Raw genomic sequence first — 138103 nt, forward strand, 5'->3', positions numbered from 1 at the left:
CCACAAATTCCTCCTTTAAATAGCTCACATGTTGGTGTATCTGCTCTGCTGCAGCTTTAGCCGTAGTTACGTGGAAAGAGAGGCTAAAAATAACTGACTTCTTCCTCCACTCACCGCTGCCCTTCACTGGGGCTGTCTGCAGATCCGTTATCGTCGAGCTCCTCCTCTGGCTTCGTCTCTCCTTCTTCCAAGGGGGCATCATGCCCTCCATTTCCATTCTGATGGCACTCTTCTTCTTCACCTCCGCCGCTCACGGGCGCCTCTTCCCCTACGTCCTCACGCTGCGGTGGATCTCCTATTCCTAGCATCAGAGGGTTAACTCATTTATCTCCCAGATAAACCTGAATCACAATCTCTGACAGGCATTAAAAATCTTAAATTGAATGAATGCATGTTTATCCCTTTCTTATGTGCAGCTGCATATACTCTACTTTGTGCTGGTGGGGCTGGATCTTCCTGCAGCAGGCCAGTCTGTGCCGGTGTTTCTCCATGCACATCGACAGGCTTTGCAACCTGCTCCAGTCCCGGTTCCTCCTCGCTTATTCTGGGCCGCTTGGCAGACGAAGGTGGCCCGTCCTCTGAGGTCACCTCTCCCTCTAAGCGGTCACCTTCGGGCAAAGCTGGTGCCTGATGAGGGGGCTCGCCATCCGCTTCTGCGTCCTGCCCTGCGCCTGTCACTCCACCGCTTTCACCACTTTCAGCCGAGTCAGACATCTCTCCTTTATTTCTCAAGCTCTCCCGTCAAGTCCTCCACCTGGCCACCTCCAAATTGCCTCGAGTCCGGTGGTTGGCTGTCAGACGTGGGTGAGGTAAGTGCTACTAGGATAGTGCTTCTTCCTGCAGTGTGGGTGTTTGAGTCTGCTGGGGGTCGAGGACATCACAGCACCGACTAGCCTAGAAAACAGAGGGGGGAAAGGGGGGGGGGTGAGGACAATAACAAGCAGATGGAGAGCACATAAAACAATGCAGAATATGAGAGCTGTTTGCAAAAGCCCAAACACATCCGTCTATTAAGAGACGTGAACGTGACGTTTCTTGAGAGGAATAAATAACGGGCTCGTGCAAACAATCAACTGACACCTGTGGCTATTCGTGACGTGCAAACCACTGTAGACTAGCATTAATGGTCATTTTTGCTAAGTTCACGCTCGCGAGGAATTGAATCACAAACCCGTACACGCCCTGCTCCTATCATTATAACTTCAATTAAGTTGGCAAATAAGGCAATATGTTATTAAGAGTCAGTCCATAACAGAAACACGGCAACCACCTCACGTTAGCTCACGGTAGCGTTAGCCTATGCTAGCGGTCTGATGCTACTTACCTGTGTTGCGGCCTGCTCGTAGTTTGGCTTGACACACTTCTCTCGTCGATGGTGAAAACGGTTCACAGCAAGCCGGAGACTAAGAATGATTCACAGAGATATTCGACGACGTTCTTCTTCGGGACTTGGAGTGCTTTTATTCATCCGTTCATTGCGAGAAGTTGTAAACACTGTGGGCAGCCATGTGTTTCAAAATATCGCGAGAGTTGCGCTGATGACGGTATCGCGCTCGTGTGTTGCTCACAGTTCATAAGCACAATTATGTGACCGTTTACTCTTTTACAGACAGACACACACACACACACGGTAATAAATAATAGTCCAGTCACTGCTAAATGCTATTTATTTCGTATTTATTTTGTTCTTCAAACAAACAAACAAAAAGCCAAACTATTTACACATCTTTCAGTTGTTCTTTTCCTAAACAGTTTCATTACAAGTATGCTGTTCTTTTAACAACATTCAAAGACTTATTAGGCAAAGGAGCTGAGCTGACAGGGATACAAGTTACATCATTTAGGAGAATATTGTTGGACCTACAGTTGCCAGAGCTAAAAGAAACCAGAGGACTTCATGCCGTTAGTGGACAGGCCGTGACGGGCTTCTAAGACTGAAGCAAACATCCAGGGCGTTTATCTAATCATAAAAGTATGTGTAGTGCAGTAAAACTAACTGCAAACAACCTTGTTTTAATTTGTTTTTAAGACTGACTGACCAACTAACACCACGCAATATCAGCTTTTAAAAATGTCAAACAGGTATTTTTAAAGATATTCACCAATAAGAGACTTGATAGTATATTCATGGTTTTGGCAACTGATCACAACAACATTAAATCTCGTAACTTTTTAGCACACTTCAACAGTTATGACATAGTTAGCTGTATCTGGCATCTATCCACCAAAACCTCAGCTAAACAAATGCACAAGTGTATTACCAGTCTACGCTGAAGATATTCATTGAATATCAGTTGTCCTTTGGATTAAAAACTGCATATGGTTTCGATAGATACAAAAAAACTGGTTGACTAAAAGCATTCATCTCTCAAATCCAATTACATATACAAACGTGGAACAAGACACCTTCCAAATATTCAGGACATAGAATTTCCTTTAAGATAACACACAACTGACCGGTCAATTCCTCATCTATTCAGTGCTACCAGAAATGTTTAGCAGGCAGCGGCACTGCCCGGTGCACCGACAAAGCTGCAGCAATCTTGGCCAAAGTTGTGACCCACCTCAAGGTTTAGCGTCACAGCCCACAAATATTACAAATCATGCACGCTTGCTCTTACAATCATGCTTCCTACAAGCCTGAACGGACACCTCAAAACTGTAAAAAGTACAGAGTTGCTTCCAAGACATTTTAAGTCCTCCCGGAGTGTAAAACAACAACCAAAAAGCCCCAACTGGTATCTGGATGTGAGGAGGACCCGTCACTCTGGTTTTAGTTCAGCCTGGAGCGGTATATCTCACACAGCAACGAGTCTGTGCTTTAAGTCAAATGTGTGCATCCCACCCCGTCAGCTCAGCTCCAGACAGACTCCGGCCCCTTTGTTAAGCCTGCACCGTCAGCAATAATCTAAACAGGAAATCCGAACAAAACCACTCTTCCTTTACAGGAAACCAAAAGGGCAACAAAAGCTAAGCAGCAAAATCAGATTAATCAAAAGACCGCTTGCTGCTCTAATTTGTAGCTAAACAGTAACTTCCGCGGTGATCAGACGTACATGTAGCAAATGAATACAGAACAGACCGTCCTGTCTGCAAACAGTAAACAGACTTGTAGAAAGCTCCCATCTTTCTTTCACTTTAGAGGACAGTTAAGGAGGTGGTTTCCAACTTAAATTAATCATTTAGAGAACACTTTCAGTTCGCCGTTCAGGACTGAACTATACAATTTAAGGCATGTTTAACAGAGAAATAAAGCAAAAACCACTATGAGAGAAAAAAAAATCAAAAACACAAACATTTACATTATTTACAAAGCTCAGCGCTTATATTGCTGAGCGATGTGTGTGTGCGTGTGTGTGTGTGTGTGATTTGATATTGATGCAGCTCCGTTGTGTATATGCAGACGTGGTTCCAGAGGAGAGCCACTGTCACTGAGTGTACGTGTGCATGTAGTGTGTCTGCAACCCCTTTGACCTCTCGGACCTATGTGACGTGTAGCTACGCGTTTTGTGTTGTGTCGTGTTTCAAAGTCTGTTTGTACAATTTCTTTGTTTAGTTCATCCAGTTCCACAGCTGCAGGGATTTCTGGCGACTTCGATGTAATCCAGCTCTGGAATCTCTTGACGTCTGGGAGAGTCTTCGGTCCCCGCTGGTTAGAAGACCTCCACACAACCACCTGAGAGTTTCAGGCCGAGGTGGGGTGGGTGGGGGGGATGACATCTGGGCAATACGAGCCTCTTTATCCTCTTACTCGCCTGATGAAATCCCAAATCCAACACAGATGGGGTCCAAGGTTGCTAAACCTGGAACTTCACCTGGTAACTGTCCAACTGATAATGCCGACGTCGAGACAGAAAAGTTTCTTAGGGTTTAAAAGTTCAAATGATAGGTCAAGGGTCAACTGGTTCATGGGTTGGCTGTAGATTAGATCCTCCTTGCAGAGGGCAGCAAATAAAGCACAGCCAGACTCCTGTGAGAAGACAGAAAGAAAACACTCACTACACTCTCCAAACCACTTAGAAACAGAGTGCCACATGGTTAACCAGGAGTCAACGGATCAAATGAAAAGTTCTCAGCCCAAAAGTGCCAAGAAGAATACCTTACCATTGCCAAAGCGTTTCCCTCCTGCAGTCACTCGAGGCAGTCATCGGGTTGGGAGAGGAAGTGGAAGCCTCCTTGCCAAAAGCTCTTCAAACCCACGTCTGCCTCTTCACGGTGCCTGTTGAAAAAGCACTCTTTGCGGGGCTCTTTGTGGCGGCCGCAGCATCCATTTTGATAACGCTGTCAGTCTTGGAGCCATTGTAGCATGTCCAACACCTCAGTCAATGTCTTCTTTTTTTTTGAAATTCTCCCTTCCTTCCCCGATTATTTCAGGGTTACTGGCAAACTAAGGGAAACTCACAGCGCGTCTATCTCAAACTATAGTCAAAAAGATTGGTTTTCTTGAGGAACATTCACTCCATATAGTCAACGTCTCATGAATTTTCCTTCATCCATTTGCAAATTTTCTTTCTGCTGTGAAAGATAATACAAAAATATGGTTATATACACACAGGAGGTGGGAGAAGACGTGCTTCTCGAGTCTCTTATTTCAGTTTGGGAATATCTTTTTCAGTGACTTTGTCAAAGTCGTCGCAATCCTCCTGTTGTAATTTGTGCTCCCATCCCCCAAAATGGTACCTCACAGCTTGAATGAACAAAAGTGCATAGGTGAGTTGGTGAGTGGGCAGGGTGTGAGTGCTCATGAGGGTTTGGGGTGAAGACGAGCGCACTAACCAGGCGTCCCTCGTCTCGCCCTCTCAGTTCCCTCTAGGCTTATGCAGCCCTGCACTCCATTCTCCACAAAAACGGAGCCCGTCCTTGATTTTCCCGCCTCCGCTCCGCGGGTTGATCATCAAGTCTCAGGATCCACAACCACACACACACACACAAAAGGCCCAGTTAGAGGATCTTGTCCATGTTTTTGTGATACCTGCCACTCTTCCTCAAAAAAAATAAAATAAACCACTCAATGTCCATATGGCAGAAGCGCACTTGCAAACCCCACCCATCTTATGTGGGGGGTGGGGGGGGGAGAAATGAAAATAAAAACTGCACCCACAGAAATCCTTGTGGTTTGTAAACAACCAAAGCTCCAGTATGGAATAGAAAGAGTCCTTTCTTTGAATTCTTAGTCCCTATTTGTACGACCAGGATTGTAGAGGCAGTGTGTTCAACTGTATCCATCCCGAGCTCTTTTCTCTCTTTTTCTTCTTCTTCTTCTTCTTCTTCACTGTGTAAATGTTAAAAAAAAAAAGAAAAGTTCTCGCTAAATTCTTTGAAGCTTTTTTGTATTTTGTTTCCATTTTTGAAATCTTCTGAGGAAAAAATAAAATAAAATTCTGGTATCAGCACGGGTTTCTTGTCATTTTTTTTGGAATACATTCAATATTTTCTTAAGAAGTAATACACACACTTCACATGGCGATAATGAAACAAAAATGAAACAAAAATTAAGGAAACAAAAAAAAATTAAAACACAACAAAAAATAGCAGCCCCAAGTGCTCATTATCTTAGTCCAAATACTTTTTAAACTTTGTATATAATGTATATATTCATATATATTTTTCATTAAAAAAAGAAAACTCGTCATTATCAAATTGCAACAACGAATAAGTAACACAATATGCTAACATTTCATGCACCGTTCTGTGCACTCGCACATTAAGATGCTGTTTTGTATTTTTTTCAGAGTCAGCAACTCGACGCCTTTCATTCACAAGTTCGAGAGCTGACAAAAGGCAACGTGATCACACCCCAGGACGACAGACTGGATCACCCCTAGACTGAACTAGAAATATTTACCATATATAAACTGACAGACTTTACATACACTGTGCTGAGCACTGACGCACATCACACTCGCTCTCAAAAAAGAGTTAATGTCTCAATGGCCACGCACCCGATCCAAGTTCTTAGGCACAAATGTGCATTCATACACATACAAAAACAGCACATGTATTCCAAAAATGAGTACCTGTAGTCTTAACTCATTTCTATGAACAGAAAATGAACATGCACGCGCTCTCTCACACACACACACACACACACACACACACGAAGTCTCATTCTGATGCACACACAGTAATGTCCCTCATGATTCGCCCTGCCTGCTAGTCCTCACAGGTCTAGAGGCAGCTCCCCATGGGGAGAGGCTAAGGGAGATCAACTAGTGGTGGTCATCACGTGATGAGCGCAAAGCCAACATTTACAAATGTATGCATTTCTATTTCGTCTATCTGGGGATGAAGAGCTGGTGAGAGAAAGGATGTGTTGTGCAATTGCCCTCTCTCTCTCTCTCTCTCTCTCTCTCTCATTCATTCATTCATTCTCTCTCAAGACATACAGATCAAGTCCCTGTTTGGAGAAGGGACACACTTCTTAACATGAGAATACAAAATTACCATCTGAACAAAAAAAAAAAAAAAAGACAAAAATGGCCTCTTATGTTTCATACATCTTGGTAAGCAACAAAAGAATGAAGAAATAAAACAGAAACTTGTGCAGACTGGTATATTACTGACACAAACCAACCGTCACACATCAGTCGCTCTCACTGTCACGCGCACACATTCACACACATATTCACTTCTAGAACTAACCCCATTTGTTTGATTTTTTTTGTTGTTTTTGTTATTCTTTTTTTAGGCAAGTGCAAATCTTCAAGTTTTTTTATAATCCATTTTTCAATAGCTTTAACTTTTTATATAAATGTAAAAAAAATGCTAAACAAGAGAAATATCAACAGTGTTTGTCTTTCGAGAAAGGATTTGCTCTCTGATAAGGTTTCAACTAAAGGTCCCCCTGACTTTGAAAACCTAACAGCCCGACCATTCACCCCGCCGCCGGCTTCACCGCCCCCCCCCCCCTTCCAGTTCTGACGCACGCAGGTAAGTGTGTGTGTACACACACCGTATGCGCACGGATTACCAACACACTCGCATTCACACACATGAAAAAAAAAAAAAATAACTATTCAAATCCCATCTCAATAAAGTGCATTAGTTCAGTATAAGGTGCTTAATCTTTTGAGTGCCAGAGGATACCCATCTTCCTTTTTAACATCACCCCCCCCCCCCTCCCCTGCTCAAGTGATCAACTGGTGCAGCAGGGAGCCCTTTTTTTCTTTTCTTGCCAGAGGGAAGGAAAGAGTGGGAGGGCGCAGATCCAGGCGCCCCCACCCTGCACCTCCCCTCACGCTCGCTCCCTTCCTATCACCCCCCCACCCCCGCCCCTCCCCCCCACGGTTCCCCCAGCAGTGCACATTCGTCATCAGGTTTGTCTGATTAAAAGACAGAAGGCCTCAGGTAGCTATTGCTGCTGCGCTGCGTCACATCAGTAATCCTCCACCATCTCCATCTCATTCAGGCTCAGACACTCGCCCGCGTTGTGGAATGAGTACCCTGCAGGGACGGTGGTGGGGGTGGTGGGAGAGAGACGGAGAGAGCAGAGTAAGATCAGAGGAGGACGGGACATGGGGGAGTTAGAAAGGCTGGCAAAGCGGGTAACAAAGATACAAGCCAGAAATAATGTGACAAGAAGAAACATCAGTTCTAGAAAAGCAGAAGCAGAACTCATTACAACCCATACAAATTACATTTATGTTGATTAATAATCGTAGATAAACGTAGATAGCGGTCACATCCAAGCCCGTGAGGTAACGTGCATGGGTTCAAAATGAGTGTACCGATTTCAATGTTTAAATCAGCACAGTCTCTTTTCCCTCTACAGAATAAGAAGGCTGAAACTAAAGATGACGCGATACATTCTTAGCGATATCACGTTTGTTTTGGCCACCGGTTTACGTCTACCAGCAGCGAGCCATATCCCATCCTCGGGTTTACGCTCCTAACAGCTCATGGGGACATAAATAAAGCTCAGACATAAGCCGACCCTACGAGCACGCCCTGCTCACCACCTGGAGTGGATTCTGACTGAAACCAAAAGGAAGCAATATAAAATGCTGGTGAGGTCACGTACCTAAGATGCTGGGGTCAGAGTGCAGCATCATGGGCTGTTTCTTCTTCATCTTCCCCCCCTGGTTGTCGTAGAGGCCAGCTTTGCCCATGTGGTTGGCTTGAAACATGGACTGCAGGGTGCTTGGATTCATTCCTCGCATCGAGTCCTGAAAACAATTAGAAAAGAAAAAGAAAAGTCAGGACATTCTCAACGGCCCCACAAAGCTGTGAGAATCCATTTTGTACCATATTTTCAATCCACGAATCCCTTCGTGAGGAAATAAATGCCCTTTCTTGTCATAGCCTTCAGTAACTGCTATTGCTTTTATGTTTACCGCTGACTGTAAATGGAGTCTAGTAACTTAGACGGTGATGATGTCTTGTTGGCATGTGTGCATATTGACAGTTCTCCCAGTTCTCTTTGACGGACCTCGTTTTCCCATGAATGACGTCCAAAACGTGGACTTTGTGTTTACACATTTACGGTTGTCGGCCCAGGTTTTGATATTCATCAACCAGTTGATAATTGTCAAATAGCAGCGGGAGACATAATAAGACACAATCACAAGAACTCAGCTCCATCAATGATTGCATGTACAGTACAAAAGCATATCTGCATTTACCTGCAGAGGGAAGTTCATGTTCAATCCAGCCACTTCCTTTGATAACTGGGATTCATAAAGAGGGGGAAGAGGAATGATTTATAAATTTAAATAGCACACTTCAGAGCCTCCTCCATTTTATTCCACATAGCCGGTCATTGGTAGTTTTAAACCTGACCTTCATATTTAAACATTCACAATTATGCACATGCTCTTTTCTTGATAGCCAGTACAACAGGAACCATGTCCCAGATGTGTCACTCAAAATGTACCAGGTATTCAGCCCGTTCTAGTTCAAGATATTTTTGCATTGATATCATTTGTATCTCCGGGCAGAAAATGAGAACTTAGCCAACAGGTTATGTTTTTGACACATGCGGTTCTCATTTTACCTGCTGCTGCTGTCTCTGTTGGTTGGCTTTCTGTTTGGCACGTCGCTCCAGAAACTGTTTGGCGAACTCTTTGGCTTCCACTGTGTCCCCTAGGTAGGACCGGATGAAGTCCAGTACTGCATAGGGAGACTCCACCTCCTTCAGGTACGCCACAATTGTGGCAACTTAATAAGGACATACAGATGAAATGATTATCAATGCTGAACACGTGTTGAAATGTGTTTACTTAGAAGACCTTTTCGGTCCATAAATACTAAAATGAGTTGTATGCACATAGCAATCACCCATCTAAGTTTAGGGTGAGTTTTCCTCACCCGTGCCGTTGCTAACTACATAAAAGCCTACCATCCAGAGAAGAGGAAGAGTTGTTGGCAGAGGTGTTGAGAGCGTGCAGCATCTGTTCACACCAGGTAGTGAAGCCGTCCTGAGGCTTCATGCCCTGCAGCAGCTTCAGCAGCTTCTCCTCCTCCTCTGTCCGCTTTCGACGCATCATGTACTGCTCACTGCAGAGGACGTAGGGTTCAGTGCATCTTAACGACGTTCGTCGTACAAAACATGACAAAATACAGTACCATCTGCCACGGTAGGCGTGGAAAAGTGCACAGTATTTTTTAGCAGTGTGTATTCAATCTGCATGGTCTTTGTACCTGAGTGAAGGGCTGCTGCGGCTGTTCTTCAAGCCCATGTTGTTGTTGCTGTTGCCGCGGAGGCCGGACTGGTTCTTCACAGCCTCGTCCCACATGCCCATGCTGCCCGAAGAGCTCACGCTGCTACTCTTACCCTCCATACCTCCAGGACCGCCCCACATGCCAACTCCATCCGCCCACTGCGATCCCATGGAGGAGCTCCCCATCGACATGCCGGAGTGCTGGAAAGATAAGAGAAATCATTGAGACGAGGAAACATTTTATTTTCTATTTGCATTCCCCTACAATGGACTCTCTGCTTGAAACTTTCGAAGCGTTGAATTTACTCACGCGGTCTCTCTGCTGCTGCGCTCTCTGTTGCTGCTGCTGCTTCAGCAGCCTCTCGGCCTCCTGCTGCATTTCCAGCAGAGCCAGAGCCGGGGGCTTCCCGGACTTGGATAGCCCAGAGGAGGGAGACCCGCTCCAGCCTGAGCCGCTTGCCCCAGGACCCTGCTGCTGGGGGGTCTGCTGGAGCAACTTCATGATCAGTTCCTGCTGCTGACGACACTACAGGAAGAACAGACGAGGAAAACACTTTAAAAGAGGAAATGTATAACTCCATCAACAGCACTTAAAGCCATTCTTATTGCATTTCATCTTCCTGTGACGTAAAAGGTTAAACATTTATCGGAAATAACAGTCTGAATATTTGTAGCCCAAGGCAACAGACAGTGATAAGGGAAATATGTCATTCCTTCAACTCACCTGCTTGCGTCTGAAGAGCTCCTCCTCCTCCCTCCTCTTCTGCTCCTCCTGTAACCTCCTCTTCTCCTCCCTCCTCTTACGCTGCTCCTCCTCTTCCCGCTTCGCCCTGAGTTCAGCGTCTCGCCTCTCCTGCTGGAGCTGAAGGGAAAACATCGGGAGTCAAACGAGTAAAAGGCACAGATTAAGATACGCAACAAAAAAGAGAGCTTTCAATTGAAGGTTTTTAACTCTTGAAAGTGAGGACAGTGAGATACAACTGATGACTGACCGCGCACAACATATACATAAAGAAACAAGAAACCCAGAGAACGTAGGTGTGAATTAGCGTTGTATGGCTGAACAGCTCACAGACGAACGCACCTTTTGAAGCTGTTCGAGAGTGGGACCCTGAGTAGAAGGATTCATTGTTATGTCCCAAAGACTGGCTTCACCGCCTACATGGAAAGAAAGTTGGATTCATTTAGCAAAACTTGGGGTACACGTGTTGCGGTTCACAACCAGGTCGCAGTCTGGAACGTACCGGATGGCTGTGAAGCTGAGGTATGCATGTCCCACATGGACCCTGTATCTGGCACTGACATCGACCTGTTCATCGAAGGCATCATACCCTGCTCACTGCACCTGGAGCATACAAAGCAAAGTCAAACACTGAAAGAAAAGGCCAAATTATAAAAAAGTGAAATGACAGAAACTGGGACCCAACCAAAATGCCCCCCCCCCCCTCCTTATATTCCTACCTATTAATGAGCTGGAATAGCTGCTGCTGTTGCTGCTGCTGTTGGAGCTGCTGATAAAGAGCTGCTGCTGCCAGCTCCTGTTGCTTTTTCAGGCGGTCCTGGTCTCCCTGAAAAAAATGACAATGACCAGTCAATAAAACATAAATATCCATATAAAGAGGTATAATCCATTCATTACAACCACAGACTGTGCTTTACAAACTAGTCTGGGTGTCTTCAGAATACAGATTTTGTGCATATCTTAAATATGATTTTTAAAAAGTAACATGCAGTCAAAGATGCACAAACAAATCTGATCGCCTGTGCCACGTTCATAGGTAATCAGGAGAACACGTGACAGTATCTGTAGAGTAATATTACAGCATTAAATGCTGGTATGGAGGCCGCCCTGTGCTGCTCCGTTAATTTGAAGCTTACATGCAAACAAGGATTTTACTGCAGGCCACTGCGTAATGTGGTTATGTGACTGTGGTTTGAATATGCATATCCTTTTACCACTTCCTACAGAAGGGAAGGAAGATACTGGCTGTAACACAGATACAATGACAAGTCTTAAAACCACGTGGGTGGGAATTTCACAAATCTCTCTCAAGTTAAAGCGGAATTTGAAGGAATCATCGGGTGTTTTACCGTAACCTGTCTATCAATCTTCCCTCTCCTCTGCATCCTCGCCTCCCCATCGTCCACGTTGGCTGAGCTCTGACTCACAGTCCCGGAGGAACCCCGGGTGGACTGCGAGCGCTGCGTCGGTGGTGGCTGTCTCACCAGCAGCGGCGGCGGGGAGGGCCCCGGGGCGAAGGGCACGCGGCCCCACATCTTGATGACGTCGCCCAGGGGCTGGAAGCCCTCGTCGCAGCCCCGCTTCACGAGCAGGGTCATGGTGAAGTAGCCGGCCTGGAACCACTCGCACATCTCCACGGTGGTGAAGGGACCTGGCAGCGGGTCGGACAGAGAGAGAAAGAGATGAGCTGACAAAGCAAACCCTGTCGCCGTGTAACCGACTTTGTGTACCTCCTTTCAATTAGTTCAGACAATATCAATATTAACGCATCGACATGCCACGCTTGGCTGTACGAGTGTGCGAGTGTACCCTGGATCTCTCCCTGGGGGTCCTTGTAGAACCACTTCATGGCAGCTTCATGTGACAGCGGCAGAGCGGCGGCTGTGTTCCTGCTCTCCTGCTGCTGCAGAGCCTGGGTGAAACACTCCTCCTCCAAAGAAGTGTCCTGCAGTGATGCCACCATCTTTTCCGCCTCCTATGCACACACAGGCATGACATTACACCAACACATGGATTGACCTTTTTGAATCGAATGAATATGGATACATTTCATTGATGATTCTACATAATGACTCCTGAATATTCTGCAGCACAATAATCTAGTTGATTAGCGTTAACTGCGCTTGAGACAGCGTCTTGGACTGTGCCTTCTGTTGTTCCTACCTGCTGCAGGTGCTTCATGCCCTCATCGTCCTCCATGTCTCCGCCAGGTGGAGGGAGAAAAGGAGCAGCAGAGCAAGGGGGTGGGGGAGGCAGACCGGAGGAGGTGGGGGCGCCGAGGCTCAGCTGGACCTTGGAGCCCATTACCGTGGCCATGTCTGACACAAAAACAAAAAGAAGCGTTAGGATGTGGTGGGAGCGTAGAGCCACCTACTGGTTCTGCATCTGATACAGCAGGAACAGCGGGTTCAGTAAACAAGATATTAAATGACTGGGGCTAAACATATTGTGTATCAAACCAAAATATCAACGCGGCTGAATCCCTCCCCCCAAAAGCTCTGAAGTTACAGAGCCAGGACTCCCAACACTTCTAACCTGTATGAATAGCTCAATGTTGGGATCGTGATGGTCTGGAAGTTAACTCTTTGAAACCGTATTGGTTGCTTCAGGGCTTCCAGAAAGATTTCAGGGTTAAGAAAACATTTTCAACTTAAGAACGGGTTCCTGCCAATGTTTTTATGGCATTCACTCCTCCCTTTCACTTTCTCAAACTGATCCACGGACCAAAGAAATGTGTACACCTGCTGTACTTTTAACTACTTTTCAGTAGTTAAATCAACATTGTGTCAATGTGGCTGTTTCACAGATGAAACCGTAACATGTTTAATACAACAACTTTTTATAATACATCATGGTTAACGTACGAGTACAATACATACGCCTCTAGAAAAAAAAGAAAAGACATTTTTCCTAAATACATAAATAAGATGCATAATAACGCTGCTAACTAAATATATCTTTATGTCGTTGCAATAAAGCGTACCTTCACTGGACATGCTGCTGGCCTTGACGGAGTGGATGTTGTTCATCTGAAGGATGTCCATCATTGGGCCAGCGTTGCTGGGCCGAGGCTCCAGGCACGGAGGGGAACAGTGTTGGAGAGCGGGAGGAGACGAGGAGGGAGATGCTCGCTTTGTCTCGCAATCCCCTACAGCTGAGCCAGCTTCTTTACTCTCTGTGAGGAGAGAGTGGAGGAAAGAGGGAAGAGGCCACAATCATTAATAATGAATTCCTCCCAGGCCTGTGATCAACCGAACAAGGTGCAGACGATTAGGTGTTTTGCACATTCAGGACAGGGTCAGTGAAACAACAGGCTGGCATAGAAAAGCCTACATATTCCAAAAATCATTCCTCACCCTTGTCTTTGTCTCCTTCAGCACCGTTCCTCTCCATGTCAGCGAAGCTCTCCTCCTCTTCCTCCTCCTCCTCCTCGATGCCCTTAAACTCAAACTCCTCCTCCAGGATTGTATCCTTCCCCCCCTTCTGACAGAAAAGTCCAGAAGAAACAGTGGCAATGAAGGAGTGTAACAAATAGTGGGACTGACTGTATAAGAAATACAAGATGTCCCTGTTTTCTAAACACTTTTTTTGTATAAAACCGAATTGTGAATATGTTTATAAGACATGGGGCTGAAAATAAATGAAAAACCGACCTTCATTGTCATGAAAGCTCCAGAGGAGTCAAACGTGCCCATCTCCCCGTCCTCATCGTCTGTACACCACTCGGGCAGGCCGTCCCTGTCGTCCTCCAGTCCCTCACTGCCTGCACGACGGCGGCCACCACCACCACCACCATGGCCATCCGAGTCCCGGAAATCAAAATCAAACTTCCTCCGACGACTCTCACCTGGACCGGTATGGTCCCGCCAGCCTGCTGAGCGAGGACCACCATCTGCCAAAAGGAATGGGCCGCCATCAGTGTCAAACTGGACTGGAGTCAAAAATATAAAGAGGTAAGTTCCTGCTACAAAAACAAAAAAATAAAAAAGGTACAGAACAAGGTTTCCAGAGAAACACATCGCCAAGTTACAGCAGTAGCTTGGCCAATCACGTGGTTGTGTTGGGATCTTATATCTCACTTCCTGTCTAGAGTCTAAGAAGAGCTTTAGAATAAGGCCATGTGGTCTTTTGACCCGACTGTCCTCAGAAGCTGTGAAGGCGTTTAAGTGCAGCTCTGTTTCAGCTAAAGCTGGATTGTGTCACTAAGGATTAACTTCACTGCCACTAGATGTCACTACAGCTACTATTTAAGTGAAATCTGCTGCACACATCATCCCAATTTAGCCCTGATGGCAGTGAGGAGTAACATAAATCATTGTCTTCTACCCAGGACATTCATCTCATCAGCTTTCACAGCTTAAACCAAAAGGTAACACATTGGGTTGTTACACAGATTGAAATCTTTTATTTCCTTATCATTAGAATTTTGAATGAAGAAAAAAACACAATAGGCGACTATAACAAAGTAAAAGGATTTTAACATTTAGACTTTTTGATAGTTTACACAGACTGAAATGAGGCCTGTATACAGGAATACGCGATTTATTCAAAAAAAAGGTCATTTGTCTCGTGTGGTTTAAAGCTGTTATTAATATAAAGTGGCCAAGTATATAATATAATATATAGTATATAATATAATATATATATAATATAATATAAAGTGGCCAAGTAACCAACATATGAATTGTTAAGCCACCTGACGTGAGAAAACATATATATTTTGTTTAGCTTTCATTCTCCACACTAACAAGGCAGTTTGAGGCCGCACTACAGTGAATAAATGAAAGTTTGTATTTCTCTTACCATCCCTGCGGACTCCAGTCAGTCTCCAGTTGGTGCCCGGCTCCGCCCCCTCCTCCTCCTGCTGCTCCTGCTCCTCCCGGAGGATGCGCCAGTTATCGCTGTCAGCCCTTGTGTACTCCTTCCTCCCCGGGACCACGGGACCTACGGGCTCTTCAAAGCCGGGACGTCCCACCTCCCGCCGCAGCGGCTTCTCAAACCGGCGCTCGCCCCTGAGGACAGGAGGGACATAGAGAGGAATCAGTTGAGTGATAAAGAGAAGAACACAAGCCAAAGAACACAAAGCCAAAACTTGCATCTCATCACTACTGATACACACACTTTAAAAAGAACAACTGGCTCAGATATATGATACACAGATACTTTAGTTCAGCCTCAGCAGATACAAGGAGAGGTCTGCAAAAGTGAAGAATCATCCCACAAAAGCAAAAATAGCAAAGAGGATAGTTGAGTACATGACAGCTTCTCTCAGCAGTAAAGATATCTGCCGTTACTACGCCGCGGAGAACTCAGAGCCATGGACCTTTAGGGAGCGTGTGCCCGGCCTTTCTTACCGGTCATCCCAGCTCTGGCTGCGGTGTATCTCTCGGACGCCGCGTCCGAAACCCACCTCCGGCTCTTCAATACTTCTTTGGTAGAATCCACCTTCACCACGACCTCGTCCTGATCATACACACACACACACACGGAGAAGAAGGCGTTTATATTTAATATCATCATCATCTGAATAGAGAACTTGTGATCAGACAGTCTGGATTCTGTCACTCATTCCCTGCAGTCAAATGTGCTCTCTCTCTCTCTCTCTCGTTTCATTATAATGTAATTCAACAAACACGTTAAATCAACAAAAATGTCTTGCGCCGATAAAGCTTCAAGGTGCAGACAGAAACAAACACCAGCACATGCATCATGAAAACCACACAGCATCGCTCTTCCAAGCTGTTTCCTTGGCTTTCCTGAACCGGACGGCTGGTGTTTACGTTGGCCATTCATGTGCGCCGAGTGCTGTGCGAGTCACAAGGTGAGTTCATAAGCCCAGCCGTTTTAGACAGGTGTGGCTGGACAAAAGGGACGACTACGCAGACAGGCCCGAGAGGAAGTGTGCTGCATCGAGATGGTGGAAGAAAAGGGGGGGAAATAAACACTTCAGTGGTTGGCTTGAATAAACTGTTACTTTGCCTGGATAAGAGCCATTGTAGTTCCAGCCAAGGGTTTTGGGCAGCATTTCTGTTGCTGGTGGACTCGTGTGAGTTTCAGCATAAGTGGTTGTGGATTTATCATGAGTGTACTTCGTGCCGAATCAATGCTGTTCTATATTTGTTGCAGTTTCTCTTCTAATGGGCGTCTGGGAAGTTTTTACCTCGACCGCCTCGCGTGGCCCCTCGTCCTCGGACCACTCCAGCTGGGGCGGCCACGCCCACCCCTTTTCCCATGAGCCTCAGCACAGCCACACTGTTCACGGACATGGAGAAGTTCCTCTGCAGAGAGAGAGAATGGAAAGAGCAAAAGGGAGGAATGTGAGGAATGTGAGCTCAGAGCCATATCTGTTAGCCAACAGAACGGCTCGCTTTCGCTACGACATATCACACGGCGAGCTGAAGCGGCTCGACGTGTGCAGGTATCCGTGTGTTTGTGACTGACCTGCTCCTCCTCAGTGAGTGGCACCAGTGCCAGTGGCTGCATGGGCTCATCTTGCAGAATAGCAGCAAACTCCTTATCCTGCATGTCCTCTGGGACCTAAAACAACAACAACAGGCACAAACTATCTTAATACCAGTTTTTGTTCATGACTTCTAAAAGCAATTGACCTCCAAACAGGTCTTGATTTGTGAGGATAGGGAAGTCAGTGGAGGTTTAAAAGCAATATGCATGCTCGTGTTGAGAACGTGCACGATGGCTTTTAGCACCGATGGCTTCCTCAACATGGCTAAACATTAAAGATGATTCTTGTTATTCTAAACTTTTGCAGAGTTTTGCCACCAACCTTGTTGTCTTTGATATAAAGTGCTAACATCTCCTCTCGGCCGTAGCGGTACTCGGCCAGCTTGTACTTTGGCATGGCGGGGGAAGGAGGGGGGGAAGTCACACTCCCCCCACTGGACAGTGCACGGAGCCTGCGCGAGGAAGGAAAATGTCTTAGAAATAACAGGGTGTAAATTCCCCTGTCGGCACAAAGTACATCGAAATGGGGAGAACATCTAATACGATCCAGAAACCATTCTACTGCCACGGTCCCCCTGAATACACTTGGCTCAACACAGATGGGATATTAGCTTTCCAATCTCAAGATTTCATTTTAAAAAGCCATTGCGAGCAGGCCTGCTGTTTAACAATGGCTCCATTGACGTGGCTCGACAAAACAGGTCATTGACTCACAGACTCACATCAAAACCACATGGAACTCTCAAGAGATGTGCAGGAGGGGGGTAAGAGGTAAAGGAAGGCATCATAAAAGACCAGTTGGTGCCATAGCAGAGAGGGTGAAAATAAGTGGTGCAGTGACTAATATGAATAATAAGAAAACATGGCAGTGGGTGAGATACTAAGAAATATGTTTGCATCCACTTCTACCTTATTCTGCTTCCTCTCAAACAAGACAAAACATGAAATCTAACCACACTTAAATCTATACATTCACACTCCTTTGTGCTCCTATAGAGCGACGGTTGGCCTAATAACGGTTCCATAAATCCAGAAGGCAGAATGTTTTCACTGTGAATTCGACCACAATGACTCGCACTCTCGCAGCGCTACTGCCAAGAAAACCTCAAATGGTCCGACATCATTTTCTCACGCCAACAGGCATTAAAAAAGACGTGTAAACATGGCCGGCCAGACAGCTGCATGTGGGGAGCACTCGAACCGGCCACTGGATAAAAGTGGGCGAGGAGGGCCACCGAGAGGGAAGCAGCTGCAGATGTGTAAAGAGAGAAATATTGTGCAAAGCTGGCACTGCACCAAGAATGCACACAGCAGTCACAGGCTGTTAAGAGATGGAGTGCTACCAAACTGACTACTAAGACCAACGACTGGGTTTACAAGATGTCATAAAGACGTTGTAAAATGTCAGTTTTACAGAAAAATGTATCTCATCACGAGGGCAAATTGCCATTTTCTTCACACCAAGCAAGTTAGGTACATATTGAGTTGAGTCGGTCATAACACACTTCATTAAAAACTTCATTACATCTTCAAACGCTTACAGTGATGCCAAAAATCCCTCTATTCATGAAGAGAAACGACCACGACTATTTAACCAATAGTCATTATTAAGATACCTCTCCACGTATTCAGTACGACTTCAAACATTTGCTGAAATAATGCAGAGAAAGCCCATCAGTTACCATTCTGGGCCGAAGTTAAGAGTCTCAGCAGTCATATTCCTCACGTCCACACAGAACTGAGTATCTGCAGAGGAAAGACAAATGAAAGGTTTAAATTCTTGAAGAAAAAAAAAAAAAACACTTTTTAACAAAAGAGCAAATGTGCCTTTATTTGCCTCACCCTGTCCAGATGATCGGAGCAGGCTGGACTGGGCTGGACCCGGCTCGGGCTGGCTGGCTTTAGTTAGGCTTAGGTGACTAGAAGGCTGAGTGGTGCTTAAGCTGTGGTCACAGAGCTCCCCAAACACACAGACACAAAGAGAATAGCTGCCAGTTTCAGGTGCTTGAGGAATACCAGGTCATCGGGTCCTAACTAGATAAGGAAGGGGGGGGGGGGGGGTCGACTACAGTTTGGAGAGTGGAAGCTCCTGCTACTCACAGCCGAAAAGGGTTGATGAACATAAAAAAAGAAACAAAAAAAGAACCTTGGAAATGACCGATGGAACAAAATAAAACACTCTTGCTAGTAATAATGTTTTCTTTTTTTTTTCTTCCTTTTTTTTTTTTTTTTTCAGCAGTTATATATCTCACATTAAAGTTAAAAATATCAATCGATTCATCAAAAAAGAAACGCAGGAACGAAACAACGGCCGAAACACTGAAACAGGCTGCTGGAACAGCTGCCAAGAGCAGACGCGACTCGCACTCCTCTTTTCTCTTCTCCCTCTCTCTCTCCCTCCGTGCCCTTTCCTCTCGCTCCAACTGAAATGTGGATTGACGGAGACCCTCCAGGTAACTCCTTTATTTCCGGTCCTCCTCCCTTTGCACCACTGAAAATCAAGCAGAGTGTGAGAGAGAGAGAGAGAGGAGATCAGAGAAATCAAACCATTAAAAGACAGGTGGAAAGAACAACGTTAAGAGCTGGACACTTAGTAAATGAGCTGTTGGTAAGATGCAGCTTCACAGCTTGGCAGTCCGCCCGTATTGTGAGAGGAAAACAAGTGTCATTTGATTTTCCACAGCGTAGCCTTCACACACTATTTTCACAGCAGGCCTCGGACTCGCTGAAAGGTACCGGCGCAGTCCGATCGATGGACCCATTACAGCTGGGAGAAAACACGCTGTGGTGTTTCCCACACGGAATAAATGAAACTAGCAAACTATTTCTAGAGAAGCGCTCAATCATGGCCCCCGTGTTTCTGCTGCTCGCGGGACATTTTTCCATCCAGAAATCCAGGGAGTAGATTTCAGGGATGCTGTAAACCCGGCAGCTGTTTGGGGATAGTTGATAGTCGGAAGTGTCACGGCAGCCACAATTCAACGGTTAATGCTCACAGATGGTTAGCGCGACACAAACATATTCCTAAAACTTCTTCGCGGTTGCATTTACGTGACCGCGCCAATGTCGCTTTAAGACATGTTAATAGAGGCGGACGTTCAGCTGGGTCTGGCTATTACCACCGTTCACCACTTATACCAACGTTTACGATTGGTAGATGAGGCCATTTTGAACCGAGACGTTACTCTACACATTTGTTTTCGCCATCACAACGATCGTTGGTTTTCACATTCCAGACGCATGGAGCACCGCTCTGTAAACGAGCGGCCAGCGGACCGGCCCCGATCTCCACAAGCTGAAGTCAAGATGTGCCGTCGTATGCAATGACACAGATATTATGTTTCCCGAGCACCCGAGTCCAGCATCAGCTTAAGCAGTTGTTCAGAGCAATGTGTTCCAGGCTGCTGGGCTTTGTAGGCTGATCTAAGGAGCCGATCGGTAAAAAGGCATTTGAATTAAGACTGCCTTCAATCGAGCAAGATGTTACGAGCGCGATAGAACTTTATGAACACGACCCGGCACGATAAGTGAATCAGACAATAGTCTGAACCATTAAGTCAGCCATAAAACAAACTAAGCATGTGTTCACATTAATGTCCTTGTCCTTTCGATCAATATTGGGGACCATCAATTCTGGTGACTTAAATAAGCAGATTTGATCAGCTGTACCCAATTACAATCACATTCTGAATTGATCAAAATAACCGGTTGGATGATACGGTGCTATACAGAGCGAGACGATCTGAATTGTTTTGATGGTCAGTGATTTCGTCTACTGTTTATACAGACGTGTATTTCATGCATTTGTATGTATTTAGTATCTCTGGCTGTATTAAAAATGCAGATCGATTTACAGAACACATTTCAACTTTATATTCTAATGTGTCCAGATATGACGATTGTGGACAGCTGCGTGGTGCGAGCTCCTAGCGCTTCCATGCTATCCGAGTACCAGTTTAGATTGTAGTCGGCATTCAAAATCATGTAGAAATATGCTGTTTTTTTTATGAATCGGATGTTTGAAGCAAGCTAAAACTTGAATATCACTATAAAAGAAATGGCATTCAACTCCTGTTAAGGGGAACTGTGTCTCTGCGTTTGACCCGTCCCTGTGCACAGGGAGCAGTGACAGGCGCCCGGGATGATGACGATGATTAAAAAAGAAAACTAAATCAGACAAACGTGAATATTTCGGAATCCCTCACATGTAACACAGACTATGTTAACATGCACGCTAATTATCCACCGGTACTCCAAATATGACAATATTCCAAATTTGAACAACATAAACAACATATTCTGTTTGGATATTTCAAATTAGGGTTTTATTCTGAATGGAGCATTTTCTGATTAAGACGCGTTGTTGTTTTTTAACGCAGTTTGCGACACGCGGCCTCTTGCCTGCTTACTGTCTACGGCTCTGAGCGTTGTACAGTACTTCTACACAAACCAACGACCAACCGTATGCAGAGATGCATGCGCAACAGAAAAGCCCCTGTTTGTGGTTGTAAGTGAAAACATATTGAGCATATTTTCTATATATTGCAGTGCTCTTATGAGGTGAATCAGTCGGGTTATTTTAGCACTGTGCACACTGCACACCCCTGTGGAAAGTCCGCTGATATGTTGTACGAAGTGAAACAAGCTTTTGCTACAAGTTTTGTGCTCGTTAGCATCACGTTATAGGTGCACTATTTACATCAACGTATTTTAAAATCCAATATAAACCAACGTCATTTCATTCATGAAAGCTATTGTGAATGAAGCGGACAGTCTCTTGTGCCGTTCACTGCACTCGGCTAACACGATGTACGTAAAAATAGAGTACAACATGATTACAGTAGAGTACTTTGACAGTCTACCATCAGTGTAACTCAACAGATATTCACTACCATAACTAACAATATATAGAAACAAACATATACACGTTTAAAGGCTACAGACAGTTGGATGTGGACAGCTTCACCTTACACCCGACAGCAGTGCGGGTACAAACTGTTTAATCTTACTCTGAATGTATCAGCTGGAGATGAAGTTGGCCCTGTGTGTGTGTGTGTGTGTCAACCTCTATAGAAACTTACAATATATAACTGTTATGGAGACATATTGGGACAAAAGCCACCAAATGGGATTGTACTATTTCCCTCAAACCTCTGGATGCAACAACTGTTTGATGAACTTCTTTAGGCTACTGATGCTTTTACGCATCTGGGGAATTATTGAATGCTGGTAATCATACTTAAAAGGGAATGTTTGGAAATGTAGTGAGCATTGTGACACATTATGATTAACGTTACTGTAAGGCACTTGATTTTAAAATACATATCAGCCTAGAGCAGCAACAATTAAGACTATTTAACTCGAACATCAACATCTGTAGACTGCATGCGGTTAGTATGGCTTCAAAGTATTTAATAACTTTACTCCGTCCGGTCTGCGGACCACAACCACAACAAGAGCAACCTTTAGTGTCCAGCTCAAACTTTGAACCGAGGAAACTCCAGCAAGGTCACGCAGATTAACGTCGCCTGCAGAACATGACATTTATTATGCATTAGGACATTAGCAATTGTTATGCTCCTCACAAATGTGGCGGGGTAACGATGTTAAGCTGCGAGAAACCCGACTGAAAAGCGACGACGAAGCCGACATTCAATGTATACCAATTCAAACTTTAACGCACTCAACAACGCGCAATTGTTTCCTCGTAAAGATGGCTAACGTATTGACAAAATTGCTCGAGTTGACGTTAGCTACCGTGAGTGTTTGCGAGCTACATCAGCGCACATCGTTACGTTGGTCGTCTTTCAAGCTCATTACAGCAGATCTACGTGTGTGTAAAAGTACATAAATGTATCCCTACAACGGTATAAGCAACCCACAATATCATATTTATGTTGCATAACAGAGATAGGCTGGCTAGCTGGCTACCTAACCTAGCACAAGGTATGCGTGAATCGTAAAGGCCTTGGCTCCGAGGTTCAAATGACACCCGATATGATGGCGGAGGGGGCGGAGTGTTCAGAGCAGACTCCCCGGCCTTCTCCGCCAATGTGCGGACGACCACCTCCACTCCGTTGTCGGTGTAAAGCTAGGGCTAATGCGATGTAAACAAAACAAAACACAATGGCAGAAACAACAGCGCTTTAACCTTAAAGGGCCTTAGTGCAAATGCATTCATCACGACAGATAAAACCAAACCATTCGAGCTGCTAGAGCCGAGGTTAGCATGTTAGCTCACGTTAGCCAGCTAGCTAGAAGACAAGCTGCAAAGAGGAACCGTGGCTTACCTTCACTGTTTATAGCTAACGTTACCAGACTGGTTGTCTGCACGGCGTGTCTACAGCCAATATATCGTATGCATTGGTCTCTTTAAACACTGTAAACGTATTCATTCGACAGAATCGTACTTTCAGAAAGTCGTGCTCTGTATTTTATTTATTATTTTTTTCCCTCTCCTCCAACGGTCGCTGCTGCGTATCAGTATGTGTCTGCTGGCTCCTAGTCGCTGCTCTTCTTGTTGTTTGTGTTTCGGAAACATGGCCGTCCGTGTGATACCACGTGACTGGACATTGACAAGCGGCTAACCAATGTTGTAGCAGGGTAAACACGCCCCTATTTAACAGCCCGGACACTGTTAAGAGTACACTTTGCAACGGTATTTTTGTAAATGCAGAGCGTCTAATGATGCGTTTAATCAGCCCGTAAGCTGAGCAGCGAGGCCAACTTTAGCACAAGATTGTGTTTTAGGCACAAACAGCCAGTTCAATACACATTCGCGAGGCAGGAATAACAAAAAATAACTTGAGACAAAGTTGTTTCATGAACTTCACAGCCAATAGCGTCATGCTTGAAATGCATACTGATATATTTTGAGTTAATAGCTATCAATACCCTTCAAAGTGAACTGAATGACTAGCAGAGCATGTTGAGTAGCAATGTCGAACTGAGCATGTGCGAGACTTTGTGGACGGCAGTATGGGGTTTATCCAGCAGAGGGCGCTGTTGATTAACAGTGGCAGTGTATGAATACACGGTGAGTGATTTGGCACAGATGCACGTCGCCTGCTCCTTTGAAATGGGACCATTCTTCACAATATTATAATGATACAATATTGTAAACATGCATGAAAGCTACATTTAAACTAATAATATAGTTCATACGCCCTCAACAAAGGGGTGAAAGTGGATGAGAAAAATATTTAGAACATGTGCCAAAATATATATGTATATTTTTTTATATTTCGGGTGTGTAGCATCTGCAGATGTTCAGACTGGGATTAATTAAATGAATATTCATACTGTAAATGTTGGAACCTGCATGGGATCAAACTACCTGAACGCTAGACGGCAAGTCTACAAATCACAACCAAATCAATGGTAGTGTGACACTTAATTAAACATTTAGTAAATAGTAAATGAGAAAACCAGTAAATAAGCGCAATGGCAATATATAGTACAATTAAATTACAAATTGGTACATAATTATTGTGCGTATCGGATAACAAGAGCATAACTTGTTGCTCATTTTAATAGGAACGGCTGTATTACCAAGCAGTTATTGTGTTATAAGCCATGCGTAATAGGGTTGAAATTACTTATGTATGCGTGAATATCCATTGTTTATTAGTAATTATCATACAACAAAGAGGGACAAGAACAATAACAACCAAGAAGGGGATGATATATCACCAATTCAAAGTCACCTCTTATTGTTTTTTGTGTAAATATTAAGGTGTTAGTTATAATCAAGTGTATATCAACACTTTTTTTAAAGGAAATACAAGAAGACTACTTTAATAGGTAAGAAATAAATACAGAACAAAGGTGAACAAAAACGCTAATTTAGATGTTTACCACATTACCACATTTATTTTCATATGAGAATCAGTCATATCCTTGCATACAGGTCTCTCCAGGTCTGTCAAACCATGACACAGGAATGCTCTCAGGATGCTTTACTGTTGGCATGACACAGGACTGATGGTAGCGCTCACCTTTTCTTCTCCGCACAAGCTTTTGTCCGGATGCCCCAAACAATCGGAAAGGGGATTCATCAGAGAAAATGACTTTAGCCCGGTCCTCAGCAGTCCAGTCCCTGTACCTTCTGCAGTATATCAGTCTGTCCCTGATGTTGTTCCTGGAGAGAAGTGGCTTCTTCGCTGCCCTTCTTGACACCAGGCCATCCTCCAAAAGTCTTCGCCTCACTGTGTGTGCAGATGCACTCACATCTGCCTGCTGCCATTCCTGAGCTCTGCACATGGCGGTGCCCCGATCCCGCAGCTCAATCAGCTTTAGGAGCTTGCTGGACTTGTTGGGGGCCCCTGAAGCCTTCTTCACAACAATTGAACCTCTCTCCTTGAAGTTCTTGATGAGCCGATAAATGGTTGATTTAGCTGCAATCTTACTAGCAGAGGCCTGTTGCAGAGAGGCATGGCTGCGCACACATTGCAGGAGCAGATAAGTCAACCGTGCAGCCAATAGATCCACACTGAGCTGCTGCAGCTTTGCATACCGAGTGTCTGTCCAACTGTCATTACACTTCACCAGATCATGACGGCAACACCAACGCTCAATTACAAATCAGCCATTCACTCATCACCACATGGAATTTCTTCCCCCCGCAGAGATGTGAGACAGGACATGCCCCCCCCCCCCCCCCACACACACACAATCTTTGTACCATTTTCATTGACTCCAGTCGTGTGGCGATGCATCTGTTTTGCACCTGCGTTCTGTCCGTCTACCTGCTGACGGCGTGCCCCCTGGTGAGCGCCAGTGTCTCGAACAGCTTCAAAGGCTGCAGCCATTTCTTCTACATGCAGACGCCGCCTGCGGGGATGAAGGGAGCCGACCTGAGGAGAGTCTGCCAGAAGTACGCGGACAAACTGCGCTACGCCACATTGTATGACAGCAGTCGCCGCCTCCCCCTCTACTCAGCTTACATCTTTAAGAAGTCTGATGGGAAGAGGAGGATGGACACACCGTGGATGTACGAGCCACAGGTAGAGTCTAATGTATTAGTTTTACTTATTAGAAACTGACTTTTCGTTTTTGCCATTATTGCCAATAACAAGATTAACTGTAGTACAATCCCTGTTTGTATTTCACTCCAGCTGCTTTGCAGTGAAGGTCAGTGTCAGTATGCATGTTATTAAAGACCCAACAGCACAAACAGAAGTGCTGGTGACATCACCAGGTAGGTTTGCAAAGGTTGAATTTGGGACAACTGCTTGCTGCCATTTGGCCAGTTACTGGTGGCAGAATTTGGTAAAGAAGACAATGCCTGCATGGACAAACATGGAGGAATTTCCACCTGTCAATCCATATCCAAAACATATCCCCAAACACACTTGTCTTTCAAGGAATAGTTACAGATAAACAACGAGGAAAAAGTCTTTTTAGAAAACGTTTACAGAAAAATGATTTTAGCACAAAGTCAGCTAGCCTATGTGTACACAAACATACACACCGAGACACTGAGAACACATCTTCTCATCTAACTCTTGGCAAGAAAGTTAATAAGCTCATCCTCAAAACTACTCCTTTTTTATAAACCCTAATTGGGATAATTATCGTTTCAGCAGTTAATAAAACTAACCAATCATTCACATTAGATTTGTGGAAGAAGTTGAAACTTTTTGAGTGGAATCGCATTTCAGTCCGATTAGATTAGTGGTACTGCATCTTAACCTTTGTAAAACACTCACTTTCAAAATGATAAACGCCACGTTCCTTTCATTTCCTTTTCCCTACAGTTGGTTTCAGACGATGAGAGCGGCAACATGAGAGCGCTTCCCCTTACTGAGGACACCCCGCCTCTGATTGAGGACAGCCAGGCCGTGTTGGAGGACTACACGGATGCTGTAGAATATAAACGTGGCCCACTGAATCCTGACCTGCACCAATCAGAGCCCGACGACAAGTCCTCCACATATTCTCTAACCAATGTAGTCCCACTAATCACACACTTCCTGGACACTTCCTGGAACCCATACTTGGACATCATCCGCCGCCGCCTCAACAACTTCTGCCACGGAAAATCTTTCATGGTGACAGGGGTGACCCGCTCCGGGGAGACCCTCCGGCGAGATAACAGGGACCGCCTGGCAATCCCAAAACACGTATGGTTGGCTTACTGCTGCCCACGGTTCGACCATAACTCTCCTTACGAGGTGAGGTTCATGTTCCCTGGATATGGGGGCTATGCACTGAATGAACAGACTGACCACAGTGTGGTGGAAGTCCCTCTGAAGACTCTGGAGAGCTTCCTGAAGAGCCAGACAGACGTAGACCTCACTATTTTCTACAAGGGTTGTTTGTCAGAAAGCACCTTCAGGAAGAAGAGAGACCTGACCAGCGTTTCACTATGATGGGATGCACAGCCCAGGATGGACTAACTCAAATAAACTATAATAGAGGCCGAGTTAAAGGTGCTGAATTAGAAAGTGACAACATTAATATGAGCAAACTATTTGCCAAGTAAAGATTTAGTGTCGTAATGTCGTCCCGAGCAGAGAATGAAGTCGCTCTTCCTCTGTGTGTGTGTGTGTGTGTTGTAGTCCGAGCTTTGCTTTGCTCGGCCTTCGCCATCTTGAGAGTCGTGTGGAAGCAAACCCTCAATCATGTGCTCTGGATTTGGAATTCAGCACCTTTACGTGTTTTGGAATGAATTCAAATGTGAATTATATTAAGGAGGGGAAAAAATGATTTCATGACTAACGTGGCTCTTCATTTAGCAGGTTTGGATTCAGATTAATTGAATGGGCCATGGTACGGTTGACCAATTAGCATCAACAAAGCAAATTGTGCGCACTGCAACCACACTTCCATGAAGTCGGGGGATCTATGAGGAACAGGAAAATAAAAATAAAAGCAGCAGAGCGACAGGTTTCCTGAAATACCAACCAATCCCCAAGAACTCTACATCCTACATTTCCCATCATGCAACTCTAACCCATGTGCATTTCAAAAGAGAAACAACTCCACCACATGTTGGCTAAATCCGATTAGGCCTGAGTCCAGGTCATTTGCCTGTACTGTAGATATGGCAGTGCTGAACAAATGAAGCTGAAATATTTCACTTTTAAAATAAGAAAACACTATCGATGAGAAGTATTTACTATCTTTACCACAAGTGAGGTGTGGAACAGGGTGCTAAAACTAATTAATCAAACAAGCAAGAGCCCAAACATTATCTTTATGGGGAGTTTAGCTCATGTGCTGGAACATGAATGAACAGTGAATGCAATAAATGATGGGAGAATTGTCTCACCCTCAGTATTCCATACCCTGCACCTTCATGCATGACATTGGAGAGTGTTTGAAATGTGTTGGTTAAGTTGTTACAGTTCCTGTCTGTGGGTGGATTATGTATAACGGCTATAATATATAACTTTTACTGTGGAGATGTTTTTACTATCTTTGCTTAAGTTGTATATATTGATTACTGACAATGTTTGAGATGAATGACACATCTGTAAAAAAAAAAAGACATGAATAAAATAACATTTAAAAAACAGTTGCAAACATGCATGATGTGGTTCAGAGTGCGCTGCCTATGGATAGTGTTCCCCTGTCAAGTTCATGTCACTTATCCTCCTGTATTAGCAAGCTAAAGTAATCTGTAAAATACACTAATTCATTTCTCCAGATGTCTTTTTAAGTACATTGCATGTTGTACTTTTTATGGAGGCGTTTGTTTGAAATGTGTAACCCAAAAGCTTTTATGATAGCAGGCGACAGAGACGAGAACATTTGGACACGTTTATACCCCTCTAAGCAATTTAACGGCTACATAATGGCTTCACTCTAGTAGTTTAGTCAAATGTGGGGCCAGCTGAACCCTGACAAACACCAGTCCGGCTCAGTCGACGACACCTTCACCTACACCTGGATACTGATTCTCAACACACTCGAGGCTGCTGTATAGACAAGGCCAGGGTACCGTAAACTCAAGAATAAGTTGCTGCACTCCAACATAAGCTGTCCTTATATCCTATATGCCCTAAATTCAAATATAGACATACTGCGTATTCCAGTGCTCATTGAAGCACATTTATAATAAAATATTGAAATCAAAGAAGAAGAAGAAAGAAGAAAACTAATGTAATTCAGCATGATACACATGATAATCTTTGAAAAGCCTTGGACCTTGAGTAGAATTTGAAATATTTATAATGTTGTGTATTTGAGTTTTGGTTGACTGGTAAGATGACCTCCCCCCCCATGAGAAAAACGCGGATGTCTCTGCTGTAGGCTATCTGATGTCTCTGTTCCTCTAGCTGCGGGTGGGTCTGCTGAGGTGAAAGAAGTGCGTTGCTTTGCATATTGAGTCCTGATTACAGACAGCAGAGCGTGAAATGAGCTCCATGGGCAGCCAGAGAGACACATTCAATCATTAGCAGCTCACTGAAACACACTCAGCGTACATTTTGACAGCTTTCGCCAGAGTTCATCAAAGCTCTCCCGACGATGGCATTGTGGGCTCAGACTTGCGCGCTTGTCTACTTAATAACATCGGCGGTAAGAGGGAGTGTGGAAAAAGAGCCGTCTCCACAGTGCAGGGAATTCCTCTACATGGGAACACCGCCGACCGGGCTGGAGCACCCCTCCCTCCAGTTCATTTGCCAACGTTACAACAAGAGGCCACGCTACATGACACTGTTCAACACTGTGGACCACATACCCGTGTACTCTGCGTACACTTTCAAACGCACAGATGGGGAGAAATGCGTGGACGTCCCATGGATGTATGAACCGCAGGTAAGGAAGGATACCCTGTTGAACACAAAGTGCTAAAAAAAAAAAAGGCTAGAGCAGCATGCTATAATTGTTTTTTAAAATAAAAAAAGAAACTCATGCAGATGTTGTGTCACCAGATTCTACTGTCCTATCCTCATCATCTCACGTGCACTGGCTCTGTCTGTCTGTCCCACACAGCTGTCCACGTCCTCTGACACAGAAGAGATGCAGCCCTTCCCGAGTGGTTACATGCACATGAATTTTGAAGATGCCCAAGCTGTTCTGGACGACTACACGAACGCCATCCTTTACGAGCGCGGCACCCTTAACCCGGACCAGCATCAGGACGACCCCGATGACAAGGCCTCCACCTACACCCTCACCAATGTCGTGCCAATGGTGCCCGACTTCAACAACAGAGTGTGGAACAAACAGGAGCACGTCATCCGCAAACGGCTCAACAACTACTGCCGCGGCACCGCTTACGTCGTCACAGGCATCACCACCTCGGGGACCATGATCCGCCGGGAGAACATGAACCGCGTAGCAGTCCCCGCGTACTTGTGGTCCGCCTATTGCTGCGTGGACTACGACCACAACGCACCTTATAACGAGCGCTACAAGTTCCCATCGTTTGCTCACTATGGGCTGAATCAGGAGGAGAACAACGAGGTGGTGGAGGTCTCCGTCCAGAAGCTGAAGGAGTTCCTCAAGAAGAAAACCTTTGTAGACCAGAACTTTCAGATCTTTGTGGGTGACTGCGTCCCAACAGTGTCCAGTAAAAACTAAATAGTCAAAACATTTAGCGACAAGGCAGCTATGTGCCATTTTCCCTTAACTATCTTGGGTCACGTTCTGTTTTTCTTCTTCTTTAATGGGGCTTTTTTGACTTGTCATAATAAGAAAAGCACAGGTGTAGCGTTAATGCTTCTGCTCAAGTGTCCCAGTAAGCCACGACAGTGACAGTGAGCCAGCATGCAAAGTACCAGACACTGATGTAGAAGCAGCTAAATGGTATTGAGCCATGATTCATTCTATTATTCACAGCCGTGCTTTTCCTGCTGTAAAATGTCAGAATGTCTTCTGCAGCCTAACGTAGGAGCTCAACATGGAATCTGTTTCACTGGTAACTGTACAAACTCAGAGACTGAGTTGTTTCGCGGCGCTCCTGTTGTACTTTGAACCCTTCATTTAGAAAAAAAACTCAACTCACGGAAAATGCAACATAAATGTACCTGCTTTGTCTAATTTGTGGTAATAAAACATTGCACACTATAATTAAACTGTCTCTGACGCCTTATTTTTTCTGTGAAATTACATAAATTGCTCATGATCACTCACAAAAGTAAAACATTAAAATGAAAATGGTATGAAATGTCCTTATTTCTCAAAGAAAAGCACTGTTTCTTTCAATGAAGATAACATTAAATTAATCAGAAATACACTCCATACATTGTTAATGTGGTTAATGACTATTCTAGGTGGAATGAAATATCTACATAGGTGTATAGAGGCCCATTTCCAGCAACTATCACTCCAGTGTTCTAATCGCCTTAGAAGACTAATTGATGATTAGAAAACCTTTGAAAACAGTTATGCTGGTGAGAGAAGCTATAAAACTGGCCTTCCTTTGAGCTAGTTGAGTATCTGGAGCATCACATTTGTGGGTTTGATTATACTCTCAACATGGCCAGAAAAAGAGAACTTTCATGTGAAACTCACCAGTCTATTCTTGTTCTTAGAAATGAAGCTATTCCATGAGAGAAATTGCGAAGAAACTGAAAATTGACACGAAATTGTCTGGCTGACCCCAAACTTTTGAACGGTAGTGTATATATATATATAATATACATAGTGTCTCGTTCTTACTGCCCTACATGAATACTACTGTCATTGATAGCCTGTTTACGCCTCACTCACTACTATTAACCGGCCCCTGGCCGGTAGGGTCCACAGGTCATAGCACAGCAGAGAGCATCGCTGCCAGAGACACAGTGAGGGAGATTCATTTGCTCAGTAGACCCGAAGCCCAAATAAACGCTTAAAGTCGCGGTTACGGCCGTGAGAAAGAGCTGTGAAGGAGCTGAGACAGACGCCTGCACAGAGCCGGCGCAGACATCTGCGCACGTTACAATGATAAGTGTCGATGTCTGTGGGAGACATGCGGGTGATAAACACGTCTGATACAGTCTGAATGCCAAACGTACAACTTGGAACGAAAGGTTTCATTTTTACTGCGAGAGCATGAAGTCAGTGTCATTTTTTCCCCCTCGGCCGTTCACAGTCATAAACTGCTCTCCATGATTGATAACATTCACTGCTTTTGAATTACTGCTACGACACTCGTGGAGCTTTGAATATATGGAAAGGACTTTACAATGGGAGGCCAGTTTGCTGGAAGTACAGATGAGGCAGGAAGGGAGATGTTGACAGAGCTGGGATAGAGGCTGTACTGGTCAGGCCGTAGCGGGTTTGCAGTGGTGTAGAAGGTCTAAAAGGACAAAACAGATTGCGGGAAAGAGAGCTTCGGTGATGACACCTGCATCAGGAAACCGTGTCTCTCCCCTGGCGGCTGTCATGGCCGTGCTGACCTGCGCGCTGCTACGCGGGGCTCGGGCCGGAGTGGTGGGGGACTTCAACCATGCGGAGCGCTGCAAGGACTCCCTCTACATGGGCACCCCACCCAGAGGCTACCTCAGCAACTCCTTCACCAAGATCTGCCAGCGGTACGAGGACAAACCCCGCTACGTCACCCTGTACGACCCCCACAAACACATCCCCATCTATTCTGCCTATACATTCAAGAAGTCAGACGGGGAGAAGAAGGTGGACTTCCCCTGGATGTTTGAGCCCCAGGTGAGTGTTCTTTCAAGCTCCAAATGTGAGTAAACTACAAGTCTGTTTTTTAGTCATAGGTTTGATCCAAATCCATTGTTGGTTGTTTTTGCAATGTATACTACATTGTATTGTGCCATATAGTAGTTAATAACATACCACATGTATGGATATAATCGTATGTCTGAAGACACAGAAGACACATATTTCATATATTTACACCTAACAAGTTGAGAGAGCTGTGGGAACTATATTACTGCTGCTACTGGCATCACAGCTCGAGATAAGCTGCTTTATTGGCTATGAATAGTATTTCAATAAGATAGTGTAGCCTTGACCATGTATGCTCTGGGATGTATTCAAATGTATCCTTTGCAAATCTTTATTGTGAATGTGGCAAATTGTCAGAATGTAAAAAGTCTATGACTTCTGTCTGCTCTCACTTTCAGAAGTAGTAAAACTACTAAATTCCTGCCGTGTTGTGCCTCTCCTTGTCTCGCTCTCCCTAGCTGGCCTCAGAGAAGAGCAGCAGTAACATGGAGTCCTTCCCCCAATCTTCAAGCATGCACATGAACTTCGAGGACACCCAGGCAGTCCTGGAGGACTACTCTGATGTGGTTCAGTACGAACGTGGCCAGCTGAATCCTGACGAGCATCAGTCTGACCCTATGGACAAAGCCTCCACCTACAGCCTGACGAACGTGGTGCCCCAGATCAGGGAGTTCAACTTGGGGCCCTGGGCGGAACACCAGGACCTCATCCGCAAGCGTCTCAACAACTACTGCCGCGGCAAAGCCTTCGTGGTCACCGGGGTCACCACCTCCGGGCACACGATCCGTCGCAACAACCTGGACAGGGTGGCCGTACCGGAGTACGTGTGGTCGGCCTACTGCTGCGTAGAGTTTGACCAAAACGCGCCGTACTTTGTGCGCTACAAGTTCCCCGTGTTCGCAGCTTATGGGCTGAACGATCGCGTCAACAACCACATGGTGGAAGTTCCTCTCAAGAACCTGGAGAAATTTCTCAAGGGGAGGATGGATGTGGATAAGAACTTCCAGATATTCTACAGCGATTGTGTGCCAGATAACTGAGATGACGTGATCGTTGTTGTAGTTCAAGTTTAAAGTGTTCAAAATGTACTTTAACACTGCGGAGAGGTACAGGGTTCTTACACTCAAAGCATGCACGCATCTAAGATGCGTTGTCAAATCTAAATATATATTGAAAGCAATAAAACGTGGAATTGATTGGAGTCTGTGTCTGAAGTTCAAATGTCCATATAAGGATTATTTTCATTTAGATTCCTCTTTATTATTCTAGAAATAATCGTTAGGTCTACATGTCGAAATATATTCAGTTTACCATCAATTAAGACAAAGAAAAGTCTTCATATTTCAGAAGCTGGAATCATAGAATCAAAGTATATTTGGTTGAAAAATGACATGATTGTCAAAGTAAATGGCAAATAAAATCCAAATATTTTTAATGCAGAGGGTGAATGATTTTCGTATAAATAGTGATGATATTGATAGTATAAGCGCTACAATCACTCTCACTACAACAGTCATGTCCAATCTAAATCCTAATCCAGATGTTGATGATCGACCTTAATTTGCAAACTCACACATGAGATTTAGAAAATGAATACAAACTAAAGCATTTACTTTTGAAGCTACAAAGGAAACCATCGAGGGAAATTGAACTTATGATTAATTACATTTTAAAAATGAAGAAATTGTTCCAAGTTCTTTTATCACAATGTTCTTCAAACACGTGGTCATCATTGATTTCATCCACAGGAGGGCATCGCAGCTCAACGTCTGTCCCAATAAGACAACGTTCTATAGCTCGCCTTCACCAATAACCACGACATCCTAAATGACAGGAATACGTCTGTCGCTTAGTTTATGTTCCCTTGTCGGCAGTCTGAGGCATACACAGATTATAAAATGAAGACTGGTCCAGAGACGACACCCTTTTCCACGCCACCCACCCCCGCTTCTGCAGCTCGGTCTTCTCCAGCGGACCTCCATAGTAGTGAGGGTCCACGACCAGCAAGTAGCTCCCGTTGTCCCCGGTGCACACCCCTAATACCCCCTTAGAGGAGTTGTCCCTGTCCCCTCCCATCATGACGGGAGACCCGTGCTTCTCAAAGTGCCGATGGAGCTCTTCCACCGCGACGTGCTCCAGCTCTGCCCCTCCACCTCTGACGTGCACCAATTTACAGGGCACATCATAGAAACAGTCAAGGACCAGGGAGGCTTCGCAAGTCCCTATCCACTCCCTGGAGCACGAGAACGAGCCCGGCTTGTCCCCCATGGTGACCAGGGCTTGCTGCATTTCAGGGAGGCTGGGTGGAGCGTGGTGTTTGTCATTGAGTGGAGAGCAGTTACGGGAAAGCCAGGAAGCCATCGTCTGAACGGTGCGGTAGCCACATCCCCAGCCCCGGTCATCGTGTCCATCACAGCCATAATGGAAGTAGAGATAGTCTCCTTTTATCTGAGAACATTTCACAGGGTCTGTAAGGGGATTAGGAAGACCGGTGTGGACGTTACTCGATAAGGTTTTGGTCTTGTTCATCGTCTTCCCGTCTTCAGCTCTACCTCCTCCCCAGTCAATCTCCTCAGATTCCGCTAACACAACGGCTGTGTCCATTTCACCTGTGTGTCTCTACCGAGCACACACTTTGCATTTAACGTACTGTATTTGGTTTTAAGTGCTTCCAGCAGTTCGTTAGTTTCATAACATGAACTATCCATCCGGAAGTCTTCTGGTGTAACTGCAATACCTGTCCCTTCGCTGCACTTGCGAGAACACTTGTTCCGCCTTAGACTTGTTCCCACTGACGGTGGTGCCTTCAGGGGCTTTTCTTCAGCTCTGTTTCATTCTTGCGAATATAACCATAACTTGTAGTTTGAAAGTTAATTTATTTTGGAACATCAATGAAATATTTACAATACATTTTCCATTAAAAAATAAAATCTGAACAACGGTTGGCTTTGGAAACAAAGTGGAAGAAAGCTGCAGTAATAATAAGCACAACATGCCGAACGTTACCGGCAAACTAGCTTTCATTAAAAGAACTAGTTGTCACGATTTTATAGTATAGTCATATAAGATAATTAATAATAAATATAGTCGTGCTTTAGGATAGCCTACAATGCAATCTATTTGTCCTAGTGTTTGAGATGTACAATGTTTTCAGCCGCCTTTGAAGATAGCATAAACTCTATCCAGTGCACGTGAGCGCAGCGCATCTCAACACACCTGGCTGTAATTCATTTTTCGGTAATCCATGAATCACTAGCTTTTAAAAAAAAAGATAAATGGCTACCCTGGTCAAATATACACAATTAGTCTCCTCAGTCATAGTGTTGCTGTCTGTGTGCCGCGTTTCCTTTGCTAAAAAAAGTGACGTAGAATTAGGAACTCTGGAAAGCGCCGGACTTGAAATAAAATGCGGAGAAGTGGAGGTGACGATAACCGTAAAGCGACGGTTTTTTGAGGAGAAACGTGTTCCGTTCAAACCTGAGAATCTTCGACTTGGAGCAAACTCAACGCAGCAGAGGTCCTGCGAAGCAAAGGGGCCGCTGTCTGACTCTGACATGGTCATCTCTGCAGGGCTGCAAGAGTGTGGGACTGAGTCCAGTGTAAGACAAAGGGACAAGGGGGCAGGGGGGGGGGACATGACAGGACATGAGAGGTCCAGAGAAAAAGTTAGCCTGGTGATAACCTCTCTAGTGTAAAGAGAGAGACACACTTTTCAAATATCTATCAGACATGGAAAGTTCAACATTGAAGCACAAATTGATCTCAGGCCTTCATGGTTTGATGCATTTCTTCTTAATTGCCATCATCCAGGTTCATGGTGAGTGGCTTGTGTATTCCAACCAGCTGGTACTGGTTCGTGCTGTGGTTCCCACCTCTGCAGGCAGTGTGATAGTTCGAGGGGCGACTGCTGTCATCATACCTGTTGAGTGCCACTATAAGAGGTAGGCCTAAGGCAGGGTGTGCCGTATTATTGTGTGAATCCTTGCGTGTAGAGTAGGAACAAAGTCAGGAGTGTAACGGTCGTCAACACGTTGTAATTGCATAAGCAGCGCCTTATCTTTGTGTGAGCACAGAAAGCAGACGGTGAATGGAGAACCGCTAACCCCAACCTGGCAACCCATGACATCCACGGTCAGTGCCTTTGGCCTTCTGCGCTTCTCCCTTCGCACCATGGCAGGTGAAATAAACACCTCAATGCCTCTGGACCGTATCAGTGGAAGATTACTCTCAATATGTGGCACTATTGTTTCTATCTGGAACATATCAAATTGGGACTGATAAAAGTTTTGTTCTCATGCAGATGACTGCAGCGCTCTGCGTAGTTCCTCGGTGTATCAGCAGGGGGAAGCAGTGTTTTTGGAGGCCAGCGTGGAGGCCCCGCTGCACCCTCCTCTTGCTCTGTTTGTCGACCACTGTGTCGCCACGCTGAAGCCGGACCCTCTCTCTCTGCCCGGCTACAAGTTTATCAGCAAGCATGGGTACATTTTGACTAAAAAATAATAGTTACTCATAATTACAACACTCATTTGTGGATAGTTCAGCACATAAAAACTCACACAACAACAAAAGGTCATTATACAGCACAGTGCTTAATCCAATAATCAGATGTAGGATTAGAGTGGATACTCTTCTATCGTGGAGTCATCTCAGCATGTGTTGCTCCTCTGATGCAGATGTCTAATGGACAGTGTGTTGCCGGGGTCTTCATCTAAATTCCTCTTAAGGAAGCAAGAGAACAGACTGTGCTTCAGCGTCCAAGCCTTCCACTTCAACCAGGAGTCTTGGGAGCGGGTAACAACTCCTCATTGGACAGGAGCCGCCAGTCCATTACTTTCTGAATTTCTAATACTTGTAATCAGAGCCATCATTTTAGCATAAAGTATGTTGTGTGTGTAATATCTTGGGATTGTTGTGTTACTATTCCTCTTGCATCTAAAGGGTATCGTTTGTCAAGCATTTCCACATTTTTAACTAATCTTTGGCCTTAAGATAATTATGATTTTGTTGAAATGAAATTCATTTGTCTCTCTCCTTCTAGATGTTCATCAGCTGCCACATGAGGGCCACTCTGAAACCAATCTCTCACAGCCACCTTGATAAAGCCTGCTCCTTCCATCGACCCACATTCAGGTTCGGCTGCCAGGCTGTTTGGTGCCCTTCAGCTGTTGAATCAGTTCATCGTGATTTTGCAGTACCGGCTCATAACGTCCACTGATGAAAAGTGTATTGGATCGTCTGTGTTATCAGGATGTTTCTCTGTCATTCAGCTGGAGAGCCACAGAGGGAGACAATGCTCTGTGTGGATGCTGTGACTCTGATGACTGCGTTGGACAGGCCGGAGAGGAGAACAGTGGCCCCACTGGACACACAACTCCACTAGATACAGGTTGCTCAGCCCTTTATTTATATCTGTTATGGAGGTTTTTATAAAACGATGACTTAGCCAGTTGTGTGTCTCCGACAGAAAAGAAGCATGAGGCGGACACAACAGTTGGGCCACTTCACACCCTGGCACGCTCCCATTGGACAGGCCGTCTGTCGGTCACTAAAGAGCCCTTTTCCAACTCTACAATTATGACCGTGACCAACGCCGGGGGAGTTAGGGGACAATAAAAATGAGTGTTGACATTTTTGAATTCTTGGCTCTACTGATAAATACTTGGAGGCACCTACAAAAGCTATTTAAAGCTCCTACAAGTTATTTTTCATAACTTTGAAGCCATGGAGGCCCTGTTGCAGCATTGTTTTACTATAGCCATCACAAAAGCGTCACAAACACCACTGCCGGCTACAAACAGAACATGTTGGCAGAAGAGATGAGTGCGTGTGGATGAGAGTGTTCTTTCTTTCTCTGTGGCACAGATGTGTTCATTATCTCCGACAGATGAATAATAAAGGATGCTGCCTAATTTTGTTTCTGTAAACTTCAGTAATTCCAACTACAACATCGTCTGAAGACTGTGTGAGCATGTAGCACAACACTTCCGTGCTGCATGCCGGCGCAGTGCTGTTCCTGTTTTGACTGAGGACGCTCTGAAACCAAAACTCAGTCGTGCCTACTGCGAGGAAGTTGTACCTGACCCCTGGAGAAACAAACGGAACAACACAGACCAATCTCCACCCTGATGGTTTCATGTCTGTGCATTATACAATAAACATGAATTTGTGAATGACGTGTTGAAGTTACTACAGCAGGTTGTAAATCTATTGTTCTTTAGTTATCTCAATACTGTCTTTTCGTTCTAGACATACCAGACATTTTCATCATGACTGACGAAGGTGTAGGTTTTCATTCAGCCATGAAAAGTCATTGCCCCGAAAACAAACCCATGAGGAATTTCCACAAAGAGGCCGAAGAACTACATTACATTACAGTCATTTAGCAGACGCTTTTATCCAACGTGACTTACAATAAGTGTATTCAACATATTCAAGGGAACTACTAGTCAACAGAAGTCATAAGTACATCTCCTTTTTTAAACAAGCATCTAAGAGCATAACCCAGAGCAAACGTACAGAAACAAACAAATAAAATAAGTGCAACGAACTAATACGAATACAATAAGTGCTAAGAGGAAGGCTCAGGGTAGCACTTCTTGAAGAGGTGAGTCTTCAGCCTGATGAAGGATGGGCAGTGACTCCGCTGTCCTGATGTCAGTGGGGAGTTCATTCCACCACTGTGGGGCCAGGACAGAAAACAGCCGTGACCGGGACTCTGAGCGACGGGGGAACCAATCGCCCCGAGGCAGCAGAGCGAAGTGGTCGGGGGCGGGGGTGTAGGGCTTGACCATGGCCTGGAGATAGGAAGGAGCTGTTCCTTTCACTGCCCTGTAGGCTAGCACCAGAGTCTTAAACTGGATGCGAGCTCTTACAGGGAGCCAGTGTAGAGCACGGAGAAGGGAAGTTGTGTGGGAGAACTTGGGGCGATTGAACACCAGGCGAGCTGCAGCTTTCTGGACAAGCTCCAGCGGTCTGATGGCCGATGCCGTGGCTCCGCCAAGTAGTGAGTTGCAGTAGTCCAGGCGGGAGATGACAATGGACTACTACAATGGAACCTAAAATATCTCTGAGGCAACAAGCGCACTAGAATAAACAGACATTTGAGTAAGAATGGGAACGTTACGCAGCCGCTATGTATCCCCTGTCTGCAGTAGAAGCACTTGTCTAATCCTGTGAGGAAACGTGACAAACCAAATGGGGAAACCTAGTTTTCACTTGGCAGTGTCTTGTTTCATGACAGCAGGGCTACAACACTTACGGATCCCCGTCCCTGAAAATAAGGCACTGCATTAATGTAATTCACAATTCCATTTTAAAGAAGATCTATTCTAGACCTAGAATATACTGGTTACAGTATAGCAGTCACATCAACTTCTGTGGTGTTGGGCTTTGTTTCGTAATGTTTTAAGCTTGTGCTTTTGAACAGATGTAGGACTAGTTATATATGGAAATACCAAAAAAATAAGGTTCTGTGTCAGAAGACTTTAGGATGCATTGGTTCTGTTTTGATATAGTATCATGCATGCATAGATGGAAATACAATGTACAGGTGAAATGGGGTCAAATGTCTCATTGTGCCATTTGATTATGTTCAACACTAGAATTAGTTTCTATTTTAAATTACTTGTGTGAGCAGAACTGGACAGCGGCTAAGTGAAATAATTCTTAATAAATAGTTTCCCTATGATATTTAAGTTATTGGGCATGCTCACCTACCTCCTCACCCCTCGTATCAGTTATGTGGTTAGTGCTCTGCTGTGTTGTTGTATCAAATATTGTGTCTCGTGTTAAACTAGAGTGTGTGATGCAAGTATTGGTCTTGGCATGGCACATCAGATGTTTGATGTTTGATGTCTCCCCTGGTTGGAGCCACTCAACACAGACAGGGAACATTGAGGTCCTCTCTATTATCCAATTGCTTGCAAACTGATCCAGTGTGCAACAGAGATCTTGTCCTGATAGTGCAACAGTACATGGATGCAAACAAACATGCATCACTGGATACTATTCCAGATCCCGTTCATATTGTCACAAAGAGGGCAGTTGACTTCAGCGCCTTAGTTAAGATTAACCTACTGCTCTGGATTCAAACGCAGCTCGGACTTTTAGCTACATAGGGACAGAATGAATAATCCTGGAGTTTTAGGTTCAGGTTTGTAGCCATTTATGTTATTGTTTAGCTTCAGAAAACATTCACTGACAACGCATTCCATTCGTTTTCCCTATAACATCCGGTTTTGTAATACAGTATCGCCGCTAGAGCATGATTAACATCATTTATGGTTATGTTTCGGGACTCAAACCATTTGGTTAAAAGTCCAGAAAAGATCACGGTCTTGGTTAAATATCGAAACTGAGGTCACAACGATGGAGAGTGGAAACAAGGGAAGGACACAAACAGGGGTTCAGTTGAGGCAGTCAGGTAGGCTGCTAACAGCTGGAACACACTGGAAGCAGAGCAACTGAGGAAGACAGGAGATATGCAATGAGAAAACAAGATGATGGGAAAAAAATATATAATACATGTAGTGTATTTGTGAAAAATTATTAAATTATAAAATAGCTATAACTTTGTGATTCTGTTTAGGCCAGCAGAGAAGGCTTAGCAGGCCCGGACAGTCCACCAGTAAGTCGTTGAACATGAGTAACTCCTCCAGGCAAACTAAGAGAAAGTCCCAACTAAGGAGACATTTTGTGTGTGCTACAAGTAACAGAAGTGAAAGGTTGAGTTGGAATTTAAAACCTGCAGCCTTAAGCTGCATAAGCTGCACAACAGTCAGGGCCAGCAAGTCAGGGAAATAGCAGACAGGACAGACAAACGTGGGGGAAGAGTGTGACGTGGAAATGACAAGTGATGAGAGGCCCATTGCATAATGGAAGATGTGAGGCTAGGGGCAGCGGGGCAACAAGAAGAATGCCAAATACAAGAAAAAGTCGGATGATACCGCCAGATAATGGTCATGTCTAGACGGCTAGCCTAAATTTGAGAAACGTTCGCCAGATGGTTGAGGTTTACATTAGACAGAGAGTCTTGCGAGGGTTTCTGCACATTTTCGCAAATCGAGGAAATATTTGACTTAATGCAAAGTCTTGGGTGGCAAAGGTGAAAAAAAGAAGACAGCATTGGTTAGGGAAAGGCTGTGATGTTGTTGGGGTCAGAATTGATGGCAGGTATGGTTCAACAGGGCGGGGAGAAACTCCAGCGATAAGGTTTGCTGTCCTGGAATGCTCCGCCACACTTGTGGTTATCGCCATGGGATCACATTATGTTCAATAGAGGGATACAGTTCATGTCACTGTGGATGCCTGAAAGCTGAAACAATAACTTCCGACCTCGTCAGTGGCTACTGTCTTGACTCCTGCCTTGGCTCCTGTGTCCCTCACAGACAGTCCCCCCCATTCTTTTATGTCAGCTTCCTGTCTTGTGTCGCGCCAGAGGAGTAGACCTAGCTGGCCGCGAGCCCAAAACTTGGATGAGAAAGCGAAAAACAAACAAACACAAACACACACACAAATACATGTTATACTCCAATATACAACAGCTGTGCACTTTCACTTCCTTCTATGAGAAAGCTTTTCCCGCCTTATGTTTTTGGCATCACCCCTGGCCGTCTAAGGATTGTTTGGGTTTGTGACCAACTGTGCATCACCCCTCCACTTTTAAATCATCCTAAATTCAATGACCGAGTCCCATTCCAACCACGGAGTCATTGTGACTGGACTCCCCGGCCCCCGCATTCCCCACACGTCCCTCGCCTCCCACCCAAATCCCCATGTCCTGGTCCCGGAGCATGGCTCAAAGCACGTACCTTGTCTCCCTCTACTCTCTCCCCGTCATGTTGGCTCAGACATAAGCAAACAGCCCTTTGAGCAAATAGTGCAACCATTTTTTTTGTCAACACTGCCTTCAGCTTAGGACAGCGGTGACCATGTACTACTAAAGCTCACTCATATCAGAAGCAGTAATATATACATTTATAAGAGAGAGTCTTTCACCTATGAGAAGAATATTCAATACATATTTTAATACCTGAAAAACTATTTATGTTAGATGCATATTAGTCCGAAATTGTTGGCATTTTGGCATCATAATGTTGAGAATGGAAAGAAGGTAAAAGAGCAGAAATATTATTTGATATTTCATTATGTATACATTCATATCAGATACAGTATAATGTTGTTCATGATTTATTTTCAGAACATTTCTATATTTATCATTTTATTTAACTTGCGTACACAAGCATGTGTACATGCACCTTACATACAGCAGGCTTATGAAATAGTAACTTTTATCAGTGTTTCCAAGTATTTGTGGGTCACTTGACCCACATTGCTTGTTCGCTCCAGATAATGCATATGCAAACATTTGTTTTACTTCCTGCGTGATGCAAAAGCCTCATGTAACCCGTGGACGACGCCCCCTCCTCTATGACACATAGATGGCTGTTACAGGACATTTCTAGACGTTTCCTTTACTCTGGCTCCAGAGGGGCGTTCATGGGTCAGGTTGGCGACATGGGACAGAAATAGGCCTGCTTGAATTGCAGAGATGAGAATGGCTTTATGCCATCACTGTACTGCATGCTGTACATGGACTGATTCCTTGAATTAGCACATTCCTGATGTGTTTTGATGATGGCACAGAAAAGTCATCGCTACTCCTCGTACCTGGGTCAGTGTCATATAAAGTTCATTGAAATGATTTTACTCTCCACCCACAAGAGGAGGTCGGGAGTATTTAAACTAAATGTAATTAATTGTAAATTGCATTGTATTCTTGCAATGGAACCTTCTACAGCTAAAAGAGTTGAAATATGTCTTGGATAGAAGCCACCCAACAGGCTTTATGACGCTCGTGATTTTAAAATTACAGACTGCAGTCCCGTGACATATTTCTCTTAAGGCACTAATATCAGTGTGATGAAACAGTAATGTTAAAGAACAGGACTGTCATCAGTTAAAACGTTGTATATATTCAGAGCCTATATTGTATAAAGGTCTTTATAATTTTGCAGATTTCCTCACTGACTTCATTACAGTTGAAGTTTTCTTAGAGCCATGTGTCTACTGGCCATCAGGCAAGGCATCCATTAGAAATGTTCCTTCTTAACAATGGCCAGAGAGACAATTCAGCTCATCTGCCAATATACTGTCGATCAAGCATGATTGATAATGACTAAGACCCCCAGAGGAGGTGATGGGAGGGAAGTGTACACAACATCTTCATAATGACCCCTCTGAGGTGCGGAAAACTGGAACCTGAAAATCCGATTTCAACAAATCCAGTATACAAAATCTGTCTGAAAATCTGACAATCTTTGACAATATAGTTAAAAATGTCCACAAAACAATATTAATATTATTTTAAGACCATTTTATGCCACTGATCTAATGATAATGTAATGGCATATAAATACATTGGAAAAAAAAATCTTGAATAATTAAAACATAAATAAACTCTGAGACTCTTGAGCTCTCTAAAGGTGTTGTTTCTTCTGGCATCAATTGGCTAAAATATGAGTTACATCCTTATGTGAACAAACAACGGGGAAAATCAGGGTCGGCAAAAATGATCGATGTCATGACGAAAACGTAAAAATGATGAAGGTCGTGTCGATATAATATACGATAACGGAGTATTTTCACATCCTCCTCAATGCCGTTTACAAAGAAAAAGATACACAAGATGTCACCTGCAGAGCGTGATTAAATATCTACATATTATAACTACAGGCTTGCCAGCATAACTATCTGCAGTAGACAGCTCATTGACACCTGTTATACATCATTCATCACTTTGGACTCTTAACAATAATAACATAATCAAAGTATAACATAAAGGTCTAGCAGCAGCAGTGTGTAGTGTAACATGCTTTTCCATTAATTAAATGATGCAGTCACATCAACTTTATGATAGCACCTGCTGTCTTTCCCTGAGGAAATGAAAAGAACGACCTTGAAACGGATGGGTAGAGAGCAGGAAGACGTTTAGGAAGCTGGATGAGTATACGTCACTGTGGGAAAGAGGGGCAGAGGGGCAGAGGGTGTTCAAAGTGATGGCAAAGTGCGACTAACATGTACACGCTCACTGATCTGCTGCCACCAGTATACATTTTAATCTCAAAGTCAAATTTCAAATTGTGAAGAAGTTCGATTGATGTCAAATCTTGATTTCTGTGTGGCCTCATTTGACCCGTGGCCGCTGGTTGCGTCCTGGCATGTGACACAAGTCATAGTTCTCTAATAAAAAACTAATGCTTTTGGCAATCAGGACAAAATAGGCCGTTTGAGATCTAATTTCAATATTCACAATCAGTGTTTTGAAAAGATATCACTGAAATGAAGGTTTCTAAAAAACCATCCGAACAATGGATGGGAAGTCTCCGCACGGCGTCTTTTTTCTAAGACATTATTTACTTATTTGGGCCAAACGTTTTATAAACAGGGACAGTCTATTATTTGGATGACAATGAAAGAAAACAGTTTGGCCTTAAGGGAGGAGGAGGTAGATTAGATTGTCATAGAAACAATGCGACTTTATTTTCAAAGTCATCAATAAAAAAAATCAAACGGGATCAGTTTTTAGAAACACCTACCGGATAAGTGCAGGAGATCCACAAAAGAGCTTCGTTTCCAATTAAGCGGCAATAGACGGACCTATGGGCCAAACCACGAGGACCCTGTGAGGGGCTATGCGGACACCGCTATGGAGTTTCCCAGTGAGTTATGGACATGATTTTTTTCTCCTCTGTACACCGGCTTTACTAGTTAGTCTATTTTCACGCTTTACGCAATGGGGGGACTGCATGCACGGGTTGATGTTTTATCGCTCACCGTGGTGCGTAAAAAGGCGCGTCCTCGTACTTGCGGACTATCACGTTATCTCTTTATCCCTTGAGGAGGTAAATAAAATGTTTTGCCAAACACCGCAGTGATGCAAAGTCTGGTACGTGACTGCTCTCAGCAGCAGCACACATGCTGTTGACACGGACCAACACGCCAGTCGGGCGAGCGCTGGGACCCGCGCGCTTGGTTGCACGTTGGACTTATTGGATGCAGTGCCTTTAAGTTGAGCCGTACAGTTTGTGCATTTGTTTAAACACACGATGTTTCTTGAAAATGCTGCACCTGTTTGCGAATGTTGCAGAAAACGAATAGAGGTAAGAGCGCCTGAAGCATTGGGTCTCGTGCGTTACTTTGGTTGAAATACTTGTGTGCTGCGTCAGTCTGTTTGCGCAGTATTTTTGAGCACGTTTATCACGTTAATGATATTTCATATGTGGACGTTGGCGTGCAGCTTTCTTGGAAGTGGCACTAGACAATATATTCCCATGAACTGCGGTCAATGAATACAAACATGAAGCTGTAAAAGAGTGAGGCAGAAATCAGAGGGCAGCTTTTCGGAAAATAGGCATTCATTCCGTATTTAAGATGGTTTAAAGTATTTTTGATATGGTTTAAAGCCTCTCTGGAGGTCTTTTTTTTTGAATGCCCATTTTCCGAAAAGCTGTCCTCTGATTTGTGCCACAGTCTTTTCCTGCATGCTTCATGTTTGTATTCATTGACCGCAGTTCATGGGAATAGTGTCTAATTTCTAGAAAGCCTCTGTACATTAGGTTGCACCGCTAAACTATAATCCTTTCAATAGCCAAAAAATCCTGTACTCCAAATTAATCCAAATGACAGGTGACGACGTGAACAAAGTGGGGAAAAGACAGTATTCAGTTTTAAAAAGACAAAAGCAAAGCATCATGTTGGTCTTGGACCTCACAGAGTTGAGCAAGGCACTAAATCAGCTGGAGTTGCGGGTTTGATTCCTACTAGAGATGTATTATTTCCTGTTGCTGTAAGCCACTGCAGATACAATGGTCTCCTGAGGGAGTTTCTTTTTCTGTCTTGTCCACTGGGCAAAATACATCCTCTGTCATTATTCTCTAGCATGACACAGCAGACTGGGAAGTTGAGGGTACTGAATGTGAAAGCTGAATCTGCAGTTTTTGGCGCAGTGGTCACATACTTATGTCAGCAGAAAAGAGAAAAGGGTTATCAAGGCTATAAGGGATTACAGCGAAGCCGGACAGGAAATTATGTCAAACCTGTGTCATCTGATATAGCTACTTATTTATAACTCTGCACTGTGTGATGGGGAAGACCTTTTTGTTGGTCTAAATTGCTGAGCTCTCTCTGTGCACCTGCTTGACACAACTTCGTGAATGGCACATGTCTTTTTATTTATTGGTTTATTTGATAAGGGACAGTGCCCATTTATAAAAACATTGCTGTAAATGCGCCAGAGTTAGCCAGAGTTTTCATGTCGTCCCAATGTTACAAAGTAAACCTAAAAACAGAATATAGGAATACATTTACAAAGATACGCAATATTGACCCTTTACAATGCGTGCAGAAACAATGAAAGAAGTGACAATATTAATATAAGTTGTATCATCATCCAGAAGACTCAAGTGTCAAAAGCATCAGCTCACGTGAGCATCTGGCCATCTTTCCAAAGCATCATGTCACACACGCGGAGTGAAGCTTGCCATTATCCAAGGCACTGTCACATGGGGACTACGGCTTCCGATTGAAAATAGCAACATGGTTTTGGCAGCTGATGTTGGCAGATAAAGGTGTTAACCTTCAGTTTGGCCATCGTCCTGGACTGTAAATTCTACCAGAATGTAGAGCGGGAGAGAGAGAGAGTGTGTGTGTGTGTGCACGGTTTAGATTGATGCATTCTCACGTAGGCAATGGCTAAGGTAAAAAGGTCAGCGACAATCCTCAAGCTGAGTCACACACACTTATATGAAGTTATTTATAGTGGCCGCGTTTTTTTGGAAAATGACAAATGTCAAGAGTGTATGGAAAGGAGGCCATGTGCAGACATCACTTTGCCTCTGAAACTGCTGTATGATTTATTATAAGGTAAAGATAATTTAAACCCTGGGACCAGATTGTTGATCTGGAGTTTTGCTCCCGACCAATAACATAGAAAGATGTAGATTGTATAAACTTAGAGTCTCATATGAGGCCTGAAAAAGACCATCTTCACATGGATTTCAAGTCTGTGCTTCAGTTTGAAGTGGACACATTTACAAAAGTCTACTAGTAAATTTACCAGCGTCTCATTAAAGAGGAGCAGCCACCTACCAGCCAACTGTGTGAAAAAACAGGCCCAGTAGTAGGACTTATTCCCTGTGTCAAACGCTTTGTAATTCAGTATTCATTCCCACTCTGCTTGTATTCATTATCCGTATATAATACTTTTCAAAGAGCCTTTGAATGACACATTGAAAATGCATGTCCACAAGTTCTAGTGAAAGTCACACCCCTGACGACCCCATCTGTGTGCATGCATTGGTGTGTGCATGCTCCTATTTACTAGATGGTGAGTCTGCAGGGATTATAAATGCTTTCCCAGGGGAACGAGGATTCTGTGAAACAGAGGGCTGGTACAGTTTGGTCCTATGTGTCATCGACGGTCTGCTCCATGACGTGAGAGTAAAGGGGGCATGGAGGTTAAGATGATTACACGATTGAACTCAGTGGTAGCAAACCTCCAGTATTAGCTTAACCTTTTTTTTTTTTTCGCTGTTCAGATTAATTTGTTCTCGTTTTCTGGGAGTCTGGGGACTTAATGTAGCCTGTATTTGACCTGTCTGCCCGGAAGATCTGCTTTATTTCCTATCATCCGTCTGCGTCACACGTCCAGGCTTCTGTGAAAGAGCGCATTCAGCATGTGGCACAGAGGAACGAGGCCGGATGCCCACATGACCCACAACAGCAGAGCCACTCTCATTGCATCCTTGGAGTTCAGTGTGCTGCACTCTCCAGAAATATTGTCTACATCTCTGAATAAAGCGGACTAGCGGCCCAATTGCAGAACCACCCTGCTCTAAATAAGTGTGAAACAAGGACACAGTCATTTCTGCACTGTCATGATATCGGCAGGTTTCTGTTCAGAATCCAGGATATCACATGGTGTCTTAGGCGTGTGAAACTAAATGAAAGAGCTCCTGCTCAGTCATGCTGATTTCACATGATGCGGCTCTAAAAGTCTGTGATTGTTTGTTTGAGACACCTACGTATGTCCAGAATAGACTCATATTGTAATATGATGTTCATCAAAGACTGATCCCTGAGCCGCTTATTCATCCAGATAACAGCAACGCATGCAAGCAAAGGCACAGTATCCCAAGCAACTCAAAGGGGATTGTTTAGTAATTGACCTCTGACCTCACAGCAAACAGAAATATGGGATTTTGTTAAGAAGATCAATAATCTGCAACATTATTTGTTCGCATACATACTTATCTGAAAAGCTCTGGATCCGAATAGGCTATAGGAAGTTAACGGCGGGAATGAAGTATTTGTAGACATCAGATTCAAAGATAGGAATCATATGTCATTACCCCTGAAGGTCGGACCGTACGTGAGACGCATGAAAAAAGTGGCCAGATGTGTTTTCACGTGAAGCCTATAACGATGAAAGACCTTGGCTGACGTCACTAGATGAGGGCGGTGGGTCGAGTGGAGACGTATTACAAAAGACACAGTTGTTCCTAAAGTCTTGTGGCGTTCGTACGTTCACGATCTGAAAAAAAAAAAGAGACCAAATGAGAAGTGGACTGCTTTCTAACGTGCCCAGTCAAATATTTTAACCTGTGGAAAGGAATGCAAAAGGAAAGGCTTTGGTTGATGGTTACGCTCTGTTTTTCTTTAAGCTGCACTCAAAGAGATGCCGGGAATTTACAAGTTGGTGGAATTCAAATGAATCACATTTCTTCGAATGGTTAGTTTGTGAAGGAGAGTAATGTGTCCTTAAATCATGGATTCTGTCACAGGGTTTTAATTCCCACCAGTAGCTATAACTGAGAGGGCATTTCATTAGGAATCATCGCACATGGTCTAGATATACAGGAGCCGGTCTGTGTATAACTGCATCAATTTGAAAGTATTAGTATTAATGAAAGTGAAAACACATCCTGAGACTGCCTCTGTTCTGCTTCTTGGCTGTACCGTGTGAACCTTACGCTGTGTGTCTGGGTACACACCCGTCCAGGATTTAGGAAGCTGCAGTTGCGTGAAAAGGTTTGAGTAGTGTTTGACTGTTCTTAGATTTCCGCATTCATCTCGATACAACTTCGACTGGTGGGCAGAGGCGAACAACCGTGAGGCGGTATTTCTAGTTTTCCTTCTGTGTTGACGTGCAGCAGCATTTGCGTGACTGTATCTGTGTGTCTGTTGTATGTGGCAGGACTGCTTGCCTTGCTGTTGATGGCGTTGGAGTGGACCCGGCCAGGCCTGCCGTCCCCGCTGAGGCCGATCTGTGACCTCAGGGTCCTGAACCATTTCATTAAAGAAGCACAAGACGCAGAAGTCGCTATGGTGAGAGGAAAACGTATGCACTCGGACCTCAGGGTCTAGTTCTTCAGAGATAGTGTGGTCCAGGATATCAGCCATACTGAACAGTCCATGCAGCACTGGATAGACGAAGCCTAAACACTAACATCACGCCTTTCTTGTTTTTCTTAGACGTCATGTCAAGAAGGATGTAGCCTGTCAGAGACTGTCACTGTTCCCCAAACCAGAGTCGACTTTGATGTCTGGGAGAAGAAAAATGTAAGTAACTGAAGCAAACAGCTGTGTTCAAGCAGCCGACAACAGATTTAGATCAGCTGTGAAGTGTAAGTCCAGAGACATTTGCTGCCTTTGGGTGACCAGGAACTCTACATAACCAAAATCACCTGCCTCCTTTGTTCTGTATGGCTTCCATAATGAAACTCTGAAACTCTTGTCCTCTTTTCTTTTGGCAAGGCATTAGAGCAAGCCCAGGAGGTGCAGTCTGGCTTATGGCTCTTACAACAGGCCCTCAGCTCGCTACGGACCTCAGTCACCAACACAGCACTGCACAGCCACATAGAGAACTCCATCACAAACCTGCTCAGCATCAATGCTGTGCTGCGCAGCCTCAACATCCAGGTGAGATACAGCAGGTTCAGAGGTACAAAGTCAATGTTTACCGGAAGCCCTTTGTCACCTTAATGGTGTGAAGAGAATCCGAGAAAGGAAGTGCAGCAGCAAGATTTTTTTATAAGGTCTGTTGCTTCTTTCTTGTAATTAAATGGTGTTTTCTCCGGTAATAGAGAAAGGGAGGGACGTCATGGGACATTCTCTAGAAGTGTGACCTTAAGCCTTTCATATAAGACTGTGGGCGCTGAAGCTGCTGCAAGAGTTTGTTCTTAAAGTTGTGGCAACGCAGTCTTTAGATTGATTCAGGACCGAGCGGAGGCCTTGTGGATAGACAAACTAAAGCTGAATGCACAGCCTGTGTTCTGGCTCAAGGATCACCGAAATAAAGGTTTCGTCATCGGGAACAGTTAACAGGGTTCTCAAACATGAAAGCCAAGACGAATATGGAATAAAAAAGAAACAAAGTTTACAAAGCCTGGGAAGATTATAAAGACATGATCAACATGAGAATATTTGTTTAGGACGGTCCGAGATAAGACTGCTGGGGAGATTGTGTGGATGTCCAGAGTTTTAACTTTACAAGCCAAAGGAAATGCCATGAAACGTGTCAATCAGATGCCATTTTTTTGGGGAAAAATACATTTCCCAAATTGAGACAAGCGCAACATGTTGCTTTGTATTTGTCTTTTAGGAATACACCCCACCAGCGAGTGCAGTGGGGCTTGAGGGAACGTGGAGGGTGTCCTTGGCAACAGATTTGCTTCAAGTCCACGTCAACTTCCTGCGAGGCAAAGTGCGCCTCCTTCTGTTGGATGCACAGGCCTGTCAGCAAGACGTCAGCTGATCTCCCAACTCCAGGCGGAGCTCATTTGTGTTTCCGAAAGGCAAGAGGAGGGACTCGACACTGTTGACCTGCACGCTGGCTGCTGGAAGCAGCGTGCAGAAAGAGAGAAACATTGAAGCCCTCCTCGCGTGAGGGGGAGGACGCTGAAAGGAGAGGACAGTCCCAGCTGGGCTTTTGGATGGACTGGAGATGATTGCACCTTGGAATGTAGACGTGAAACATGGACACGGTGAAGCACACACACTGACCAAAATGAGGCCTGTGGGAAGCACCGCTCCAATCGCTGGTCTACTGGCACTCTCTTGCACTTTGTGTGTGGATGTTCTTCTGTGTGTGTGTGTGTGTGTGTGTGTTGCAAGTTTAAATCTGTACGTAGCGTGCATGTGTGTCCGTTTCCAGTGAGTTTGACCCCGACACTCACCTCTTTGGAGTGAATTGTGGAGTGAAACACAGAAAATATTGATTGCGCCTGGAAATTGGAGTACTGTGAGGTTGCGACAGGGCATCCATTCCCACTACAAAAAGGCAAAAAAAAGGCCTTTTCAACTATGTCTCACAGTCACGGTCTCTATATTTTTATATATTTGCACAAGTTGTGCGATTACTATTTATACAGGTTTTCTACTTTTAAGCTCCAGTCTTAGTATTTTTTAGTGTCTGATCTTTAAGATGTTAGTCAAGCTCTCGTTGCCATGTTCTCTTGTGTAACACTGAACACATTTACGAAGCCATTTGTTGGCATAATTTGCAACAGCACACTGCCGCCTGACTGTATGTACTATGTACCCGACTAGCTGTAGGCTTCATATAGCATTTTCCTTCAAACTAACTATAAAAAGGACTAAAAAGTCAGTTCACACTGAACGAGAGGTCGTGAGGAGGTGGTTGCACGAGATGTCATTATCTGTGTTTTTGATGTTGTCTCCACACACTGATAGCCAGACGGCTGTTTGCCTTTTACAATTAACATCCTGCGAGGCTGTAATTGCAAACTGTTTTCCAGTATCTGACGTTAACGCCGTTTCTTGCCTCCCTTCGTTCGTCATCAAACAGCAGGCAGGCAATTAGTTAGTCATGGGAACTCGAGGCTTTCTATAAAATTGATGCTCAACTCCTTCATACCGGTTAAGTGTTCTTCCTTGTTTTTTCCCGTATTGTGTGAGTGCAAGATGTTTTTAAGGATGTTTGTACAGGTTTTCCTTCCTGTTGTTTTGTCCCATCACTGTATAATTTGCTATTTAAATACAAAATATTATTCTTGGATAAAGAAAGGATAGATGGAAACACGACAAGGGGAAGTCTGTCATTTCATTCATTACCCGGGTTAGTTCAGGTCAGTGGAGTTAAAGAGACATTCCAGCACATTTCATTCATTACATTTATTTTTCGTAAACAAATCAAATACACTGTCTTCATAAAAACTGTCCATTACATATTTTGAACATGAACACCAGCAGCTCAACGTTCCAAAACCAAATTTAAATAGATTTAGACTGCTGACATCTAGTGGACATTTACTGCAACAACACTTGTATGAAATAAAAGCTTCGTATTTGTATATTTGACAACATATACATATGAAACTGTAAACTCTTCAACAGTCCCTTAGTCGGGCCTTAAAATGAAAGATACTCTTATATTCACATCTGGCACAGCCATGTCTACAAGTACTTAAATTACACCGAGGTTTCAGCAGGCAAACACCTCTGCTGCTTCAAGACATGCAAAGTAAAAAAAAAAAAGGTACAACAGCAACAATTTGCAATTGACAAAACAGAAGACAAACAAGCTCAATATATTTAGTCAACTGGAGTATTCCAACGCAGTTTAATCAACTACGTTCAGCCAACGAATTGTCCATTCTGCAGTCCTCATAGGTCCACACACACTACACCTGAGAACTCATGGAGAGCCTCTGCCTGACACACCTCTGTTCAGCTCACTGAGGGTCAGGGTAGAAAACCTTGATATGAATGGCCGAGTTGTTGCGTGTTCGCGTCATTGGCTCCCCGGCCTCATCGGGATCCTCGGGCTCCAGGTCGTCCACGAGCTCCACCGTGGAGGTGTTGGCTGCCAGCTGCAGCGCCCCCTGGCTGCCGGCCTGCAGTTGAAGGGCAATGTTGATAGCCCTGTTGATGGCCAGGCCCAGGCCGTGGACACAGATCTCCCTGTGACCCCCACCTTCCAGCAGCTTCCGACAGCGTGCCAGCTGAGCGCGGTGTTCCGTCTTCATGTTGACGTAGACGTCGTTCCGTCTCTTCGGGAGTCTCCGGGGGAGGCGCTTCCTCAGGGTGTACTCCACCGGGTCCATCTCTACAGCCGGAGAGGTGGAGTCAGCGTGCACTGGGGCCGTCTGAGGCATAGAGGACATTCCTGGGTTGCGTGGCTCCGTCATGTTTTTCAGTGCGTTTGTGTGCTTTAGGCAGCAGCTGGGGCCAAGTGAGCAAGCTGAGGAAATAAAGTTAGGAGATAGAAGTTAATGAAACGTGATCAGGATACCTTACAGCAAACACACATATCGTATTTGGCGTTCATCAGCTGAATAGGGTCTATAAAAAGTAAGGAAATAGCTCAAGTTAATAACCCATTAGACAAAGAAAAGAAACAGATGCTTAGAACTGAGAAGTTTTAAATTATTTAGTTTGCATTATTGCTTGAAAAATGTATCGGTTATCACACAGGGTACGTTATTCATTTTTGGTCGATCAATTAATAATTTCAGCTCTAAATCCTGCAGTAATTTAACTGATATTACGATAAAAAATGCAACTGAAAGCCAATTAATCGATCCACACAAATGCAGCCTTTTAAAAACACCGAACATTCCCTAATTCCGCCTTCTTAGATGAGGTGTCAGCTGAATTCATTGGGGTTTTGCACAGATGGTTTGACAAAACAATACATTTGGTGACTTCCCCCTGGGCTTAAGGGAATGGTGATTTATTTCACACCTCTTAATACGAGAAGGAGACCATTACTATTGCCTTAGCAATGGTAACAACTGGTATATGTCTATAACAGTTACCGGTAACTAAACCCAGCTGTGGAGACATGAGCTTGTCAATTAGCCCAATTGTTTACATCCGGTTACAAAGCGTCCCTATCCAGCAGCAGGTTGCATTTTCGCGTGTATATTAATGGTCACCCAGTCGTCTCGTCTTCCCTCAGTTGTGAAACATTTGCCCGCAGCAAAACCAACGTTTAACTCAAATGTAAATACGCGATGTGACTGAATTTCGGAGGAAGGGCTTTCACACATTACGAGTAAGCTAATGCGACTGAGCCCAAGAGCTGTGAGTCCGCTAAGCTAGCTCGCTTCACGGTGACGTGTGAGTAGCGCGTCCACGTGATGAGCACACGCACCTTCAGAAGATGATTTCAGGTCAGAAAGGACGCTTTATATCGTCGCGATAGTCTCAGGTTGCGTTACATGCATGCCTGTAACAGCAGCATTCGCTTTAGCCACTACTGCTAGCTGTGCATTTCCTGTGTGCCCCGGAAGTACACTTCCTCGGTCATTATTCTCCTGAAACGGAAGTGACACGGGGCTGTCGCCACCTACAGGCGCTACATTGTAACGTCTCTCGTCAAAAGTCTGACAGCATTCTAAGAATAATTTAGGATTCAGATTTGAAAAATCCCAGAAAACTTTCTGTCATCTCTAAAAGAGGGATTTATCTGGATGTATTCTGCCAGATATCGAATTATAGGTTACTACAACTTGCCACAATAAATAATAATGCTAAAAAAAGAAGCTAGAATTAGAATTTCGCAGAATGCAATGCAATTGTAGCCCCTTCTGTGCTACATGCACATAAAATGTAACCTATACAATCATGTCAAATATTTTAAATCAAAATAGGTTCAAGCAATAAAATGGGCAATAAAATAGAACTAAAAGTAAATATTTGATAATCTAAATAAATTAAATCCTGACATGCAGTAGTTAAGGAAACCCACGTGCCAAACTGTAAGTCATCAGAATTCAATAAAGTTCTGAATGTTATTTCAGAAAAATTGTTTGTTTTGATTCACAGGAAAATCACAAACTGATATTACTAATATAGACAGCAGATCCATTATATACATCAATTAACAGTGTTAATCTGACCATAGCATATCTTTACATCTTTAAATAATGTCACAGATTCTCATTGGGAGGGATTTTAACACAGATCTCAGTAATAGACCGACGAGGAACAGTAAGCAGGACATGGCAATCCATCAATCCAGACATTATATGGAGGCATTTAAAGTTGAGGACTAAATATTCAACAGTAAATTATTTTCGTATTTTTCACTACTTCTCTAGTTTAGAAATCTCTCTCACTGGTAAATCAAATATACAAAGACATAACAGATTCCTCAATTCTCTCAATTATAATAAGTGATCAGGCTACCATCTCCTTACATCTCCACAGTAAGCAGTTCCATAAACAAGCCTCCAGATGGCGCTTCACTATTTCATTGCTTAAAGACATATTTTTAATATGCTCAATAAGGAGACACTATAACTAAAATTACTCTATGAAACTATAACTAACTAATATTACTCTATGAAACTGCAACAACAGTAATTTCATTAAGCTAAACTCTGAGACACAGCCCACCTAAACCTGTCTCTCTATTCAAGTCCTTGAAGAGATTATTAATTAGTTGATTAATCAAATTGAAAGTTATAAAATAAAGCTGGAAACATTGTGCGACATTGTGAAACTGTGGTACTGCGCTGTGCTGCAGGTTAACTCTGATGCTATCCAACACTTCTACTTCCAGCCAAGCGGGAGCAGGAAGTGAGGCCATGAAGGACGCATCCATAAAGCATTCTGTGGTCTGAGAACCTGACTGACAAAGCACAGGATCTCAAAGGGTTACTTACTTTTATCCTATTTTAGACTCAGTCTTGATTCATTTAAGTTTCATTCTACTTGTTAAGTTACTATTGATTTATTTCCTTTTTATTGAGCTCAGACTCATTTGAAATCTTACATGGTTTTATTTCTCATTCTTTAATTTCATCATTACCGAGAGTTAATTTAATGATGATTTTCTTTCATTTAGCAAAATGTAATCCTCTATGTGCCTCTTTACATACTGAATAGTAAAGATAAGTAAAAAAGTTAACATTAGTTTAATAACTTAACTCTGGCCTGATCATTGTCATAGTCAGCATCAGAAACAGGTTGTAAGTGCAGATACTGCAACAACGTGTTAGAGAGACATCCTGACTGATGGTCCACCAATGAAGGCCTGACAGGAACCTGTGGAGGAGGTGCTAACTTAAATAACAAGTCATATATTGTAAGACTACAGTGTTATCGTTTGACTAATCAAACAGTGTGTATGTTTGATTAGTCAATGTTTAGTCATCTACCACATATGGATCTGGAGGCGAAAGATGCTCCAAGTAAAATAAGGGTAGAAAAAAAAGGGCCCTCTGCTTTTTAGGCTTTTGAGGCATTTTGTCTTTTCTTTAAAAGTCCTAAAGAAGGCTAACATTTTGTATCATTCATTGTTGTTATCTTTAATCTTCATTTAATTCTAAAAAACAAATAAAACTGGTTAAGGTCCTTCAGGTAAGAGTACTCTTTGTTAGCAAAATCTGTTCAGAATCTTTCTCAATGACACCACCAGATGATTACATTCATGAACGCAATCTGCCCCGTCCACCTGTACCACACCTTTGACTCTGATAAACTCACCCGAATACTAGACTGCAAGATTCCCCTCTCCCCATCGCTCTGCTTATACTGCCCAACCACAGTAAAAGTGGTACTGAGCCAACTGTTGCCAAGAACACCGTCCTCCTAAACCAGAAAAAGCTAAACATCTGAATCGACCTCTTTCTAGAACACAAAGGGAAAACTGACTGCATCCATCAACTGTAAAATACATCAGGTAAAGAAGGAAGGGGACTTTTCTCTGGGTAGTTTTTGTTTCCTTATAAGGGCGTGTCGGTGGCCAAGGAGAGGAAATCCTGCCTCACTCAGAAAAATGAGTAAGGGCAGGAAGCATTCTGTGGTTTGAGAACCTGACTGACACTGAAACAAAAGTAAACTTTTAGAACACGTTGTGGTTTTCAAGCCTAACTGACATTTTCTGCAGCGTGCCTTTTGTAACCTTTAGCCACAGAGCCAGTATCTCAAAAGGGTTATTTACTTTTATCCTAATTTAAATGTATTTAGTCTTAATTTATTTAAGTTTCATTCTACTTGTTAAGTTGCTATTGATTTATTTCCTTTTCATTGAGCCAAGACCAAATTTTGAGCTTGCATGGTTTTTCATTATTACCGAGGAGTTAATTTGATGACGATAACCTTTATGTGATTTTCTTTCATTGAGCAAAATGTAATTCTCCATGTGCCTCTTTACATACTGAATAGTAAAGATAAGTAAAAAAGGCCTGATCATTGTCATAGTCAGCATCAGAAACAGGTTGTAAGTGCAGATACTGCAACAATGTGTTAGAGAGACATCCTGTCTGATGGTCCACCAATGAAGGCCTGACTTAGATAACAAGACTGCCATATATTGTAAGACTACAGTGTTATTGTTTGACTAATCAAACTGTGTGTACGTTTGACACATGTTTCACGTAAACGAGTAAAACTGCTTTGTTTGTGATGTCTGTAGATTCGTCCATTTGTAATGCAAAATGACCACTTGCCTTAATTCGAGCTGTGGTCTGTTTGATGTCATCCGACATGTCTTCAATTTGTTTACTTATAGTGTCATTTGACAGAGCTTCAAATGACAGCTTTATGCTTTCTTGTGCCAGAACCTCGCTGCACAAAACAGAGGTTTTTGTCCTCAATGAAAATCCATATCTCATGTAGTCTGTGTCGTACATGCGTTTCGCTCAATTAGCCCATAAAAACAAACGTTACGGGTGTTCTTCTATGCTGTGAAATGGCACGTATCTAAAAGCATTACAAGGCATTAACGCCAAATACTGTTAAGGAGTGAGAATAGACGACACTCTATTGCATAAAAAAAAATCCCCTTCAAAATAAAAGCGCAGGATTTGTTAACATTTTTTTTCCCCCATTTCCCCCCATGCCCCCACCCACTGAAAACGGGTCCGCGACCCACTTTTGGGTCGCGAACCACCAGTTGAGAATCACTCCTCATATGGATCTGGAGGCGAAAGATGCTCCAACTAAAATTGTAAATAAAAGGGAGGGAAAAAAAGGCCCTCTGCTTTTTAGGCTTATGGGGCATTTGGAACTTTGTCTTTCTTTTGAAGTCCTAGAGAAGGCTCACATTTTGTATTATTCATTGTTATCTTTAATCTTCATTTCATTCTAAAAAACAAATAAAACTGGTTATGGTCCTTAAGGTAAGAGTGCTCTTGGATATACATTTGGCTAATAAACCTGCTAAGGTTGAAAAGGTGTTGTTCATGTTTATGTGATTTACCCAAATGGACAGCTCAGATTGTTTGATGCTTAAACAGAGCTGTGTGCTTTTAGTGTACAATAGAGGTCATATTAACATCTAAATAGGCCAGGGTCCCGAAGCTGCCCATATCCGAGCGAGGTTCCCAACCACACAGGGTTCCTCCTCCAGTGATGGCCCTTTAAACAGGATGGCCCTGGAGTACTTCCAGTCCTCCACCACCCTTCTGTTCTTCAGAATGACACAAGAACTCATAGAATCCAGTGAAATCCAGCATAGGAACACTGCGATCATTACAGAAATAATGAAACCCGATCAAGATCCCATCAAGCTATCGCCCTCTGTCCTCAATCAACTAAGACATACAAATGATCAGCAAGGCGTCATCTACTAGAATGGAAGCAGTCACTCCATCTCCAATACATATTGATCCAACAGGTTTATATCAAAGGCAGACACATACAATCACACATGCAGGTTATTCAAGATATTGATCATTTAACTCAACTATGAGGAAACTATAATAGATGCAGAAAAAGCTTGTGATGCTTTAATTTGTCATTCTACATGAATTTGGACTCAGAGTCGTTCAGCACTGAACAGAACCCACAAGTCTCACTACCAGAAACCATGAAACTATTCAGAAGAGTCTCTAAAATCTCAATCTACTTCATTAACTGGTCCACATCAACACTATTGCCACTCTCCAAAAAGAGAGCTGGAAACTGGAGGCCCTATTATCCCCCATCCTTACCTCCACATGCGCACCATGAGACAGATTTACCCCAAGCTGTCAGAGCTAGTACATTTAAGTTTAAACCCACTTCTTAAAAACAACTGAAGATGACACAAACAGATTAAAGCATCCATTAATCTTCATAATTGAACAAATTGCAGTCACCAAGATGAAAATACTTCACACAATATACTACCTTTGATTCCAGTCCACCCACCCTCCACAACATCACTTTTATTATTTAACATTACTGATTCAACTCTCTAAACTCAACTATAATAATATTTTACTGGAATAAAACCTTGAAACAAACAAATGCTATCCCTGGCAATTGAACACCAACTCAAAGAACCAGATATCTCATCCCCCATTATCAGCTCCTCCATAAAACACCATGAGTGCTTTCAAATATTACTATGATACTGTACAGCACAACTATGGAATAATCATGAATTCCTTCAGGACAAAAAAAAAAAAAAATTCATCATTATTTGATAGTGTTCACATGGTTAACTTCGAACATAAATATCTTCAACCATCCACACTTCACACTAGCAGAAGAAGTAGTCAAGCTCACATCATCTGATAAAACTCTGATGTGACTCTGAATCTCTCTCTCTCACTGAATGGGAAAGAGATCTATCTGTAGCACTAGATAATGACTCTTGGACCAAAATCTGTTCAGAATCTTTCTCAATGACACCACCAGATGATTACAGTCATGAACGCAATCTGCCCCGTCCACCTGTACAACACCTTTGACTCACTGATAAACTGACCCGAGTACTAGACTGCAAGATTCCCCTCTCCCCATCGCTCTGCTTATACTGCCCAACAACAGTAAAAGTGGTACTGAGCCAACTGCTGCCAAGAACACCGTCCTCCTAAACCGGGAACAAGCTAAACATCTGAATCGACCTCTTTCTAGAACACAAAGGGAAAACTGACTGCATCCATCAACTGTAAAATACATCAGGTCAAGAAGGAAGGGTACTTTTCTCTGGGTAGTTTGTTTCCTCATGTGTGTGGCCAAGGAGAGGAAATTCCTGCCTCATGAAGATAAATGAGGAAGGACATTGGCCAAATTCTAATGTCCCCCCTAAAACCTCAAACCCTGAACCCTCAAGAATTTACTGATGTCACCTGGTAGATGGTTGAGTGTGAGAGACTGAGGGCTCGAAATGGTGTAAATATGAATGGGACAGCACTTTGCTGCAACATATCACGTTACCATGAAAATGACAATATGATGTATAATTGTGTATTTATTTTATACTTTGTACTCCGTCTTACGTCTTCCAGGCTCTTTACTCACAAGAGGAGAAGTATTTTCATATAATCTATTTACTCGTTTGTCAGCTTCAATGACAAAATCTAATATTTGATGAATAAATAAATATTCTCTGATTTCATGTTTATTGTTTGTTCCATCTTTAACCTTTAATGTATCTGTGTAAATGTAATACTCCAGGCTGAACACACATGAGCCGTCCTCTTTGTTTACCTTTTTTTTACGTCTCCATGCGTCCACTGGTTACCTCGTGTTTAACGTCACATTGCAATGATTTGTGGTTCCCGTAGGCTACGGAAAGGGTTCATAAAGGGCTCAAAATGTCTGCCAGAGAGCCTCAAACACTTGACGATTTGACAACGGGACAGCCCTAAACCCTCACGTGCTTCGCGGGAGCGCGCCTCAAAGTCCGTAAGGGGGGACATTGGGATTTGGCCATTGAGACAAAAAGTGTAACTCATGCTGCTGCAGTTCCAAGAGAGTGATCGTGTTAAATAAGGTGCACATGCTTAGAGCAATCTTATACAGTCTAATACTCAATTATAGAATTGAGTTTGAAACTTAAACAGCTGATCATCAAATTCATTTATAAAAGCAATCAAGGTGGAATGTTGCTCATGTGAAATGTAATTTACATTTTTCATGATAAAAAAAAAAAGGAAAATGTGTAAACATGATTCTCATGAACTCAACATTGATTTCCTAACAAAGTGTCAACTGTGCAGCACAGCAGGGAAAACAACTGAACAAGTCTGAAGTGCTGCCTATGTTTCATAATGCAGTTTACTGTAAGAATCTTTGATCACATGACCATGAAACTGGAAGCCGAAAGTGAAAGTGTCTTCACCCAGAATAAAAGGAGAGGTCTGCAGGGGCGCATTTGAACACGCGGGCTCGCTGCGTACAGGACCCGCTCCTTGAAATGCTGCACCGAGAAGAAACGTCTGCATAGAAAGGTTGTTATTTTCACATGGCCACATCTCTTCTACAAAAGGTGGGTCGCTCTATGATTTTGTTTTTCCGTTATGTGTCGAATGAGAGGACCTGAAAAACTGGTCGAGCACTTATCTTGAATATCTTCCACTGTAAACTCTTTCAAACTTGACATGTTGCAGCCTCAGCCTGACATGTGCAGACGCAGGCATGGATGATACGTTATGGATTATGTTTTAGACCGATCAACCCGAATCTTTTGACTTTCCTCGATGAGCGGATGTCGAGCTATCCAGCCACTCCTTTTAGCTACAATATATGAGACTATTCATTCCAAAATGAAGAATCTTCCCAAGAAATCCTCAACAGTATCGCATTCTGATTTATGGCCAAAACGCAAAACCTCCTATCTGCCTATTTTCTGATTGGCGGATTTCACTTTGGATGATGAGTACAAGGAAGGTTGCTCATATTCAGTCTGTCTGCAAGATTTTCCCGCCCTTCATTGTGAAAGAAGGTTTATTCCAAAAACAGAGTATTATGTATAACAAATACAAAAACAAGAAGTTCTTTTTTGTTTCTCAACAAAGTGCATTTTTCTGATCGGAGGTTTTGCTTTTCGGCCATAGTTATGTTTGTTGAAGCACTTCACGATATAAACACGATACGTGCTGCGGGGAGAGGAGGGGGGGGGGGGGGGGGGGTTAGAGGACACGAGGTGATGAACTGCGCAGGGCGTTGACAAAAAACTAGTCATGTCTGTCAGTTTTCAGCCGCTTTCAAAAAATACACCGGAAGTCAATGAAACAGTTACATCCTGTTAGATCCGATCTGTAGGCTACTTGTAGTTTGTTGACCTCTGTTGGATTTATTCGTATGCGTTCGTCAATATATATTTATGCAGAAACTCGCGTTATGTCTGTGAAACACTTTGATTTCTTCATTCTTTAGAAAGATTTGTCTTTTCATCATCTGATATTTCCCTCAATTACTTTTATTATAGATACAATTAAAGTCAGAGAGAGCTGGAGAGATGAAACACCTTTTACATCATTTAATTCAGTCACGTGAGGTGGATCATTCCTGAGTGTTTGATGAGTTTTATCATTTAAAAGACGCAAGTGAGGGAAACAGGGATGGAATTATGTTCATAGTTACACTAGGATTTACCAAAGTCGTACATTTTCAGACCATACACACAAGATTAAAGACTGATTAGTATAAATTATTGTTGTGATTATAATAATTCATAAGTCCTTTACATTCATACCCCTCATCACGCTGCACATGATACGTGTAGTAAAGCAGCCACAAGCTGTGCTTCTCGTTGGGCTTAGTGTTTTCTGGTTTGAAGTGACTTCCTGGTTTTGGTCCATACTGCACTCTGGAAGGCTGCAAGGCAGTGGCGGCTGGTCAATAGAGGGCGCCGCACCCCCCCTTGAGCTACAAATAATACAAAAAATAAACTATACAAATTGTCAATATTTGTTTTTGAAATATAGAATCACCCAGTAATATGTTTAAAATATGATATCTGTGGTAAATGTATGCTTTTCCTGCACGTCCTCTCCGCGTGTGCACGTCTCAGCTGGCTGGGGCGCTGGAGAAACTGCCCCAAAGAGGCGGGTCTATGAAGCAGTTTAGCCAATGATGCTTTAATGCTGATGAAAGATATAAATGAGTGACATAAAATGTAGCCAATCAGCGTCCTCAAATAGATTCAGCTTGGGGCAGAATTAATTCAAGCTGCGCTTTCTCGTCAGGACTAGTCTCTACAGGAGAGCGCCAGCGTGAGCGCTACTCCTCCAAGACCCGTTTGAGAGGAGAACTTTTGTGGAGAAACTGCAGTGAAAGAGCTGATATCAGATCAGCCTGACCTCACAATCAGACAGCAGACTAGCGGGAAAGAGAAGCAGTACATGAAGCTTCTCTAGTAGCTGTACACCAGACAGGTTTGACTAGCTGGATGCAGTCATGCTAATAACTTATTTAGCTTTTTAAAACAACGGGGACAGATCCAGCACAGTTACGGGAGTGAGGGACATGAAGCACCTGTCTGAGAAATATGAATATATATATATATATATATATATATATATATATATATATATATATATATATTTTTTTTATTTTTTATTTATTGTACAGAATTGCTTGCGAGGGTGACAAAAATAAGATGTCCTGACGTGTTTATCAAAGTGTTATTGACTGCTTTTTTTTCATGTTGAAATAAATGTTAAATATTTAACCTCAAAAGTAGTAATGCGTGTTTGAGACCTTAATTTTGTTTGCATTAAATCATTCTGGGATGTTTGCTGAAATTGATTGGATGTGGCACAGCCCTACCGAAAACATTTTCCACCAGCCGCCACTGCTGCAAGGTGTTTTAAACTTTACAGCATATTATTACAGCACTCGGGCATAAAGCCTTCAATACTTGTCTCTTTTACTTTCAGTGAGAAGCTGTTTGAATAATCCTGAACCAAGTGTGGGGGGACTGACACTGTACCCACAATGGAGGTAAAGAGCCTGTTTGTAGATCTACAACTAGAAGAAAATAAAATGGAAATACTATCTTATTAACTAATGTGTATGAGATTATGAATCGATTCATCACACCTGAAAATGTCCATTTTCTCATTCATCAAGAGAGTCGGTGATGAAGATTCACCAGATGATAGTGACCATTCAGGAGGAGACGACCGTCCATCAATGCAGTTGTCCAACAGCAAGAGTGACCGTCAACACAGCACGTGTGGTAAAAGTACGTTTTATACAGTCTATTGTTCAGCAGAAAGGCACTAAATGATGTGCAGTCCATAATTTAAACAATTATTTATTATATTGTTATTTCCACTGGGCCAAGCCCCACTGTGAAGATGACAGCCTGACATTTCAATAGCAAGTCTGTCTACACAAGTAAGTAAAAAAATAGTGTAATTGCCAAGTAAAGTCTATTGAAATCATCAATGAACATGTAAACTACAGTCAGTCTGTGGGCATTGAAATGTAGCCATACATTGTTTACTGATATATAATCAAAATCACATATTTCATGATATCTGGTGTTGGAGTAGATTTTCTCTAGTGTCTGTGCTGATGTAGTTGTAGTTATACGCTAAAGAGCCTCAAACAAATAAAAAATAGTTCATGACATTGGAATGCATTCAGCACAGTTGAGCGTTTATTACCTCCATTCAACTCCTGGTGTTCTGCTGTATGATTAAAGAAACAACAGCGTACATCTAAGGACAACACAGTATATCAAACTATGCCATGACGAGGTAGTTATGTAATCAAATGAATGCTAACAGCATTCATCAAACAATATAATGCCCAGAAAGAGACTCACATTGCCAGCAATGCATGAGGGAAGCAGGACCGGAGACATGTGAACGCCAGCTCAGTGTCCTGAGAACTGTCACAAACTGAACTGTAATCAATCTCCACCTGTGTAGACCTGAGCACACCTGGAGTCACTTACTCCAATCAGGAGGGTAATGTAAGGAGTGGACTTCACAGCAGGTTCTGTGATGAAGCCACACTTCTGAAGTTACTGTGGGTTGAAAACTGCATTTGAACTGAACCTGGAGAGAACAGACCAACACACACAGAGCGCTTTGGGACACTCTACAAAATATCAGAGAAAAAAACTGAAAAACAACAATCGGAATTCTGACTTGTTCTTCCGTTTTTTGTTTTCTGGATTTAATGAAATAATTGAATGATCAGATGATACATGGACCTTCTTTGTAGCCTGCACTGACCGTCACTTTTACAGGTTAAAATATCAAACATTGCCGTCGGCAGGTTTGATCAGCTGCCACTAATTTACATTGACTCTCAGAGTGACTAAATATCAGGCCAAAATTAAACTTGGCTTTTGTCAGGTTTGTGTGAAAGAAGCGTCACTCTGTAGCACCAATGTACAACTATGAGTGGAGTGTTCCAACAACTCCAACATAGTGAAAAGTCTTCTCTCAAGAGAATCGCTTTAAAAACAACTTGATCGGAACATCCCGAGTATTTTTTTGCAAACTATGGTTTACACAAGCTTTATGTGCAATTTGGTTTCAATAGATGGCAGATTTTAACTTGTACATCTAGTTTAGAACAAAATAAGTTCTAAGTAGTGCTGACAAAAGTTATGTGGAATGAAAATTAGAGATGTTTATGGGTTGTTCCATGTCACAGTCTGCTAAACCTTTGAATACAAAACTGTTTGCTTTCCAATAAATTACAATTAGTGACATAAATGTTCAACTTTTAAATGACTGTTAAAATCGAAAAGTTTCTCAACGAAAAAATACTTTTTTTTTTTTTTACAGCTAATAAAAAGTTCCTTTGAATGAAGGGTGTCATATCGCTGTATTGACGATGACGTGATATTACAAAAATTAAATATTGATATAATGTAAATAATACACATATGATACTAATGTGTAAATAATCTATTGCTGTTAAAAAGTAACCGCTGAAGCAGCTGTTAGCAAATTAAATCCTACGTCGTTCAATAGAGTGGACAGTAACTAGTCACCAAAGGCAAAATACAGCTGGAGTCAAGAAATGTAACAGCCACCTCACTAATGAATACAACTATAAACCAGCACAAAAATGACCATTAACAACATGAGCCACCATGTTCTGAACAGACACTTTACAAACACCAACAAAAAGTAGCATTTGCATTTTGGAACATAAAACGGCAAACTTTACAAACGACTCAGTCCAGCACTCGGCAGGCAGGCCCACCATGTGTCTTTATTTGTGGCTCAACTGCGCACAGGTTGCACATTAAGGTTGACTTGCATCAACATACTGACAGAGCCACAAGGAGAATAAACACTCCGGATCACTGCTACACGCCATTCAAATACGGCTACAGAGCAGCATCGCTACCCGTGTTCGGGAAGAGCGACCATGCAGCCATCTTAATATCCCCAAAAATACAGTATCAGTCCGGCTGTACTCTTAAATCATGCTTTTGTTCAGTTATAGTCACAGATTCTCTCTCTACCTCCCCACACTATTTCAAGAGCAATTCATTTGCCAAATAAAGAGCAAAAACACAAAATAAACTAAGTTCAATAAAAAGTCCAATAAAGGTTTCATATAGTGTCACTCTCTTATCTGACTTATGATATCCGCCGACATTATTGTTGCATTTATTTAATGCCTTTCTAGTCTTCCGACCATTCAAATGGCTTTACAGATGTTAACATTCACCCATTCACACACACATTCATACACTGATGATAGAGGCTGCTATACAAGGGGCCACCTGCCCAACAGGATCGAGACATTCACGCATTTTAACACACGGCAGCAATTTGGGGTTCAGTATCTTGCCCAATGACTCTTTGACATGTGGACTGGACTTTAGAATTCTAGCTCAGCAGCCAGACCCACAGACGTTGGCCTTCCTCCAGGAGGTGGAGGATTGCACCATCCAGCTGAGACAGTGCATCTCTGCAACATGGTTGGGAACCACGACACGCTCATTTGTGTCCCTTGTATTCATGGGTAGCAGGCTGTGTCACCCCTAACTGAACCAGATGGGTTGGAGGTGGTTGAATATTCTTAAAGGTCAATAATGCACATTATAACTGGGACTGGGCTGTGTCTGCTGCATTGTGACGTGTTCGGTAAAAATGAGTATTGGGCGAAGATAAATTCTAACGTTATCATGATGTGTTCACATGTAATCTCATAAAATGTACTTTTGGTGAGAAACTTAAATAAATCCAGTTGTTTGAAGGAGACGTTTTCACAGCAACATAAATAGATATTAGAGATGAATTATGAGCTGTTTACACTAGCTCTAAGCAGCTTATAATACATCAATTAAACTACTAATGACAAGATTTGTTTTAATCCATTAAAATACAATCATTTATTTCCGTATATGAAATGTGTTTTTATGAGGGAAAAAAACAAGTGATAACATTTAGAATTGTTTATGGTTTACAGTCTGCAGAGTGGTTGAAATGATTTTTGGGACGGTGGCAAACTAATTTAGTCCGGAGACTTGTTGACCAGTGTTGAGGCTGAAGCTACTGGAGGAATCGCAAGGCCGCTGCTGTGTTTACTTCTTTCTGCGCAGGCGCATCAAAAAGTAACTCGATCCGGTCCAAATTCAAAACAGTATTTAATTAAACGATGACAACTGTAAACTGATGATGACAATTACAATCTAAAATACACTATCGATAGTATGCTTCTCGAGAGCAGAGACCACGTGCAACTCCACTCACAGGCCCGACCTAGTCGGGTTCTGCAAAGCGAACTACCATGGCCTCCCGCACGCCCTCGCAAACATTCCTTTTATGTCCTTTGATGGTCGTAAAGTGTCCGAAATCTGTCGTAAAACACAAAGGCCGTCTTCTGGGGTCAGTGATTGGCTTCCAATCGCTCTGACCCCACCTTAATCGATCCACTGCTCATCTCTGTGGCTGGGCTCCTTGTGACATCACCTCTGACATCACCTCTGACCTGCGACCGCATGGTCCTACCCAGGAGTCCTCTCTGTTGTTTTATGGCAGTCTGCTTCCCCTCCCCTGTCTCCGAAAAGCCTCGCCTTGAATTCCTTAACTTTCCCTGATGGCTATTCTTCAGTGTTTAAATCCTCCAGTGATTATGCTTTCATGATTTCAATACATTCAATGTGTCAATATACTGTAACCTATAACATCCTTCATGTAACCATATTACAAACATATAATTCATTCTTCAGTAAATATTTTGTGACTAACATATTTTACCTTTTATTATTGTGACACCTCTATTCACCACTAAGGGTGTTATAAATTCTACTAAATAATGCTTTTAATTCTGTAATTCTCCACACCAGCTGCTATAATCAAACAATAATATGAATAATCAATGATCAGCAATTAGTATCAGCGGAAACAAAAACGTGATCAGGGATCAACATGTTACTTTTAGGCCCTTGCTGATTGATGTGCAACAAAAGTTAAATTATTTGTATAATTTGGTGCTTTCACATAAACTAACTTCTGTTGGAAGGACTTTAGATTTTAGACACAAGACACTGAATATTATGAAAACAATTTACTGAATTCAATTTGAACAATTCAGTGTGATTTGTTTGTAGAAATGTAACCTTATGTTCATATATATTATGTGAAACTTAAGTTTGTACAGAGATGAACAGTGGACTACTATGGAGCCCCCGAAGCCCAAACAAGATATTACTTTATCTTAATCCTGTGCACACAAGACAAACAAAAACTTTTTCTAGAGGTTTGCAGTTTCCTTCAGCTTGAATGCAAAGGCAGGGTGCAAAGTTGTGCATTGTGCAGCTTGAACAGAAATGTCAGCATACATTCTATGTGTCGATCTACTTTGGATGCATGTTTTGTGGAAACACTTGGTTGGTTGATTGGTTTGAAATAACACACATCTTCTTATCCACAGAGACACAACTAGAGAGCTTATTGGAGGATCTGGGGTTGGAGCATCTCTTCCCTGAGAAGCTATCCCTGAGCACAATACTTCAGATTGACAACAAGACCATCAGTGATGAACCTGCCAAGTGTAATTCAGATCTTCCATGGTATTTTCTGAAGAAACTGATGATGGTTAATGTCAAAGCTAGGAATGCAAAATGCACATCTGCATGTGAGTCAAACGTTGATGCTGCATCAGAAGAGACAGAGTTTGATTTTGATGATCTGTTAGACAATCAGAATTCAGGTGACATGCTAAACCCACTTGACATAATCACTGCCCTCTTTCTGTGTTCTGATGGTTTTGTACGGCAGGAAATGGCACTCAAAATGTCTTTGTGTCAGTTTTCTGTGCCTCTGTTGCTTCCTAATTGTGACACAAAGCAGTGCACACTCATGCTTTGGGCCATGAGAGACATTGTTAAAAAGTACAGACCTCAGTCCCACTCAGAATCCAAAGGCTTTATTGAAGACAGAATTGTTCTCTCTAAACTTCCAATGATATCTTTTGTGAGACTGGGTGAGTGCTCCTTGTCCAAGTCAGAGATCCTCAATAAGCTTCTGAGCAATTCTCAGCAGTACCATGATACCTTTGTTCATCATAATATGGAGTGTGGTGACAGTCCAAGGAGAATATCCAATGGACTGGTTGAAATCACTTGGTACCTTCCTTGTGGGGAAAAAAACATGGACGTCTTCAGTGAGCCAGTAGCTGTAGCTAACCTTCGTGGGGACATTGCTTCATTTGAAACACAATTTTCATTTTTGTGTGAGACATCTGCAGCAGTTTTTGTGTTCTTTGACACTTTGGACTCTGAGTACGAGCTGCTGACCAACCAACACAAGGCACAGATCTTCTTGGTTGGGAACCATCAAAGCAAGCACTTTGGTATAGATGCTATAAAAAAGGTAGCAACCAAGTTGGGCTTGACTAAGAGCAACATCCTTCTGAAGACTAAACAAATGAATGATGCAGACTTTGTCAAAACATTGCAGAAAACTGTCAGCAAAGTAGTTGAGAACTCAAAGATGAAGATGGGAATCGAGCAGATGGCTGACATTGCCCATGAACTGGGGATCTGTGTTGATGAAGACTCTTCAGAGTGCCAGACTGCCAAGAAAAATGCAGATGCCATCACTGCTGAAATTCAAGATATCCTTGATTACAAAGAAGCTCAGCTGCCCTTGCAAGGTCAAATATGGAAGGACCTGACTCGCTTAGAGAAGGAAGAATGTCGGCTTAAAGATGTCGGGTCTAAAAACATAGAAGAATACAAACTTAGAGAAAAACAAAACTCTTACGACATGTCAAATGCAATGACATGTTTCATCAATGCAATATCAAGCCCAGGGATAGAGAGGTACTATTTCCTGAAATGGATGCGAATGAACCTCGATAACGTGTCTCGAGAGAAATTGTCTGATCTCAAGGAGCAGTACAAAGAAAAATGCAAAAATTCTGAAAACAAAGAAGAAATCAAAGACATTGACAGACAACTTTCCAACAGCTCATTGGGGACTGAACACTTCTTCCGTGAAATGGGTCAGATCTATGAAGCTTCACTTTCTCTTCCAGAAACAGACCCATCACGTGAACAATTACAGCATCTGCCCAAACTATGTGCACAATTGTTACTTGATGGATTTCCTCTTGAGCTTGTAGATGGAGAAGCATCCAACATACCTCTCAGATGGGTTAGTGATGTTCTTTCTCAGCTCAATGACTTGATGTCTTCTAAGAGCAAGATACTGGTAGTCACAGTTCTTGGAGTTCAGAGCACAGGGAAGTCCACTCTCCTCAACACCATGTTTGGAGTGCAGTTTGCAGTCAGCAGTGGTCGATGCACTCGAGGTGCCTTTATGTTGCTCATCAGAATCAATGAAGATCTCAAAAAAGTACTCAACTGTGAATTCATGGTGATCATTGACACCGAGGGCTTAAAGTCACCAGAGCTTGCACAACTGGACAATAGCCATGAGCACGACAATGAGCTTGCAACACTTGTTGTGGGGCTGAGTGATCTCACCATCATCAATATTGCAATGGAGAATTCAACAGAAATGAAAGACATCCTACAAATAGTTGTGCATGCTTTCCTCAGGATGAAAGAGTTGGGCAAAAAGCCCAAATGTCAGTTTGTTCACCAGAATGTGTCAGACGTTTCAGCCCATGAGAACAACTCACAAGAGAGGAAACTGCTCTTGCAACAGTTAAACGAGATGACCCAGGCAGCAGCCAAAATGGAAAAGAAAGAAGAGAACAAGAGCTTCACTGATGTGATGGAGTACAGTCCAGACACTGGGAACTGGTACATTCCTGGACTCTGGAATGGAAACCCACCAATGGCACCAGTCAATGCAGGATACAGCGAAGCTGTGTATGAGCTCAAGAAGAACATAATCCAAATGTTGGGAAATTGCGAATCATCCGCTAATAATATCTTGGAGTTCACAGAGTGGATGAAAAGTCTTTGGAATGCAGTGAAGCATGAAAACTTCATCTTCAGCTTCAGAAACAGCCTGGTGGCTGATGCATACATGAGGCTGTGCACAGAATTCAACAAATGGGAATGGGAATTCAAAAAAGAAATGTACACGTGGGTTACACGTGCAGAAACAAAGATTAACAACTTTGGTACAGTTGCTGTGAAATCTGAGACATCTGACATGAGACAACTTCTCACACAGTTGAAAAATGTAGCTTGTACAGTTTTGTCTATATGGGAGACAAAGCTTCTAGAAAATCTGACAGAGTACTTCAAGCAAACAGAGGGTCATGTCCATCTAGTTGAAGGACACAGAGAGGACTTTGTAAGCAGTGCAAAGAGTCTTCGACGAGAAATGGAGAGCTCCATGTTCAATCAGCTCACAGCAGCAGCTGACATCAGACAGGGGATGATAGAACTTGATAGAATCAAGGAGAACCACACTAAACAATTAGAAGAGAGAGTGTGTGCATTGATAGACGAAAGTTGGAAAAAACAAGTCAAGATGGCCGACAAAGAGCTAGACATAGAATTTGATAAGATGTGGAAAGAAACAGTAAATGAACTCTCCTTTTCCAAACAAAAGACCACAAATGTCATCACATTTGTTTCCCACTACCTGAGAGACAATGTATCACACAAGGGGAGTCATGCATGTGAATTATTAAGTCAAAAAAGTCTGGAAGATTGTGGACTGGAGCCTTTCAAATATACAGGAGACGGACTTGGCAAAAAGATATTACACTCATTAAGCAAGTGGTTGAACATTGAAGATCACGTAATGGCTTTACAAAAGCTAGCTGACTGTATCATTGAGAGTTGCACACAAATTTTGACTATATGGATGGAAAGAGAAATCAATTACCATGACACTTACATCCAGGAGATCTTACACATGATTGACGAGAGGCTGCAAAACAATCAGGATGTCAAGATAGAGATCCAGTTTGAAGTTTCTCTGAAACAGCACATCTGTGGAGTTGCAGCCAGACAGTTTCAGAAACTTCATGAGGATTTCATACATGCGAATGATCCCTACAGATGTCTGAACCAAAACAAGGAAAAGTTCCGCACTGATTTTAAAGATGTGTTCCATGAACGAGACCAGTGCCAAAACAAGGCAAAATAATTCAGGGATCGCTGCTTGAGGCCTGCAGTCGAAGACTTTGTCTACCGTTCCTTGGGTCCTGATGTCATTGGTGAAATGAAGACAAACCAGACGTTCAGCACACGAATGTTCTTCCAGTCTTCAGTTTTACTGGATTTGCTATCAAAGGATAAGTTTGAAAACTATCGGAGCTACATTTGCTCTTATGAAGAGTATGTAAAGAACTGGATACTCAAGCAAATAGTGGAACGCTTCTCAGATGGGTCTACGATGTTTGAGTTTGAGGATGAACATGTTCAGTCAAGTATCAGGAGCATAAATGATGCTGTCAACAAAGCTAAAACAGAGAAGAGAGGAAACTTGAAGTCATTCATTCAAAATGTGTGTCAGGAACCTGGTGATAAACTGAACATTTCCCAAGATGCTCTTGGTGCTTTCATGATCCTGAACAATGCCGACCAGCAACAGTTTGCTCACTGGCTGACTGGGTGTGTGAAGGACATGAAACAAGACCTTCAAGAGAAGTTTAAAGAAACAAACATCCAAATGAAACAAAATAAATGCAATGTGAATCCTCAGAACGAGCTTTTCACCGACCTGATTGGATGTGGTAAACAGTGTCCATTCTGTGAAGCGCCTTGTGAGGCAGGAGGAAAAGTCCACACTCAGCACTTTGTTTCACTACATCGACCAAAGGGTCTGGCTAGAGTCAGGTTGGGTGGGACACAAAAACTCTCCACTGACCTATGCTCTTCCTCTGTGATGAGTGACCAGCGTTTTCGCTGCACTGCTACAAATGATGAATCGCACCCCTACAAGTAGTACGCAAAGATTTTCCCAGACTGGAGCATCCCTCCAGATGCAAGCCTTCAGGCATCAGACTACTGGAAATACGTTCTGGCAAAGTTCAACCAGCAGTTTGCCGAAGCATTCAATGCAAAGCCTGCTGACATTCCTGCAACATGGAAACGTATCACATGTAAGCAAGCAGAGGAAAGCATCAAAGTCTCCTTTAACATCAAGTGACGACATGCTTTGTGGTTACAGAGGTGCACATCCTCCTGTATATTCATTATCCTCTTATGGATTCCCGTGCCAGGTTCTTGTCAACTTTTCCAGAGGAGCAATATAAAACATCCTGACTGCAAACATTACAAACTGGCAGAGGATGTGCACGGCACAGGACAGGAGGACTCTACAGCGAGTGATTAAAACTGCACAGAACATCATTGGCACATATCTACTGAGCATCAGTGATATTGGTGAGAAGAGGAGTCTGTGAAGAGCTAAAACGACATTAAAAGACAAAACCCACCCAGCCACAACCTGTTCACCTGCTGCTGTCTGTAGAGAGATACAGAAGTATCAGCTGCCAAACCACCAGACTTCAGAACAGCTTCTTTCCTCTGGCTGCTAGACTCCTTCATTCATGCTCCACCCTCCATACTTAATATAGTGTTTTTTTAGTTTTCTTTCCTACGTAGTGAATTGAGACAACAATCTAAATGTATTAGTGCAACCCTGTCGTACGATGACAAATAAAAACCTTGTAATATTGAAAGTACACAGATATATGTCACTACAATGGCCTACAATAGGAGAATACAAGAAAATCACTGCAGTGCTCAGATCACATTTAACATGTTTACTAAAAATAATCTGCTTTAACTACGTTTACTTTGATGTGGAAAAATTTAAATACTTGTTGATATTTAGCTATATTGAATCAATGGACATGTTAGGGGCACATGTTAGATGATCAGACTTTGATTTAAATGTTTTTGTGGAAGATGATCGTCATTATATCGTCACTGAAAAGATGTACACTGTGAATCAAATGACATATCTCTCCTATTAAGGGATGTTTGTTTCTGTGACGTGTCCAGTTTAAAATGTTCACATTAATTTCATCTCTTTAACGCCACTTAGTCTCTATGTGGTGTCATCATAATAGGACAGTTTTACCAGATTAATTTTGATGTACATTTGTAGAATCATTGAATCTTACAATTGTTTTTTTTTTCTGTGAAGTTTATGATGCAAAACATTTACAATTCCAATCTTTTAAACCCTCATTCAGTGTGAATGTCAACATGCATAGGTGTAAGTGGTCTTATCTAATAGAGTAGAATATGTTTTGTTTTATAGCTCAACTTTTTAAGTCTTTGTTTTTATTTTAATTAAGTATCTGGTTCCAAATATCTACATTTAGGTTCATGTCGTCTCTTCTACTCCAAGTAGTTTTTTTTTGTTTCTGCAATGTATCAAATTCCACATATTTAGATTTTTGAATCATTCTGTCTATTTGTGGTATTGTTCATGTTGTTACATGGCAGAAAGATTGTTTTAATCAACTTGTGTGTGATGTGTAATTCTTTTTTTAATTTTAATTTAGAATCTCTTTGTAAAGTATTTCATACAAAACATAATCAGTGTTTTGCGTTTTTAAACAAACTTTTTATGTGATTGTTACTTGAAAGTAGAAAGAATCTATTTCGAACTAATTTTTTTCCTGTAAAGTATTTGATTCCACATATTTACATTCTAACAGAATTCAAAATATCACGTTTCCTTCATTGTTAATCATATACTTACTTTTTTTCACGATATCAATAAAGAGACAAAATCACCAGACTGGCTATGAATGTCTTTAATGTTTCCCAGATCAGAATCACAGCATACAGTGTATAATAACTTCTAAAGTAAACAGAAATATCATCACCGCATTTATTTATATAGTTTTACTATACTTTTTTTTAATAATCATCTTTTTTTAAATTCCATTATTTAACATTGTTCTTCGTCTCAAGTCTTGGGTTTCTGAATTCAACAAAGAATTTAAAAACAAGACAACAGGTGCAGCTTGATGCAATCGAGACCAAGCTGGAGGTGTGTGTGTGTGTGTGTCTCCTCACCATTGTGTGGTGTTAACCATGTGCGCTCATGCACCACTGACCTGACACAAGATCTCTAACTATCTCAGCGATATGAAGCCATTTTGGTTTGCTTGGCTGCAGTTTTCGGACACGTTGAAATAAGAATAAACCAACATCACTTCATCACACAGACGAGGCTAAGTGTGTGTCCACATACATCCAGTCTGATCCACTGTTAAACACACGCTCGGGCTCTAAAAGTGCACTGGACTTTTAAGATTTACTGAACATTTCATTTATCTCTCAACAGTTTGGAGCATGAAGCTCTCCACTGCTACATCACATCACTGTAAGGTCAACACAACCTCCACAACCACAACGCAACACAGTGTGTGGAGGGAAGCAGTCAGACCACCTGTGTGATCTCACTTCTCTGTGAGGCATCGTATGGTATCAAAGCCCTCATGTCTGTCCCACATGTGATCAAGTAGCTCCATGTAAACACTGCTACATGTGAAGTGGGAGAATATTTATTTGGCTGCACTTTGTGTTTAGAAGTCCTGACCATGAATCTCAGGCCAAGCCCCTCCACCATTACATCATGAGCCGCTCAAAGCTGACTTTTGTCAGGGCTCTTATCTTCTCATCAGCAGCATAGTTGGACCATAAGACATATTTCAAAATAAAAGGAGGAAACAAAGAATGAAAAAAGAAACGTAGAGAAGTTGTTCCATCGACTACGACCCCAAAACAAAGAGCGATGAAGCCACAGTCTTCAATTATAATCTGTTCATTGGAAACTAGTTGACTCCAGCATCGTAGGCCCTCTGTGGTGTGGGGGCTGCAGTGAAGATGTGTTTCTGCTACAGTGACGTTCCTGGTTAGGAATCATGATGCTACAGGAGGCCCACATGATTATGAGCAATGTGAGACAAAGTACAGAAACAAAAGTCATTTAGTAATGGCATGAAAAATGATCAGTGGAAAGCATTTCTTTACTCACCAATACATTAGAAACCTCAAGCTAGCGGCCATTTTTCTTTTGTTGCAAACTGCACCTGTTGTCTTTTGTTGTCACAAAATAGGCATTTCATTCATTCACTCAGAAAAAGAAAAAGAAAAACAAACAAGAAACTTAATATTTACAAATATTTGTCTGTTTGATTCTTACACTTAGAAATGTACAGTTTTGATCCTCTTCCAGATGTTGTGTCTCTGTCCTGCCACCAAGTTTGGTATTTTTCTTCACACATCCAGTTTCCTCAGAGTGGGCAGTCTGCGTAAAGCAGCCACAATGGCGCCCTCCAGTGTTAGCTTATAAAATAGACAGGGAGAAAGAACAGACAGACTAAATACCTTGTTTCAGTTTTCACCTCTGGTGGTTTCACTGTTGCTGTGTTGTGGTGAGGTTTACCTCACGACCCCTCACTGCCTCCTTATCCACAGGAGTGAGTACAAAAGGGTTCACATGGGTCTGATCGGACATGTTTGGTCCTCCGTAGGACAGAGAAGCAAGGGATCCTGCTGGCAAACAGTGTGGGTAGAAAGATGGCCATGCCTTTGAATGTCCGCATTTGCTAGTGATCAGTTCATCCTCTCTTGATTCTGATTTCTACATTTAAGGCTGTGAGTCTTTTTCCAATCTCCTCCCAAAGTCTCTTTTCCACAGCGTGCACCTTTCCTTGCCCTACTGTCCATCATCGGCTCCACTGCATCTATCCACCTGCAGAACGCCCAAATCAGTCGTTTTGTGTTTTACATTGTGCACATTTCCCTTTCAGAGGGCTTACAAAATCTCTGACAGGAGCAGCCGGGTATCTGTCTCTCCCTTCTGTCCCTCCCCCGCCACCCCGTTAGGCAGTAATAAAATAGAAAACAAACAGGCTGTAGCTAGAGCACAAGCAAAGACAGCACCGGTGACTAACTTCTCCCATACTGGACGTAGGCTACCACGTGTTCCAGCATTACCCATGATCCATGTTTAAAATCCGTAGCAGAGAATCGCAGTGAGGGAGAGTGGGGCATCGCCGAGCTGGAGGCCTGCACATTCTCCCCCCAAAGAAAAATACTGAATCAGAAACAGCAGTTGTGGCTTTTACCCCGTTTGGGAGATCCGAGCCCTCTTGTCAGCTTCAGTCACAAATCTTTTCAGGTGTAGATCACACACACACACAAAAAGGAGGCTGGGCCACCCAGGTAGCTCACATGGTAGTGCACCCCATCCAGCAAGAATGAGTCTTACCTCAGCAGCCCTGGTTAGATGTGGTTTGAACAGAATTTTTTATTTCATTCATTTTACCTTTATTTAATCAGATAAGTCAATGGAGAACCAGTTCTTATTCACTTTGATGACCTGGCCAAAAGCAGCAAACTGGAAGGAGAAGCGGCCGAAGGCGGTGCAGACTTTTGGAATGACCATGTTGATGAAATAGATGGAGTGTAATTGCGGTTACTGTTGGAGAGGATGAGTAGAGAGCGGAGATATGTGGGGGTTTCACCAATAATAGTTTAATAGATGAACTCCTATCAGTGCATTAATCTATGGGTATGGAGTGATGGCCAGTTGACTAGATAGTACTGGCTGCAGTCATGAGTGCTGAAAGGAGCACCGGTGATGAAGCGGATGACGGTTTGGTAGATGACATCTATTTTATTGAGAAGATTTCTGGAGGCGGACCTGTAGATTATGTCACCATAGTCTAAGATGGGAAGGACTGTCTTTCTTTTCCTTTATGTGCATGTTAAAGGTCAGCAAACTGTCTAGCCAGATACCCAAGTACTTATAGGAATCCACAAATTGGAGGTCTGATCCATTCACACAATATACTATCTTTTTCAAATGATTCCAGTCCACCCACCCTCCACAACATTACTTTATTATTTAACATTACTGTTTCAACTCTCTAAACTCAACTATTAAAACATTTTAACTCGAAAAGTGAAAACTTTGAAACAAACAAATGCTATCCCCGGCAATTGAAGAGCAACAATTCAAAGAACCAGATATCTCATCCCTCATTTATCAGCTCCTCCATAGAACACCATGAGTGCTTTCAAATATTACGATGATACTGTACAGCACAACTATGGAATAATTGTGAATTCCTTCAGGACAAAAAAAACACTGAATATCACTATTTGGTAGTGTTCACTAGACACTGTTCTACTGCCAACCTCTCCGTCACTCCCCTCCAGCTCTCTGACCACTACTTCATGGCCTACTCCCTCTCCCACTCCTCTCCCTCTTTACGTCCGCCACCTACCCACATGGTCTCTACCCGTAGTCATCTTCGATCCCTCTCCCCGGCTGATCTTTCCTCTTCTGTTACCTCTGCTCTCCCTGATGCTGAATCCTTCTCTCTCCTATCCCCTGATACTGCTACTAATCTCCTCCTTAGCATCCTTTCCTCTTCGTTGGACAACCTCTGTCCCTTCACCTCCAGGCCTGCACGCCCAACCCCACCTGCCCCATGGCTGTCGGACTCAGTGCGTACTGACGTACTGAGCCTAAGAAAGGCTGAGCGTAAATGGAGAAAAGGAGGACCTTCTTAACTTCCAATCTCTTCTTTCCACTTTCTCTTCCTCTCTATCTACTGCCAAAGCTGCTTTCTTCCACTCTAAAATCCTAACCTCTGCTTCCAATCCTAAAAAACTCTTCGAAACGTTCTCTTCACTCCTCCAACCCCCACCCCCTCCTCCTACTTCCTCCCTTCGCCCTGACGATTTCGCCAATTTCTTTGACAAGAAGGTAAACGATATCAGATCCTCCTTCTCTCCACTCCCCTGTCCACCCTCTCCCTCTCTACCCTGTTCAGCTCTTCCCCCAACGGTCTCCCTCCCCTCTCCATGCCCCAGCTTAGCCTATCTTGCGCCCCTCTCTCCTAACGAGGTCCTCCAACTTGTTACATCTAACCGCCCTACCACGTGCTCTCTTGATCCGATCCCCTCCCCTCTTCTTCAGTCTATTACGACTGAACTCCTTCCTTTCCTCACCATTGTTATGCCGATGACACCCAGCTGGTCTTGTCATTTCCTCCTGGTGACACTGAAGTGGTTGCGTGCTTGGCTGACATCTCGAAGTGGATGACGACACACCACCTCAAGCTCAACCTGGACAAAACCGAGCTACTGTTCCTCCCAGGGAAGGGTTGCCCGCACCGAGACCTGTCCATCACCATTGACGATACCGTGGTGACGACAACTCGGACTGCGAGGAACCTGGGTGTGACCCTGGATGACCAACTGTCGTTCTCAGCAAACATCTCATCGGTCACACGCTCCTGTAGATTCCTGCTCTACAACATCAGGAGGATTCGCCCCTTCCTCACTGAGGAGACGGCGCAGGTGCTCATCCAGGCTCTTGTCATCTCCCGCCTGGACTACTGCAACTCTCTACTTGCCGGAGCCACGGCGTCGGCCATCAGACCTCTGGAGCTTGTCCAGAAAGCTGCAGCTCGCCTGGTGTTCGAGCGCCCCAAGTTCTCCCACACAACTTCCCTTCTCCGTGCTCTACACTGGCTACCTGTAAGAGCTCGCATCCAGTTTCAGACTCTGGTGCTAGCCTACAGGGCAGTGAAAGGTACAGCTCCTTCCTATCTCCAGGCCATGGTCAAGCCCTACACCCCCGCTCGACCACTTCTCTCTGCTGCCTCGGGGCGATTGGTTCCCCCGTCGTTCAGAGGTCCCTGCGGCCGATCGACCCGGTCACGGCTGTTTTCTGTCCTGGCCCCACAGTGGTGGAATGAACTCCCCACTGACGTCAGGACAGCGGAGTCACTGCCCATCTTTCATCAGGCTGAAAACTCACCTCTTCAGGAAGTGCTACCCTGAGCCTTCCTCTTAGCACTTATTGTATTCGTATTAGTTTGTTGCACTTATTGTATTCGTATTAGTTTGTTGCACTTATTTTATTCGTATTAGTTTGTTGCACTTATTGTATGTGTTTGTTTCTGCACTGTACGTTTGCTCTGGTTTATGCTCTTAGATACTTGTTTAGCAAAGGAGATGCACTTACGACTTCTGGTGACTAGTAGTTCTCTTGAATACCGATGTTGAATACACTTATTGTAAGTCGCGTCGGATAAAAGCGTCTGCTAAATGACTGTAATGTAATCTAATGTAATGTAACTTCAAACATAACTATCATCAACCATCCACACTCTACACTAGCAGAAGAAGTAGTCAAGCTCACATCACCTGATAAAACTGATGTGACTCTGAATCTCTCTCTCTCACTGAATGGGAAAGAGATCTATCTGTAGCACTAGATAATGACTCTTGGACCAAAATGTGTTCAGAAGCTTTCTCAATGACACCACCAGATGATTACATTCATGAACGCAATCTGCCCCGTCCACCTGTACAACACCTTTGACTCTGATAAACTGACCCGAGTACTAGACTGCAAGATTCCCCTCTCCCCATCGCTCTGCTTATACTGCCCAACCACAGTAAAAGTGGTACTGAGCCAACTGTTGCCAAGAACACCTTCCTCCTAAACCAGAAAAAGCTAACCATCTGGATAGACCTCTTTCTAGAACACAAAGGGAATACTGACTGCATCCATCAACTGTAAAATGCATCAGGTCATTTCCTCATAAGGGCGTGTGGGTGGCCAAGGAGAGGAAATTCCTGCCTCACTAAGGACAAAAGAGACAAAAACAAAGTGTGACTCATGCTGCTGCCAGTTCCAAGGGAGTGATCGTGTTAAATAAGGTGCACATGCTTAGAGCAATCTTATACAGTTTAATACTCAATTATAGAATAGAGTTTTAAACTTAAGTTTTAAACTTAAGAAACTTCATTTCTAAGTTATAAAACAGGTGTGCAAGTATGGATGATGGGTCACTGTCAGACTTAGTTCTTTAAATTGTCATGTAATCATTACAAAACACGCTGATATTGATGAGAAGTCTGTTTTGTGTTAATAATTATGCAAATCTTTTACATTTGATCACACACACAAAAAAACAGCTGATCATCAAATTGACAGGTCAAGAAGAAAGGATATCTTTTCTCTTAGTAGTTTTAGTTTCCTCCAAAGGGCCTGGGAGCGGCCAAGGAGGCGAAATTCCTGCCTCATTAAGAAAAAATGAGGAAGGGCGTAAAGCATTCTATGGTTTGACAACCTGACTGACATTTAAACAAAAGGAAACTTTTAGGACGCGTTGTGGTTTTCAATTCTTTCTGCAGCGTGCCTCTTGTAACCTTTAGCCATGGAGTCAGTAAGCAGTATCTCAATATGGTTATTAACTTTTATCCTAAGACTCATTTACTCTTAATTCATTTAAGTTTCATTCTACTTGTTAAGTTACTATTGATTTATTTCCTTATTAATGAGCTAAGACCACATTTTAAACTTGCATGGTTTTATTTGTCATTCTTTCATTTAATTGTTACCGAGAGTTAATTTAATCATAACCTTTATGTGATTTTCTTTCATTTAGCAAAATGTAATCCTCCATGTGCCTCTTTACATACTGAATAGTGAAGATAAGTAAAAAAGGTAATATTAGTTTAACTAACTCTGGCCTGATCATTGTCAGAGTCAGCATCAGAAACAGGTTGTAAGTGCAGATACTGCAACAATGTGTTAGAGAAACATCCTGACTGATGGTCCACCAATGAAGGCCTGACAGGAACCTTTGGAGGAGGTGCTAACAAAGAAGTGCTAACTTAAATAACAAGACTGCCATATATTGTAAGACTACAGTGTTATCGTTTGACTCATCAAACAGTGTGTATGATTAATTAGTCAAAGTTTAGTCGTCTACTACAAATGGATCCGGAGGCGAAAGATGCTCCAAATAAAAATAGACCTGCTACTTGCTAAGGTTGAAATAGTGTTGTTCATGTTTATGTGATTTACCAAAATGGACAGTTCAGATTGTTTGATGCTTAAACAGAGCTGTGTGCTTTTAGTGTACAATAGGGGTCATATTAACATCTAAATAGGCCAGGGTCCCGAAGCTGCCCTTCATATCCGAGCGAGGTTCCCAACCACACAGGGTTCCTCCTCCAGTGATGGCCCTTTAAACAGGATGGCCCTGGAGTACTTCCAGTCCTCCACCACCCTTCTGTTCTTCAGAATGACACAAGAACTCATAGAATCCAGTGAAATCCAGCATAGGAACACTGCGATCATTACAGTAATAATGAAACCCGATCAAGATCCCATCAAGCTATCGCCCTCTGTCCTCAATCAACAAAGACATACAAATGATCAGCAAGGCGTCATCTACTAGAATTGAAGCAGTCACTCCATCTCCAACACATATTGATCCAACAGGTTTATATCAAAGGCAGACACATACAATCACACATGCAGGTTATTCAACATATTCATCATTTAACTCAACAATGAGGAAACTATAATAGAAGCAGAAAAAGCTTGTGATGTTTTAATTTGTCATTCTACATGAATTTGGACTCGGAGAGTCGTTTAGCACTGAACAGAACCCACAAGTCTCACTACCAGAAACCATGAAACTATTCAGAAAAGTCTCTAAAATCTCAATCTACTTCATTAACTGGTCCAAATCAACACTATTGCCACTCTCCAAAAAGAGAGCTGGAAAACTAAAAAACTGATAGATAATTGAGAATTATTACATTTTGACGGAGCACTTCTATTTTAACCGGCGCAGCTTTTTCAGCCTTTACGGAACTTGTTCAGCAGCACAAATCACATCACGTGATGCAGCTCAGCCAATCAAATATGGCTATTCTGACAAGTTTCTTGACTTGAGTGAGATGTAAACAAACGGGGGAGAGACGAGGAAACAACGAAGAGCAGGAGAATATGTACGTGAGTCAGAGAAGTTATTTCACATGACGTTCTCCAAAGAGAGAAAAGTCTTTAACCAAGAATGAACAGACTCTTATACGTTAATTCTTCCCACGTCAGTTTAAAACGAAAGGTACGAATGTAACTACGGTTCTATGAATCCTGGATGACCGCCAGAGGCAGTGTTTAACACTGGATATCTTCTGTCTCGCGCATGCGCAGGTCGAATATTTATATCAACAAAGTCACCTGTGACCTCGGATGACCCCCCGGCGTCTATAAGTTCCGGTGTCATTCCGAGTTCAGTCCTACGGAATCTTCTCGCGAGTTCACGGGATTCCGAGTGACCAAGAACTCTGGCGGTCATCCAGGATTCATAGAACCGTAGTTACATTCGTAACTTTCGTTCTATTTCATCCTTACTGACCGCCAGAGGCAGTGTTTAACACTGGATGACTTATATCAACAGAGTCACGAGGAATCACCATAACTACCTCGTATAGCTCCGGCAGAGAAAAATTGGCCAAAGAACCCTCCCCAGTGGGTGAGGGGTGGCAACATTAAGTCTGTAGTGTTTGGTGAATGTGCTCGGTGATGCCCATGAGGCCGCAGCACATAGATCCTCCACAGGCACACCTCTCAGTGTTGCCCCTGACGTGGAGACACCTTTGGTAGGGTGGCCCTTCACCCCGGATGGCAGAGCACGGTCGCTCGCCTTGTATGTATAGGCAATGGCCTCCACTATCCAGTGGGATAGGCGCTGTTTGTCCTTCAGAAGGAGCACAGCCCTTCTTAGGCTCACCATAACTGACAAAGAGCTGCTCCGACTGCCGTATGCAGGCGGTGGCTTCCACATAAGCTCTGAGGGCCCGCACTGGGCACAGCAGCCTTGACCTCTCCCCTCCTGACGGGAGGGCCGAACTGCGTGAGCTGGATAGGCTGGTTGATATGTGAGCGTGTCAACACCTTTGGGAGAAAACGCTGCATTAGGCCACAAAGTGACACCCAAGCCATCTGAGTTCCACCTCAGACATGATTCTTTCACCAGAGAAAAAACACTTTGGCCGATAGCCATCTCTGCTCCACCTGTGCCAGGGGTTCAAAAGGAGACAAGCATAGGGTATTTAGTACCAAGAATAGGTCCCATGCAGGGGCCTTCGGGGGACGCAATTGCAGAGCCCCTTAGGAAGAGGAACGCCAGCCTGTGGCTCTCTCCTGTGTCATTGTCGACCTTAGTATGCTGCCCCGAGATAGCGGCCACGTATACCTCCAAGGGTCTAGAGGGAGACCGGCCCTTATCTAGAAGGGACTGTAGAAACTCAGTACAGCAGGCACGGGGCACTGTACTGGGACATTGTTCTGAGCCGCACACCAGTCAGAAAACAGCTTCCACCTGTTTTCGTACTGCAGATGGGTAGATCGCGCCCTGGCCTTCAGAATAGTCAGTCTGACTGGTTCTATGCAGCCACTCAGCATCTGGTCGGGCCAGACCCATAGTTGAAGGCGGCAGGGATTGGGATACCAAGTCCGGCCTTCTAGTTGCGACAGGAGGTCCCTCCTGTCGGGGAAAAACTCTGAGAAGCATTGCAAGATCAGAGGGTATGGTGGAAAGGCATAAAGAAGATCCTCTGGCCACGTGTGAGCCAGGGCATCTTGATCCAGAAGGACTGGTCCTCTCCGTCAGGGAGAACCAGTGGGTCGACATCACGTCTGGATGCAGCCGCCACTCTCCCGGTGGAGGCTTGTTACGGAAAAGGAAAACCACAACCTGGTTCCGTTCTCCTGGTGGGTATATTGCCCGAAGGCTGGTCAGGCGAGGGGCCGCCCAAGTCAGAAGGGCGCGGTGATCCCCGTAGCAACTTCTGCAGATCTGGTGCCCCCTTGATGGTTTATGTGAAAACACAGCAGAGGTACATGCTTTCTCTTCAAATATGGGAGGAAGTGTTTGAGCACTTAGCTCTAGAACATTGGCTTGGCCCTGAGGTCTTTGAGCAGACAACTGCCCCCAAGCAGTCCTGTTCTGTCACACTGCACCTTGAGAGGCAGGCATCTGTTGTGACAATCTCCCGGCGGAATGGAACCGAGCCCATGGGGCCACCGTTTGCCAGATATGCACTCTCCCTCCATGGGGATAGAGTGAGAAGGCACTGTTTTGATACTACTATTGCCCTGTCTGTGCCACTTGGCATCCAAGTGAAGGCTGTTCAGCCATCAGCAAACCCAAGGGAACGACAGTCGAAACAGCTGTCAGTTTACCCAATAGGCGGAGAAAAGGATGTAGGGCAACCGTCTGTCCCCCGGAAGAGGTTGTGGGGGATCTTGTCCATAGACTTGGGCAACAGATAGGCCCTCATAGGGCCACACTAATGAAGGTTATGCTCTGAAGAGGGCTCAGGTAGCTCCTCTCCATGTTCACCTTGAAGCCCGACCGGGCCACGTGAGAGAAGGCGAGCAGTGTCCTGAGGTGCCTGAAGCCGGGATGGCGCACAGGTCAGCCAGTCGTCTAAGTACAGCAGTACTTTCACGCCCTGTGATTGCAGGGGAAAAGGACAGCAGTAACACACCTTCTGAACACCCATGGGAAGAAGGGAGAGTCCGAATGGAAGCACCCTGGACTGAAAGTGGCGGCCTCAAAAGGCGAAACGAAGAAGCTGCCTGTGGTGATGCACCATGGGAACATGGGAATAAGCGTCGACAGACGTGAACCACTCTCCCTTGGGAATCTGCTGCTGGGAGAAAAAACCCACAGCCGGCCCGGAGACATAGTCTCCTGGCCCCCCTGCCTCTGGAGGTTATGGGGGCGACTGTTAGTCCCCAAGTTCGGAGATTGCCCGGCGGGGACTTAGCTAAGGTTGTATTGGTAGCTGGCCAGCCTCTCAGCGGGACGCTGAGGCCTGTGGCGGCTACTGGGGTAAGCTGGAGGCTGACAAAACGGCCCTGGGGAACCAAGTGGGACCCCTAGGTCTGCGGGGTGCAGGCATGTCCCTGTGAAGACAAGAGAACTGCTGCCTGGTCTGGCTAGCAGTTCGCTGAAGCGCCTGTATAGCAGCTGACCCGAACAGCTCACCAGGTTCGAACCTGGCGGAGAGTCTGGACCAGGGTGGACATCATACGTCCAAGTTCCCTCGACATGAGCGCAAACGCCTGCAATGAAGCCTCACTTAGGCTGGAGGCGAAAGCGTCGAAAGTAGCCTGCTGCAGAGAAGCTGCGAGGGCAAGCATGAGGTGGGAGAGGGAGTTGCCGATACAGTCCACAGTGCTGCTGTGTCATAAGCCCTGGATAGCAGGTCATCCTTGACCCAATGTTGGGATCGAGGGCACCTGGCATCGGGCCTCAGATTCTCCTCAGGGGAAAACTATGAGGGACGCAATAGTCAGCTAAATGGCTGGCAACATGCAAGGCCAAATTTTGCCAGCTCCTGCATGGCCGTCAGGTTCGGCCATCTGATGTAAGGCAGGAGAGAGCCCTGGTGTCTCTCCAGCATGCATGCAACTCCCTTAGATATTCCTCGGAGGGAGGAACAGAAAAGGTGGTGAGGGCGGGAAGGTGCCTGAAGAAGGCACTCGCAGGCGGAAGTTCCGGCTGCTGTGTATTCCACTGCAGGCGTGCCAGTGCCATGCAAAATGATCAGGGTAGGTTGAGCTGGATTCAGCTGTCCTGACAGGGGGAGGTAAACCTCAAGCATCAGGTGTTCCATTTCGGCCAGCCTAGCAGACCTTACTGCTCAAGGCATGATGCCGCAGGTGCTGCCTGGGTTCTCCGAGAGGCCCTCCCTCAGATACTCGAGGCTAAGGCAAGAGGTCATGGCCGTCCTCAGGCTGAAGAGGAGCTATACAGGTCCTACAGCCGGGAGAGTTTAACATGGCCGCGATTTTGGGGGAACCCATGTCCCACTAGTTGATGCGGAATTCCAAGTCAGTCTGAGCGGGAGCGCTCTGCTGAATGTTGAGAGAACAGGCAGGGGGCAGTGAGAGGGGAGTGATCTCTTCGGACACTCTTCACTTGGACAGTCGCTGCAGATATTGGTGACCCACCAGTTAGCTTGAGCGAGAGCACTCTGCCACTGTGGAACAGACCAAAAAACAGTCCTTACAGTGAGAGGGGAGTGAGGACACTCTTCACTAGGACATTCGCTGCAGATATTGGTGTCGCACCAGTTAGCTTGAGCGAGAGCACTCTGCCACTGTGGAAACAGGGCAAAAAAAAACAGTCCTTACAGTGAGAGGGGAGCGAGGACACTCTCTTCACTAGGATATTTGCTGCAGATATTGGTGACCCACCAGTTAGCCTGAGCGAGAGCACTCTGCCACTGTGGAAACGGACCAAAAAACAGTCCTTACAGTGAGAGGGGAGTGAGGACACTCTTCACTAGGACATTGGCTGCAGATATTGGTGTCGCAACAGTTAGCTTGAGCGAGAGCACTCTGCCACTGTGGAAAGAGACCCAAAAAACAGTCCTTACAGTGAGAGGGGAGCGAGGACACTCTCTTCACTAGGATATTTGCTGCAGATATTGGTGACCCACCAGTTAGCCTGAGCGAGAGCACTCTGCCACTGTGGAAACAGACCAAAAAACAGTCCTTACAGTGAGAGGGGAGTGAGGACGCTCTTCACTAGGACATTCGCTGCAGATATTGGTGTCGCACCAGTTAGCTTGAGCGAGAGCACTCTGCCACTGTGGAAACAGGCAAAAAAAAAAAACAGTCCTTACAGTGAGAGGGGAGCGAGGACACTCTCTTCACTAGGATATTTGCTGCAGATATTGGCGACCCACCAGTTAGCCTGAGCGAGAGCACTCTGCTACTGTGGAAACAGACCAAAAAACAGTCCTTACAGTGAGAGGGGAGTGAGGACACTCTTCACTAGGACATTGGCTGCAGATATTGGTGACCCACCAGTTAGCTTGAGCGAGAGCACTCTGCCACTGTGGATACAGGCCAAAAAAACAGTCCTTAAGTGAGAGGGGAGCGAGGGCACTCTCTTCACTAGGACAGTCGCTATAACTAGTGGAGTCCCACCAGTTAGGCTGAGCGAGGACACTCAGCTAACTGCGATAGCCGTAATGTTACAAAATCAATGGACACAATCCCAGTATTAGCTTAGTCTAGTTAGTGTCCCACCAGTTAGCTTGAGTGAGGACACTGCCAACTGCGACAGCCGTAATGCGTAAAAAGCATCAATGGACACAACATCAGTGTTGATTTAGCATAACTAGCATCTCACCAAGTTAGCCTGAGCGAGGACACTCTGCTAACTGTGACAGCCGAAAGGTTATAAAGTCAGTGTACACAATGCTAATGCCGATCTAGTAGAACTAGCATCTCATCAAGTTAGCCTGAGCGGAAACACTCTGCTAACTGTGACAGCCGTAAGGTTACAAAGTCAGTGTACACAATGCTAATGCCGATCTAGTATAACTAGCATCTCACCAAGTTAGCCTGAGCGAGGACACTCTGCTAACTGTGACAGCCGTAAGGTTACAAAGTCAATGGACACAGTGTCAATGTCGATCTAATGGAACTAGTCTCTCACCCAGTTTGCCTGAGCGGAAACACTCTGCTAACTGTGATAGCCATAATGTTACAAAATCAGTGTACACAATGCTAATGCCGATCTAGTAGAACTAGCATCTCATCAAGTTAGCCTGAGCGGAACCACTCGCTAACTGTGATAGCCGTCATGTTACAAAATCAGTGTACACAATGCTAATGCCGATCTAGTCGAACTAGCATCACATCAAGTTAGCCTGAGCGAGGACACTGCTAACTGTGATAGCCGTATCTGTGAAGGGCGGAATGACGGCGTAATTCTACGCTCTCGTCGGTATGCCACTCGATTAGCTAGAGCGGAAGCGCTCTGCCAACCGTGGAAAAACGAACAACTGTTATAGAAAACAATGTTAATCGATCTCACCGATTGCTGTCTTCACGACTTCGGTGGCCCTTATCAGACTGGTGATGACCGATGATAGGGGCGTCCACCAGTCCGGGGCTCAATGGTCCGAACGGCGACAAACGCCACTCCCTCCTAAGAGGGACAGCTTGTCGCAGCCTTTGGAGGGCGAAAGATCCGCAACTCCGACCGGTGGTCACAAGGCTACAGCGACAAGCTCCAATATGTCTTGATCGTAGACACATCTTTGTTTAAGCTTATGCTACCATGGTAGCCAACCTGCGTAGCGAGAAGATGAAAAAGGACTGAACTCGGAATGACACCGGAACTTATAGACGCCGGGGGGTCATCCGAGGTCACAGGTGACTTTGTTGATATAAATATTCGACCTGCGCATGCGCGAGACAGAAGATATCCAGTGTTAAACACTGCCTCTGGCGGTCAGTAAGGATGAAATAGAACCAGTTTGTCTCAATTGTTCAGAGATCGTAACGATTAATAAAAGCGGTAAATGAAGCTCCACTACGAGACAAAGCACAACTCTTTAGAGCAAACTTTCCCACTCACATCTGAAATGAAGACACAGAAAAAAAACCTAAGAGTCCAGTATAAACAGAATCCTAACACATGAATTCACTCTCCAACAATGATGTTAACTAAGAGAATAGAGCAGAAACAAGTGGTTTAATAACCACAGATAAAGTCCATGCACACAAATATATCTTGTTAGAAGATGAGAAAAATATAATATTGTGGCTTTTGATTGACATCACTTCACACCTGAATGAAGTGAATTTAAAGCTGCAGGACAAATCAGTGAAAATTAAGTACTTTATTTTAAGATGTACATTTTACAAAAGCTTTCTGTCAGTTATTCTTTAATCCAGTCCTTATTTTACTTGAAATGAGAAGAACATTTATTTATGTATTTCTATGTATTATTTGTAATCCATCCAGTTAAATTTGAAAACTGAGAATAATAATTGTTAAAATATAATTGATTTGATTTGACAGTTGTTGACTACACAGAGACGTTGTTACTACTGCTAGGCTTCTTGAATAATATATGGAAACTATTTGGTGCCATATATATATATATATATATATATAGCACTAAATAGTGCAAGTTAGATATTATTGTAATGTTCTGGACCTTTGCCCGAGGAGATTTTCTCAATCTGGACCTTTTGGAATTTTAATTGAATACCCCTGCACTAGGATTTACCAAAGTCGTACATTTTCAGACCATACACACAAGATTAAAGACTGAATAGTATAAATTGTTGTGATTATAATACGGTGTGGAAGTTGATTACATTACAGTGATTTAGCAGACGCTTTTATCCAAAGCAACTTACAATTCAGATTATATCACAATTCTACACTGTAGGCACAGCTACAGGAGCAATTTTGAGGTTAAGTGTGATGCTCAAGGACTAGTTGAGCCTGAACCGGGGATCAAACCACCAATCCTCTGATTGAAAGACGGCCCTGCTATTCACTTCCCCACAGTCGCCCTAGAGAATCTACCAGAGAATCTTTTGGTTTAGCTATTATAGCTATCTTCAGTAAGAACAATAATCTCTGATATCAATTATTTAATTTACCATGTTTATTAATATTAACATTCATATTGTACATATTCAACTATATAACTGTTACTTGTGTGCTTCTTATTTCTATCACTGCTGATACAGTAAACCCACAGTAAAGTGGAAGGAAAAAAAGTAGAGGCAGGAGAGTCCAAGACTACCTTCTATCAGCAGAGAAATGTCAAGCAACAGTCGAGATAATTATTCAGCCCAGTACTGCTTCTAATACAGGATAAGAACCAACAGTGTGGCCTTACCAACACTGCTCTTGCCAAGTTATGCCGAAAACAAAGTTGAACAAATGCCTCAAAAGGAAGACGTCAAGGTGAAAGCTTTGAACCTGCAAGATGAAGACACCTGGTCAAATCCAGGGGAAACAAATAAAAGATTCTACATCCAACTGGTCCAGGTGATGGATGAAGGGCTAATGTGTATGAGGAATATCTGAATACCATGCAGAACTGCTCCGTCAGTGTTAGGTAAGACTCAATTATATTATTCCAAAATCCAACTAACACACGTATTTACAGGGGTATCCCTGTGTCAATGTTGGGCAGGCAGCCCGAAACAGGGAAACCAAGGAAGGGAGCTCGCCAGAGAGTGTCTGTTTGCTGAGCCTGGACTAATGGGGCCCAGTCGGGCACAGCCCAAAATAATTGCATGGAGCCACCGCCCTGTAGGTTCACCAACCCCATTGGCAGCTGGACAGCAGGCTAATGCAGGGATCTAGGCCTGCTGACGCCTGGCACTGTGAACTGACATATCTAAACCTTTGACCTGATCAAGGCGCTCGAGCAGGGGTCTTCAACGTTTTTCAGGCCAAGGACCCCCAAAATGATAGAGCGATGGAGCAGGGACCCCCGACTATACATATTGTATAACATTGTGTTTTATATTAAACTGGGCCTAGTGCCATGTATAAACATACCTCTTTATTATGCATTCAATAAGCTATTCAAATAATACACAGGTTCATATATTCATGTTTTTGTTTTAAACATGTGAAGGTACAGTGAGTAGGGGGGTCGTGCCACTGCCATTTAGAAACATACCTTCAGCTGATACCAAAGCCGATATCAACAGTGTCTGTCAATTGCACGATAATCATACAAGCTGTTCAAAGTGACGTTTTTATTTTAAACATAAATGTGGAAAGGAAAATCCTCCGCGGACCCCCTATGGGTTGCGGACCGCCTGTTGAAGACCTCTGCGCTAGAGGAAAAGTTAGTGACGTGAATGCCTGAACCAAAATGTATGGCAATCTGTTTTACAGTTGTTGAGACATTTCACTCAAAACCACAAAAACCATGATGGCTAACAGGAAAAGTCATGTCGTCACCAAATGACACGATGACCACTGGGGTCTCCTTTATGAAACAGTGCGTAGGATCCACAATAAATGTTTGCGTTCAAAGGAGGGAATGCACCAATGCCAACAAATATTCAGATTAATAAAACCTTGCATAGCCTGCCAGTGAGCTATTTCCTTTCAGAAATCAACCTGCAAATGTGCCCAGCTGGTTCAGCCTCACATCCCGCCCTCTACACGCCCACATTCAACCATAAAAGGTCAATGCAAAGCACCTCATGAATGTTGACGCAGAGAAATGAGCTGCTGATTAAAGTCTATTTACGGTGAATCACGGTAACTACCGAGAGGAAGAACACTAGTTCCCTCCTATTTCTTCCATTTACACAGTCCTAACAGTTCCAGAGTATCTATCGTGCAACATAACACATCACGAGTCTCACTTATGTTGACAGCAGTCAGACTGATCGCTTCCAAAATGATCACGACAATCGGTGGTATCCACCACTCATTTAAAAAAAGGAAGTTTGATCGGTGAACACTATTTATTTATTCATGTTTTCTTACGGCATTATGATTAGGACTGATAATGAAGATGTGGAGTGATGGTAGAGAGCTGCCTTTGGCTTTATTTCCACACTTATTTTTAATAATTTACACGATCCTTTGCCAGGTGAGGTGACTGGAGGAGGTGTGTGACAGTCACCATGATGACTCCTCTGCTCCAGAGAGCTCTGATACTCAGAGAGCTGTTTACAGTGTGTCTGTGTACAGTATGCTGCATCTGTCACTATGGAATATAAACCATGAATGAATAAATAAAGTTGTGTTCACAAACACTTAATGAAGACTAAGATTGTATTTGGTGATATATGCACAGTATTAAAAGATTGAAAACTAATAACACTCATTCTGCAGGTCTTAAACGTTAGTTGACCGTATTTTACATATGATGATAATTTCATCAGCTGCTCCATGAGTGTCGGTAGTTCGGCCTCTCCAACAGACAGTTAAGCCAATTAAGTATTCAGCGAACTTTGATTTGAGGTTTGATTTGGTTTATAGCTGTTATAATAGAAATAGGCTCATAGTTATGGCTCACTAGTACAAGCATGAATAACACTGCTGGTTTGAGTGTTTATGATTAGGAGAATATATAAGTGCAAATTAACGTGTCATATAAAGTTGTAGCGTCCAAACCTTTAGCAGAGTGTAAACCATTAAGTTGACGCGTGTTTCTGGTCCTATGCACATAGCTCACACCGACACCGCTCGTAGGTGAAAGCAACACGTGTTTTATTGATCCAATTTCTCTCGTACAAGTTAGTGAAACAACTTCCTTTCTTCCTAAAAGTACGCCGATTACCTCAACAAACTTTAAAGATCCACAGGTTATCCACACATTGTTACACAACTTAATCCACATAGCATGTTCCATATGACACGGTCGGAAAACTGCGGCTCCATTCTGCTCCAGATACTCACAGTCGTAACTAACTGTCGCAAAGTGTCCTTAAAGTGACGGCAGTCTGTCACTTACGTGCATTTCTTACCATAACAAATGATAACAACATCCTTCTAACGTTCAAAGTAGAAACAGATCTGATTAAAGTTAAATATGTAAATACAAGTAAATATTTTACAGCAAATTGAATTTGACTCTTAAAAAAGTGAAAAGTGAAATCAAATGTGAGACAGACATTTAACATTTCTACATTTCTACAGTCTGGCTTCAATTCACCACCTCACCATCTCCAAAATGTTCGAACGCATGGGTGAGAGTTTCCGCACATTCTCCCTTCAACTTTGTTTTTACACATCACAACATGTGCGTTGGAAGCTGGCCTCATTTTATGCATATATCCAACGGTTCCTCTGGTAACCATGGATATCTGTACCACATTTCATGGCAATGCATCCTCTAGTTGCTGTGATATGTTGCCAAAAACCTATACATATAAAAAAATACTTACACACTTATATTTACATATATATATACACACAGTATATACACACACACACACACACATATACAGTATATATATTGTCTAGATCAGGGGTCGGCAACCCCTCTGTTGCGGCTCCCTGAGGCTACATCCACACTACTACTGGAGTGGAGTTTGGAGTTTTAAAACGAAAACGATCTCCGTCCACACGGCGTTTCAGCATCATATTCGAGATGATCTCTGTCCAGACTAACACGCCTGAAAATCACGTGACTCTTCACGTACACTGGGCATGATGGTGTTGGTGTTAACAGGAAGTAGATTGATTGCTTAGTTAAAATAATACGACAGAGTAATGAAGTAGTCTTTAAGAATGAAAGGTCGTGCTTGATACTTTGCTCTGCTGGTGACTGAAGTCTCTGTCGTTCTGGAGATGAATCCATGTTTAGTTCCTTTATAGTTTATATGTGTGCACTTCACAATAGTTAAGAAACAATAATAAGAAAAGGAAAGTCCTCCGTTTGGTGTCCGTCCTACTCAAAGCTGCTAACCGTGACTTCAGACGTCCGCTCCGTAGGGCTGATAACGTCCTGGACACGCTGCCAAAATAAACATGTTTTAATAGTTTGTCAACTGAAATGTGCATCACATCCTATTATGTCGCTGTCAAGCACCTTTCCCTGCAGGTGGCTAATTATGATTTGCAGACCTCCGCCCTCGGTAAATTATTGTAAGATGTTATGTTGAGCACGGTAGCAGGTAGCTCTCTAGGAAGCAGAGTTCCTGTGTCTGTGTGGGAGAAGTAAATAAAGTTGCTGCCGTCTTGGCGCAGATTACGGAGCCCCGTGTTTATTATTCTATTATTATCATAAAGTATTGGCGCAACATTAACCCTCGGCTACACTATCAAAGGATAAATAAAAAAGAAAAGAATATCCTAGTCAGGGAGGAAAATAGAGTTTAATTCTGCGTGGACGTATTAATTTGCTTTCACTGCCAACGATGCTGGCTTACCTGTATGCTTGATAGGCTATGTGCAAACAAATGTAATGTTGAATGTCACTTCCAGAACAAGCACACAGCATTTGCTGAAACGTATCAAGCTGGAGATGAACGAAAAAGAGCGATTTCTCAACTGCTGCAGCAAACTGAGCAAGTTTCTTTTTCCTCTTCATAAGAGTTTGATATTGTTATAACAGGTAAAATAGCAATACAATGTCAACAAGTGTCTTTATTCTTGCGCTATAATTTCACAAGCTTGTGATATCAAATAGCTTTTGCGGCTCCAGACATTTTATTTGGTGAAAAATATAGGGCAAAATGGCTCTTTGGCTAGTAAAGGTTGCTGGCCCCTGGTCTAGATGGTCCAACCCGCCCTTACCGAGGGCCACATGGAGCTACCTGGAGAACAGCTCTCCCGTCAGCAGAGGGAGGAACCAGACAATAAGTTTCACTTTACTGGAAACCACATATTCTATTTCCCAGAAACAAAACAGAAAGTAACTTCACAAGGCTGAATAAAAGGCGATGCCAGTGACAGACTATGGCATTGTAGGGATGTGCAGAGCGTTATCCTCAGGACTAATACTGAACCTATATTGCTGCAGTAGATAACAACTCCTCGATTAAAGAACGGATACAGTTGCACTATGGATAATCTACAAAGGTAGGCAACAATTTATTTGTAATTGGTTGTTTTTCCGTCTTTTAAATAGTGTTCAAATGTAGGCCTTCCATAGCCTAAAACACAAACATGACTCAGCATGTTCTATCTGTCCTCATCGCTCATACTGTGAATTGATTACAGTGTTTTTGTTTTAGTCTATATTGTAGTCTGGCAGGTTGCAAAGTACACTTAGCTGAGTGATTTCTGTGTAACATCAACAGTTTTGGCAGAGACGGAGTTACAGAGTTCTTTTCTATTCCTTTCAGTGAGAAGCTGTTTGAATAATCTGGAGCAAGTGTGGGATGGCTGAGAGTGGACCCACGATGGATAACTCAGATGAGGAGGTAAACAGCTGGTTTGCACAACTCTAAACTTAATTAACAAAACAATTACAAGCCAAATATGTGTTGTCCTTCCAGCTGTTGTGAATAGATTCATTACACTTTAATCAACACATTTGTATCCATTACCAAGGAGTTCTCTGATGCGCTGGATTCCTCCCATGAGCCATACTGGGAGGAAGGAGAGAACACTCCACCACCATCACAGTCTGACTGTAAGTGTGGGTCCGTGCATGAAGTGTAATTTATCTGCCATTGTTCACGTTGCATAACAAAGAATGTCCAATGAGGAGTATTGCCTAATCTCATCAATCTCACAAAATGTCACCTTGTTCCATTATCTAACTTTAATAATGAAAATTGAGTAAAGCAAGCCGAGAGATGCAAACAGAGACAGCTCGCCTTCAAAGTAAAAGCAATTTAGGGAGAGCTAAATTAAATAAACAAACAAACTGCCTAAATAATGAACATCATTTCTAACTGTTATAAAGTCATATTTCTGCCACTTTCCCACAACTGATAACTCTGGAGTTATCTGTAAATAATGATTCATTAAATTATTGTTTAAATGTATTTAATTGAGGCTTCTTGAACTATTTGGGTGAATGTTACTGTAGTGTTGAGACATGTGACGAGAAATTGACTCTTTCTACAGTCGGACTAATTACACGTCTTAACATAAAACAAATTAAATTATTTAATGAATCATTATATACGGATAACTCCAGTGTTTGAACCCATTGGAAAATTCATTCGGTATCAGTTGTGGGAAAGTGGCAGAAATATGACTTTATAACAGTTATGAATTATGTTCATTATTTAAGCTATTTGTTTATTTATTAAATGTATCTCTCCTTCAATTGCTCACTGGAGTTTGAAAATGCACTTTTTCTTTTTTTAAGGTGAGCCGTCTCCGTTTGCGGCTCTCGACTTCCTTGACAGCATTTATATTGATCACGTTGGATAATGGAGGAAGCTGATGTTTTGGTGTGCATTATTACATTGCATGTTTTCATTCAATGCAACAATAACACAGACAAAGCGTTAAACAGGTTAAGCAGCATCGGCTGTCAAAGAACAAACTCACATATCAGAATACATTTGCATGAGCACAAGTAGGCGAATTAATTTAAGCAATACCCCTAATCTGACATTGTTCATTATAGTAGATAAATTATACTTCATGCATGGAGCAAGTGTGACCCTCAACAACTGATCCAATTTAATGACTAAATACAAACTGCAATGATCCTGAGATGTACTTCTTTCTTCTCTTATGACAGATGTTCCTCCACCAGGAGAAGTGTCACTTCTTAATGCAACAAGCAAATCCATGCAAACCGTCTTCACAGGTAAATCTGAATAATATATCAATTGGATAATAATAATAATAAAAACATGGAGGGTTGTCTGCATGGTTTTTGGGCTCACAAAGAAAACTAAACAAATGTACTTCTTACACCGAGGTATTCTCAGTATATATATACACATAAGGTGAGTTTCAGACTAAAGAGGTTGTAAATTGTATTCCTACAAAATAAGTGCATGGCGTGATTATATGTGGCTTTTTCCTTTACCTCACCTCTTGCTCTTGGCAGTACTTTAAATTACAGACAAACAATGACAGCTTGAATTTCCAGTTAAACCATTATATTGTTCCTACAGAGCCCAACCCTCCTGTGCAGATCACAGTCTATCAGGTCAGCAGTGAGTCACTGTCTCTGCGTTGGGACACCCCTGCTGGTGAAGTGGAGAGTTACATTGTGACTTGTTGTCATGAAGGAGACATTGTGCAAGAGTCAACAGACACAAACAAACTCACTCTCAGCAACCTGAAGCCCGGGCTGTGTTACACTCTTATGGTTTCTACACAAGTTAGGAATGGAAGAATCAGCAAGCCAGCTGTGACATCTGCCCGCACAAGTAAGAATTATTCTTATTGTAATGAATTTTAAAAATATTGTCACAGACTTAGGGGCAATCTAAACATTTTTACCAGAACTCTGTAGAGATTTCCAAAAGAAGAATCAAATAAAAGAGGAATGAATTAGATGCAAGCATCTCTATCTCATAACTATTTATTGTAGAGATCAAAATTTGTAACACTATAGAGAACATAAAACACCTGACTGAATACGGTTACTGTGCAGATTTAGTCCCTGTATTAAAATATGTCAATGAAAATGGGTAAGCCCACTCAAAGCCAATGCAAAAACTTTATATTACACTCACACAAACACACATAATGAAAGATAAAGGTTGGTAGAAAGCCCAAATTAATGAAATTTCTACATCATGTTTGCACCCAGGCAGATTCACACGTAGCACACACAAACATACACATTAGCATGCGGCCATGATAATAGCGTAGTGAGATTCTGATATTGTGACAGCCCTCATGGAAACCTCGTGTTTTGAGACAATATTCTTTAGTACTAATATCTTTGTCTGGAAGAAGTTGCACTTTTTCCATTTTGGCTTCAATCCCTCCAGTCCCAATCTACTCAAGACTGCATCCAGACACTCTAATGGTGTGTTCACACCAAACACTAAGTGAACCTTTCAATTACAAAACAAAGTCAATGCAAAGACGCAAACAGAGGCAAATTCGTGCCGCCTGTCGTTCAAAAAACAATCATCTTAAAAGTTGATTGCTTGTTATCTTGCAGACCGACCTGAAAAAGCATTAAAACAGGCTTACACATTTTCATCATGATGTAATTTGGTATTCTTTTTGATGTTTATTGCAATTAAATCACTGTAAAATCTGCTAGATACAGTAAATATAGCTTGGTGAAGCGCCTCCATATGATGTTATGAACCCAGACATGACGGCGGTTTTCCGACCCATGTGGGACTCTTTATTGTTATTTCGGCCATTGTTGATGATAGCAAGAAAAGGCAGAAAAAAACATTGTTGGTATCGATATGGAGGTAAACTGTGACCTGATTTGTTGATGTTCATCGCGCTGAACATCCGCTCACACACGTCCACACAGCGTTTCAGCATCGTTTTAGAAATGATCTCCCTCCAGATTAAAACGCCTGAAAATGAATATCACGTCACGATTCACGTACACTGGGCATGCGCGTGGGTTCCGTGGAAACAGGAAGTAGATTGGTTGCTTTGCTAAACAAAATACGACAGAGTAATAAAGTATTTAATAATGAAAGGTCGTGTTTGATACTTAAGATCTTTTCTAAAATCTTCCTCTACTAACTCAAACAGACACATTTAGTGGAAAGTTTAAGAAGTTTTATTTTTCAGACTTAACGTTAGTTACAGCGCTGCGGGTCTTGCTCTATCTCTGCTCTATCTCAGAGGTCCCCAACCGTTTTTGCGCCACGGACCGGCTTCATGTAAAACAATATTTCCACGGACCGGCATTCACCGTGTGGCGGATAAACACGACGAAATTAAATGATACGATCGGCATTAAAACAAATAAAAAAATGCATAAATAAATATAACTCACAATAACGCTGAATCAGTGGAGACCCGAGCTTGTTTCTCTGCAACGAGACGGTCCCATCTGGAGGTGATGGGAGACAATGACACCCGCAGTGTGTACCTCATGTCCAGACTACTGCGTTTTGTTTTGATTACTGTCACTGCAGAACATCTCGCTTCACAAAGAGGATGAGTGAAATGGAAGCAGGGTTTTCAGTGCTTTAGTGGTGAGCTCAGGATATTCAGTCTTGAATATCTTTTAAAGTCTTTTAATCAAAACACCAGCAGAGTTGTTGTCTCAAACATACTTTTAAGGCCCCAGTCATTTACAATCTCCAGCAGCTGATCTTCCTCTGTGGCCACATATTAGAGCGGGTTTAGCACGTCAGAAATACTCCTGATATTTAATTAGATTCCTGATATTGTCTTTTAAATGAAGCTTTATTTTTCTTGGAAGTTGTAGGCTCTTCTTCTGTCTCCTTAGTGGCCTTTTCCTCTTTGCAAAGAAGCTCTCCAAAAGTGTTTTACTCATTTTCCCTAGTTTGCGGGCTTCATTTTTCAGGTAACATATCACGTGACTGAGACAAGCCTCTTGACATGTGTCAAGAGGCTCAGGCGGATGAAATTGCGAGAGAATCCGGTCATTTTTTCAAAATAAAACTTAAAAAGAAATCAATAAAACGGAAATAATATAATATTTATTCTTTCTGTACGGCCCGGTCGGTGGTTGGGGACCACTGCTCTATCACACATCAAATTTACTTTAAAATGAACACGTACACATAAACGTTAACTAGATAACGGGTCCATAAATGTGGTCAACACACGTCTCTCACTCTCAGTTTCGTTGTTGTCTGTTCTCACTCACTCTGCTGGTGTCTGAATTATATGTCCTTCTGGAGAGCAATTAATGTTTTGTTCCTTTAGATTTTATCTGCGAACCTCACAATAGTTGTGCAGAACAAAATACGGATTAACAAGGACAGGAAAGTCCTCCGTTGTGTGTCCATCACCCTCCCTAAAGCCGCTAACCGTGACTTCAGACGTCCGCTCCGCAGCGCTGATAACGCCGCTGGACACGCTGCTCACTAATCGCTCCAATAACAGCTGCTTCCTCCGTAATAATGCAGACTTTAACTGGAAAACAGATGCTAGTAAAGACAACACGTTCAGTAACACCTGTAATCAGTTGTCCATGTTGAATTAACCTGGTAGTCGATCGGTAATCGAGGATGTTGTTGTTTGTGAGCTTTCGGGTACGGGTCACGTGATAGGGGTGTGAAGAACCAGGGTAGTACAATCGTGACTGCTAAGAACCAATCAAGTAGTGAACGCGGGTGTGGGCGTCATCTAGAGAGAATAGACCGGACCCCAGAGAAGGTCAATTGTGTCTGGAGTGCGCCATCTAGTGGGATCAACTGAAACTCCGGGTATTGCAGGAAAAAGGCTAAATGAATGCGGTCTTTACCATAATTTGGACAATTTTGTACCAATATTTGATGGGCCGGATTAAAAAGACCAACGGGCCGTATATGGCCCGCGGGCCGTAGTTTGCCCATCCCTGTTTTAGATGCTTAATGCAGTCTGCAAGCTGACAAGTCTTTTTTGTTTGTTCATTTCCTTAAACCGTACTGACTCACAGATATTGAGGGTTACAGAAGAGTCTTTAGGAAGGTAAAAATGGCAATAGGGAAGAAACACAATAGCTTCTGGCCTGAGACGAGTATTTGGGTTTGCAGTACGAAACAGTCTCAGCAGCGAGTGCATACAGCTATGGTAAGCACAGAGGGCAAAATGCATGTCAGTTTGTCACCACCCATACTGCTTAAAGGAAGCTAAACTTAGCCATGCAGTACTTGAGTGAGTTTGTAACACGGTTTAAGGCTGCAATGCTCCCATTTTGATTGCTGGCAGTTAGTTTAGCGAAATATAAAAGCCAAGGAGGTGGGACTTTAAAGGACAAGGCTGTGGCTATTTCCTGGAGGCAACACATACCAACGTAGACGCAGTATGTGAATCAAACTTGCGAAAGATTCGGTTCAAAAGATTCATTCATTCAGTTTTTGCCAACACCAGTACTGGTACACGAATGCCTAACGATGCATCTTAAAACCTACACTTCCTTTTGATAGTTTGAAAGATAGTTCACCTTTTGATTTATGACTTGATGAATACAATTAAATAAATTGAAAAACACAATACATCTCTCTCAAGTCCTTTAGCTGACAATTCCATGCTAGGCTACACATTAGATTTTGATATCTCTTGAAAAAAAATAAAAATTTTAGGCTAATAGCGACATTACAGAAAATGTTCCAGGGTTGCCAAAACACAAGGTTTCACCTTCTAGTGTTGAAGTATTCTTTATCTAGACCCAATAATTGGACAGATAGATTACTGACTGCCTGACCAACATCAACATTTTAAACTGCAAAACAAATTTAAATGTTACAACTTTGATCCGGGTTTATGAATATTGACATAACCAATAATGGGTTTAATATTCATTGTTTTCATGTCTTCAGAGACGCATCTAGAGAGCTTAATGGAGGATCTGCGGTTGGAGCAGCTCTACCCTGAGAAGCTATCCCTGAGCACAATACTTCAGATTGACCACAAGACCATCACTGATGAACCTGCCAAGTGTAACTCAGACCTTCCATGGTACTTCCTAAAGAAACTGATGATGGTTAATGTGACAGCTAGGAATGTGAAATGTACATCTGCATGTGAGTCAAACTGTAATCCCCCGCTGTTGGATCTTAAAAATCTAGTAAAAAGTACAAATTCAGGTGACATGCTAAACCCCCTTGACATAATCACTGCTCTCTTTCTGTGTTCTGATGGTTTTGTACGGCAGGAAATGGCACTCAAAATGTCTATGTGTCAGTTTTCTGTGCCTCTGTTGCTTCCTAATTGTGACACAAAGCAGTGCACACTCATGCTTTGGGCCATGAGAGACATTGTTAAAAAGTACAGACCTCAGTCCCTCTCAGAATCCAAAGGCTTTATTGAAGACAGAATTGTTCTCTCTGAACTTCCAATGATATCTTTTGTGAGACTGGGTGAGTGCTCCTTGTCCAAGTCAGAGATCCTCAATAAGCTTCTGAGCAATTCTCAGCAGTTCCATGATACCTTTGTTCATCATAATATGGAGTGTGGTGACAATCCAAGGAGAATATCCAATGGACTGGTTGAAATCACTTGGTACCTTCCTTGTGGGAACAAAAACATGGACGTCTTCAGTGAGCCAGTAGCTGTAGCTAACCTTCGTGGGGACATTGCTTCATTTGAAACACAATTTTCATTTTTGTGTGAGACATCTGCAGCAGTTTTTGTGTTCTTTGACACTTTGGACTCTGAGTGCGAGCTGCTTACCAACCAACACAAGGCACAGATCTTCTTGGTTGGGAACCATCAAAGCAATCACTTTGGTATAGATACTCTAGAAAAGGTAGCAACCAAGTTGGGCTTGACTAACAGCAACATCCTTCTGAAGACGACACAAATTAATGATGCAGACTTCGTCAAAACATTGCAGAAAACTGTCAGCAAAGTAGTTGAGAAGTCAAAGATGAAGATGGGAATTGAGCAGATGGCTGACATTGCCCATGAATTGGGGATCTGCGTTGATGAAGACTCTTCAGAGTGCCAGACTGCCAAGAAAAATGCAGATGCCATCACTGCTGAAATTCAAGATATCCTTGAATACAAAGAAGCTCAGCTGCCCTTGCAAGGTCAAATATGGAAGGACCTGACTCGCTTAGAGAAGGAAGAATTTCGGCTTCGAAATGTCGGGTCTGAAAAAATAGAAGACTACAAAAGTGATCTTCAGATAGAGAAAACAAAACTTCGAGAAAAACAAAACTCTTACGACATGTCAAATGCAATGACATGTTTCATCAATGCAATATCAAGCCCAGGAACAGAGAGGTGCTATTTCCTGAAATGGATGCGAATGAACCTCGATAACGTGTCTCGAGAGAAATTGTCTCATCTCAGGGAGCAGTACAAAGAAAAATGCAAAAATTCTGAGAACAAAGAAGAAATCAAAGACATTGACAGACAACTTTCCAACAGCTCATTGGGGACTGAACACTTCTTCCGTGAAATGGGTCAGATCTATGAAGCTTCACTTTCCCTTCCAGAAACAGACCCATCACGTCAACAATTACAGCATCTGCCCAAACTATGTGCACAATTGTTACTTGATGGATTTCCCCTTGAGCTTGTAGATGGAGACGCATCCAACATACCTCTCAGATGGGTTAGTGACGTTCTTTCTCAGCTCAATGACTTGATGTCTCAGAAGAGCAAGATACTGGTAGTCACAGTTCTTGGAGTTCAGAGCACAGGGAAGTCCACTCTCCTCAACACCATGTTTGGAGTGCAGTTTGCAGTCAGCAGTGGTCGATGCACTCGAGGTGCCTTTATGTTGCTCATCAGAATCAATGAAGATGTCAAAAAAGTACTCAACTGTGACTTCATGGTGATCATTGACACCGAGGGCTTAAAGTCACCAGAGCTTGCACAACTGGACAATAGCCATGAGCACGACAATGAGCTTGCAACACTTGTTGTGGGGCTGAGTGATCTCACCATCATCAATATTGCAATGGAGAATTCAACAGAAATGAAAGACATCCTACAAATAGTTGTGCATGCTTTCCTCAGGATGAAAGAGGTGGGCAAAAAGCCCAAATGTCAGTTTGTTCACCAGAATGTGTCAGACGTTTCAGCCCATGACAAGAACTTACGAGACAGGAAACTGCTCTTGCAACAGTTAGACGAGATGACCCAGGCAGCAGCCAAAATGGAAAAGAAAGAAGAGAACATGAGCTTCACTGATGTGATGGAGTACAGTCCAGACACTGGGAACTGGTACATTCCTGGACTCTGGAATGGAAACCCACCAATGGCACCAGTCAATGCAGGGTACAGCGAAGCTGTGTATGAGCTCAAGAAGAACATAATCCAAATGTTGGGCAGTTGTGAATCATCCGCTAATAATATCTTGGAGTTTACAGAGTGGATGAAAAGTCTTTGGAATGCAGTGAAGCATGAAAACTTCATCTTCAGCTTCAGAAACAGCCTGGTGGCTGATGCATACATGAGGCTGTGCACAGAATTCAACAAATGGGAATGGGAATTCAAAAAAGAAATGTACACGTGGGTTACAAATGCAGAAACAAAGATTAACAACTTTGGTACAGTTGCTCTGAAATCTGAGACATCTGACATGAGACAACTTCTCACACAGTTGAAAAGTGAAGCTTGCACAGTGCTGTCTAATTGGGAGACAAAGCTTCTTGAAAATCTGGCAGAGTACTTCAAGCAAACAGAGGGTCATGTCTATCTCGTTGAAGGATACAGAGAGGACTTTGCAAACAGTGCAAAGAGTCTTCGACGAGAAATGGAAAGCTCTGTGTCTAATCAGCTCACAGCAGCAGCTGACATCAGACAGGGGATGACAGAACTTGATAGCATCAAGGAGAACCACACTAAACAATTAGAAGAGAGAGTGTGTGCATTGATTGACGAATGTCGGGAAAAAAAAGTCAAGATGTCAGACAAAGAGCTAGACATAGAATTTGATAAGATGTGGAAAAAAACAGTAAATGAACTCTCCTTTTCCAAACAAAAGACCACAAATGTCATCACATGTGTGTCCTGCTGCCTGAGAGACAATGTATCACGCAAGGGGAGTCATGCATGTGAATTATTAAGTCAAAAAAGTCTGAAAGATTGTGGACGGGAGCCTTTCAAATATACAGTGGAAGGATTTTACAAACAGTTCAAACACAAAGTCAGCAATTTCTTGAACATTGAAGATCACGTAATTGCTGTACAAAAGCTAGCTGACTGTATCATTGCAATTAGCACACAGTTTGTGAATGAAAGAATGGAAAGAAAAAACAATTACCATGACACTTACATCCAGGAGATCCTACACATGATTGATGAGAGGCTGCAAAACAATCAGAGGTTTAAAATAAAGATTGAGTTTGAAGTTTCTCTGAAACAGCACATCTGTGGAGTTGCAGCCAGAGAGTTTCAGAAACTTCATGAGGATTTCATACATGTGAATGATCCCTACAGATGTCTGAACCAAAACAAGGAAAAGTTCCGCACTGATTTTAAAGATGTGTTCCATGAACGAGACCAGTGCCAAAAGAAGGCAAAAGAATTCACGGATCGCTGCTTGAGGCCTGCAGTCGAAGACTTTGTCTACCGTTCCTTGGGTCCTGATATCATTGGTGAAATGAAGACAAACCAGACGTTCAGCACACGAATGTTCCTCCAGTCTTCTATTTTACTGGATTTGCTATCAAAGGATGACTTTAAAAACTATCGGAGCTACATTTGCTCTTATGAAGAGTATGTAAAGAACTGGATACTCAAGCAAATAGTGGAACGCTTCTCAAATGGGTCTACGATGTTTGAGTTTGAAGACAAACATGTTCAGTCAAGTATCAGGAGCATAAATGATGCTGTCAACAAAGCCAAAACAGAGAAGAGTGGCAACTTGAAGTCATTCATTCAAAATGTGTGTCAGGAACTTGGTGATAAACTGGTCATTTCCCAAGATGCTCTTGGTGCTTTCATGATCCTGAACAATGCCGACCAGCAACAGTTTGCTCACTGGCTGACTAAGTGTGTGAAGGACATGAAACAAGACCTTCAAGAGAAGTTTAAAGAAACAAACATCCAAATGACACTAAAGAAATTAAATGTGAATCCTCAGAATGAGCTTTTTACCGACCTGATTGGATGTGGTAAACAGTGTCCATTCTGCGCAGCGCCTTGTGAGGCAGGAGGAATCGAACATGGTGAACACTTTGCTTCACTACATCGGCCACAAGCTCTGGGTACATACAGGTCCACTAGGTCAGAAAAACTTGTCACTAACGTATGCTCTTCCTCTGTGAACAGTGACAGGCATTTTCGCTGCGCTGCTACAAATGATGAATCGTACCTCTACAAGGATTACGCAATGATTTACCCAGACTGGAGAATTGCTCCAGATGTAAGCCTCCAGGCATCAGACTACTGGAAATACGTTCTGGCAAAGTTCAACCAGCAGTTTGCCAAAGCATTCACTGCAAAGCCTGCTGACATTCCTGCAACATGGAAACATATCACACGTAAGCAAGCAGAGGAAAGCATCAAAGTCTCCTTTAACACCAAGTGAGAGACGACATGCTTTGTGGTTACAGAGGTGCACATCCTCATACATATTCATTATCCTCTCGTGGATATTTAGATCTCGTTTTATACGATAAAGAGGAGAATCACAAATAGTAACGTGACATAAGATGACATGGTTGAAGAACAAATCCCCGTGCCAGGTTCTTGTCAACTTTTCCAGAGGAGCAATAGAAAACATCCTGACTGCAAACATTACAAACTGGCAGAGGATGTGCACGGCACAGGACAGGAGGACTCTACAGCGAGTGATTAAAACTGCACAGAACATCATTGGCACATATCTACTGAGCATCAGTGATATTGGTGAGAAGAGGAGTCTGAAGAGCTAAAACGACATTAAAAGATAAAACCCATCCAGCCACAACCTGTTCACCTGCTGCCGTCTGTAGAGAGATCCAGAAGTATCAGCTGCCAAACCACCAGACTTCAGAACAGCGTCTTTCCTCTGGCTGCTAGACTCCTTCATTCATGCTCCACCCTCCATACTTAATATAGTGTTTTTTTAGTTTTCTTTCCTATGTAGTGAATTGAGACTACAATCTAAATTTATTAGTGCAACCCTGTCGTACAATGACAAATAAAAACCTTGTAATATTGAAAGTACACATATATTTCACTGATCAGTGATGATCAGACTTTGATTTAAATGTTGTTGTGGAAGATGATCGTCATTATATCGTCAGTGAAAAGATGTACACTGTGAATCAAATGACATATCTCTGCTATTAAGGGTTTTTAGTTTCTGTGACGTGTCCAGGTTAAAATGTTACATTTAGTCTCTATGTTGTATCATAACAGGACAGTTTTATCAGATTAAGTTTGATGTACAACTGTAAAATAATGGAATCTTACAATTGTTTATTTGTCTGTGAAGTTTATGATGCAAAATATTTACAATTCCAATCTTTTAAACCCTCATTCAGTGTGAATGTCAACATGCATAGGTGTAAGTGGTCTTCTTATATAATTGAGTAAAATATGTTTTGTTTTATTACTAAACTTTTTAAGGAGTTTTATTTTAATTAAGTATCTGGTTCCAAATATCTACATATTTAGGTTCATGTCGTCTCTTCTACATTTATTTCCGCTTTTTTAAACAGAGGAGCATCTTTTTATGTGATGGTTACTTGAAAGTTAGAATCTATTTGTTTAGCATATGTAAATATACATTTAAAGATCTGATGCACAAATATTTACATTTTCAATGTATTAATAGTTCATGCAGTCTAAATGTCAACATGTAGGTTAAACATGACTGTTTATTTCCCTAACTCAGCATTATGTTATCTTAAATGTTTTGTTTTTATTTCAATTAGTATTTGATGGCATTTATTATCAAGTTTATAAAAATGCTAAATATTTTGCAGAAATGATCTTTTCCTGTAAAGTATCTGATTCCACATATTTACATTTTAACAGAATTCAAAATATCATGTTTCCTTCATTGTTAATCATATACTTACTTTTGTTCACAATATCAATAAAGAGACAAAATCACCAGACTGGCTATGAATGTCTTTAATGTTTCCCAGATCAGAATCACAGCATACAGTGCATAATAACTTCTGAAGTAAACAGAAATATCATCACCGCATTTATTTATATAGTTTTACTATACTTTTTTTTTAATAATCATCTTTTTTTAAATTCCATTATTTAAAATTGTTCTTCGTCTCAAGTCTTGGGTTTCTGAATTCAACAAAGAATGTAAAAACAAGACAACAGGTGCAGCTTGATGCAATCGAGACCAAGCTGGAGGTTAGTGTGTGTGTGTGTGTGTGTGTGTGTGTGTGTATGTGTGTCACTGTCCTCACCATTGTGTGGCGTTAACCATGTGCGCTCATGCACCTCTGACCTGACACAAGATCTCTAACTATCTCAGCGATATGAAGCCATTTTGGTTTGCTTGGCTGCAGTTTTCGGGCACGTTGAAATAAGAATAAACCAAAATCACTTCATCACACAGACGAGGCTAAGTGTGTGTCCACATACATCCAGTCTGATCCACTGTTAAACACACGCTCGGGCTCTAAAAGTGCACTGGACTTTTAAGATTTACTGAGCATTTCATTTATCTCTCAACAGTTTGGAGCATGAAGCTCTCCACTGCTACATCACATCACTGTAAGGTCAACACAACCTCCACAACCACAACGCAACACAGTGTGTGGAGGGAAGCAGTCAGACCACCTGTGTGATCTCACTTCTCTGTGAGGCATCGTATGGTATCAAAGCCCTCATGTCTGTCCCACATGTGATCAAGTAGCTCCATGTAAACACTGCTACATGTGAAGTGGGAGAATATTTCGTTGGCTGCACTTTGTGTTTAGAAGTCCTGACCATGAATCTCAGGCCAAGCCCCTCCACCATTACATCATCAGCCGGTCAAAGCTGACTTTTGTCAGGGCTCTTATCTTCTCATCAGCAGCAGAGTTGGACCACGAGACATATTTCAAAATAAAAGGAGGAAACAAAGAATGAAAAAAATATACGTAGAGAAGTTGTTCCATCGACTACGACCCCACTTTAATTTTTTTAATGAGGCCCTGGCTAGCCTAAAAACATTCCCAATTCATAGCCAAAGCGGTGCAGGTGCCTCACAAAAAGATTTGGTGGAAATAAAGAGAAGCAAACCCAAATTATAGAGGTTTATGTACGAAAAAACATGCCAAATTCTCATTTTGGAACCAGGAGTTGCAGATGTTCCATTGTACTTTTATCTACTATATAACTATATATTTCATTATATTTCTTATATATTTCTTTCTTTATCACTCATATTGTACAATATATCATAACAGAGCTGTTTGGCGTCATTTTGAGCCATTTTGACCCCTCTGGGGGTCATCATATCTCTCCTCCATGCAATTTCCTCGTCTCTGTCTGTGTCTATGGAGCGCTTGATAAGCCTATGGTGGGCGGATTTGAGCACGTGACTGCTTGTTCGAACCGGGTGGTTATTTCGAACACACCGAATGTTCCATGAAGTGATTGACAGAATTTTCAGCCACTAAAACTCCAAAACCGTGCCACTCAACCATCCCGAGCCCCAAGCCCCTATATGATTCGCCGGCCAGCATAATCTCCCCCATTTTGTGTCAGATGAATGGAAAATCGCCATTTTAGGTTTCAGACACTCACAGTGAGCAAATGAACACATTTCTCATTTGGATTTATTTCGGATTTCTCCGTTTTCGCCCTGAAAACCATCTCAAGGTATGATGCGGTTCTAATGTTTTGGCAGTGTTGGCGTTGTGCTTTGTGTGGCTTCTTGGATGTAACTTTTGAACGGTTTCACGGAGAGAAATTTGGATGTTATCGCTGGAATCTGTGTAGAATGCTCGTGTTTCCTGATGTGTGATTTGCCCGGGGGGATGCAATGGCCGCATTTTGGAAGCATTTTCCGAGTACTTAGATTGCCGGTGGATGCGTAAAATACATGATATTGTGGCGGATCTTCCGAGTTAGTTAGTATAACAGTTCATAATGGTGTTTGCAGTGTGTAAAATGGTTTACATGATTAAGTTGCTCAGACTTTTTTCGAAAAAAATAAAAAATTAATTACTTTTTAAAATGTATTTATGAAATTTGATTTCTACGACTTTAGCAAGATGTAATCCTCTATGTGCCTCTTTACATACTGAATAGTGAAGATAAGTAAAAAAGGTAATATCAGTTTAACTAACTCTGGTCTAATCATTGTCAGAGTCAGAAACAGGTTGTAAGTGCAGATACTGCAACAATGTGTTAGAGACATCCTGACTGATGGTCCACCAATGAAGGCCTGACAGGAACCTTTGGAGGAGGGCTAACAAAGAAGTGCTAACTTAAATAACAAGTCTGCCATATATTGTAAGACTACAGTGTTATCGTTTGACTAATCAAACAGTGTGTATGTTTAATTAGTCAAAGTTTAGTCGTCTACCACATATGGATCCGGAGGCGAAAGATGCTCCAAGTAAAAATAGACCTGCTACTTGCTAAGGTTGAAATAGTGTTGTTCATGTTTATGTGATTTACCAAAATGGACGGCTCAGATTGTTTGATGCTTAAACAGAGCTGTGTGCTTTTAGTGTACAATAGGGGTCATATTAACATCTAAATAGGCCAGGGTCCCGAAACTGCCCTTCATATCCGAGCGAGGTTCCCAACCACACAGGGTTCCTCCTCCAGTGATGGCCCTTTAAACAGGATGGCCCTGGAGTACTTCCAGTCCTCCACCACCCTTCTGTTCTTCAGAATGACACAAGAACTCATAGAATCCAGTGAAATCCAGCATAGGAACACTGCGATCATTACAGAAATAATGAAACCCGATCAAGATCCCATCAAGCTATCGCCCTCTGTCCTCAATCAACAAAGACATACAAATGGTCAGCAAGGCGTCATCTACTAGAATTGAAGCAGTCACTCCATCTCCAATACATATTGATCCAACAGGTTTATATCAAAGGCAGACACATACAATCACACATGCAGGTTATTCAACATATTCATCATTTAACTCAACTATGAGGAAACTATAATAGATGCAGAAAAAGCTTGTGATGTTTTAATTTGACATTCTACATGAATTTGGACTCGGAGAGTCGTTTAGCACTGAACAGAACCCACAAGTCTCACTACCAGAAACCATGAAACTATTCAGAAGACTCTCTAAAATCTCAAACTACTTCATGAACTGGTCTACATCAACACTATTGCCACTCTCCAAAAAGAGAGCTGGAAAACTAAAAAACTGATAGATAATTGAGAATTATTACATTTTGACGGAGCACTTCTATTTTAACCGGCGCAGCTTTTTCAGCCTTTACGGAACTTGTTCAGCAGCACAAATCACGTCACGTGATGCAGCTCAGCCAATCAAATATGGCTATTCTGACAAGTTTCTTGACTTGAGTGAGATGTAAACAAACGGGGGAGAGACGAGGAAACAACGAAGAGCAGGAGAATATGTACGTGAGTCAGAAGTTATTTCACATGACGTTCTCCAAAGAGAGAAAAGTCTTTAACCAAGAATGAACAGACTCTTATACGTTAATTCTTCCCACGTCAGTTTAAAACCAGTTTGTCTCAATTGTTCAGAGATCGTGATGATTAATAAAAGCGGTAAATGAAGCGCCACTACGAGACAAAGCACAACTCTTTAGAGCAAACTTTCCCACTCACATCTGAAATGAAGACACAGAAAAATAAACCTAAGAGTCCAGTATAATCAGAATCTAACACATGAATTCACTCTCCAACAATGATGTTAACTAAGAGAATAGAGCAGAAACAAGTAGTTTAATAACCACAGATGAAGTCCATGCACACAAATATATCTTGTTAGAAGATGAGAAAAATATAATATTGTGGCTTTTGATTGACATCACTTCACACCTGAATGAAGTGAATTTAAAGCTGCAGGACAAATCAGTGAAAATGAAGTACTTTATTTTAAGATGTACATTTTACAAAAGCTTTCTGTCAGTTATTCTTTAATCCAGCCCTTATTTTACTTGAAACGAGAAGAACATTTATTTATGTATTTCTATGTATTATTTGTAATCCATCCAGTTAAATTTGAAAACGGAGAATAATAATTGTTAAAATATAATTGATGTGTACTTTCTTTATTTGATTTGACAGTTGTTGACTACACAGAGACGTTGTTACTACTGCTAGGCTTCTTGAATAATATATGGCAACTAGAAAATTTCGCAAGAAATTTTGACAGTGTGGCTTCTACTGCCCGAAGACGTCGCAATATGTAGCTACACAGGCCGATGTTACCGGTAGTATCGTTGCGGTTCGATTGAGATATCGCTTCTCTCTTTTCTGCATTTTAGATCCATACTCTTGGATTGAATCTTGTATAACGGTTTCAATTTCCTATACGTGTGAGTTTTTCATACACCAAGCCGGATCAAGTGCAGTCTGTCTTCAACAGGCAGTTAAATATATTATTCACCATTATCGATTTTAGCCTTGGAGCTAGTTTTCTTGTGTGTATTGAGAGGGACCCTTGGTCATAACTTTATAACAATTAACAACCCACAACTAACGCTCTTTAACAGAGCTAGTCACCACGACACAACAGTCTGTGACACAAACAATTTGTAACACTAATAATTGTACATATATTACACCGCCGAACTGCATGCTGGGTACAGCTCACTCGCCTGCTAGCAAAACAGTCTGCTAACAGCTGGGAGAGGCTCCGTCGCTCCAGTAACGTTTTTCACATGATCTGCTCTTCAACTCATCATTCCTCTCATGTATTCATATCGGAGCAATAGGAGCTGCGGTTATGGGGGTTTGAGGATTTGTTTGAGAGGTGTTTCCCTGCTTTTTCTCCATGAACAGGCTGCAGGCGCACAGGTGATTCTGATTGAGCTAATTAGTGAACGGAGACTCACAGACACACATGACTTAGAGATATATGTGATGCAGCTCAGCCAATCAAATATGGGTATTCTGACAAATTTCCTGATTGTGAGATGTACACACACCATGACACAAGTGGGCGAGACGAGGAAAGACTAGGCAGAGCAGGATAATAGGTAGTTACATTGTAATTATTAAAACATTAATAGATCCTCAAATGAGAAAAATTGCCTGAGAGATAAGTCGTGAACCAGGAATGGTTGTGCTTGCATAGGCAAATTTCTCCTCAGGACAAGTGTTTGAGAGTGAGCTGATTGGTGGAAATACATCACATAGAGATTTTCAGGGGAGATCGTTAGACCTCCTGTCTGTCTCTGCCACTTACTCACTCTGTCCATCTAACTGTCTGTGTCTCTCTTCTCTCTCTATCATACAGTCATTGAGGTCTTAGATAGTTTTAGAGAACTTCCCTCCCATTTCAAAATAAAAGCCCCACAGAATGACTTCAAACTGGAATCTTGCGATGAGGCTTGTCATTTTGGGAGCGTCAGTTTCCTGAGAGGAGACAGAATCTGAATTCTCCTCTCCTCAGGAAACTGACGCTCCCATCAGCTCTGTACGATCCATATTCTGAGCTTCACGTTGAGATACAGTTTATTTACGGGGCTTTTATTTTGAAAGGGTGGGATTGAATATATTTCCCTTAATATCTATAAGTGATATGTGTCTGTATTCACTAATTAGCTCATTCACTAACACCTGTCCATGGGAGTAATTTGCCTATATCACTAATCAATGGTGGTTCAAGACTGTGAACTTTCTGGCAATTTTTCTCATTTGGAGATTAATCTATGTTTTATCATTTACAGTTTACCCAGCTATTGGCCTGCTCTGCCAAGTCTTTCCTCGTCTCGCCCACTTGTGTCATGGTGTGTGTACATCTCACTGGAATCGGGAAATTTAATAGCGCAGCGGCTAACGTTAGTTAGCTTGTCAGTTACTAACGTCACGTAACTTAACGGAACATTTTAACACACATGTGATGTTAAACGATCTCTTATTTTGCTTCAACATTAGTATCGGTGACATTCGAGTGAGTTGAAACCCAATACTTACATTTAAAAGTGAATGCTGCCGCTTCTCCAGCTCTCGCATCAGTCGCCGCCATGTTTGTTCAAATAAAATCTTCACCGGCACGCAATGCATCTTGGGATGTGCTGGGCCGCGAAGGATCAGATGTATCCTTCAAATCTGGGGTCTGAAGGCCGCATTCGTCGGCTGCATTCGAAGGAGTCTTCAACAAACATGCGAAATGGGACAGCCTAGTCGTCGCGCTGTGACGTAACCGGTCTACGAATGCAGCCTCCGAAGGATGCAGCCCCTGAATTGGGACATAGTCTTCACAGACACTACACATTCTCTTATATACGACTCATCTGAAAGATAATATGATAAAAAATGTAAAGATTAAACACAGAAAAAGTCACTTTTGACATTGTCCACTATACATCATTTGAATAGTGTGTATTGTAGGTAGAAAGCAAAACAAAACCATATTACAAACATGTGTACCTTGCGTTTGCAATTTAGTTGTGTCTTCATCTTTGGTTCTGTATACAATCAGTGTGTGACGACACTGTTAAATAAATAGTTTGGGGTTTTAGGAAATACACTTTCAATTCACATTCTGGCAGAGGGTAAGATGAGATGATTGCTATCAAATGCAAAGGCTTAGCCTCGCACATAGAATGGAGACGGGAGAAACGGCTTGCCTGGTGTTAGTGAAAGAGGACACAGACAAGACTGAACTCAAAATACTTCAAATCAAAAAGTGTTTATTCATAACAGGAGTATTCTGACGCAGCAGATCGATACGAGCTCGGACCTCATCAAAACTATCTATGACAGCAAAGAAAAAGGCGCTCCCCAAGGGGGGACACAAACCTTTGTAGTCCTTAGGGGCATTTTGTGATTGGTTGACTATTGGTGGAGGCGGCTCTTGGTTTAAACTTTCTGAGAGCCTCATTGGTGCACAGGATGTCCATCCTCACCGGCACCCGGAATCCATGCCTCCAGCGAAGTCTGATGAGTGTGTGTGTGTGTGTTTGAGAGTGTGTTCTGAGGCCACGGTCATTTTAACTGCTTCTTTGTCGAAGCTGTTATTCTGTACCAAGCAGTGGCAAGTCCGGGGAGTACTTGGTTCCTGTTTTGTATTAGATAATGAGGGGGCCCTGGGCAGGTGGAATACACTGCCTCACTCTGTGACTTTACACTACGAGACATATTATGATTACTGCACATAGCATATGGTTTAAGCTTCACTAAATGTGTTTACGAATATATAGAAGTGTTTACAAATATATAGCATATTTGTTTAAGCTTATTCTTAATGTGTTGACACTGGCTCTATTAAAAGGTAACAAAAAATCTGTCTAGCCAAACTACAACTAAATTAACTCGCTATATTTCATTCGTTGCAAGTGTCAAAGAAACATCAATGAAGCAATGATTTTACCACGGGGAAAACGTGCATATAATTGTTTCCTGGCAACCCGCAAATAATTTATGGCTGTGCGTGTGACACTATGATTTCACCACGGCCACGCCTTTCTGCTCATAATGCTTCCTGATGTACTCCGTGATGGCGCTCTCATTATTCAGCTCTTTCCTGAACACCATGATGTAACACTTCGGGGCCAAGTGACAGCCGAGGATGCTGTAGCTGGAAATGAGGATGGCTGTGCACTCGATGGCACTCTTGTATTTTCCGATCAAACTGATATAAATGGGGATGAAGAAAATCCAAATGATCAAAAACAGCAGCATGCTGATGGTGATCAAACTCGCATTCTTATACAAATCTGGCAACTGTTTGCTTTTGAATGCAAACAGGAAGCAGATGAGGGCCAAGAAAGCATTGTAAGCCAACATGGCAATAAAGAACTTTTTGGAGCCTTTCTCACACTGCTTCAGGATGCTCTCACTAAATATCTCTTCATCAGCGTATGGGGGATAATGGTAAAGCCATGGCACGCACAAGGCCAACTGGATCCCAGTGACGATTGTCACCATGGCCACCGGCTGGTGGAGCCTCTTCGCCCAGGACTCTTTGTTCAGTTGAAAGCTGAAGCCCACTAAGATCTGGAGCAGGTTGGCAAGAATGCAGGAGATGCAGAGGGAGAAAGCGATGCCGAAGAGAGGCAGGCCTACCATGCAGGAACCATTGGTGGGTTTTCCCGCAAAGCTAAAGGAAAGGCAGAAGCAGGCCAGCAAGGAAAAAAGCTCCAAGAGGCACAAGTAGCCTCCAACGGCCTTCACAACGGGAGTGCCTCGATAGATGGTAAACAAAACAGCAAACACAATGGTAACAGTTATACCGAACACTCCCAAGGCATTCAAGAAGATAACGAAGGGGTCCGACCAATGTAGGAATTCAACAGTTTTCTCCAAACACGTATCCCTCTGTGGAGATGAATAGTTCTTTGCGCTGCATCGTTTGCACTCCTTGCCTGTGGATAGGGAACACAGAAAAGTTAACAGCGTGAGGAAAGTTTGAAGAATCTTTAGCATATTCATCAGGGAGAATAGAATTCCATCGAAAAGTGTTATCTAAATTAAAGCAACGAGAAGAGAGGAGAGTGAACACGAACGAATGACACCAAAGGAGCTAAACATTACAAAAGAGCAGAGCAGATGGCAGGTCTGGTTAAATCATACAATCCCCTGTCCAAAGACTTATCATTTACATTATTGATTTGTTCAATGCAATTACTCAGGGTTTGTCATATATTTAAGTATATATACAGTATATCTGAGTATAAAATGTTTTGTTGTTTGCCATAATCTGCATGAAGATGTTACACAGAAGAGTCCAACCCAGCTTTCCAGTCTGTCCAGTAGAAATATCATTTTTGTTGACTGTATCGAATGGACCTCTGAGATCAAATAATGTTAAGACTGAAACTTTTCTACAAGCCACAATTTTGCAGATTGGTGATACATATTTCATGTGTCGTTTCGGCTCTGCAAAAATGATGGTTCTATTAACATTTTAAGCTTGATATCAGGGTGGAGTTTAGGTCTCAAATCATGCAATATGTAATGGTTGACTCAAACTATACATTTAAATTGCGCACCATAATACATTTAGTATTAACAAAACAGGTATTAAAATTGTTAAGAATAGCAATATTTAATCAAGAATTCTTAAATTTTCCATATTGGGTTATCAGAAACGAATGATGTTATATCAATCTCAAACTATTGTTACAATTTGTTGTACACTCAGCAGGTAGCGATCCAATCCATTCTAATTCTCCCTACGTGAATGTGATGATATGCTCATTTATGTATCCATACTAGGGATCCTCTTAGAAGATAGGATTTGTATTATTTGAAGTGGTGGATATTTCATATGGGGAGAAAATACTTACCATCTCCAGCAGAAAACTCTCCATCTGCACATGGAATACAATATTTGCAGCAACGTTTGTTTTGCATTTTCAACTCTTGCCCTGGTTTACATATTTTAGAACAGTTGTAAACAGATACCTTTGAAAAGACAAAACAGAATTAGTACAACATGTCATCATTTTTTGAGAAATAAATACACAATGAGATTCTGACCTTACCTTCACACTGAGCATCTTATTAACAAGATCATCTGGGACTTTGATTTCTCTATTCGGAAGGTATTCTCCAATGGTTTTTATTCGTGTGTGCGGTTTGGATTCAGTCATGTTCCAATACAAAATATCATATCCTATTCCGGGGTCTCCATTGGAGTCAAAGAATATATGTGTTGTATTGTTTACAGTGAAGTTTACGTTCTTGATTTCCATAAAAAGCTGTAGAGACAAACATGGAGTGAAAGTTTCTTGTTATTGGCTCTATTACTAGCAACATTTCAAATCCTAAAACATGAAATATTTCATTCAGGAGTTTAGAATTTTGCAGAATAAGTAAATTACAATGAGAAATACATTTTTGTTTGTTTAAAAGAGTAGTTAGACATTTTTTTAAACTTCTTTTCTTGCAGAGTTTTAGATGAGAAGACCGATACGATAAGGCTGTATGACCAGCAGCTGGTTAACTTAGCTTAGCATAGGGACTGGAAACAGCCAGCCTGGTTCTGTTTGGGGAGAGCCAGGCTAGCTGTTTCCACTCTTCATGCTACGCTAAGCTAACCAGCAGCTGGCTGTAGTCTTATACCAGAGACAGCCCACTGAGAGGCAGCTTCCTGTGTCTGTGTCACATGGGTTTTACCACTGCCCTGCCGCTTAAGGAAACCAGCAGCAGGTCCTGAGTCCAGTAACTCCAATGGGAGAAGTGAACGTTAACATAGGTTATGACCGACTCTTTCGCTCCATAGTCACCGAAGTGAATATTGGACTGTATTTACCACATAGAGAGAGGGGTAACAATCTTCTCATTAAACTCTGCAAGAGAGAAAATAAGCATATTTCCAAAAATTCACATAAATTTGCAATGCAAGATGACTTTACTGTACCTCCTGGGCTGTAAATTCGGTGCTGTGTTTACAGTGATGGTTGTCACACTTTAGCACACTCCTAAGACCCTCAGCAATGACCTGAACAGCTAAGTAGATATTGTATGACATATCCTGGTCAATGTAATTGGCCAAGAAGCTTGGGTCCAGACATTGCTTGGATGTTTGCTTGTTTGTTAGCGAGCAGTTACTTTCACCGTTCTCAGGCTGATCAGAACAGAGTGGACAATGAGTCAGGTAATCCTCTAGAAGGCCGTTAGTGGTCCCGTTGAACATTGAGATGACATAGTCTTTAAAACCAGGCACCTCGTTCCTCTTGGAGACAAACCCGAAAACCTCCCCAGCCACCTCAATGCCTGGCAGTGTAGATACCTTCATAGAGGTGGACCACGTATCAGTTGCAATCCACGTTCTGTTGAGGCTGTGTTCGATAGCTGCTCTCATTATGACTAAAACATTAGATTCCTTGGTGAACAAGATGAAGGCCTCAGCGGAGGAGTTATTGATTTTGCACATCAGATCAGCCAGGCAGTTATTGTTCTGGGAAAAGTTATCCGGCAGGATGAAGATGAATTCGTTGCAGACCTTTTTTTCCTCCTTTTCACTGAAAAGGGCCTCGAGTTTCTCACTTCCGTACTTCCCATACTCATCATCACTTGTTACAATGGCCACTGACTTCCAATAGAATTTGGTAACCAGCTCAGCAATGGCCTTTGTCTGATGTTCATCACTGGGTATCGTTCGCAGAAAAGTGGGGAACTTCGACTTCCTGCTAAGCAGCTGGCTAGTCGCACCATAGCTAATCTGTAACAAACAGGAAAAAATCATGTAGAATTTGTTCTGCATGCTGTTTGCAACAGTGACGAATTTAAACCGAAAGACAAAGGATTATATTTATTACCACTATTGCATTATATGTTATGGAATCTTCATAATCTCATCATTAATCTCAAACGACGCAGAGGCATCCCAAAACTTTTGCATTTCTAACTGTAGTTAATATGACACCATCAGGTACAGAGAAGACAAACCTGGGTAAGAGATGACAGAGCAACAACTCGTGCAACAGCTATTGACACTTCAGAAGAAGCTTCCCCAATCATGGCCTTCGTTTCGGGTTCGGTTAGAGCAGATTGAAAGCGTGTAGGTACTAAACAGCTCTGAGATTCTGACTGGCGCCTCAGCAACTGGAGCGTAGCTCTGATGGCGAGGCTGACATTTCCACACGTGTCATAGATGTCATACCCTATGGTGAAGTTGGGTAGAACCCTCGGCGTGCGCTGGTTTATTTCTCTGATGGCGTGTATCATCACTTGACTGCGAAGGAACGTTTGGATGTCATAGCTACAAAAATTAACAGAGGATGGATGGAATTTTCGAAATGATTAGTTTTTCTTATCGTCTTGTAAAATGGATTGATTTTGATGGGAGCATACTTACCCACTACAGGAGAGTTGTCCGGACACTGTGCTACGATTGATTTCTCCGTGAATAGGGAAAATTCCTCCAATGATGATGTCCCCAGGAGAGTATGCATGTAGAGAAACATTCTCTCCCAAACAAGGGCAAAATACAGCCATGATACTCACAGAGACCCATAATAACAAGAGCATTGTGGATACACAGGGGAAAACACATGCACGCATTTGCTCCCCTCTCTAGAAGACTGGTTCCTAAACAACAGCTAGGTATATCTGCACCTTGTGGGAAGTCGGACTCGATCATTTGCATTGTTCGATGGAATCTGTCACCTGATGCAAAACAACCGCTGACACTTACTCAGTAAGAGTGATTTGAATTAGTTACAGGAGAGGATTCATTCGGTTTTAAATAATTTGTGTATGATTTCTTATCTGGATGAGAGTTTAGACAAGACATGCGTCTGTATTTGTCTAGTGTGCCATGTTTGCTTATTTCAATAGGGATGATGCGGAAATAAACTTAAACTTTTCTATTCCTATTTTCTGCCCCCTTGGCAGGTAGGTAGAAAAAACATTAAACATGTAACCAAGGGGAAATGGAGCAGCATTATAAATGATCTTGAATATTTAAAAAGAACATGCGAGTTCACAATAAAATGTTCAAAATATAACTTCTGCTATCTGGTGAGTGTACTTCAGTGGCGATCGCGTCATGTTTTTTTTAAAATACATTTTAAAAGCATTTTTAAATGACGTCAGGCCATTTGACCTGCCTGAGACCAACTTGTCAGACACAGTATGACAAACGTTTCGATTGTGTGTCACCCAGCTTTTTAATATGCTTTTTCGAAATCAAGAGTTGTTTCATGAGTGATACACAAGTATTTCAATTCTTCCATATTTATTTTTATTTTTTTTACCCATTTACGCTGAAGTCAGTACAGCCTCTAAGCTTGGTTCTGTTGGAAAAGTACAGTCTTTCTAACATTTTGAATCAGGAAATGCCTCCTTTTATTCAGGTCAGTGACCCCAAAATAGAATAACTGTGGCGCAGTTTGCAAAAGACTCCACAAGACGGCAACTTGCTACATAGACTATGCCCTCTATCTTGTGCCTCAAAAATGAAAGGTGTGATTTAGTTAACTGTGAATCATCATTGCAATTTGTTCCACAGCAACAGTAATATGGAGATAACACTATATTTTTTAGATCTAGTCAGGCCCATATAAACAGGTCATTGTTGGACATAAAGTCCTAAAGGTGCTCAGAAAAGAGGAACTTTTTGGACATTTGGAGTTACTTTGCTTTAAAATTCAATTCAAATTTAAACTATACAACTGTTAACATTAACAGTGATATCGTCTCAGGATTAATGATTTTAGCCAGTGAAAGACAAAGTAGGCTACTCAAATCTTTTACTACAGTAAAGAGTATGCGTGAAGAGAAACATTCTCTCCCAAACAAGGGCAAAATACAGCCATGATACTCACAGAGACCCATAATAACAAGAGCATTGTGGATACACAGCGGAAAACACATGCACGCATTTGCTCCCCTCTCTAGAAGACTGGTTCCTAAACAACAGCTAGGTATATCTGCACCTTGTGGGAAGTCGGACTGGATCATTTGCATTGTTCGATGGAATCTGTCACCTGATGCAAAACAACCGCTGACACTTACTCAGTAAGAGTGATTTGAATTAGTTACAGGAGAGGATTCATTCGGTTTTAAATAATTTGTCTGTTCGTGCACATGCCACAACTTTCTCATTTGTTTCCCATGCGTTTGTCATGATTCGGGCAATTTTGTCCAAGTTTGGATGAAGAGGATGACAGTCCACTGATATAGTTGAAAAGGAAATCTTTGAGTGTTTGGTTAAGTTTGTTTCATAAAGTGTGTCTGCGTTAGTAAGTGTGTTCAGCACATATTGGCAGGGATGTGGAATGCATGTGGAGTTTTACTACTGTATCGTCAATACAAATACATCAGAATGTAAACCTTGAATCTAAAAACCTTGAAATTAGAAAAGTGTGGCTTCTACTGCCCGAAGACGTCGCAATATACACACACGCCGACGTTACCGGTAGTGTCGTTCAGGTTCAATTGAGATAGTGCTACTCTCTTTTCTGCATTTTAGATTCATACTCTTGGATTGACAGTCCACAAATGGCTCCCGTTTCTGTACTGGACATATACATCTTTGTTTGAGAAGCCTTTGCAGAAAGCCTTTGCTTTCTTGCAATCATTTTGTGTTCCCTTCTAATTCTTTTGCAGTCTCAATTGAGTTCTGCAGATAAGACACACTCTTGTAGACCAACTCTGATGTTAGCATCACACTGGTTCCCTTGAAGTGTGAATGCAAGCACCAGAAGGAAAATGCTGCCGTTAGGCTAAAAACAAGCTACACCACGGTCACATGACTTCACCTCACTCACCAATATTAAGCTAAAGACAGATTAGTCGGTTGAACTGAAAACCCACGGCTAAAAGGCCTTGTGTAGCCACGTTATAACAATAGCCATAGCAACAGCTGCAACCGTAGCACTAGCAATAACTATATCCACTGCTTTAACCACTGCTCAACCCAAGCATGCAGCTACAGCTGAGGTCGTCAGGAGGAACACACAAAGTAACTGACCACAATAAAAAATGTCACCTTTTTAATGTCTCTTTTAAACTTCCGGTACCACCCAGACTAGCAAGGTAACTGCTTAGGTTACCCATGCTATTCATGCAAACTTCTCCCCCAGGTGTTGAATTTAACTCGCCCGCTCTCACCAATTGGCATATGAATGACACGACAATTTGTAAGTCATTTTGCAAACAAGAACGCCTTTCTTGCTTTTTATGTGCCATGTGGTCTGTATTGACTGCAATGTAAGCACATCCGTGTGAATACGCTACACTCTCAATATGTGATGTAGTATAAAATGTGAGAGAGGCCACTTATAGTTAGCAGGTGGGGAGGTAGACGAACACCAGGAAGCAGTGTTCAAAAGTGTCGTTTTATTTTAGTGACGTGTTTTCCTGTCACATTGTTTTCGTATATATTTGACTTACTTAAAGTACTTATTTTAAGCCCAACCATTGTGTTTTTCATAAACCTAACTGAGTTAATTGTTGCCTAAACATAACTGCGTCCGTTTCACATTAATGGTGTATAATGACACGTGGAAAGCCTAATGATGACGCGTGGAAATTAGGTGCAATTTATACGCTTTCCCATGAGATCGAGGTTGACTTAATGACACTGGCCTTAAAACTATGACTGACTTCTAGCCAAACAAATTCTGTGTTTTTGACGTCACTACCAACAACATGCAACGATTGCGACAGAGTGTTGCCTCAGTAGATGTTGTGTTTGCATAGAATATTCTTTTGGACAATTGAGATGGAAGGTTATTCAGGTGTCCTACATTCAAAAGTCAATGTAACATTTGAAAACAGCATGTGACTACGTCTCTTCGATCCTTCACAAATAACAGGATTTTTACAACAACAATATTAATTTATTATAACAACAATATAGATGAAGCACAGAGATCAAGCAAACTAATCTGCATGTGGCTTTGTAGAATTACACAATTGCACAGTTGCTTACAACTTACTAACATAAATATAACACAAAATTATTGATTTCACGAGGCCTAAGCCAATCAGACATTGAAGTGTTCCTTTTCAGGTTTGGATTCATGTGATCAGGGACACAATTGCCACCACATTTGTGTCAACAATGGCTACTCATACGACTGCAAGAGGCGCATCGGCTATGTCTTAAACCCAGACAAGAAAACATGCTCACGTAAGTATCTTTATCCTTGTTTTAATGTCTCTGTCCAATGTGTCAGTGTGACAAAATCTCATTGTGTTTTCACTATCTTAAAATAACTAAAAAGGTTGTACATGGCTAAAAGTTATATTTTCATGGAATCTTGCTTTAGTATTGATTTGGAATTGTATAATAAGTGGACATTTCTAACTTAAAACATATTTAATGTTTAATATTTAACTTTGACAGAACCTTTGAATTCCAAGTTCATAAGCTTCGAAGTTCCTTTTGGACATCAGTTAGTTTGGCACTTTGTGCTGCAAACACACTGCATACCAATCTCTTGTTACCAATGTTTTGGGTTGCCCCAAATAGATTAAGACAGACACTATTCAGCACAAATTAAATGAGTGGGACAATTATGAAGGCCTGGGCCGATGAGAGGCACAAATTCTAGAAGTAAATGATGCCCACTTAGAGACAACAATTAGATCTTCTCTCCAAGTAACAAGCTTGACTGAATATTATTATATACTATTATTCAGTAGGTTAGCTACCCCAACTGCCCTGGGGGTTTCAAAGCTGGAATCAGGTTTGCTGCCAACTTTTAAGTCTGCTCTGATTGGCTTGCGAGGAAAATATGGTGCACCTTTGCAAAGGTAGTTCTCAAGCCTTGGGTTTGGATACACAGATGTGGGGCGGCTGTATATTCTAATGAGCCATGCATAGCTTGTTAAATCACATGTTTTCTGCACTAAACAGCCCACAAAAACCTGACAGGGTTGCCTTATATTACCATTGTGGTGGGGGTTGCAGTAGTTCAGTCCATGGGGGCTTGGCTTGATAACTGGAGGGTTGTTGGTTCAAGTCCTTATGTTGACCAAGTACGGAGTGTGGACTAACAGCTGGAGAGGTGACAGTTCACTTCCTGGGTGTTGCTGGTGTGTTCTTGAGCAAGACACCTGACACCCAATCTGCTCCCTTGGCACTGTATAGTATCTTCCCACTGCTCATAATACTAGGATGGGTTAAGTGCAGAGGCTTATTTAATCATTAATTAATTAATAAATTAACATTTAACGGTTGTGGGTTGGTGGGCTCTAGATACCCAACTTTATGTGCACAAGCACTGAAAAGGTGACTTGACATGTTCCCTTTAAGCTGTATGCAATCATCTAGAGCTCATTGCTGGAAAGTCAACTAAACTTCCATTCCACAGCCACCTGTTCTGAGTGGTCAGTAAAAACTTAATTAGGGTATTATGCAGGGCATTGGTCTGCAAAGATGAGTAGTTTAAAGTGCGATGTGCACATGTATCAAATGGAACTGACTCAGTGTCTTCAGGTTCAAATACATGTGCCCAAGGACATGACTGCCAACATATTTGTGTCAGCACCGATGACTCCTACATCTGCAAATGTCGTGAGGGATATGTGTTGAATGCAGACAAGAAAACATGCTCACGTAAGAACCTGAATATTTTTCAGAGATTTGTTGGCTGTTTTTTGTCCAGTTCCAATGTGTTTTGCTCGACTGAAAGTTTCTATGTATCGCCTATATACTGTACATACAAGAGCTGGTGAGGCTCTTTGTACTGTGGGCATATATATCAACTGTAAAAATAATTATTGCCAAGCAAAGGGTCTACAATAATTGTCATTGGAAACTAGTTGACTCCAGCATCGTAGGCCCTCTGTGGTGTGGGGGCTGCAGTGAAGATGTGTTTCTGCTACAGTGACGTTCCTGGTTAGGAATCATGATGCTACAGGAGGCCCACATGATTATGAGCAATGTGAGACAAAGTACAGAAACAAAAGTCATTTAGTAATGGCATGAAAAATGATCAGTGGAAAGCATTTCTTTACTCACCAATACATTTGAAACCTCAAGCTAGCGGCCATTTTTCTTTTGTTGCAAACTGCACCTGTTGTCTTTTGTTGTCACAAAATAGGCATTTCATTCATTCACTCAAAAAAGAAAAAGAAAAACAAACAAGAAACTTAATATTTACAAATATTTGTCTGTTTGATTCTTACACTTAGAAATGTACAGTTGTGATCCTCTTCCAGATGTTGTGTCTCTGTCCTGCCACCCAGTTTGGTATTTTTCTTCACACATCCAGTTTCCTCAGAGTGGGCAGTCTGCGTAAAGCAGCCACAATGGCGCCCTCCAGTGTTAGCTTATAAAATAGACAGGGAGAAAGAACAGACAGACTAAATAACTTGTTTCAGTTTTCACCTCTGGTGGTTTCACTGTTGCTGTGTTGTGGTGAGGTTTACCTCACGACCCCTCACTGCCTCCTTATCCACAGGAGTGAGTACAAAAGGGTTCACATGGGTCTGATCGGACATGTTTGATCCTCCGTAGGACAGAGAAGCAAGGGATCCTGCTGGCAAACAGTGTGGGTAGAAAGATGGCCATGCCTTTGAATGTCCGCATTTGCTCGTGATCAGTTCATCCTCTTTTGATTCTGATTTCTACATTTAAGGCTGTGAGTCTTTTTCCAATCTCCTCCCAAAGTCTCTTTTCCACAGCGTGCACCTTTCCTTGCCCTACTGTCCATCATCGGCTCCACTGCATCTATCCACCTGCAGAACGCCCAAATCAGTCGTTTTGTGTTTTACATTGTGCACATTTCCCTTTCAGAGGGCTTACAAAATCTCTGACAGGAGCAGCCGGGTATCTGTCTCTCCCTTCTGTCCCTCCCCCGCCACCCAGTTAGGCAGTAATAAAATAGAAAACAAACAGGCTGTAGCTAGAGCACAAGCAAAGACAGCACCGGTGACTAACTTCTCCCATACTGGACGTAGGCTACCACGTGTTCCAGCATTACCCATGATCCATGTTTAAAATCCGTAGCAGAGAATGGCAGTGGGGGAGAGTGGGGCATCGCCGAGCTGGAGGCCTGCACATTCTCCCCCCAAAGAAAAACACTGAATCAGAAACAGCAGTTGTCAACTGTTGTGGCTTTTACCCCGTTTGGGAGATCAGAGCCCTCTTTTCATCTTGCAGCCCCGTGCTGCAGGCCGTGAAGTTCCACCGGTTACATTCACGTCTTTCTGGTCACAATAATTATGCAGTGATGAAGACGACCCTCCTTCAATGCAGTTGTCCAACAGCAAGAGTGACCGTCAACACAGCACGTGTGGTAAAAGTAACTTTTATACAGTCTACTGTTCAGCAAAAAGGCACTAAATGATGTGCAGTCCATAAGTAAAACAATTATTTATTATATTGTTATTGTTATTTCCACTGGGCCAAGCCCCACTGTGAAGATGACAGCCTGTCATGTCAATAGCAAGTCTGTCTACACAAGTAAGTAAAAAAATAATGTGTAATTGCCAAGTAAAGTCTATTGAAATCATCAATGAACATGTAAACTACAGTCAGTCTGTGGACATTGAAATGTGGCCATACATTGTTTACTGATATATAATCAAAATCACATATTTAATGATATCTGGTGTTGGAGTAGATTTTCTCTCGTGTCTGTGCTGGTGTAGTTATAGTTATACGCTAAAGAGCCTCAAACAAATAAATACAAGTTCTTGACATTGGAATGCATTCAGCACAGTTGAGCGTTTATTACCTCCATTCAACTCCTGGTGTTCTGCTGTATGATTAAAGAAACAACAGCATACATCTAAGGACAACACAGTATATCAAACTATGCGATGACGAGGTAGTTATGTAATCAAATGAATGCTAACAGCATTTATCAAACAATATAATGCCCAGAAAGAGACTCACATTGCCAGCAACGCATGAGGGAAGTGTCGAGGGGAGACCTTTTCAGGGGAGAGCCAGGCCGCTGGACTTCTGCTGCTGCTAACTTTCTGCAGCAAAGTCCCACCAAAAATGAACTGGATCCGGCTTACAATCAAAAAGTATTTAATTAACATGAGAAGCTAGAACAGTTGCAGACAGAATTACTCTATCGATATCAATATGTCCCTTGGGGCTGAGTCCTCACTTGCCCCACCTAATTGGCCAGCCCAGCTGGTCAACTCCCGAGTGGTAACGGCGCGAACAGAACCCAAAACTCTCTGCAACTATCCTATATTTAAAAGTCTCTGTCCGAATGTTTAAATGTCCAGTATCAGCCTCTGTGATTGGCCGGAATACAATAAACCCCTAATGGCTTTGGCCAGTTATCAGCTCAGTGTTTGGTTGAAGTCGTCCGGACTCCTCCTGCTCTGTTGGTCATCTGTCCAGCTCCTCTGTGTCCCCTTTGATGTCCCCTTTGATGTCTCTGGTCCTCGACCTATTCCCTTATATGGTCGTGAAGAGCCTGTCCTCTGCATTCCTCACTGACCCTATCTCCCCTTTGATCTCTCTGCCTCATGGCTCAGAACCCCCTAACCTATGTGACTATACTTTGGTTCAATACTTCCAATGATTATGTTAAAGACTCCTACAAGTAAACTTATTGCAAACATATTATATCTTCTATAAGTAAACATCCTGTAAACCTATATTACATTCCATAAGTAAATATATTGTGACTCTTAACATAATTTACATTCTCATCATTGTGACAATTTTATTCACCACTAGGGGTGCTATAAATTCTACTAAATAATGCTTCTTAATACTGTAATTCTCCACAAATCCCCCCTAATTCGCTGTTCACAGCGAATTAATCAATTCCCTGGAAATACACAATCCCTCTCTAATGGACTTTTATGGTCCGAGGGTGTGTTCCCTTAACTAAACAGTAGCCATCAACAATTCAAATTCATCCTCATCTTATACACCTAACTGATTGCCCTACATGTTTGTCTCACTGAGCGCAGTATCAAAAAGCCTCTGTACAAGTCCACGGATGCTAGGGATGGAACAGCATCCACGAAGGACAAGGACTATCTGGGCTGCCTAGTTGGAACATGGCGTGTGCATGAGGTTGACGATGGAGGAGATTGTGAGGTTGCTGGCAGGAGGGCTGGTTGGAGATGGGTTGAAGTCAGGCTCGCTTGGTGTGGGTGGTCCTAGCTGGTGCTGCTGGACCAGGTGGAGGACATCCATCGAGGTCAGGATCCATCCTGTGAAGTGAGGGATAGAGAAGGAGATTTCTGAGAAGCTTTGTCTGCTCTTTTTACAAAAAATTCTATTTTCTAATTCCTTGCAATTTTAAATCCCAATTTGACATCAAAACAAAACATAAACAAAACAATTTCTCAGAGTAAATTTCCCAAATTTCAGTATCTCACCGGATGTTTTAGAAGTCTTTCTGGACTGAATCAGGTCCTTTAGATCCCAGTGAAGATGATCAGGCGCTGTGTTGTTTGGAATGGAAGTACAACAGGCAGATCCAAACATTCTGCAAACTCTGCTAGAATCATATTCTAATGCCGTCCTATTCTGCAAGGCTATTAAACTAGTTTTCTCTAGCTGTGCTTAAAGTCCTAATATGGCGTCACTAGTGAAGTTTACAAAACGCTATTGGTTATATTATATGTAATTAATCCAATCGACATTTTTGTTGATTGAGACCCTTCAGAAGAAATCAGATTTCTGGCTTTAAATTAATTAAGCACCCCCCTTGGTACTCATAAGTCATCAATGTAAACTTGGCTATAAAATGAGCCTCTCGGGCTATCGGCATCTCTTTGGATCTTCTGTTGACCTGTGTGCGTAAGGAAATTAATTCTTCATAAGTCGTGTCGTTTACAGGTAAAATATATAATGGCAATATAAGTTGCACAAACGAGCATGTGCCTGTCCAATTACTAGGCAACATTGGATCTATGGTTCTGTTTGTTAATTCTAGCTTCCCACACTAAGTTTGAAACTACTGCTACTATTGAAATTAAAAAAGAATAATAACTGACTTCCATAACCCACTGAATCTAGGTTTCTGAATGGATGTCATTGTTTAAGCTGTGGGGGAGGCATCGTTTCAGAGCCATCTAACCCCACTGCTTGTATGTTTTCAGATTCAACTTTTTGATTGTGCGATGTTCAATCGAGTCGCTGCGATGGTTCGACTCGGTACCTTAGCTGATGCATAATGAGTGAGGTGGTGCCAATTAACTCTAGTTTTACCTTTTACCGTTACCTCATGCGAGGTTGCCAATATTACCTCCCATGGGCCGGTCCACCTTGGATCACTACACTTACGCTTGTGGATTTTATATCCACTACCTGGTAATAGAACAGGAGCCTGCTTTCTCCTGTCAGTGGCTTCCTCTGTGTTCACCACCTGTGAAAACAAAACTTGACTAATTTTAGTTAGCGCCCTAGTATATTCTTCAATTTCTAGGGTTAGCAAGTCTAGGCTAGGACCATGGCTGCTGGACCTTAGTGGGCCAGACATTGGCCTGCCTGTGAGTATCTCATGAGGTGTTAAATGAGTACTGTTGTGCTCTGGGTGTATTTTTAAGGGGTGACACATACCTATGTATTCGGTCTTTTGGACAGCCCTAACTATTGCTGCTAGGTGTCTGATGCATCCTACCCGTCCTAGCTTTATGGGGTCTAATTTAGAACTGTGGTAAGTCAGAACTGCTCTTCTCTCTCTCCTCATCTGATATAGGACCTTGTTTACTACACCCTGCTTTTCTCCTTGGCTGTTGATCCATGGCTTACAGTCTTGATATGTTTATTGACACAAGGCTGTTCCCTTTCTCCTGGTAACAGTCTGGCCCAGAATACTTGAGTCTTTTCTTCTGGTTCTTCGGTATTTGTCATTAAGAGAATTCTTCCTCCATGTGTCTGCCATGGGGTGAGTGTCCGGCCTTTGAATGCGATTCTAAGTCCGTCAGCTGAACATTGAATTTCAGCTCCGACTCTGGTCATTCGATCTCTTCCCATTAGATTGACAGGGCATTTGGGTGAGGACAGGAACTGATGGAGCAAGCGTTGTCTTCTTAGTGTGGTTTCCAATGGTGTTGTGAATCTCTGCACCTCTGTTGCTGCGGCACCAGAGTCCACCATAATTTCAATGTCAACTCCGACCACGCTACAGGTCACCACTGGTTCTGTCTTCCTGTAAACCACACCTGCTTCTAGGCCTCCTCAGTACTCACCTGGTTGGTAAGCCCCGTCCCACTGTCTGGTGACAACATGGGCATCTGTTGATGATGGGAGGTACAGGTGGTCCTGGCGGACCTGGTCTTGAGTACTGCTGATGTTGTGGTGGGAATGGAGCCCGTCGTGGTGGTGCATTGGACTGTCTTCCTCTCCTTTTATGTGGGCAGAGTCCTGTCCAATGACCTTCTTTTCCACATATGTAGCATGTATCTTTACTTGCGGGTCTTTCACACCCCCCTTGCTGAAGTCCTCTTCCACTGTACTGTGGAGATGGTCGGTTGTACACCACTGTAGGGGGCGGGACTGCTGGATATGGTTGATATGGGGTCGGGGGTGCTGCTAGATATTGGGGCTGTTGAGGGGGCTGAGCCTCGATTACTGCCATCTGTTTCTTACTTATTTCTCTGTCGGCCTCTGCTATTTGAATTTTCAGCAGCTGCTTCTTCAGCTTTTTCAGATCTTCCTCTCTGCTTGTCTCATCAGTTTGGTGTCTTTGGTTGTGGTGGGTGAGATATTCTCTCCACATGGCATCTTCCATGCTGCTCAACCCTACCACTCCTTCCAGCGCTGTTTGTACTGGTAGGGGCAGGCCTTTCTGTACAGTATGTCTCCATACAACAGTAGTAGCTTCATGGCGGTCATGTCTGCACCCTGTGGCCACAAGCCACTCTTTTTCCGCTCTTTTTAAATACTGATGCATTTCTTCTTCTGGTTTTATTTTCAAGTCAGTGAGGGGATTCATGTTTGGTTTCGTGGGCCAGATACTTCGCATTGATCCCCAGAAGACTCCTCTGAAGTTGTTGAAAGGGGTCTGGTCCGTTCTGGCGGAAGTTCCTGTTCTCGCTTCCAGGGCATTTAATTGAATTGTTCCCTCTGCTCGGATTATCATAGCCCGTATGTCCCCCAATGCCAATTTATCTGCTGCCGTGAGCTTTTCAAAGAGAAGGATCCAAGGGCTGGCTCCTCCTCTAAGCGGTGGCAGTGCCTTCTCCAGTGTGTCCATGTCTCGATGTCCCCATGGCACAAACTCAGCTTGACCATTGGATTTCATCAGTAGGGGGTACTGTTGGGCTTTGGGCAGTGGTGTCCTCTCACCTATTACAGGACAAACCCAGTCTCCATACTTATTTGAAGACTTCTTCTCTCGGGTGGACCGTCTGAGAAATGGACGACATCCAGATGCACCCCTCATCCCTTCATCACCAGTGTTGTTAGGGTATTCATCATCATCGCTTGGGGATGTTCTACGTCTCCAGGGCAAGACTCCCATTGCCTCAAACTTCTCTCTCTCATCCTTTTTCTTCTTTATCTTTTCTTCTTCACTTCTTCTTTGCTCTGTCTGCAGTTGCAGAGTCTTTCTGTCGTCTTCCAGTTGTATTAATTCGTCTTCCTTTTTCTGTCTGTCTCTTTCATACTCTCTTTCTTCCTGCTCCACTATATTCATCACATCCGATAATGTCATTGTTTGTCTGTAGACACCGTTGCTGTGCCTTGTGGTCTCTCTTTCTTCTTCTCTCTTTTTATTCTCTTCTCTTATTTTGTACAAGATTGCTTGGATTGAGGGTTTTTCCAAGGAGGGATTGGTTGTTCTTTGCTTCTTCTTCTCATACTGTGGGAGAAGTTCAGACTGCTCGTGTGCGTCTGTTGACAATGTTGGATAAACCGGTGTGTGGACAGGGTTGTCAGGTTCGGGAGTGGTGGTGGTCTTGTGGGGCCTGAAGTCTGTCACTCCTACTTTCAGGACCTCAGGGAGTCCCACAGTAGATGCAGGAGTGGTCGTGTCGACGGCCTTCCAGTAGGTGAGCAGCCGTTGAGTGTCTGCGCACCTCTTGTCTTCTCTGTTGAGGGCTCTTTTTCTGCCGTATCTGCTCATGCGACTGGCTCCTTCGTAATCAGCAGTGGCATCGTTTCTGGCCTTCACAGCCTCTCTCCACACTTTGTGTCTGTTTTCAGCTATGGGGGCCATCACTGTTGGAAACCACCCGTTCTTTTGCCATCTCTCCAGATATTTCTTCATTCTTTTCCATTCCTTTCCCCTGTCTTTGGGCTTCGTCTTATCCTCCATCCTTTCTCTGGCTCTCCCCAGCATTTCCTGAGTGCTTAGTGTGATCATCATGCAGCCGAGGAGTGTTCACTGACCTCTCAGCTACCTCTATCCTATGGATCTCGATTCTGACTGTAGCTCTTTCAAACTTTGAACAAATCAATCAATAGAATTTCCTAAAAATCAAAATCTCAATCAAATTAAAAATTAAAAAATTAAAAACCTAAATCCAAAAATCAAATTAAAAATTAAAAAAATCAAAATCCCAATTAAAAAATCTAATAAAAAATTTAAAATGTTGGATTAAAATTAAACTCCTTGAATCAAAATTTAAAATCCAAACCCTAAATCAGGATTAAAAAACTCTGAACCAAAACTATAATTAACTATGGAAGTTAAAATACTGGATTAAAACTAAACTTAATTGAAGCTGAAGTGTCGAATTGAAACTAAAATCAAGATTGAAGAAACGCAATTAAAACTATCAACGGAAGTCAAAATCCCAATTAATATCAAACCAACACTGCCAATTAAAATGTTAAATCACAATCAACACCAACAATGAAAGTTAAAATACTGAATTAAAACTAAAACTGAAGAAATGTAGATCCAAACGAATATTGAGTCAAAAACAATGATTTTTACAAGTTTATCACCAAAACTCACTTTATTGTAATTTATCTACCAATCTACTGGGTGACGTACTTTTATTTAACTACTTTGTAGTTCTAGGTAGTTTTAGGTTTTCTGGGTAGTGGAGTTTTCTGTAATTATCTAGCAATTACTCCTCCTGTCCGCTAGTTGTGCGAAGTTCTCTTCTTCTTCTATGGTTTTTTTAAACCGGATGTGACCGGAAACAGTTTGGCGCTAATGATAACAGCTACCTCGCTGCTAACGCAACAAGCTAAGCTAACCAGCGAAAACGTCTCTTCAGTCAACTTACAGCACCGTAGTTTTAACTCAATAGCATTTCATACACTTTATTAGACTAGTCCGGGCCGTGGCCTTCCACCACCGTACCGGATATTTTCTTTATTATCTCCTTATTTTATCTATTTATTTAAAGCTAAACACCGGAGCTAACCTGTATGGCTCATGCTCACTAGCATTCATGCCTTACTTCAACACAACGATCTTTAACAACGCTATTTTCAGCACTGCAACAATCATTTATCGCAAAATACAACAGTTAATACAATGTACTATTATCCCTTTATTTCTCATTTATCCACCCCAGATTATAATCCCCTGAACTCAAGTCAATACCAGCGTTTCGCGACAGCTAGCTTCCAACCAGCGGAGCTAACAAAACGTGACCCGTTCTTTCGGCTTTTTTAAGCTTGTATTACATTTATTCCCTCCCGTATATTTGAGCCTTTAGTTTACTAGACCCAAGACGCTAATGCAATAACCAGAAGAGCCGCGACCTTCTCCCAAGATACGTCGGTTTGCGTCTCAGTCCGCCTTAGCTTACTAAATGCTCCGATTATCTCGCTTGAACTACACAACTAAAAGTTACCAACTCATCCAAACTTCTCGTTTAGGCTACCAACTTAACATCATATATCAGTATTCGTAATTCAGCCTGCAAATGCGTCTCATACAGTAGTACAGCTACTTTAAGTTTCCAGTCAAAACAACATTACCAGTTTGCTGCGGTCTCTCCCTCGTGCACGCTTTCAGAGACACTGACCACTCGATACCTTCACTAAGTTTTCCTATAAACTAACTATACAGATTTTATTAAAAAGGTTCTGTTTACCTGTTTGTCTGTGGGCCCAGAAGGTATCTAGTGTCAACAAACTCGTCCAGTCCGTGTTCGAGGTCCAATATCATGTCCCTTCGTGGTCGCCAAATTGTCGAGGGGAGACCTTTTCAGGGGAGAGCCAGGCCGCTGGACTTCTGCTGCTGCTAACTTTCTGCAGCAAAGTCCCACCAAAAATGAACTGGATCCGGCTTACAATCAAAAAGTATTTAATTAACATGAGAAGCTAGAACAGTTGCAGACAGAATTACTCTATCGATATCAATATGTCCCTTGGGGCTGAGTCCTCACTTGCCCCACCTAATTGGCCAGCCCAGCTGGTCAACTCCCGAGTGGTAACGGCGCGAACAGAACCCAAAACTCTCTGCAACTATCCTATATTTAAAAGTCTCTGTCCGAATGTTTAAATGTCCAGTATCAGCCTCTGTGATTGGCCGGAATACAATAAACCCCTAATGGCTTTGGCCAGTTATCAGCTCAGTGTAGCAGGACCGGAGACATGTGAACGCCAGCTCAGTGTCCTGAGAACTGTCACAAACTGAACTGTAATCAGTCTCCACCTGTGTAGACCTGAGCACACCTGGAGTCACTTACTCCAATCAGGAGGGTAATGTAAGGAGTGGACTTCACAGCAGGTTCTATGATGAAGCCACACTTCTGAAGTTACTGTGGGTTGAAAACTGCATTTGAACTGAACCTGGAGAGAACAGACCAACACACAGAGCGCTTTGGGACACTATCAACAGGGGTTCTTTACTTTTTGACCTCGGGGCACAACTTTTCAAGTACAAAGTGGCCCGGGGCCCATTCAAATATTAACACTGTATTGGTTTAACTAATGGATCTCACTCTTGGTTTGATTTGTATTCAATAACTAAATCAAATCCACACAGTTTAACAAGCAAAAACCATGTCAAATAAAGAACAAGATACAATGTGATGATCACAAAAGACATTTATTAATCATGTGTATGTAAACCTGCATCTACAACAAGACGCCCAACAGGCTCACAATTCATGGAACAAATCAAGCAAATACAAGAACAAATGTAAAGGCTCAAGTCAGGCTAGAAAGAAAAAAAAGTGCACAGTGAACAGTGTCTGTCAGTGTGATGAGAGTGCACGTGAGCCCTTGTTGTACTTTATCTCCTCGAGGCTGCATTTAGCATACCCTGTCTTACCAATATATCTCAAATACTGTGACAGCAGGAAGCTGTACTCACGTCTGTGTAGACCTCCACCTTTATCCAGGCCCAGCTCCACCTTTATCCAGACCCAGCTCCTTCACATCTCAGCCCTGCGTCAAGCTGCGCTACACAAACAGCCTCTTCTTCACTGAAGCTCTTTGACCTCATCGTCTCATCAGTATCTGGGCCTTTCATTCTACTTTGAGTTAAAACAAACAACCTGCAACCAGATCCGCCGGTGTTCGGGTTTAACGTTAACGAGTGACCGCGTGAACTGAACCGGAACACGGGGGGGGGGGGGGGGGGGGGGGGCATGTTTCATCACGTTACGTTATTTCCTCCTAAATCGCGATAATGATGAACGTTAACAGTCCACAGAGTTCCGCATGCAGTGGACGTTAACTTAACCCAGCAAGTCTGAACTATAACGGAACATAACGTAACTTAAACTGTGACGGAGGGAAAGACGCTGTAGACATCTAAACGCTGATTGGCCAAGACTCGACACATCAAAGATGTTTTATTGTGAGGATCACTACATCACCTTTTCTCCTCGTCTCACTCCAATCTGAGAAACGCTGGCTTGTCAGTTGACCCCCACCCAAAAAAAAATCAACTCTACGGATCTACACGATTCACGCGGATGATATATTTTTGCAGGTATGAATAAAATTCTGAATTTCCCCTCGAGCCCCACCTGCAATACCGCTTTTTCAGTCTGATGTTTTTTTGTTTGATAATGTTTCTACGATGTGTGCATGTACGCTCACATGCACTAAAAGCTGATGTGGCCGCCCAGGCTCTGTAAACAAATCCAGAAGAAGCTCTCATTACAACACACACAGAAGAAGAGAGACTTCATTCTCTGCTCAGGTAGACGTTACTCCACGATATCACACACACACACACACACACACACACACACACACACACACACACACTCTGAATGTAGTATATTGCTCCTTTAGTATGACTCGGTCATATTATGCCTGGATATCTTTCCAAAGCCGAACAACTTTTGGTGAACCGGTTCTGTTTGTGACCCTTCATCACCAAAACCCCTGAACTCCTCATCCTCACCTTCATCAGTGGTGGAGGGGTCAAATAGCTAGCATCATGATCACAAACAAATCCACACTAGAAGGGATTATGTAAATTACTCAAGGTCCTCGTCGACTGTATGGGGATTATTTAAAGTAGGAAGTCTTCTGGAAGTGAGCAAATATTGTGAGTTAGTGAATACAAAACTACAAACAAACATCACACACACACACGAAGGCAACGAACACCTGATTAACTTTTACAACTTCTAACCTGTTCTTCTGGTGTTTCTTTCAGGATTTAATTGAATAATTAAATGATTAAATGATACATGGACCTTCTTTGGTCTGAACCAGCTGGGCACATTTACAGGTTGATTTGGGATTTATAAAAGGAAACATCTCACTGGCAGGCGTACGCAAGGTTATACACATCTGAATATTTGTTGGCGTACGTGCATTTCCTCCTCTGCACGTGTTCAGAGATCACCCGTCAGCCTCAAAGTCCAGAGTTGAAGTGCAGTGTGAAAGAGAGAGGAGAGCTGACGTGTTCTTGCTTTATCTTCTTGATAAGAGGGGTGCAGTCTTATGACGGGAACAGCAAAACCATTCCCATCTTGATTATTTCATTTCACCTTACTGGAAGTGATAGTAGTTACTACAGATTCGCTTTAATTCTTCCTTATTTGAACTGGATGCAAAATGACACCAAATAGTTTGATATGAATCACTAAATGAAACCTGATCAATTAAAGATGGAATGAATCGAACAATTACACAACATAGATATCCATGTATTATTCCTAACCTTTACAAACTCGGACACACACACACACACACACACACACACACACACACACTATGAAGATCATAAATCAAAGCACAACGATGGGTTAGGTCAGGGGTCGGCAACCTTTACTATCCAAAGAGCCATTTTTCCCTATTTTTCACCAAATATAATTAGTCTGGAGCCACAAAAGCTATTTGATATCACAACTTATAAAGTTTAATATATAGTTATATTATATATACAAAAACTATAGTTTGTTGTATTTATGAAAAAGAATAAAGACAATTCTTGACAGGTGGAATGTTGCTCACTTAGAATGTATTGAAATATACCGTGATAAAATTGTATGAGTAAAATGTGTAAACATTGTGATTCTCATG

General features: G+C 42.6%; 10 protein-coding genes across 14 annotated transcripts in view; 5 read left to right on the forward strand and 5 right to left on the reverse strand.

Moving 5' to 3' along the window:
* The window catches only part of wrap53 (WD repeat containing, antisense to TP53), a 12132-nt gene extending 10625 nt beyond the window's left edge, over positions 1–1507 (reverse strand). The window contains exons 1-3 of the mRNA XM_079185155.1: positions 1325–1507; positions 432–894; positions 115–301 (exon numbers count right to left, since the gene is read on the reverse strand). Of these exons, the coding sequence (XP_079041281.1) occupies positions 115–301; positions 432–714 (470 nt within the window). The 5' untranslated portion in view covers positions 715–894; positions 1325–1507. The remainder of the gene's footprint in view (positions 1–114; positions 302–431; positions 895–1324) is intronic.
* A 5787-nt stretch (positions 1508–7294) lies between these two features.
* On the reverse strand, positions 7295–23375 carry gigyf1a (GRB10 interacting GYF protein 1a). Of its 4 annotated transcripts, none has more exons than XM_079184315.1 (25): positions 23154–23375; positions 18706–19354; positions 18546–18609; positions 17186–17315; positions 16843–16938; positions 16562–16679; positions 15756–15864; positions 15205–15413; positions 14055–14293; positions 13758–13884; positions 13385–13576; positions 12565–12719; positions 12211–12376; positions 11751–12052; positions 11121–11227; positions 10904–11004; positions 10744–10817; positions 10384–10521; positions 9970–10185; positions 9640–9860; positions 9338–9495; positions 8993–9156; positions 8622–8666; positions 8021–8165; positions 7295–7443 (listed from the first exon to the last, which is right to left on the reverse strand). In XM_079184315.1, the coding sequence occupies exons 3-25, from the start codon at positions 18578–18580 to the stop codon at positions 7376–7378; spliced, it is 3315 nt and encodes a 1104-aa protein (XP_079040441.1). In that variant the 5' UTR covers positions 18581–18609; positions 18706–19354; positions 23154–23375; the 3' UTR covers positions 7295–7375. The 4 variants fall into 4 exon arrangements, with proteins under 4 accessions (XP_079040441.1, XP_079040440.1, XP_079040439.1 ...); XM_079184314.1 differs by having other exon boundaries at positions 13758–13881; positions 14055–14332; XM_079184313.1 differs by having other exon boundaries at positions 14055–14332.
* Positions 23376–29280: 5905 nt separating this feature from the next.
* LOC306714387 (endonuclease domain-containing 1 protein-like) lies at positions 29281–30840 on the forward strand. Its single transcript, XM_079184411.1, has 2 exons — positions 29281–29628; positions 29806–30840. Exons 1-2 carry the CDS (start codon positions 29338–29340, stop codon positions 30394–30396), a joined length of 882 nt encoding a protein of 293 aa, XP_079040537.1. The 5' UTR covers positions 29281–29337; the 3' UTR covers positions 30397–30840.
* Positions 30841–32022: 1182 nt separating this feature from the next.
* LOC306714660 (endonuclease domain-containing 1 protein-like) lies at positions 32023–33682 on the forward strand. Its single transcript, XM_079184738.1, has 2 exons — positions 32023–32463; positions 32952–33682. The coding sequence occupies exons 1-2, from the start codon at positions 32140–32142 to the stop codon at positions 33531–33533; spliced, it is 906 nt and encodes a 301-aa protein (XP_079040864.1). The 5' UTR covers positions 32023–32139; the 3' UTR covers positions 33534–33682.
* Positions 33683–33856: 174 nt separating this feature from the next.
* On the reverse strand, positions 33857–35202 carry ufsp1 (UFM1-specific peptidase 1). The gene has a single exon (XM_079184421.1). The coding sequence runs from the start codon at positions 35095–35097 to the stop codon at positions 34348–34350; it is 750 nt and encodes a 249-aa protein (XP_079040547.1). The 5' UTR covers positions 35098–35202; the 3' UTR covers positions 33857–34347.
* Positions 35203–45631: 10429 nt separating this feature from the next.
* Positions 45632–51307, forward strand: epoa (erythropoietin a; the record flags this gene model as incomplete). The annotated part of the gene is made up of 5 exons (XM_079184457.1): positions 45632–45653; positions 49748–49878; positions 50026–50112; positions 50308–50472; positions 51155–51307. 5 exons carry the CDS (start codon positions 45632–45634, stop codon positions 51305–51307), a joined length of 558 nt encoding a protein of 185 aa, XP_079040583.1.
* A 1375-nt stretch (positions 51308–52682) lies between these two features.
* pop7 (POP7 homolog, ribonuclease P/MRP subunit) lies at positions 52683–54798 on the reverse strand. 2 transcript variants are annotated; one of them, XM_079185272.1, is made up of 2 exons: positions 54671–54798; positions 52683–53736 (listed from the first exon to the last, which is right to left on the reverse strand). In XM_079185272.1, the coding sequence occupies exon 2, from the start codon at positions 53700–53702 to the stop codon at positions 53247–53249; it is 456 nt and encodes a 151-aa protein (XP_079041398.1). In that variant the 5' UTR covers positions 53703–53736; positions 54671–54798; the 3' UTR covers positions 52683–53246. The 2 variants fall into 2 exon arrangements, with proteins under 2 accessions (XP_079041398.1, XP_079041397.1); XM_079185271.1 differs by having other exon boundaries at positions 52683–53755.
* Positions 54799–61595: 6797 nt separating this feature from the next.
* LOC306714605 (up-regulator of cell proliferation-like) lies at positions 61596–75354 on the forward strand. Its single transcript, XM_079184651.1, has 4 exons — positions 61596–61726; positions 64122–64185; positions 64315–64429; positions 69103–75354. The coding sequence occupies exons 2-4, from the start codon at positions 64180–64182 to the stop codon at positions 72747–72749; spliced, it is 3768 nt and encodes a 1255-aa protein (XP_079040777.1). The 5' UTR covers positions 61596–61726; positions 64122–64179; the 3' UTR covers positions 72750–75354.
* Positions 75355–95683: 20329 nt separating this feature from the next.
* LOC306714603 (interferon-induced very large GTPase 1-like) lies at positions 95684–108289 on the forward strand. Its single transcript, XM_079184649.1, has 6 exons — positions 95684–95796; positions 96063–96140; positions 96271–96352; positions 97421–97489; positions 97803–98060; positions 102114–108289. The coding sequence occupies exons 2-6, from the start codon at positions 96099–96101 to the stop codon at positions 106778–106780; spliced, it is 5118 nt and encodes a 1705-aa protein (XP_079040775.1). The 5' UTR covers positions 95684–95796; positions 96063–96098; the 3' UTR covers positions 106781–108289.
* A 6695-nt stretch (positions 108290–114984) lies between these two features.
* Positions 114985–120255, reverse strand: LOC306714579 (G-protein coupled receptor family C group 6 member A-like; the record flags this gene model as incomplete). The annotated part of the gene is made up of 6 exons (XM_079184626.1): positions 114985–116675; positions 117600–117717; positions 117798–118013; positions 118676–119479; positions 119707–120019; positions 120116–120255. The coding sequence occupies 6 exons, from the start codon at positions 120253–120255 to the stop codon at positions 115750–115752; spliced, it is 2517 nt and encodes an 838-aa protein (XP_079040752.1). The 3' UTR covers positions 114985–115749.
* Positions 120256–138103: the final 17848 nt, after the last annotated feature.

Source organism: Pholis gunnellus, assembly GCF_910591455.1.
Source record: "Pholis gunnellus genome assembly, chromosome: 23".
In the NCBI taxonomy this organism is placed as follows: Eukaryota; Metazoa; Chordata; class Actinopteri; order Perciformes; family Pholidae; genus Pholis; species Pholis gunnellus.

Coding starts and splice junctions, on each gene's coding strand:
- gigyf1a (XM_079184313.1), bottom strand. CDS start 18,580: ATGACTGCTGAGACTCTTAACTTCGGCCCAGAATG. Junction 11,005..11,120: donor CTATTCCAGCTCATTAATAG/GTAGGAATATAA, acceptor TGTATGCTCCAG/GTGCAGTGAGCAGGGTATGA. Junction 9,157..9,337: donor CTCTTCCTCTTCTCTGGATG/GTAGGCTTTTAT, acceptor GTCCTTATTAAG/TTGCCACAATTGTGGCGTAC.
- LOC306714387 (XM_079184411.1), top strand. CDS start 29,338: ATGGCATTGTGGGCTCAGACTTGCGCGCTTGTCTACTTAATAACATCG. Junction 29,629..29,805: donor CATGGATGTATGAACCGCAG/GTAAGGAAGGAT, acceptor TGTCCCACACAG/CTGTCCACGTCCTCTGACAC.
- LOC306714660 (XM_079184738.1), top strand. CDS start 32,140: ATGACACCTGCATCAGGAAACCGTGTCTCTCCCCTGGCGGCTGTCATG. Junction 32,464..32,951: donor CCTGGATGTTTGAGCCCCAG/GTGAGTGTTCTT, acceptor CGCTCTCCCTAG/CTGGCCTCAGAGAAGAGCAG.
- ufsp1 (XM_079184421.1), bottom strand. CDS start 35,097: ATGGACACAGCCGTTGTGTTAGCGGAATCTGAGGAGATTGACTGGGGA.
- pop7 (XM_079185272.1), bottom strand. CDS start 53,702: ATGACGGAGCCACGCAACCCAGGAATGTCCTCTATGCCTCAGACGGCC.
- LOC306714605 (XM_079184651.1), top strand. Junction 64,430..69,102: donor ACACAGCACGTGTGGTAAAA/GTACGTTTTATA, acceptor TCTTATCCACAG/AGACACAACTAGAGAGCTTA.
- LOC306714603 (XM_079184649.1), top strand. CDS start 96,099: ATGGCTGAGAGTGGACCCACGATGGATAACTCAGATGAGGAG. Junction 97,490..97,802: donor CATGCAAACCGTCTTCACAG/GTAAATCTGAAT, acceptor TTGTTCCTACAG/AGCCCAACCCTCCTGTGCAG. Junction 98,061..102,113: donor TGTGACATCTGCCCGCACAA/GTAAGAATTATT, acceptor TCATGTCTTCAG/AGACGCATCTAGAGAGCTTA.